Source organism: Scyliorhinus canicula, chromosome 7 (assembly GCF_902713615.1).
Source record: "Scyliorhinus canicula chromosome 7, sScyCan1.1, whole genome shotgun sequence".
NCBI classification, from domain to species: Eukaryota; Metazoa; Chordata; class Chondrichthyes; order Carcharhiniformes; family Scyliorhinidae; genus Scyliorhinus; species Scyliorhinus canicula.
The window spans coordinates 97,726,758-97,870,936 of NC_052152.1; the positions used below are offsets into that span (position 1 = coordinate 97,726,758).

A 144,179-nucleotide genomic window follows, 5' to 3' on the forward strand; every position below is an offset into this window, starting at 1 on the left:
TCTAGGCCTGAGATTTTAGTCATCATTGTTTTGAACAATTCTGCCCATCCCAGTTCGGGGCGTATATGTTTACCAAGACAACCGGGGCCCCTTTCAGGGTCCCGCTGACCATAATGTATGCCCCCCCCAACCCTCCCGGGGTCCGTCACTGTGTTCGTCACCGTGAATGAAACTGTTCTGTTGATTAGTATGACCACCCCTTTAGTCTAGGTGTGGAAATATGAATGAAACACTTATCCTACACACGCCTTCTTTACCTGCAGTTGTTTTCTCTCTCTTAAGTGTGTCTCAAGGCTACATCCACCCTCAGACTCTTCAGATGGGCAAAGAGTCTGGATCTCTTCACCGGCCCGTTGAGGCCCCTCACGTTCCAGGTTACTATCCAGAAAAGGGTGGGGGGCTGTCTCCTCTCCTCCTGTGGGGTCAACCATACTCACTCTGTGGGCCTGACCCTGTTCATTCGGGCCCTTGCTCACGTGCCATTCAAGATGGTTGCTGACTACATTCTCATTTTTACCATCTCCACGTGTTGTCTGCTGAAAACAGCGCTCTACCCTTCCCCCCCTCTCCCCTCCCCTTCCCCCCTCTCCCCTCTGTTTCCTCCCCTGTACCTTGTGCTTCCCCTCCCAATTCCGCCCTCCATCCTTTTTTAAAAAAATAATTTTTATTGAGATTTTCAAAAACATATCCAAAACAGAAAATAACAACAAGAAAACAATATTAACAACAACAAAAAGAAAAACACACTAACCCCCAAAACCAATACCCCTCCCCCCCCAGTAACTACAAAAGGATAGATAAACACCCGACGTATCCAATAAACACATATACACATTTCTCCCTTCCCCCGAAACAAACCCCCCCCACCTCCCCTCCCTTCCCTTCCCCTCCCCTCCCTTCCCCTTCCTTCCCTTCCCCCTCCCCCCTCCCCTCCCCGAGCACCTAGCACACCTGTCTTCGCCCCCGAAAAACCTACTCATCCTCGTCCCAGTCATGTGGGCCCTGTGCAGCACCTTGAACTGTATGAGGCTAAGCCTCGCACAGGAAGAAGAGGAATTCACTCTTTCCAGGGCATCCGCCCACGTCCTCTCCTCAATCACCTCACCCAGCTCCTCCTCCACCGAGGCCTCATCCACCTCCTGCATGACATGTTACACATCCGAAATCCTCCCCCCTCCAACCCACACCCCGGAGAGCACCCTGTCCCGTACCCCACGTAGGGGCAGCAGAGGGAACCCCTCCACCTGCCGCCTGGCAAACGCCCTAACCTGCATGTACCTAAACATGTTCCCCGGGGGGAGCCCAAACTTCCCCTCTAACACACCCAGGCTCGCGAACCTCCCATCCACAAACAGGTCCCTCAACCTCCTAATACCTACCCTGTGCCAGCCCAGAAACCCGCCATCGATGCTCCCTGGAACAAACCGGTGGTTCCCCCGTATCGGGGACTCCATCGAGCCCCCCACCTCCCCCCTATGCCGTCTCCATTGCCCCCAAATTTTGATGGTAGCCGCCACCACCGGGCTCGTGGTATATCTCATTGGAGGGAGCGGCAACGGCGCCGTTACCAGCGCCTCCAGGCTCGTGTCCACGCAGGACGCCATCTCCATCCTCTTCCACGCTGCTCCCGCCCCGTCCTTTACCCACCTCCGCACCATTGCTGCGTTGGCAGCCCAGTAGTACCCACAGAGGTTGGGCAAAGCCAGCCCCCCGCCATCCCTGCCCCGCTGCAAAAACACCCTTCTCACCCTCGGAGTCCCATGCGCCCATACAAATCCCGTAATATTCCTATTGACCCTCCTAAAAAAGGCCTTCGGGATAAGGATGGGCAGGCACTGGAACAGGAACAAAAACCTTGGGAGCACCGTCATCTTGACGGACTGCACCCTGCCCGCCCGCGACAGCGGCAACATGTCCCATCTTTTGAACTCCTCCTCCATTTGCTCCACCAGACTATTGAGGTTAAGCTTGTGAAGGGCCCCCCAGCTCCTAGCCACCTGGACTCCCAGGTACCGAAAGCTCCTCCCTGCCCTTTTCAGGGGGAGCCTACCAATCCCCTCCTCTTGATCCCCCGGGTGCACGACGAACAGCTCACTCTTACCCAGGTTGAGTCTATACCCAGAAAAGCCCCCAAATTCCCTAAGGATCTGCATCACCTCCGGCATTCCCCCCACTGGGTCCGCCACATAAAGCAACAAGTCATCTGCGTATAATGACACTCGGTGCTCCTCCCCACCCCGCACCAGACCCCTCCAATTCCTCGACTCCCTCAACGCCATGGCCAGGGGCTCAATTGCAAAGAGCAAAGGGGACAGGGGACACCCCTGCCTCATCCCCCGGTACAACCGAAAGTACTCCGATCTCCTCCTATTTGTGGCTACGCTCGCCATCGGGGCCTCATATAGCAGCCTCACCCAACTGACAAACCCCTCCCCGAACCCAAATCTTTCCAGCACCTCCCACAAGTACCCCCACTCAACCCTATCAAAGGCCTTCTCCGCGTCCAATGCTACCACTATCTGCGCCTCCCCTTCTACCGCCAGCATCATTATAACATTCAGAAGCCTACGTATATTGGTGTTCAGCTGCCTTCCCTTCACAAACCCCGTCTGGTCCTCATGAATGACCCCAGCACACAGTCCTCTATCCTTGTGGCTAAGATCAGCTTGGCATCCACATTTAACAACGAGATCGGCCTATATGATCCACACTGTAGGGGGTCCTTGTCCCGTTTAAGGATCAAGGAAATTAGCGCCCGTGACATGGTCGCAGGCAAAGCCCCCCCCCCCACCTCCCTTGCCTCGTTAAAGGTCCTAACCAACAGGGAGCCCAACAGGTCTGCATACATTTTGTAAAATTTGACTGGAAACCCATCCGGCCCCGGCGCCTTCCCCGACTGCATGCTGCCTATCCCTTTGACCAGCTCCTCCAGCTCAATCGGCGCCCCCAGCCCCTCCACCTGTCCCTCCTCCACCTTCGGAAATCTCAGCCTATCCAAGAAGCGCCCCATTTCCCCCTCTCCACCGGGGGCTCGGACCGGTACAGTTCTCCATAAAAGTCCCTGAAGACCCCATTAATGTCGACCCCCCTTCACACCACATTGCCTCCCCTATCCGTCACTCCACCAATCTCCCTGGCCGCGTCTTGTTTACGTAGCTGATGCGCCAGCATCCTACTCGCCTTCTCCCCATATTCGTATACCGCTCCCTGTGCCTTCCTCCACTGAGCTTCCGCCTTTCCACCTCCCCCACCAACCTCTCCCTCTCTCTTTGCTCTCCCCTCTCCCTATGGGCTCGGATGGAAATCAACTCCCCTCTAATCACCGCCTTCAATGCCTCCCAAACTGTCCCCACCCAGACCTCCCCGTTATCATTGGCTTCTAAGTACCTCTTGATACACCCCCGAACCCGCCCGTCCACCTTCTCATCCGCCAGCAGTCCCACCTCCAGGCGCCAGAGCGGGCGCTGGTCCCTCTCCTCCCCCAGCTCAAGGTCTACCCAGTGCGGGGCATGGTCCGAAATGACTATGGCCGAATACTCAACATCCCTCGAAATCAGCCCTCTGCTCAGGACAAAAAAAAATCAATCCGGGAATTGGCTTTATGCACGTGGGAAAAAAAAGAATACTCCCTGGCCCTCGGCCTCGCGAACCTCCACGGATCCACCCCTCCCATCTGGTCCATAAACCCCCTCAACACCTTAGCCACCGCAGGCCTCCAGCCCATCCTGGATATGGATCGATCCAATTGGGGATCCAGCACTGTGTTAAAGTCTCCCCCCCCCCAGTATCAGGCCCAGTATCCCCCCCCGGAATGCGGCCCAGCATACACCGCATAAAACCCGCATCGTCCCAATTTGGGGCATAGACATTCACCAGCACCACCCGCTCCCCTTGCAACTTGCCGCTCACCATTACATACCTCCCTCGACTGTCAGCCACCACCTTTGACGCCTCAAACGACACCCTTTTTCCCACCAGAATCGCCACCCCCCGATTTTTTGCATCCAGCCCCGAATGAAACACCTGGCCTACCCAGCCCTTCCTCAGTCTAACCTGGTCCGCCACCTTCAGGTGCGTCTCCTGGAGCATAGCCACGTCCGCCTTCAGCCCCTTCAGGTGTGTAAACACCCAGGCTCGTTTGACCAGCCCATTCAGCCCCCTCACATTCCAAGTTATCAGCCGGATCAGAGGGCTCCCTGCCCCCCTCCCCTGCTGACTAGCCATAACCCGTCCCCTGCCCGCCCCAGGCCAGCGCCCCTCGCTCGGCCCGTTCCCCACGGCGGCAAACCCCCACCCCGGCCCCCCCTGCAGACTCCAGCTCCTTCCTGGCCATTTCAGCAGCAACCCGGTACCCCCCCAGCTAGGACCCCTCCCAGCCGCGTTACTCCCTCCGTAGCACTCCCGTGAGCCAGCTAACTTCTGCTGACCCCGGAGGCTCCCGCCACACCTCCGACCCCTCCCAATGTGAGGCTACTCCTCCTCCCCCAGACCCATCAGCAGACCCTCCTCCTCCCCCTCCCGCCCTTGCGCGGGAAAAAAGCCCGCGCTTCTCAGCTCCGACCCCGCCTCCATCCACCCTCAGTGCGGGAAACAGAAGAAAAGCCCGTGCTTTCCCTCTGCCCGACCCCGCAAAAAAAGACAGAACCCCACCCACCCTAGAAACAACCCACAACCAGCTTAAAACAGCATAAAACAAAGACCCTTCCCACCAAAAGTTAACACAGTTATTTACAAACCCCCGACCCTCAGTCAGAGTTCAACTTCTCGGCCCGCACAAAGGCCCACGCCTCCTCCGGGGACTCAAAATAAAAGTGCCGGTCCTTGTAGGTGACCCACAGACGTGCCGGCTGTAACATGCCAAACTTCACACTCTTTCTGTGGAGCACCGCCTTCGTCCGGTTGTAACGGGCCCTCCGCTTGGCCACCTACGCACTCCAGTCCTGGTAGATCCACACTACCGCGTTCTCCCACTTGCTGCTCCGCTCTTTCTTGGCCCACCTAAGCACGCACTCTTGGTCAACGAACCGGTGGAACCGCACCAGCACCGTCCGTGGCGGCTCATTTGATTTGGGCCTCCTGGCCAGTATTCTGTGGGACCCCTCCAGCTCCAGGGGCCCCTGGAAGGACCCAGCTCCCATCAGCGAGTTCAACAAGACGACCACATAGGCCCCCAGGTCTGACCCTTCCAGCCCCTCCGTGAGGCCCAGGATCCGCAAATTTTTCCGCCTTGACCGGTTCTCCATCTCCTCGAACCACTCCTGCCACTTCTTGTGGAGCGCCTCGTGCATCTCCACCTTTACCGCGAGGGCCGCGGCCTCATCCTCTCTTTCGGAGGCTTGTTGTCGGAGCTCCCGGATCTCCACCCCCTGGGCTGTCTGCGTCACCAGCAGCTTGTCCGTATTCGCCTTCAGCGAGTCCAGCAGCTCCACTTTGAGCTCCTGAAAACAGCGCTGGAGAGTCTCCTGCTGCAGCTACGCCCACTGCCTCCATTCCTCGAGGCCTCCGCCGGCCACCATCTTGATTCTCTTCCCCCGCTTTTTCTTAGGCGCTGCCACCGCTATTCTGCTGGCCCCGCTCCTGGTCAAGACCATAGACCACTGGGGATCCGCTGCAGACACCTTCCCATGTCGGGAACCGTCGAGCAAGTACCGCTGGGGGCCCTTAAAAGAGCCCAAAAGTCCGTTCCTGGCGGGAGCTGCCGAACGTGCGGCTTAGCTCCACATAGCCGCAACCGGAAGTCCCCTCCCCCCTCCATCCTTGGCGTTACCTCCTTCTCTATCTCACCTGACCCACCCCTTTTTGCCCTTTGTTTCCCCCAAAGTTCTGTTTTTCCTTTCCCCTCTGCTAGGCACTCCCTCCATCCCTCACGGGAGGCATGCCACAGCCTCCTCCATCAATATACTCCCACACACCAGCCTGCTCGCTACTGCAACAGATCCCCCAACAGTCGGATTTACCTATTTAACCCGTCTACCTCTCTCCCTCCTTCCCCCGCTCCCTCTGCCTGTGGTCGCCTCTCCCCATCTCAAATTCTTGCAACCCGTGTTCTGGCCAATGCTCTCTAGTTGGTTGCTCAGTCCATTTTTCTGGACAAACATGATGGTCTCCTCCAGTGCATCAAAGTAGTGCTCTTTACTCTTGTACGTGACCCATATCTTGGCAGGCTAGAGCTTGCCAAACTGCAGCCCACTTTTGTATAGCATGGATTTGGCACCGTTGAATTCTGCCCGGCACTTGGCCAGGTCAGCATCAATGTCCTGGTACAAGCAGATGGAATGTCCTTCCCACTTGCACCTGCTCGCACACTTCACCCATCTCAGGATCCCCTCTTTGTCCTGGCAGTTGTGCAGCCTCATAATTATCGCTCGTGGTGGTTCCCAAGCCCTGGGCCGCTGCTGAAGCAACCTGGGGTGCGATCTTAGCAAAGCTCTCCTCACCGACCAGCTTCCCGAGCATCGCTGCTGTGTAGTCTGTGGGGTTTCTCTCCTCCGTTCCTTCCGGCAGCCCCATAATTCTCAGGTTTTGCCAACGCGATCGGTTTTCTTTGTCGTTGACTTTATCCTTCAACCCCTTCTGGGTCTTGACCAGGACCTTGGCCTCGAATGCCGCAATCCAGACTCCTTGGTCCGTGGTGGCTTTTCGAGGTCCTGTGTCGTCATTACTTGGGCCTCTAGTTTCCACTCCATATTGTCCATTGCCTTCCTCATGGGCCGACGGCTGTCAGGTGGTCTTTCCTTATCTCCTCCCTATGTCTCTGGTGCTTGGACGTGATGAAGACCGTCAATTTGTCCATCACATCTAGGTCTGCGCTGGGAGCTCTGCAGGACCAACCCTCACCGGTTCTGTGCCTCCACGTGCGGCTCCTTTCTTCAAGGCTGAGGTGTCCCTCCCCTCATCTTTACTGGCTTTTCGGCTGGGCAGCTGATCCTTTCGCATCCTGCTTGGTAGTGTAGTTGATGGGGAGTTAGTCTGGGGAATTAGGAGTGCTTGATACCATTTGTTGGGGTTAAAAGGCCTTAGTCGATGTTCTTAGACAAGAGCCATCTTTTGTGTGACTGTGCTCTGCTCATGGCCGCCACCGGAAGTCCCTGGCCAACAAATTTTAAAGATTTTGGAGTATGCTCCCTCTGAAAGTGTTTCAATCTTTACATTAAAAAGAATTCATTCTGATCTACTAAAGATACTTTTATATTTCATTATTGAAGGGTGTTACGGTGGCACAGTAGTTAGCACTGCTGCCTCACGGTACCGTGGACCCGAGTTTGAATCCCGACTCTGGGTCACTGTTCGTGTGGAGTTTGCACATTCTCCCCGTGTCTGCGTGGGTCTCACTTCCTCCACAACCCAAAGATGTGCAGGAGAGGTGGATTGGCCATGCTAAATCGCCCCTTAATTGAAAAGAAAGAATTGGGCACTCTACATTTTTTTTTAAATTTCACTATTGATAAATTTTCAATCTAAAATTATGGATAAAAAAGGCAACGTGTTACTGGTGACCCCATAATCATTATCCCCGTTCACAACTCTTCCTGCTCATCGCAGGACCTGGAGAGCATCCAGTCTTGGGCTGACAAGGAACATAATGACTATTTCTAACATAGAAACGTTTAATCAGCTTCCCTGAACTTTAACAGCTCGACCTTCGCTGAGTCATCCATCATCATCCTGGAGGGGGTGGGGGGGCTGTGGTGCATCACCACCAACTAGAAGCTTAACTGATCCAGCCATATCAACACTGTCGCAGGTAGGGAGTAGGATCCTCCCAGACAAATTGCTGACCTGACTCTTCAAAGACTACATTAATCACAGCGCTCAAGTCAAGACTGCGATGTAACACTTACCACTTACCTGGCAACCGCAGCTGCAATGACAGTCAAGAAGTTCAAATCATGTAGGACAAGAACAGTTTTCTTGATTACTCCCACTGAGACAATATCCATCCCCTTTATCATCTTTCATTTCTCACCAACATGACTCTCACTGTCCCCTCAGTATTTTTCATCTGCGCTTGATTAATCACCACTATGGAAGACTGAGACTAATAGATTTAGTAGAGATATCAAGCGATAGGAAGCAAAGACCAGTAAATGAAGTTTAGGTAGAGATCAGCCATGATCATATATCCTGAATAATAATAATCTTTATTAGTGTCACAAGTAGACTTAAATTAACACTGTGTGGAAGTCGGTATTAGGGGTATAACGGTACCCAGGTTGAGGCTATAAGACCATTGGTATGGGAGGTACCTGAGACAGCAAGATCATTGGTGAAGCCTGCCTGCTGGTTCCGCCCAGTAAGGCGGAGTAAAAGAGTCTGGAGTGTCTCCCTAGCTGCTGCATTCTGTACCTGCGCGCTGGGGGAAACATCTAGTCCAATAAAGCCTTCAATTGTACTCCAATCTCGCTTCAAGAGTTATTGATCGTGCATCACACTGCAATGAAGTTACTGTGAAAATCCTCTAGTTGCCACACTGGCACCTGTTCAGGTACACAGAGGGAGAATTTTGAATGTCCAATTCACCTAACAAGCACATCTTTCGGGACTTGTGAGAAGAAACCAGAGCATCTGGAGGAATGTGCAGACTCCGCAAAATGACCCAAGCAGGAATCAAACCTGGGTCCCTGGTGCTGTGCAACAACAGTGCTAACCACTGTGCTATCGTGCCACACATACCAGAAAAATGTATGTGGCCTACATCTGTTCCATAATGACGCTTAAGGCAGCATGGTGGTGCAGTGGTTAGCACTACTTCCTCATGGCACCCAGAACCCGGGTTCAATCCCGGCCCCGGGTCACTGTCCGTGGGAGTTTGCACATTCTCCTCGTATCTGCACGGGTCTTACCCCCACCACCCAAAGAAGATGTGCAGCGGAGGTGAACTGGCCACACTAAATTGCCCCTTAATTGGAAAAAGGAATTGGGTACTCTAAGTTTATAAAAAAATACATATAATGACTCGTAAGGATTTACAACACAGAGATAGGCCCTTTGGCCCATCATGTCTGTGCCTGCCATCAAGCACCTATTTATTCTAATCCCAATTTTCAGCTTTGAATGGTGCTCATCAAATTAAATCAATACAAATTCAAATCTGTTCAATTGTAATGTTGGCTATGATGAAATAAGGGGTTGTAAGAAGCAACAAGTACCTTTACCTGCCATAGTGCACTTAAGGTCTGATGCTCTTGGGTTACAGAAAGGGATTCTAATGTCAAGATATTCAAGCAAAGGAACTGTTCGACAGCTACCAATTCCCCTCTTGAGGCTTTGGTGTGTTTGTTTGACAGGAAATATGCAAACAAGGCCAATAGTTTCCTGTATGGCAGTGGAGAGGGGGCTGTGCGTGTTTTGTACGTCGCTGTTCTGGGCAGTCAGCTCTTCCCTCTCCTCCCCCCTCCTCTCTCTCTGGGCTGTTCTCTCTCCCTCCCTCCTGCCTCTGCCAAATTCACTTCCGTCACATCATGGCGACCCGGATTGCACAGGAGGCGAGCAGACTGGATTTAACAGCTGAGGACAGAGAGGTAAAGGTGAGGAGCCGGAGTGAGGGGGTGAAGCGGGGCTGTGTGTGAGAGAGGGGAGGCAGCGGCGGGGGTCCTGTTGCTGGGGGAGGGTTTGTTGGGAGAGAGAGAGAGAGAGGCGAGAGATGGAAGGAGAGGGGGAAAGCTGGGGGTTGTGTGTGTGTGAGGAGGGAGAGAAGGACACAGAACCCGGGAAATGAGCGCCGGCTTCACATGGAGCTGGGAAAAAAAAGTAAAAAAAACCCAGGGGAGGGAGAGAAATGCCACAAAGCGGTGATGATAACCCTATTTAAACAGAAATAAAACACCAAAACCCAGCCCACCGGGTCCCTTCCGGGGGGGGGGGGGAAGAAGAGGGCAAATTGGAACTTTCAGCCAAGCTTTATTTTCAATTATGCCTATTATTTTTCTAAAAACGAAAAGGAAAGTGGCGCCTTGTGACTGAGGCCCGACATTTAGTAGAAGGCGGGATTTAAATGGAGCGGGGAGGAGTGGGCACAGGGAGACAGCGGTGTATGGAGAGGCTGTCCTCTGGGAGCAGGTGTCCGCAGCTTTCTATGAACAGTGCAGACCCCCCGGTTTACAGTGCATTTCAGTCACTCACCTTCCTCCATAACTGCCCTCTATTGAGATGTTCAGCAGCATTGCCACCCCCTCCCCCCGCCCGCGGGGGGCCAGCGCAGGATGCACGAGCTCAGTGCTGGGGCCTAAGAGTCTCCTTCACTTGTATTGCGTAGTGAATGCTATCCAGAAGTAGATGCAGCCATCCTCTCTCCAAACCCGTGCACGAGCAATGATTGTCGCTTGTGCGGTCGGGAGCTTTTTCTGCATTCAGAATATGTCTCGGTCAGTGGCGTCTTTTTGTTCTTGAGCCGACTAGTACAACGCTTGGGCATTACCGCTTTATTTCAATGTGTTTTTTTTTAACGTGGAGAGGAAGTTGCTGCAGATGGAACGTCGCCCGGGCCTCGGGACTGAGCGTCCCGGGGAACGTCCCCAGATGGAACGTTGCCCGGGCGGCTGGTGCTTGTGGTTAGAACGTGGCCCGGATCTGACAGTCCCCCGGCGGCTGGTGCTGCAGTGGCAGCGCGGACGAGCACATGGAGGGGTGGGTGGGGGGGAACAGCGATGCTGCAAGTTCGCAAAACACGTTTTTTTTTTGCCGTGTGGAGGAAGAGGAAAAATGCGCATTTATGCTGAAGATAAATAAGCACGCGTGTTTAAATTTGGTGCTGGCATAATAGTGGCCTTGGTTGCAGTAAAGACGTGCGAATGAATGTCTTGAGTTTTTGCCACATGCGGTTTTTACATTCCTTCTCTTTCGTTATCCTTTAAATACAATCTTGAGCAGAGTTTGGGTGTTAACATACCTGATAATTAAACGTAGTTACAAATTAGTTACAGTTGCAGCAAGCGAAATGCACGTGGAGAACCTATTCTGGTTCCAAAATGAAAGCTGTGTACAGATATTGGGGCACAACGTGCTTTGTGCAATGTTACTGACATTGGTGCTGTGATCTGATGCAGACTGTCACCCCTGTAACTAGACTCTGGTGGTTTACCTGATAAATATTCTATGAAATCCTTTCCCCTGTTGATTTTGAAGCAGTGAAGCCTGATGCTTTTAAGTTAGTGACTTCGGGCATGCGTATACTGTGGAGATATAGGATAGGATAGGGATCTGGGAGTTGCATCAACACGCTGATGGGACACAGCAGATCTTGGGACTCCTAGAATGTGTAGACAGGAAAGTTTGTTGTTGTAGTTTTCTATCAGCAGCTTTTAAAAGTCTTGAGTCTTGCAATCTGATTATATCAGTTGCAAATATTGCCTGTTGATGACAGTTATTGAAGAACAGTGAAAAATTATCTTTCAATCAATATGTTAAGTATCTTAATTCTGCATATATTTGTTTATATGCTGTGCAACATCTTGTTTTCATATGAAAGCATATTGAAGAGAGAATGTCTAAATTTCCCCCTCCAATGTTGTGATTAATACGGGAGAGAACTTCCAAAGGGAGCAGTGGCCCTGGAACAACCATGCAAAAGTAAACTGTGTGTGTGGTGAATCTTAAAAATGTCAGTCTGTCGGCATCCCATCAGTTTCTCATCTCAACATGAGCAAGCACTTTTACAAACGTCCTAGGTCATTCAGCACCTGTGGAGGGAACATGTGAACTGATGCTTGGTGTTCACCCTTTGTCAGAACAAATTTTTGCTTTTGTGTTTCATCTGACTTCTGCGCGCGCACACTTCCAGCAGGGGTCAGTGGATATGATTGTGTGGAAGCAGTTCCTCTGTCAAGCAAGACAAACAAGGATAGTTATGGTACTTTTTTTCATTCATTCAAGGGATGTGGGCGTCACTGGTTAGGCCACCATTTATTGCCCATCCTTCATTGCCCTTGAGCAGTGGTGGCAAGCTGCCACCTTGAACTATTGCAGTCCAAATGGTGTAGATACACACGGTGCTGTTAGGGAGGGAGTTCAGGATTTTGACCCAGCAAAGGAAGGAAGGAACGGCGATATATTTCCGGGTCAGGAGGATGGTTAGTGACTTGGAGGGGAACTTCCAGATGGTGGTGTTCCCATGTATCTGCTGTCCATACCCTTCTGAAGGTGCTGTCACAGGAGCCTTGGTGAATTTCTGCAATGCATCTTGTAGATAGGACATACGGCTGCCACTGTGGCTCGATGGTGGAGGGAGTGAATATTTGTGGAAGGGGGAACAATCAAGTGGCCTGCTTTGTCTTGGATGGCGTCAAGATTCTTATGTTCTTGGAGCTGCATTCATGGACAGGCTTTTGGGATTCAGGAAATGAGTTACTCGCCACAGGATTCCTAGCCTCTGGCCTGCTCTTGTCGCCACATTATTTATGTCTAGTCGAGTTCAGTTTCTGGTCAATGGTAATCCCGCAAAATTTTGATATCACAGCGATTAGCATAGATACATTTACGGTAAAGCTAGATGGATATGAGGGAGAAGGATATGGCGATGGTATTAGATGGAGAGGGGTGGGAGGGGTTTTGTGGACCGCATGGACCCACAGTACATGCGACAAAATCTATTTACCCACTGACCATTCTAAATGCACTAGAAAGCAAAGGACAAAACTGCAGTTGCATACTATAATATATTTCACATCTGTTTTTTTACCTAAATTACTGATTGCTTGCTGCTTTTTGTAGATTGGGCTAGTCTCCTCTTGATCCTGTGTGAGTTAAGCCTCCAGTTGGCAGTTATGAGACTTGTCTCAGCAAAGCTCAGAGTCTGACCAAGAAATATCGAAGCAATAAAGAAACCTGAAGTCATCCTATGCCTCCGAGCTTTTGTATCGTGGAGGTTGAGGTATGTGATAGTGTTGCATGGGCAAATAAACACCAGGCACTTTGACCGTGTCCTTTTAATTGATCTGTGCTCTTTAATCCAGGCAGGTTTGAACAGGAGGAGGAGTAAGTGTGCGCATCTTAACTGTTGATCCTCCAAGAGGTGCACAAGTGTGCTAAACATGGAAATCAGTGGTCCAGGGTCAGTGTTCTTTGCTTGAATATTGCCCTCCTTATGTGGCTGTTTGACAAGTTCATATTCTCGCACACCTGCCGAATAATCAAGTTGGCATCTCGTCACATCATTTATGAACGATAATTGGTTGAGACTTGTGTATAAAATAATTTTGGGTGAGATGTGTAGCTGGCATTAGTACAACTGAGCCATCCTAATGTAATGTCTCTGAATCATAAAATGAGAAAGTAGACGGGCAGCTTTTCATGCTGTTGCTCTAACAGTTGACATTTCTCGTCATGTAACTGGATAACAATTCCAAAAAAATAGCAACATGAGTGACGTGAATGGGTGTTCTGACTTGTGGTGCAATTCCTGAAGGATTATGCGATTCTCGGAAGAGTGTTGTAAGATTTTCCAGCATATTTATAGGTATAATTGTATGCATATTGTTAAGACAATATGGAACAGCAATGACTACACTGAATCTCAGAATTATGCTAATGTATGTGGTTGCTATTTTTATTATACTGTAGTTTGCTTCAGTGGCATACGTTTAAAAATTCAAATGAGTTGCAATTCTCTGATCATATTCTGCGATGAAATTGTGACTAACCCCAGTATTTCCAAGCAAAGGCATGATTCTGTTTTATGTGATTGGGATATGAAGAGAATTAGATTTCTACAAGCTCATGTGTAAATAGTTGATCATTTAAGGACATAACTTGAATTGACAACTTGGTTCAATTGGTATTGTGCTCGTTATGTAGAACGTTGTGGATTGAAAAGCTCCAATTCAGGATTTGAGCACGCAATTAATACTGGCATTCCATTTTGTACTGAAGGGCTAGAGTGGATAGTTTCCTTGAATCATATTTTCAAAAAGTCTAATTATTTGAAGGTTTCAATAACGTCACCTCAAACCAAAGAAAATAAGCTTGGCTTAATTAATTTACCTTTATCCACACTGTTAGCGTGCCCCCCCCCCCCCCCCCCCTCCAATTTCTCTTCAAGGTGCTGCCCCTCAGTGGCACAATTTAGAGAAACTGTTGGTTTCCACGTGCATGTTGACAATTCTCAGCCCTATCTCACCACTGCCTATGCCAGGGGTGGGCAAACTACGGCCCGCGGGCCGCATGCGGCCCGCCAAAGGTATTTCTGCGGCCCACCAAGTCATTAAAAAAAAAAAAAAATTTTTTTTTAAAAAAAAATTTTTTTTTTTTTTGTTAAATTTTTTTTTAAAGGTTAATGGGTGGGGGGGCTGTTGGGTTACTTACTGGTATAGGGTGGATACGTTGACTTGAGTAGGGTGATCATTGCTTGGCACAACGTCGAGGGCCGAAGGGCCTGTTCTGTGCTGTACTGTTCTATGTTCTATATGAGGCGCCCACAATCATAACCGGGTGAAGTAATTATTTTACTTAATGTACTATGCGGCCCTTTGTGAATTGTGAATTTCTGAATGCGGCCCTTGCACGGAAAAGTTTGCCCACCCCTGGCCTATGCTGACCTCTTTTCTCTCCCATCCCTACTGCCTCTGTCCTGTCAGTCTCTGGTTTGAATGTTGGAAAAACTAAAACCATTGTCTTTGCCTTTCCCACCATAAAAAATTACTCTCTTCTTGCAGGTTCCATTCTCCTCCCGGACACCAGCTCAGACTTGAAACACAGAGCAACCTCAGGGGCTTGTTTGATCCTGATCTGAGATTCCAGTGTCCTATCCTCCCTATTGCAAAAATCACCTTCCACCGCTGTGACGTTGCCTCTGCCTTAGCTTGCCTGCCACTGAAACCACCATCCATGCTGCCGTCAATCCGGTTCTGCTATTCCAATGCTCCCCTGACCTGTCTCCCACCCTCCACAAAGTTGAGTTCCGTCAACATTCTGCTGTTTCTGTCATAACCCCGGTCGAAACCCACTCACCATCACCCCTGTGCTCACTGACCTATGTTGGTTCCTCAGCCACCAATGCCCTGAATTTAAAATTCCCATCCTTGTGTTCAAATTTCTCCATGACCTCGGCTCTTCTCTATCTGTGTAACTTTCTTCAGCCAGGCACCACTCTGAAAACTTGCCACTCCTCCTACTTTGGCCTTCTGTACATCGCTCATTCTCTTCATCCCACCATGGACAGCTGTGCTTTCCACTGTCCTGGCCTGTAGATCTGGAATTCCCTCCAGGTCTCACCATCACTCGTTCCTTTTAAGTTTCTCCTTAAAACCTAGCTAAGACCAAGGTTTTAGACATCATCCCTAATACTGCCAATGCCTCGGTGTCTGCGTTTGTTCGATTAAACTCTAAAGTGCTTTTATGGTGCTTTATAAATGGAATTTCTTGTAAATTCCGGAATAATTTTTGTTGCTTGTCACTGTTTTGTTTTGCTGTTAATCCTGTGATTAGGCAAAGAAAACTGCACTTTATACTCCAGATGTGGATCTGACCAGGACCTTGCGCAGCAACCATGTATACTTATTGTGAATTCTGGTCTATCTGCATGGATAACAACTACTTTTACCTACGCTTTTATGGATTCATCCATTGCACACCTTGGATGTCATCCCTGATAATTATGGTGCATGATAGTGAAATTCCTTAGTTTATGAAGGGTTAAATGTTCTGCATGCCAGGCATGAGCAATATTGTGTACAGCAGATACTGGGCTCACAGCGTGCTGGAGTGTATAATTTTGTGAAGCAGTGCTTGTGACGTAAACCCCAAGAGTGATTACCCTCCAAACTCTGAATTTATTCTCGGGTAATTCATTCTTTTGGAGCGGAGGCGTGTGGTGAGGGAGGGTAACATTCATTCCAATTGCATCTGTTGAAATCTCAAATGCTTTTAGTTCACTGAATTTTAGCCTTTTCTTAACCTATTCTGTGTAGCCTTTAATGTTAAGCAATGTTTAACAGTCAAAAACAGCTGGAAATGAACTGTAATTGGGAGTAGGTATATGTAAATAACAAATCTGATTATGTTTAATTAATGGTATTACTATCTTAATTTCCTCACCCGTATTCTATTTTTAAAGAGAAGATTTGCAGATTCATATCTAATCCAGTATTGCTTCGTGTTTCTGCAGAACCAGCTCATTATTTTATGTGACAGCTTGTGTTAACTCTGTTAAAAGCACCTCTCCCTGTTAAGTGATATGAAAACAGGCTGCAATCCAACAGACAACCATGAATAAACAGATTCTGCACCCACTGTGTGTATATTTTATATGAAATGAGTTAGGCTGTCATCAGTTATCCTGAAACAGTTGTGCTTTACTATTTTGAAGAGGAAATTAAGAAGTTTTTACTCCCAGTCGTGTCCAGATTCATTTAGATAACAGACCTTGCAAGTGGTGCATTGCACAAACACTTGTATGCCATCAGTCTGTACGAGGCAAGTGTAATTACAACATGCTGAGTCCGTAGTACATTTAGAATCATAGAGTCAGTATTGCCAAACTGCATGGAACATGGTAGTCTAAAGTATAGATATTTGCATTAACATTAGAAACATGGGTCAACATTTATTGCCCATCCTAATTGCCCTTGAGCTGAGGGTGGAGTCAATCACATTGGAGTCATACGTAGGACAGACCAGGTTCCTTCCCTTAAAGATATTAGTGAACCCGAGAGGTTTTTTACGGCAATTGACGATATTTCATCATTATACTTTAATTCGGATTTTTAAAAATTGAATTCAAATTTCACCATCTGTCGTGGGATTTGAACCCAAGTCCCCAGATGAATACCCTGGGTATTATGAGAACATAAGGAGTTTACAGATGGGTATGGATCAGTTGAGTGAGCGGGCAAAAATCTGGCAGGTGCAGTACAATGTGGGAAAATGTGAAGTTTTTAATTTTGGCAGGAAGAATAAAAAAGCAGAGTATTACTTAAATGGAGAACGGCTGCTGAAATCCGAGGTTCAGAAGGATCTGGGTGTTCCCGTGCATAAGTCACAAGCTAGTATGTAGGTTCAGCATGTGATTAAGATGGCTAATGGGATGCTGTCCTTTATTACAAGAGGAATTGCATTAAAAAGTAAGATTGTTGGGCGGGATCTTCCATCCTGCCACACTTGTTTTCTGGTGCGGTGTGCCCCTGCCAGCAGCGGGATTCTCCGTCCCGGCAGCGGGATTCTCCGTCCCGGCAGCTGGGGGCACCCCCACGCTGTCAGGAAATCTGCGGCCGTGAGTGCGCTGCCAGCAAAATGGAGGATCATGCCGACTGAGAATCCGGCCGTTATACTTCAGTTATACAGAATGTTATACTTCAGTTGTACAGGGAATTGGTATCCAAAGGTTCACAACACGTTGAATGAAGAACAAAGAATGAATGATCAACCATTTATCCTGAAGCAGTTAGTTCCCCGTGTTCTCGATTTCCCAGCCAGGAGAAAAACCACCTCAGTAACTACCCTTTAAAGCCCCTTCAGAATCTTGTACCTGTCAGTTCTCATTCTTCTAACCTCCAGTGAAGTAGATCCAATTTACTCAGCACCTCATCATTGGACAATCCTCTCATTCGGGGGCTGTTTCGCACAGGGCTAAATCGCTGGCTTTGAAAGCAGGCCAGCAGCACGGTTCGATTCCCATAACAGCCTCCCTGAACAGGTGCCGGAATGTGGCGACTAGGGGCTTTTCACAGTAACTTCATTTGAAGCCTACCATGACAATAAGCGATTTTCATTTCATTTTCATTCCAGGAACCAATCCAGTGAATCTTTGCTGTATCTCCTCAATTACAATATCCTTCCTTAGATATGCAAACCAGAATGTCTCAGTGTTCCATGTGTGGTCTCACCAATGCTTCATACATTTGTAGCAAGGCTTCCTTGTTATTGTACCCCAATCACAGTCACGTTGTAGTAAAGACCAGTGTGACATTTGCTTTCTAAATTGCTTGCTGTATCAGATACTCCAGTCTCTCTGAATATCAACATATAAAATATCACTCATCTAAAAAATATTCTGCTTTTGAGTTTTTGTTACGAATTACCCTGCGTTTCTCCACCTGCCACCTTCTTGCCCACTCACTCATCCTGCTGTATCTGTTTGCAGCTTCTTTCTGTCCTCTCATTCCCACCCAGTTTTGTAATGTCAGCAAACGTGGATACATGACTGTCTCCTCATCAAAGTCATTAATATAGATTGTAAATAATTAGCTGAGGCCCCAGCCCTGATCCTTGCAGCACTTCCGTAGTCACAGCCTGCCATCTTGAAAATGCCTCCATCATCCCCACACTCTATTCCTTGTCCATTATCCAATTCTCAATCCATGCTATTATGTTGGTGCAGACTTGATGGGCCGAATGGCCTCCTACTGCACTGTAGGGGTTCTATGTTCGCCTAACTCCATGAGCCATCATCTTGCATATTATTATTAATTTTTTTGCAGTTCCCTATCAAATGCCTTTTGGAAATAACATGGGAGTTAGCTCAGCAACTTTGTGGCTGTGCAGTGAACAATTAAAGATCTGTTTTGGGGCGAGCTGTATTATATTTTCACAGTTCTGATGGAAGTGCCCAAAACAGAATATATCCAGTTACTCAGTCTTGGGTCTGAATAATTTGTTTAGGGGGTGTGGATTGAAATTTAGGGTTAGTTCATCCGACTCCTTAAACAGCCCGGTCACTCCCTAATCAGTACCAGTCAGTACCTGAATAGCATTACCTTTCAATCATTTCCCATGAGGTTAGTTTAGCATTCTACCTCAGTAATTCTTTGACAGCTGTAAATAATGTTTAAAATTGGAAGCTCTGGAAGGATTGATGCTGCTGTAGACCAGAAATTGAAATTTGTCGCCTCTCAACGAAGTGTGTTAGGGCTTTTACTGCTTGTAATATTTAATTTTAATCTCTGCCAGTGAGATTTCTGGGGTAGTGGCCAAAATGTTATGGACAGAGGTGAAAACTGCTTCACAAAAGACTTGAAATGCACCAATGGACAACAAACGACACTGTTTGAAATAATATATAATTGCTGCAGAAAATAATGACTTTTTTGACAATTTATACTTGTGGAATAGAATAAACCTTGCCATCTTTTCCACCTTAATACCTACCCTGTTGACAAAGCATTGTGTCACCCGTCCCTATAGCTCTTTTGACCTGATTTTGCTGTGAACTCCTATGAAGTCTCTTGAGACATGTTGCAATTTAACAAATGCAAATATTATACAAGATAGTCTACTCTGGCAAACACACTGCTCACAGGTAATGCTTGAACAACTTGCCTGTGAGAAAGATGTGCTGGATTTTGCTTTATTAAGAACGGTGAGGATGACTGGGCCTACAGTTATTAAATAGTGAATTGGCATTGAATTAACTATTCAAACTTTCACTTTCTAAGGTTCTGACTGTGCCCCAGCAAGGATTCTCCTATCTGATTGGTTAAGGAGTTACCTTCCGTGTTCACACAGGTCATAGGTCCTCCAGGGGGCACCGCATCATTATGACTAATTTATAGTCGGTTCCATGGCAAAATCCCACAAAGTCTGTGGAGAAATGCAAGTCTAATGAGTAGCTTATCTGCTATGCATTTTTCCACACACTTTATCCAAATCACACTGAAGCCTCATCTCTGCATCCTCCTCCTAGCTCAGTCTAATGAGTAGCAGAGTTCAACCCATCGGATTCACCTGTCACTGTACGATAGCATCACAGTCTCTTTGCTTTTATTAAGAAGGGCTTAACTGGGGTTTATTGAAAACATTTGGTGAAAGCGCAGACTGAGTCACCTTGGGTTATGCTGTGAAGCAGCCAATCTATAGTGTGTGTGAAAATCAAGCTGTGTAGTACGAGGATGCAATTCTGATGGTGCAGCGGAGGAAGCTGCTGACTCTTTTGGGTTGACAGTTGTGCACGCTCAGATCCCCTTTGAGCCACGGTGTGCCACCAACTCTTGCTCTGATTTGAGTTGTGCTTCTGGAGGTATTAAACCGCCAGCTGTGGTGGCATGATGCTTCTTAGCAGCTTAGAGATGTGAATGTTTTTTGTTATACAGGTGTGGGCAGGAAAGCTGCTTATTGGAAAAGAAAATGCATAGCTGCTGAACAACTTAACAACCAAACGTATTTCTGCACATTTGCAGTGGATGTTTCACAGCTTTGTTTCTAGCAAGTCTGGAGAATAGTGGCACAATCTGAGCTTTCAATACTGAGATAGGGTGGGTTAGAGTGTAACTCAACAATGGTGTTTTAATGGCAGAGCAGTCCTCGGGGTGGAATTGTCTGCTTGCTCCTGTCCCAAACTCTTGTTCGAAATTGAGTTATGCCTCCATGAATCTAAGAATCTATCTGGGGTCAGGTGAACCCGGATTTGTCTGTGAGGCCCTAACTGCACTTTCTGCAGCCTCTTTTTAAACTCCCCCTTCGATAACTTCCTCAGATAAGGAGATCAAAACTGCACACCATATTCCAAGCCGTTATAATTGCAGCAAGACCACTGCTCCTGTACCCAAATCTTCTCGCTATGAAGGCCAATATAATTGCCTCCTTGCTGCCTGCTGCACCTGCATGCTTACCTTCAGTGACTTGTATACAAGGACACCCTGGTCTCTTTGCACAGAGTCTCTGTCAATCTCTGGTCATTTAGATAATTGTCTTCCCACCTGTTATTGCTACCAAAGTGGATAACCTCCCGTTTATCCACATTATACTGCATCTGCTATGCATATTTCCACACAATTTATCCAAATCACACTGAAGCATCATCTCTGCATCCTCCTCCTAGCTCAGCCTCCCATCCAGTTTTGTGTCATTCACAAATTTGGAGATATTACATTTTGTTCCCTCATCTAAATCATTTATATATATATATATATATATATATCTGGGGTGTTAGCTCTGATCTCTGTAGTACCCCACTAGTCACTGCCTGCCAATTTGAAAACGACTTGCTAATTCCTACTCTCTTTTTTTTCTGTCTGTCAACCAGTTTTCTGTCCATCTCAATACACTACTCCCAATCCCGTGCGCTCTAATTTTCCACATTATGTGGCACTTTGTCAAAAGTCTCCTGAAAGTCCAAATAAACCACATCCACTGGCTCCCTCTCATCACCCCTACTAGCTACATTCTCAAAGAATTCCAGTAAATTTGTCACGCATGATTTCCCTTTTGTGATGAACGGCTGCTACCTCTGGGTTGAACCTCTCGAGGCAAATTTAATTTTTTCCAGACTGAGAAACCCTGCCATGTTGCTGACCCATACTCCTGACTTTGGAGGCTCCGAGTCCCTCCATCCCAGCAAAATCTGTCTCCGGGCCACCAGGGAGGAGAAGGCTAGGGCATCTCCCCCGGGCCCTACCTCCTTTTTTAAATACTGGGGTTACGTTAGCTACCCTCCAATCTGTAGGAACTGTTTCAGAGTCCATGGAATCTCAAATGTTTACAGTTGTGTTCCCCTTTCTAACTTTTTAAACTTTCATTGAAATCTTCAATTTCAGTGTCCTCATCCATTAAATTCCACAGGTCTGCTCTGAGTGCAGTCTTACAGGGATCGGGCGCTGGTCATGAACCAACTGATGGCTGCCATGCCGCGATTCCTCCCCAAGTTTGTTGGCAAGATTCAGAAGGAATTTGTTGGATGAAAGACCACACTGGTTCTCTGCTGCAGTGCACATACTTTGTTTGAAAAGAGCAATCAGGTGCTGGTGTGCCTTTGCACCCAGACAATGACTTTTGCCTTTAAACCTTGCAGGCATACCTGTATGTCAGGGATCCTCCTAGATGGTGTACTACGCTGATGTGTTTATTCCACCAGCTGTGCAGTATCCAATGCGACACATGGGAACAGAAGTAGGCCTGTCCCGCCATTCAAATAGATCATGGCTGTTCTATGATCTAACTTCATACACCTGTCTTTGGCCCATATTGCATAATATCTTTGCTTAACAAAAATCTATCTCGGATTTAAAATTAACAACTGGTCTAGCTTCAACTTCTGTTTGTGTGCCAGAGTTCCAAACCTCTACCAGCCTTTGAGTGAAGAATGCATTCTAACATCTCTCACAAAAGGTCTGGCTCTAAAATTTAGACTATGCACGCATGTTTTACAATCCCCAATCAGTAGATTATCTTTATCTACTCTGTCTTTCCCGGTTAATATCTTGAATACTTCAATCAGATCATCCTAGAACTTTCTAAATTCTAGCGAAAACAGGTCATAACCTAACCTAGTCTAGATATCATTTTTGTAAACCTACGTTGCACTCCTTTCAAGGTCAAAATATCCTTCCTACGGTGTGGTGCCCAGAACTGCCCACTACTCCAAATGGGGTCTAACCAGGGTTTTGTATAACTGTAGCATAAGTTCTGAATGTCTATACTCCAATTCTCTAGATATGAAGGTTAGCAATCCAGTAGCCTTTTTGATTATTTTCTGTTGTTGAATTTCTAGGATCTATGCACCAAGTCTCTTTGGGCATCCACTGTATTTAACCGTTTCCCATTTAGAAAGTACCCTGCTCTATCCTGTTTTTGCTCCAAAGTGAGTAACTTCACACTTGCTTACATTGAATTTCATCTGTCACAATTTTACCCATTCACCTTGTCTGTCAGTTATCTCCTTGCAATTTTATGCCATCATTTAGATTGTATGCAATGCCACCTAACTTTATGCCATCAGCAAATTTCGATATATGACTTTGTGCCATCATTCAAGTTGTTAATGCATAGAGGTCCCAACGCAGATCCTGGTACACCACTAGGCATATCCTACCGATTAGAGTAATTACCCTTTATCCCCCCTCTCTGTCGCCTGCCACTCAACCAATTCCCTACCCATGTCATTAATTTGCCCTCAACTTCCTGCGCTTCCACCTTAGTTAATAGTCTCTTATGTGGGACTTTATCAAATGCCTTCTGGAAGTCCATAAAAATAACATATATAGACATTCCCTTGTCCACTACCTCAGTCACCTCTTCAAATAATTCAATGAGTTTGTCAGGCATGCCCTTTCCTTCACAAATCCATGCTGGCTCTCGCTGAGTGACGACACTTTTTTGAGGTGTTCAGCAGACCCTATCCCTGATTATAGACTCCAGCAATTTCCCCTCCACCGATATCAGGCTAAGCGGTCTGTAATTCCCTAATTTTCCCCCTTTCACCAGTAAAAAGTGAAGTGACGTGCAATTTTCCAATCCCGAGCAACCAAACCTGAATCTAGGGAACTCTGAAAGATTATAGTTGGGGCATCTATAATGTGCTCCCCTACTTTAACCATCAGGTCCTGGGGATTTGTACTCTTTAGTTCCATTAATTTCCTAGGTACTGATGCTGTACTTAAGTCAATTGTATTAAGTCCCTGTCCTTTATTGACTATTAATTTTTTGGGGACTTCTGGCAGGTTATTCACCTTTTCAACTGTAAATACTGAGCACATTCTCCCAGTGCCTACGTGATTCTCGCCTCCACAACCCAAAGATGTGCAGGGTAGGTGTATTGGCCACGCTAAATTAACCCTTAATTAGAAAAAAATGAATTGGGTACTCTAAATTTATTTTTTTTAAACTGTAAATACTGAGGCAAAGTAATTATCTGCCATTTCCCCATTATCACTGACAGTATCTCCATTTTCAGGTTTTCGTGGGCCTACATTGCTCCTGGCCACCCGTTTTCCCTTTATATAACTATACAATTTCTTCTTATTTATTTTGATGTTCCCTGGAAGTTTCCTTTCAATATACCTTTTAGTAGCTCTTATACGCTGTTTGTGACCCTTTGTTGGTCTTTGTATCTATCCATTTGTCCGGATCTGTGCTGTTTTGCATTTTTGTAAGCCCTTTTAGTTTTATGCTGTCCCTAACCTCTTTAGTGTATTTTTGTGAAGTGGCACATAGCTGCTGTTTCTAAATCCAGAGGGTCTCCATGCCCCCTTGCCGAGTTGTCTGTCTTTACCAGTAACTGATCGGGGTCTGGAGCATGGTCCCCTCCAGATGGGGTTCTCCCTATCATAAGTGGTGGCTATTATCTACTGCTCAGGAATCTATACCTCAATTAACATAGGCTCATGTGTCTGGCGGAGCAGAGGGTATGGGCTGCCAAGGTGACCAGGGTTGGGATGTATTGGATGGCATAGGGGAGGTCTGCAGGAGCTGGCATGACGCGTGTCCTTGGGTCGAGTCCAGCTCCAGTTCACAAACCTTAGAAATTGTGGTTCTCAGCCACGATGGTACCTGCAGTGTCGATTGATGAGGCGTGTGTGAACTGAATCCCATTTGGGTGCCAAGTCCTGGAACCACCTCCCTTAGGGTGGAGAGGGCTCAGACCCACAACCTGAGCTGGCTCTCTGAAATGCTTTTGGTGCCATCGACTCTGCAAGGAGGGGTTTCCAGTAGGGATTTATCTTGCTCACCCTCTCTTTTCTCGTTCTTGTCAGCTATCCAGGCATTCCACGATATTCCATTCTCCCACCCAGGGGAGGTGGGGCCCCTAGTGGGGGCTCCTTACTAGGGAGTTCTCCCTTTGCCCATCAGGGTTTTGTCATGGCGGGTGTCATACACGTCGGTCTCACAAAAATGTGTTATCTATTCACAGGCCTCCTGTAATTTGTGGCCTGGAGGGGAGTGTTTTCCATGTATGTGGAATGTTTGAGATAGTTTCTCCTCCAGGCCAAGCTGCAGTCCAGTTCTGATCTCTTGAACTTCAACCACCTGGTACAGAGGGAAGCAAGCAAATCAATATACCTCCTCGTGGGCCTGTTCCTGGGCCTTGTCAAGATGGCCATCAACAAAGACAAGAAATGGGTGGTTGTTCTGGCTGACTGACCATACAGGGTGTACCTGGAGATGGAGTATACAATGTCCACCGGTATGCCTGAGGCCTTCTACAATCAGTGGTGATAAAGAGGACTGGAATGCATCATCAGCCCTGGAAATATCGCCTTCATTTTATTAGTTAAGTTTCCTTTAAGGTTTCTGGGTTTTGTTGTTATTTCTATATTAGTGTTGTCCGTTTCAAAATGATCAGTTAGTTCCTCTTTAATAACAATTGTCCGGTTGGAGCGAATGAGGTGTAAATAGAGGCAGACTGAAACTGTGGTTTTGGGTTAGCAGGTGTCTACTTGTAATATGTAACTCTTAAGTAAATTTAGAAGTGCGTGCAAAGATTGGCCCCGGTTCTATCCTTGACTAACTGGCTTTCTGGAATAGAACACAAAGCAGCAAGTCACCTACTCTCCATGTGACCATTTCCGTTTTCAACCCAACTTAATTTTCCAGCCTCCCAATTCCAGCCTTATACTGACCAGCCTCCCTCTCTATGCCATCTGCTTCCTTTGCCTCCTCCCATGAACGCACACTTGACCCGAGCCAGCTCCTTCACTAACAGTGGGTGACACCACAGCTACTTGCATTTATATAGCACCCATGACATAGTGAAACGTTCCAAGGCAGTTAATGGGAAGTAATCAAATAAAATTTGACACCAAGCTCAAAATTCGGATGAATTGGGACAAGTGGCCAATTGCTTGGGTAAAGAGGAGGAGAGAGATGTAGAGATTTAAGGAGGGAATTCCAGCCTATTTTGAGTGAAGAAACTTGTGTGACTTGTACACTTCCCAAAATGCCATTTGCAAGATGAGAGTGAGTTGGTTAAGAGGATGATTGCATTTACAATATTTTTGACTGCATTATCTTCTCGATGTCATTGAAAATACAAGGTTAATTTTGGTATTGATGACCTCTGCTGTCTTTGTGTCTCTTCCCCATACTTCTTATTGGGTTGGATCTGGCATATCCCATCTTACAAAGCTGGCAGCGACCACACAATAAAGGTGTGGATTCGTCGAGGTCCGCAATTGAGGAGAAGAGAAAATACTGAGTCGAACATGCCTTGATAAATCCGCCAAATTAACACCGGGGTTATCATGAGCAGCACGAGATCATTCGACACGAGCTGGGGAATGCTAACATTGCTTGCAGCGATCAATCTGAAAGCTGCTCTCCATTCTGTACTTGCTGATCAATTCTGCAGAAGCTACAGGCTGGCTGTGAAGCAGAGAACTTCAGATTTGATTGCTGCAGATTCTGAGTCAGCTGAGTGTCCTGGAGCCATTGCAGCAAGAAGGAGTTCATTCGGCCATGGTTGTCTGTCGAGCAATCCCGTCGGCCCTATTGCCCTGTTCTATTCCCATAACCCTAGCCCTGTAAGTTTATCGCAAATGTCGGTCAAGTTTCCTTTTGAAATCATTAATAATGGTCTCCAATTCCACTGCCCACACGGGCAGCATGTGGTGAAGAAAAAGTTGTTCCTCGCGTGTCTCTCTCTCTCTCTCTCTTTCCCCCCAACCACCACCGCATCTCTTCCTGTCCTTTCATTAAGTCTTTCCCCCCAACCACCACTGCATCTCTTCCTGTCCTTTCATTAAGTCTTTCCCCCCAACCACCACTGCATCTCTTCCTGTCCTGTCATTAAGACTGACATGCTGTGCGGTAAGACATTTCGAACAGGTGGATGATTAGCTGTGCTGATGTGAAAAGGATAGAAGCCTGAGCTTGTCCGCCTGACACACCTGTTTACCTGCACAAAGAACTGGTTATTATTTCCATTTCTATCGTCTTTTTAATTGAAACACTGAGCCGCTTTGCAATAAAATTTGAAAGGGTTTCGGTATAGCCGTACTGTGGGTGAATGATTCGTATGTGTTTGTGTAAACATGAATAAATTACAGATCAGACCAGTTTTTGCAGTGACTCAGTGGGCCTCATTTTTACCTGCGTTAGAGGATTGTGGGGTCAAAGTTGTACTCCAGAGAATTGCAGGCTCAACCAAGTTTTTCGCTTGGGTGCGGTTATGAGGGAATGTATAATGAGACATTAAACCCAAGATCCTGTCTGCTCCCTCGGGTGGATGGAAAAGATCCCATGGCATTATTTCAAAGAAGAGGTGGGGACTTTTTACCTGTGTACTGGCCATGGCCAATATTTATCCCATGCAAACATATGAATCCAGATCAGGAGTAGGCCACTCAGCCTATCGAGCCTGTTGTGCTATTCAATAAATTCAGGGCTGCTCTGATTGTAACTTCAACACCACATTCCTGCTTACTCCCCCGATAACCTTTCACCCCCATGCTCATCCATAATCCATCTAGCTCTGCCTCAAAAATATTCAAAGATTCTGCTTCCACTGCCTTTTGGGGCAGAAAGTTCTAGAGACTCGAGACCTTCTGAGAGAAAAAAATTCTCCTTATCTCCATCTTAAATTTGTGACTCTTTCTTTTTAGTCACTGATCCTAGATCTGATTACTCTGATAAGAGGAAACATCCTCTCCACACCCACCATGTCAATACATCTCTTACTCTTCTAAACTCGAGTGGATACAAACCTAACCTCTCCAATCTTCCTTCATTCCTTATATTGGTCTAGTAATTTTTTTTCTGTAAACTGCTTCTAGCGGTTTTGCATCTTGCGTAAGGAGACCAGTACTGTACACAATACTCCAGATGTGGTCTCACCAATGCCCTGTACAACTGAAGCATAACCTTCCTACTTTTGTAATCAGCTTCTCTCACAATTAGTGATAACATTCTATTAGCTTTCCTCATGACTTGCTGTAGTTGTAGACCAACCTTTTGAAATTCATGCACTAGGACACCCAGATCCTTCTGCACCTCAGAGCTCTGAAATCTCTCCCCATTTAGATAATAAGTATATTGTTTTTATTCTTCTTGCCAAAATGGACACTTTCACATTTGCCCACATTATACCTCATTTGCCAGAGTTTTGCCCACTCATTTAACATATGAATGTTCCTGTGTAGCTTTCTTACGTCCTCTACACAATTCATTGTCCTACTATCCGCCAGCCAGCATTACTTGAAACAGATCATTTGATTGTCATCTCGCTTTTGGGACCTTGCTGTGCACATATTGCCTGCAGCATTTCCTGCATTACCACAGTGACTAGACAACCAATATAAGTATTTTGAAATCTGGGGTTGTTTAGCACAGGGCTAAATCACTGGCTTTGAAAGCAGACCAAGGCAGGCCAGCAGCACGGTTCAATTCCCGTACCGGCCTCCCCGAACAGGCGCTGAAATGTGGCGACTAGGGGCTTTTCACAGTGACTTCATTTGAAGCCTAATTGTGACAATAAGCGATTTTCATTCATTTCATTAATTTCAAATAAAGGGGTGTTGGATGCTCTGAGACTGTGAAAGCTGCTATAAATGCAAGTTATTCCTTTTGCCCGTAATCTCTTCATCGGAAGGACCAAGATAGAGTGTTGAGTTTCTGGAGGCCTTGCAAGCACCTGAGAGGCAGTGCCCGGCTAGAGTACTTGGCTGATTGGTGATGGGCATGGATGAAACTAAACAGTGAAGAATGGCCCCAAAGTGCTGAACTACGACAGGTGAAGGTAAAAGGATGCAGTATCAAGTTTCTTGTCTGCGAAGCAGTATGGTAGCACAGTGCTCAGCACAGTTGCTTCACAGCTCCAGGGTCCCAGGTTCAATTCCAGGCTTGGGTCACTGTGCGGATTCTGCACGTTCTTCCAGTGTCTGCATGGGTTTCCTCCGGGTGCTCCCGTTTCCTCCCACAGTCCAAAGATGTGCAGGTAAGATTGATTGGCCACGCTAAATTGCCCTTAGTGTCCAAGCAGGTTAAGTGGAGTTACTGGGTTACACGGATAGGGGTGGAGGTGTGGCATTGAATAGGGTGCTCTTTCCAAGAGCCAGTGCAGACTCGATGGGTCGAATGGCCTCCTTCTGCACTTTAAATTCTCTGATTCTTTGTAGTCACAAAGGATGGTGAGTTTGGTTTGGTTTTATGTGGGCATAGCATTGACCGAACTGCAGCTGAGATGAGAACGGATCTGGCTGGTAACTATGCTTTGGACAACATTGAGAAAGGAGGCCGTTAACTCTTGAGATTTACGAAGTTCGGGATGCTTCACGAAATCTAACGAGACCTCCCAGGTGTTCGATCCCGGGCCTTGGGATATTCTGGAGTAGACATAGTTACATGGGGCTGATAACTCACTTAAATATGCACATTTGGATCCCGCCAGTGAGGGTAAGACCCAGATTTCGAGGTCTCGTTAGATTTTACGAGGCATCCCGAGCATCATAAATCTCGCAAGATTTAAAGGCCTTGTTGCGTCACTGAGTCGGGCGCGATGAGGCCGTTCAATCGGGCCCCCTATATCAGATTCACCAGTCCATTGCTATGCGGTCTGAGCGAGAAGCCCAGCTCGACCCTCCCCAGACCTTACCCGTGGTCCTGCAAATATTTACCCGCAGCCCTTCAGATAATGATCTAATCCCCATTTTTGAAAGCTGTGATTGACCCTGTCTGTCTCCACCACTCTTCTCCGGGTAATCTAGATCTAAATCACTCACTCTGCCTTTGTTTCTTTGCCGCTCATCTTTTTAACTGGAAAGGCCAAGTGCTCTATTGTAATACATCACTACTGTCAACATGAATAGACTAGATTTTACTCTCTGGTTCATCTGTTACATTACTGTTTTGTTTGAAGCTTCTAACTTGATCATGCACTCTTGTTCAAGGTGCACAGTAATGGGCGAGTTTATCATATCATAGAATTTACAGTGCAGAAGGAGGCCATTAGGCCCATCGAGTCTGCACCGGCTCATGGAAAGAGCACCCTACCCAAGGTCAACACCTCCCCTTATCCCAAGAACCCGGTAACCCCACCCAACACTAAGGGCAATTATGGACACTAAGGGCAATTTATCATGGCCAATGCACCTAACCTGCACATCTTTGGACTGTGGGAGGAAACCGGAGCACCCGGAGGAAACCCATGCACACACGGGGAGGATGTGCAGACTCCGCACAGACAGTGACCCAAGCCGGAATCGAACCTGGGACCCTGGAGCTGTGAAGCCATTGTTCTAACCACAATGCTACCGTGCTGCCTGATACAGTTATCCTGATACATGGTTTTAGATTCCTAACATGCAGTCCTACTCTCTGAGCTTAGCACAGCATTGACATTTGGAAGATACTCAAATGTAAAAATTGTAGATACTGTTTTACAGATGGATATTTTTCAACCTCCGCCTCGGACATGTGCTGTCAATCTTGTGTTTCCTGCGTGTTGGGAGAGAAATCTACTCATTTAATCAGCATGCCATCTCTGCTCTCTATGTCCTCTCCCTGCCCCCCTCCTTCTCCTGCTGCAAAGTTTTACATACAGCTTTAGGGTCAGTCTTTATTGGCCCTTAATATTATCCCTTAATATTTGTCGTTCAGTGCGTTATCCATTAAAGTATTCTCAATCAGAAATGTATATGTTGCATTGGAGGTACTGACTTTACGTTTGTTAATTCATAATGTTTAACATTGCTAAATGTTGGAATAAATTTACTCAGTAAGATATTTTCACCAGGAAATACGAGATGTTAGTCAATAATAGATGATGTTTGCCTCTGTATACTGGCCAGTACGATGAGCTGGCTCTGATTGTTATAGAGTGCTGCTTTTTATTTTAAAACAAATATTATTTTATTAATAGATTTCTTAATTAACAAACGCGATCAAAACTACAACACAACTCTGCAAAAATTGTTCAAATATTATACAATTGTTGTACTAACAGCACAAGGGATCCGACATAATAATAATAATATAGCAAAACGCACAACAGAGGCTACGTCCAAACCCCCCCCCCTCACCCATATTCCCCTCGAATCCCACAAATAAACCCCCCCCACCTCTCAAACAGATGATGGTAATGAGCCCTTTGAAATGTGAGATAAATGGCTGCCACCTCGGGTAGAATCCCTCCACCGACCCCCTCGCTTTGTACTTGACCTTTTCCAGATATAAAAAGTCCATGAGGTCTCTTAACCAGGCCGAGGCACGAGGCAGAGTGGAGGCTCTCTATCCCAGTAGAACTAGACTTCGGGCCAACAGTGAGACAAAGGCAAGTGCATCCGCCTTCACCCCCTTCTGCAGCCCTGGCGAGTCTGATACCCTGAAAATGGCCACCAACGGACAAGGCCCCAGATCTATATTAAGAACTGCTGACATGGTGCTAAAGAAGGCGATCCAAAAGTTCACCGTCTTTGGACAAGGCCAGAACATATGGGTATGGTTGGTGGGCACACGAGAACGCGCTTGTCCTTCACTCCGTTAAGGAACCCGCTCATCTTCCTTTTGGTTAGATGAACTCTGTATGGTTAATTCCTGGCTTGCGTCTGTGCGGAGTCTGCACGTTCTCCCCAAGTCTGTGTGGTTTCCTCCGGGTGCTTGTTAGGTCAATTGGACATTCTGAATTCTCCCTCAGTGTACCTGAACAGGTGCCAAAATGTGGCGACTGGGGGATTTTCACAGTAATTTCATTGCAATGTTAATGTAAGCTTACTTGTGACACTAGTAAAGATTATTATACCACCTTGAGTTGGATCAGTCTGAGCCGCGTGCAGAGTGAGGTAGAATTTACCCTACAAAAGGCCTCATTCCACACATCCTCATCTAATATGCATCCCAACTACTCCCATTTTGCCTTCACTTAATCAAGTGGCATAGATTCCAATGAGATGGTATGCTCATAGATATTCGAGACCCGCAACCCCCTCCACCGTCTTTGCAAACCGTATGATTTCCCCCAACAGGGAAGATTGTGGCATCAAAGTTAGCGCAGGGCAAGTCCGCAAATATAGTCACACAATTGAAGATATCTGAGTCGCTGTGTCCCCGATAATTGGAACTTTGTCGGGAACTTCTCCCAACTGGTGAATCGTCTCTCTACAAACAAGTATCTGAAGTACCTAGAGTGTTGCTTAAGAGCGAGAGAAAAGCTAGTTTCATATCACAAGATGTAATCCACGGTAAAACTCACATTTCGAACACTGTACAACAAAGCATTTTGTGTTTACGTATCACAATGCAGGTCAACGGCTGTTAAATTCATTAAATAATGTTCAAGGGTCCTTCGTACCACCCCAGTATAGACGCCTTTCAATTGTGAATAAGCTGTGTGACATAACCATTGCCCACTAGATTTTGAGTCAGTCCATTTACAGTTGGGTCATTAATTAGGAGCATGGTTGGTAAGTGCATGATGAAAATTCCACTGTACTTTGCTCCTATGTATGGAAAACGTCAAGTGTTTTTACAAACTGTTGTCAACAGATTATTACCAGTGCAATCAATTCACGTTTTAGGTGAATTTGTTATGCCAGCCGGATTACTGGGCACTGGTGACTTGTTGGCTATTGTATCTCAGCTATAACTTCCAATGCCCAGACTCCGTTCAGGCCATTACTGATGGCTGTCAGAAGCCATTCACCTCAGGAGGGAGGAGTGAGTGCTAGGAAGAGAAACCGAGATGGACACACACAATTTTAATATGTGTGATGGGTGGGGTTGAACGGCAAAACCTCCGAGTCGGAAAGCTGGCTCCAGCCATCCAGATTTTGGTGAGAAGGGATGCGGATGACCGAATAACGCGATCCCAGGAGGCAGGTTGCCATTTCGGGTATGCTAATGAGGCTGCAGCTGCGGCAATGCAAGAACAACTTCAGGAAAGGGGGCAAGTGCCTTCACCGCCTTATTCATCCTGAGGGTGTGAGCATTCCTGGCAAGGCTGATATTTATTGTCTACCTCTAATTCCTCCTGAGAAGGTGGTGGTGAGCTGCCTACTGGATCAGGTGTAGGCCATTTTGTCCAGGCACACCCACCAAGCTGTTCAGAGGGGGATTCGAGGATTTAGACCCAGAGACGATAAAGGAATGGCGATGTAGTTCCAAGTCAGGATGGCGAATGACTTGGGGGGGGGGGGGGGGGAATTGCAGGTGATGGTGTTCCCATGCATCTATTGTCCTTGACCTAGGTGCTTGGGGATTGGAAGGTGCTATCGAAAGAGGCCTGGTGAATTGTTGTAGTGTATCTTGTAGATGGTACATCCTCCTGTCACTGTGGTGGAGGGATTAGATGTTTATGTTGGTGGATTGGATGCAAACAAGTGAGTTGCTTTGTCCTGGATGGTTTAGATTTGAGATTGGGATTTATTGTTACGTGTACCAAGGTACAGTGAAAAGTATTGTTCTGCATGCAGTCCAGGCAGATCACTCCATATATGAAAAACATAGGACATACAATAAATACACAATGTAAATACAGAGATATAGGCATCAGGTGAAGTATACAGAATATAGTGCTACAACTGTAGAGACGATGCATAGAGAGATGAGTTCAGCCCATAAGAGGATAATTCACGAGTCCAGTAACAGCAGGGAAGAAGCTGTTTTTGAATGTATTGGTGCGTGTTCTCAGACTTTTTACATACTTTTAAGTTCGAGACTTTGCCAGAAAGGAGATACAGAGCTTCCCAGTAGAGCCAGCTTCCCAGTAGAGCTGGCTTCCTCATTGCTGGAGGAGGTGCTGACGACGAGGACTGGAGAAGGGGCTAGCATCAGCGGTTTACGGGGCTATTTTGGAGGAGGAGATGGCGCTGCTGGAAGGGATTAAGGCAAAGTGGGGGGAAGAGTTGGGAGAAGGTATGGAGGAGGGGTTCTGGTGTGAGGTGCTCCGATGAACACCTTCACCTTGTGCGCGAGGTTGGGGCTGATGCAGCTGAAGGTGGTGTATAGAGCACACCTTAAAAGGGTGGGGATGAGCCGGCTCATTGAGAGGGTAATAGATGTGTGTGAATGTTGCGGTGGTGGGGTGGGGCGCAAACCACGTTCATATGTTTTAGTCCTGTCCAAAGCTGGAGGATTACTGGAAGGAGGTTTTTGGGGTAATCTCTAAAATAATGCACGTGAAACTAGACCCGGGCCCTCGGGAAGCCATATTCAGGCTGTCGGACAAGCCGGGGTTGGAAACGGGCGTGGAGGCAGGTGTTGTAGCCTTCGTCTCGTTGATCGCTCGACGGCGGATCCTGTTAGAGTGGAGATCAACCTCTCCACCCTGTGGCGTGGCGGGGGGACGTGTTGGAATTTTTGACTCTTGAAAAGGTCAAATTAGAACTGAGGGGAAGAATGGAGGGGTTCTACAATTCATGGGCGTTATTCATTTTGCACTTTCAAGAATTGGATTACATCGAACATTAGTTGGGGCGGGCGTTGGGAAAGTTTGGGGTGGGTGCGTGGATTGTATGTGTTATTGGTGACTATGGTGATTCCTGATTCCTTTTTGTCATTTGTTTATGTTAACATGCGGGCTAATGTCTGGGGTTTTGTGGGAGGATGAGATTGTTGTTATTGATATGGGGATTGACATTACATTTGTTACTGATTATTGTTTATTGTTGCGTGTAAATTTGGGAGAAAATGTGAAAAAGGAGGAGAAACAATATATTTTTTTTTAAAGTGAGGTGACTTAGTTTTGCTGACATTGAGGAAGAGATTGTTGTGACACCACACCACTAGGTTTACTTCCTCCTGTAGTGTGACTCATTGTTGTTTGAGAACTGACCTACTACGGTCATGTCATCAGCAAACTTGTAGATGGAATTGAAGCTGAACTTTGCCATACAGTCATGTGCGTATAGGGGGTATAGTAGGGGGGTGAGTACACAGCCTTGCGGGGCCTGGTATTGAGGACTATTGTGGAGGAGGTGTTGTTGTTTATCCTTACTGATTGTGGTCTGTGGGTTAGGAAGCCAAGAATCCAGTTGCCGAGGGAGGAGCCAAGTCCTGGGTTTTGGAATTTTGATACGAGCTTAGCTGGGATTATGGTGTTGGAAACGGAGCCGGAGTCTGATGTAGGAATCCTTGTTATCAAGATGCTCCAGGGATGAGTGTCGGGCCAGGGCAATGGCGCCTGCTGTGGACTGGGTGCAGCGGTATGCGAATTGCAGTGGATCAAAGCAATATGGAAGTTTTGAGCTGATTTGTCTCGACGACTAACTCTCAAAGCACTTCATAATGATAGACGTCCGGGCCACCGGTCGATAGTCATTGAGGCACGTTGCCTGGTTCTTCTTTGGCACCGGTATGATAGTGGTCTTCTTGAAGCAGGTGGGAACCTCGTAACGAAGTAGAGAGAGGTTGAAGATGTCCGCAAACACACCCTCCAGTTGGTCTGTGCAGGATCTGAGTGCACGACCAGGGGCTCCGTCAGGACCCATTGCCTTCTGTGGGTTCACTTTCAAGAAGACCGATCTAATGTCTGAGGCTGTGCCGGAAGGTATGGGTGTGTCCGAGATGGTTGAGCGAGGTGACATTGGTTCATTGGCTTCCTGCTCAAAACAAGCATAGAATACAGTGAGTTCATCAGGGAGGGGTGCTCTGTGGTCAAAAATTCTACTTGCCTTTGCTTTGCAGCACTTTATATTGTTTAAGCCTTGCCACAACCAACGAGAGTCTGTGTTGTTAGCCTGGGACTCTGGCTCAGCATGCTATTTTTGCTTGGCGTCCCTGATGGCTTTGCGAAGGCGGCGCCTAGATTTCTTGTATAGATCAGGGTAACCCGTCTTGAATGCCTCAGACCTGGACTATATTAGGCAATGGATCTCACGGTTAAACCATGGTCTCTGGTCTGGGAACACATATACTTTGGCACGCAGTCTTCAACACACTTACTGATGGAATCTGTGACGGTAGTCACATACTTGTCTAGGTTGGCCGCTGATTTCTTGAATACCGACCAGTCCACTGCCTCCAAGCGGCCACGTAGGAGCTCTTCCGTTGCCTCGGACCAGCAATGCACAACCTTCTTAACTGGATTCCCCTGCTTAGGTTTCTGCTTGTATGCTGGGAGAAGGAGCACCATCTTGTGGTCTGATTTTCTGTGGTTGGGAGATGGAGCGGTAGGCGCCCTTGATGTTTGTGTAGCAGTGGTCAAGGTTGTTGGTGGAATTTTGGCAGTAGGCTCTTGAGGCTGGCCTGGTTGAAGTCCCCGGCCACGATGAACAAGGCCTCCAGGTATTCTGTTTCACGGATGTTTATAGCAGTGTACAATTCATCAGGCGCTTTTTAAAATTCCGCCTGGGGTGGAATGTAAACCGCTGTGATGATGGCCGAAGTCAACTCCTGCGGAAAGTAGCATGGGTGGCACTTCACAGTAAGGTGTTCCAGGTCCAGGGAGCAGTGGTTCACCGCATCTGAGCATCAGGAGAAGTTGACGAGGAGTTAAGCCCCTTTGCCTTGCCCAAGGTTGCTGTATGGTCCATCCTGTGAATTGAGAAGCTCTCGGGTTGAAAGGCACAGTCTGGTGAGGCAGGAGTGAGTCGTGTCTCTGTGAAACCAAGCATACAGCAGTCTCTCACTTCCCACTGAGGTATGGAGCTTGTATTGGAGCTGCACTGGCAAGTGGAGAGTATTCCATCACACTCATGACTTATGCCTTGTAGATGATGGACAGGCTTTGGGGAGTCTGGAGGTGAGTTACTCTCCACAGAATTCGCAGCCGTAGTATTTGTATGGCGAGTCCAGTTCAGTATTTATAAGGTTGATTCAGTTCAGCTTCTGGTCAGTGCTGAACCTAGGATGTTTTTAATGGGGAATCGGTGATGGGAATGCCATTGCATATCAAGGAAAATGGTTGGATTCTCTCCTGTTGGAGATGGTCATTGCCTGGCGCTTGTGTGGCAGCAATGTTACTTGCCACTTATCAGACCAAGCCTGAATGTTGTCCAGGTCATGCAAGCACAAACTGCTTCAATATCTGAGGAGTCACAAATGGTACCGAACACAACACAATCAGGGGCAAACAAACACACTTCTGACCTTTTATGAAGAAGAAAAGGTGATTGCAGGCCAGCAGGCATGGTCGACTTTCTCCACCAACCCTCCCAAACTCCAAGGTCAGCAGTTCATCAAGGATCAGATCTCACCGGTCCATTGACTTCATCCAGAATGTTGCCTCTGCAACTGTGGCCAAGCCTATCAAACAGGCAAGCTTCCAGGTGGTGGAGAACCCAGCGGAGCAGGAGACATCATGCCAGGAACTTCACAAGGGGAACCTATGTGCCTCTAACCTCAACCCCTGGCCACTCCAATTTCACTGTTATTCTGCCTCTGAGTTGAAAATAGAGTTTGTGTATGTTTGCACAGTTGAGGAACAATTCTTCCTTTTGTTTGTTCTGTTCATCCACCCCTGCCAACCGTTTCGAAATCAGATAGCTAAATCGCAATGTCCTCGCCGTATGATTTCCACTTGTGGACCTTGCTGGGGTTACCTCAGCATTTTGTGCTCCAGTTCAAAAAGAATAATGAACTATTATTCCCAGCTTAATTTTTCTCTCAAATGTGCACAGTCCCTTTTCCGAGAGGGTGGGAAGACCCAGGCCTTTACTGACGGGTGGGCATTGCCAAAGTGGCTCAATTGACTCTCCTGCTGGATCAGATATTGAAGTAAATGGCTTGAGCTCCTGGGCGCGATTCATTTTGTGGGAGTATTTGGCCTCTGGTTGAGAGCTTCTGTCTTGGCATCCTGTTCGAAGGCGGAATCAGCACACCAGTGTGCACAGGTTACCTTCCCTATTACTGCCAAATCAACAGTAACTGCTCCCACCACTGCCATACAGTGAATTGCAGTCTGGTACCAACGACATAGATTGGCTGGTACTCGGTTTGATTTGGCTGATGGCCAATGAATAATAAAGGCCCAATAAAGGGGTGTGCTCTGCAATGTAGCAGATGATGATTAGATCTAATCCCACTGTAATCTTTTCAGAGTCACGAGGGTTCCAGTTTGGTTTCAGTTTGACTCCTAGCAACTTTGAGAGAAGACCCACTCTCTCTTCTCTCTGGTTTTTCTCCAGAAAGGCTATTCTTCTGAACTGGCAGAGAGCTGGGTGAATCTTATGAGCAGGCAGAGTCCAGAAAGAACCGGCGAACTCTTCTCTCCTGAAGGCAAAAGGCAGAACCAATCAACTCTCTCTGCAGAAAGTTATAGGCCCGAATGTAAACCTCGAGCTGAAGGCCCAGTTTGATGAAATCTAAAGTGTCTCTCCAGAAAGCCTGCTGCCCGTGAGTACTGCATATTCTAACTGGCAGGGACTCTCTGCAATGGAGACCATTACCAGATATAAACCAGAGACTTTAATCAGCAGGCTTGATGTGGGGAAAGTGTGCTGAAGGACCACAATTTTAAACGAAGACCTTTTGACCTTCATCCTTATTATTTGTACAACCCCCCCCTTCCAAACTGTTTGTTTGAGTTGTGTGGGTGGGTGGAGGGTGGGGTAGTTAAAGGGGTAGTAGTTATTATCTTGCTATTATCCAGTTGCATTTACTCCATATCTCATGTTCGTTCTTGGTATAAATAATCATATTTAAACCTGGTGACTGTAATTATTGGCAGCCAAGGGCCAAAGACTTCAGGAATTTTTGTAAGAATTATTGGTTAATTCACTTGTGGTGTGACTCCGGAATGAATGGAATTGACCGCACACTTGCCCAGGATGTCGGAACATTTAAAACTGTGAATTTTAAACCGCATTTGGGGTGATGACCAGGCTGCCATCGTGCATTGTAAATTGAGGTGAGTTGTAAGCCATTTTGTGAAGATACATAGCCAGTTGCAGTGTCCAGTACCGGTACAGGTATGAACCCTTTCAAAGCCTTTCTGCAAAAGGAAGTACAGTGAGGGTGGAGGGTGAGATCAGCACCTGAGGGGTTCCAACTGAATCCGGGACGTTAATAGGACCGGCAGCAGAGAGTTGGACAAACTGCACTGGGACAAGTACCTCATGAATGAATTAATTTGAGGCATTCCATGTGCTGAAAGGTATTTGTAGACTACTGGGGCTGTGTACATTTACACCTATCTTCTCAACACATTTTGGAAGTTGTCGAGTACGTCATGCGCTGCCCGGTAGGTCAGTACTAAGTTGGAAAATAATGTCAGATGGTTGTGGATTATTTGCAGTGGCATTACGAAGCCCAGTAAGAAAGATGTACCCGTGTTGTGACAATCTGCCAAGACATTAAAGTCAGACTACATTTGTCAGTCCCAGTTGGTTCTGCCGCACACGAAAACCTTCACGCCCTGAATTTGAGGAGGAGCATTTCCTTTTCAACCATTTCCTGTTCAACATTCTAAAGCAGCTCCACACTGGTCAGTAGTGTCACTCAGTTAGTGAAGCAGGCTGTTTATCAGTCTTGGGAAAATAAAGGAAAAATACTGCAGGTGCTGGAATCTGAAACAAAAACAGAGAATGCTGGGAAAACTCATAACTTTAGGGAGAGAAACAGTTTCTTAAAAAAAATAATTATTATTCAAGAACTTTATTTTACAGCAAACAAAATATTCAAACACACTTTCCATTATTATAAAAATACCGCAACACAATGCCAGCCACATCCTAACCCAGTCTCATACCAAGACTATGCTTTTCCCCCCCCCCCCAAGAAAGAAGACCCTATTATTCCGACCAACCACCACGAATCCCCAACAGCTGACGGTATCCAGCTCCTTAAAAAAGGGAATGAACTACTGCACCTTGAATAAAATACATCCACCGACCCTCTCGTGGCATATTTGATCTTCTCCAGGGGCAGACATTCCACCAGTTCCCCTAAGTAAGCAGAAGCTGGAGGTGGCACTGAGGACCTCCACCCAAGTAAGACTCGTCTCTGGACTATTGGAGGCGAAGGCCAAGACATTTGCCGCCTTCCCCTCCTGCAGCACCAGCATGTCCGATACTCCAAAATGGCCACCATCAGGCACGGCTGCACCCTAACACCAAGAATCCTTGACACGGTTTTAAAAAAGGAGACCCAAAAATCAACAAGCTTGAGGCAGGACCAGAATGTGTGTATGTGGTTCACCGGCCCCCTAGATCACTGCTCACACCTATCCTCCGCCCCCGAGAAGAACCGACTTGTATGCACCCTGGTCAAATGCACCACCTTGAACTGTATCAAACTTAACCTTGCACATGAGGAGGTGAAGTTGACCCAATGAAGAGCCTCACTCCATCCCCCCCACCGCCCAAAGATCAAACACAACCCATCCTCCCACTTCCCTTTTTCTTCCAACGAAGTCTGCCGCATCGCCAACATCTTCCCATAAATGTCTGAGAACCTTCCCTTCCCTAACTCATCCAAGAGTAGGACGCTATCCATAAGCGAAGGTGCTGGCACCAGGAGAAAGAAAGGAAGCTCCTTAAGTACAAAATCTTGCACCTGCAAGTATCTAAATACATTCCCTCTCAAGAGCTGGAACTTCTCTACAATCTCTTCTCGCCCAGCAAACCTATCCTCCAGAAACATATCCCCAAACCTCTCCAACCCCGCCCTTTCCCATGCCCTGAATATTGAATCTAGACCAGACAGCACAAACCTGTGGTTCCTGCAAATCGGCACCAACAGTGACACAGAGCCTAATTTGAAATGCTGCCTGAATTGATTCCAAATTCTCAGAGCAGTAATAAGAGCCCTCGAACTCGATCCTCCATCTGCCCCCATATGGAATCCGGATCCTTAAATCATCATGCACGTTATCCATATTTTTTTTTTTTTCAATTAAGGGGCAATTTAGCGTGGCCAATCCACCTACCCTGCACACCTTTGGGTTGTGGGGGTGAGACCCACGCAGACACGTGGAGAATGTGCAAACTCCACACAGACAGTGACCCAGAGCCGGGATCGAACCTGGGACCTCAGCGCTGTGAGGCAACAGGGCTAACCCACTGCGCCACCGTGCTGCCCCACGTTATCCATATTTGCCGTCGAATAATAACACATCAGATTAGGTAGTGCCAACCCCCTGGATGTCTATCCCTTTGAAAAGTGCTCAACGAACCCAAGGGGTCTTACCCGCCCAAACAAAAGAGATTAACTTTTTAAAAATAAATTTTGTGTACCCAATTAATTTTCATTCCAATTAAGTGGCAATTTAGTGCGCTCAATCCACCTACCTTGCACATCTTTGGGTTGTGGGGGCGAAACCCATGCAAACACGGGTAGAATGTGCAAACTCTACACAGTGACCCAGAGCTGGGATCGAACCTGGGACCTCGGTGCCATGAGGCAGCAAGGCTAACCCACTGCACCACCATGCTGCTCTAAGATATTAACTTTTTGACCCTACCCAAAAAAAAGCCTTAGAAAGAAAGACTGGGAGACACTGGAACAAAAAACAAAAACCGTTGGAGAATATTCATTGTCAGAACTCTGTCCCTCCCAAGATCAAAGGAATTGCATCTCTTCAAATCCACTTTCACCCCATCTACCAGGCTAGAAAGGTAAGTTTATGGCCCGTCATGGTCTTTCATGCCTTTTGCTCCTCCGCAGTGCCATCACTACCTCCAAGGAGAGAATCCAATCACAGTGATCAGTGAGTGCCTCCTCTACCATCTTAATCGTCATCTCCTGTACCTCCACCCGCTTATCCAACCTGTCCAAGATCGAATGAATAGGTGCCATGGCCCCCTCAATTGCCTTCATCAGATCCTCCGCTTATCGCTGTTTCCTAAATTCACCCGACAACAAGTCCACTAATTTCTTGGTTGTCAACTGGGGGCGGGGGGGGGGGGGGGGGGGGGGTCAACACCGCTACAGAGATCTCCGCCGTTTTCTCCCCTTCTGAGGCTTGGGAGCCTTCGGACGAAGATCCCTTGCCGGATCCATGACTTGTTCCCCACGGTAGGCTATTGCAGAAAATAAGGAAGTATGGGATTGAAGGTGATTTAGCGGTTTGGATCAGTAATTGGCTAGCTGAAAGAAGACAGAGGGTGGTGGTTGATGGCAAATGTTCATCCTGGTGTTCAGTTACTAGTGGTGTACCGCAAGGATCTGTTTTGGGGCTACTGCTGTTTGTCATTTTTATAAATGACCTGGAAGAGGGTGTAGAAGGATGGGTTAGTAAATTTGCAGATGACACGAAGGTCGGTGGAGTTGTGGATAGTGCTGAAGGATGTTATAGGATACAGAGGGACATAGATAAGCTGCAGAGCTGGGCTGAGAGGTGGCAGATGGAGTTTAATGCGGAAAAGTGTGAGGTGGTTCACTTTGGAAGGAATAACAGGAATGCAGAGTACTGGGCTAATGGCAAGATTCTTGGTAGTGTAGATGAACAGAGAGATCTCGGCATCCAGGTACATAAATCCCTGAAAGTTGCCACCAAGGTTAATAGGGCTGTTAAGAAGGCATATGGTGTGCTAGCCTTTATCAGCAGGGGGATTGAGTTTCGGAGCCACAAGGTCATGCTGCAGCTGTATATAACTCTGGTGCGGCCGCACCTGGAGTACTGCGTGCAGTTCTGGTCACCACATTATAGGAAGGATGTGGAAGCTTTGGAAAGGGTTCAGAGGAGATTTACTAGGATGTTGCCTGGTATGGAGGGAAGGTCTTACGAGGAAAGGCTCAGGGACTTGAAGTTGTTTTCGTTAGAGAGGAGAAGGCTGAGAGGTGACTTAATAGAGACATATAAGATAGTCAGAGGGTTAGATAGGGTGGACAGTGAGAGTCTTTTTCCTCGGATGGTGATGACCAACACGAGGGGACATAGCTTTAAATTGAGGGGTGGTAGATATAGGACAGATGTCAGAGGCAGTTTCTTTACTCAGAGAGTAGTAGGGGTGCGGAACGCCCTGCCTGCAACAGTAGTAGACTCGCCAACTTTAAGGGCATTTAAGTGGTCACTGGATAGACATATGGATGAAAATGGAATAGTATAGGTCAGATAGGCTTCAGATGGTTTCACAGGTCGGCGCAACATCGAGGGCCGAAGGGCCCGTACTGCGCTGTTATGTTCTATGTTCTTGTGTGGTACCCACCAGACATCACTCGCCAGAGAAGATCCACTTCTGTCAAACTGTACCAATTTTGTTCCAAATATCACCCGATAATTTGGCAGAAAGGGCCAAAAAGACGTCTCGTGTGTGACTGTTCATCTCCTGTCTGCCACCGGAAATGAGAGAAAACAGTTATATTTTGAGTCTGTTTGACTCTTCGTCAGAACCAAAATATGGAAAAATGTTTTGGATATTATACTGTAAAAGAGGGGTGGATCAATGATTAGTGAGAGCTGGGACAGATTGCAATAAAGATATAAAACCTGAGGCTTCCGGTTGCGGTGATGCGGAGCTAAGCCGCACGTTCGATAGCTCCTGCTATTTTTGGTCTTTTGGGCTCTTTTAAGGGCCCGTAGCGGTGCTGGTTGGACTTTTCCCCTTGTGGGGACACATCCACTGTGCTTATCTGCCGGTGGATGGACTGGACCAGGAGCGGAGCAGTCAAAAAAATCTGCTTTGGAGCAGAGAAAGGTGCGAGGCAGGAAAAACAAGATGGCGGCGGCGGGGAACCGGCAGAGGAGCAGCAGGAGCTGCTTTAGAGAGCTGAAGGCTGAGATCCTGGAACCGTTTAAGGCCTCGCTGGACAAGCGCATGGCGACTTAGACGGCTCAGGGTGCAGAGATCCGAGAGCTACGGCAAAAGGCCTCGGAGAGCGAGGACGAACTCCTGGGCCTGGCAGTGAAGGTGGAGTCGCACGAGGCGCTCCACAAGAAGTGGCTAGTGAGGATGGAGGAGATGGAGAACCGCTCCCGTCGGAAGAACCTGCGGATTCTGGGCCTCCCGGAGGGGCTGGAAGGTACGGGATTTGGGGGACTACGTGGCTGTGATGCTGAACTCGTTAATGGGCGCGGGGTCGTTCCAGGGACCCTTGGAGCTGGAGGGTGCCCATCGAGTGCTGTTGAGGAAGCCCATCCCGAACGAGCCACCTAGGGCGGTGCTGGTCCATTTTCACCGCTTCGTTGAACGTGAGTGTGTGCTGAGATGGGTGAAGAGGGAAAGGAGCAGCAAGTGGTAGAATGCAAAGATCAGGATCTATCAGGACTGGTGCGCGGAGGTGGCAAAGAGAAGGGCTGATTTCAATCGGGCGAAGGGAGTGCCTCACAGGAAGGGGGTGAAGTTTGGCCTGCTACAGCCGGCCCGCCTCTGGGTCACTTACAAGGACTGCCAGCTCTACTTCGATTCTCCGGAGGAGGCCTGGGCCTTTGTCCAGGCAGAGAAGCTGGACTCGGACTGGGGGGTAGGGGAATGATGTACACAGTCCGGAGACTTTGTCCTCCTTGGTATCCTTTCATTTTATTGGTTGTGTTTGATGATGCCTTTTTGCTTTTCTGCTTTTTCGCTTTTTGGGGCTGTTATTTATTTATTGGGGTGCTTTTTCGTTTCTTCACTGGTGGAGGGCTGGGGAGCTGTTCGCGGTCCCGCTGGGTCATGTGCCCGTCTTTTTCCCGTGCTGGAGGAGCAGTGGGTGGGGCTGGCACTGGGAGGGGGGAATGGTGGTTGTGTTGCATCGGGGGGGGTCATTGGGATGGTGGGAGCAGCCGCGGTCAGCAGGAGTCGGCTGACTTATGGAAGTACGATGGAAGGGGTTACGTAGCTAGGGGGGCCCTAGCTTGTGGGGGGGGGTACTGCTGCTGCAGGGGCCGAAGGGGAACTGTTGGTGATCGGGGAGGTTGGGAGGGGGGGTCTGCCACCGTGGGGAATGGGCCTGGGTGGTTCTGCGGGCACGTGGTGAGCCGAGGGAGAGCTATGGCTGACCGGCGCAGAGGGAGGGGGAAGACCCCACCCCAGATTCGGCTGGTCACCTGGAACGCGAGGGGGCTGAATGGACCGGTGAAGCGGTCCCGGGTCTTGCCGCATTTGAAGGGGCTGGGAGCGGACGTGGCTATGCTCCTGGAGACGCACCTTAAGGTGGCGGACCAGGTGAGGCTGAGAAGAGGCTGGGTGGGGCAGGTGTTTCACTCGGGGCAAGAAGCGAAGAATCGAGGGGTGGCGATTTTAGTTGGCAAGAGCTTGTCGTTTGTGGCGAGTATGGTGGCGGACAGTGGAGGTAGATACGTAATGGTGAGTGGTAGGCTTCAAGGGGAGTGGGTGGTTCTGGTTAATGTGTACGCACCCAACTGGGATGATGCGGGCTTCATGTGGCGAATGTTGAGCCGGTTCCCGGACCTGGAGACTGGGGGCTTGATCTTGGGAGGGAATTTTAATACTGTGTTGGATCCAGCTCTGGATCGTTCGAGGTCAAGGACGGGCAAGAGGCCGACGGCGGCCTCAGTGCTGAGGGGGTTCATGGATCAGATGGGAGGGGTAGACCTTGGAGGTTTTTGAGGCCGGGAGGTATGGAGTTTTCCTTTTTCTCCCATGTCCACCAGGCTTATTCCCGGATTGACTTTTTTGTTCTCAGCAGGGCGCTAATCCCGAGAGTGGTGGGGGCGGAGTATTCGGCGATAGTCATATCTGACCACACTCCGCGTTCGGTGGACCTGGAGCTGGGGGAGGGGAAGGATCAGCGCCCGCTGTGGAGGTTAGATGTGGGGCTTCTGGCAGAGGAGGAAGTATGTGGGCAGGTCTGTAGGGGTATAGAGGGGTATTTGGAAGCCAATGACAACGGGGTGGTGCAAGTTGGGGTGGTCTGGGAAGCGCTGAAGGCGGTGGTTAGAGGGGAGCTGATATCTATTCGGGCGGACAGGGAGAGGGCGGAGAGGGTTGAGAGGGAGAGGTTGGTGGAAGAAATGGTAAGGGTGGACAGGAGGTATGCGGATGTCCCGGAAGAGGGGCTTTTGAGGAAGCGTCGCAGTCTCCAAGTGGAGTTCGATATACTGACCACCCAGAAGGCGGAGGCAGGCGCAGGGGGCGGTATATGAGTATGGGGAGAAGGCAAGTCGGATGCTTCCCACCAGCTCTGGAAGCTTGAGGCAGCGAGAGAGATATGGGGAGTCACAGATGCAGGAGGGAACCTGTGCGGAGTGGTAGGGACATTAATGGGGTGTTCAGATCCTTTTATGAGGGGCTGTACCGGTCGGTGCCCCCTAGGGAGGTGGGCGGGATGGACCGCTTTCTGGATAAGCTGGAGTTCCCAAGAGTGGAGGGAGAGCGGGTGGAGGGTCTGGGGGCCCCAATAGAGTTGGAGGAGTTGATGGAGGCGCTGGGGAGCATGCAGACAGGGAAAGTACCAGGACCTGACGGATTCCCGGTGGAGTTTTATAAGAAGTTCTCAGACTTACTGGGCCCGTTGCTAGTCAGGACCCTGAATGAGGCGGGCGGGGGGGGGGGGGGGGGGGGGGGGGGGGTGGGGGGGGCTTTGCCCCTGACGATGTCTAGAGCAGTAATCTCACTGATCCTGAAGCGGGATAAGGACCCCCTCCAGTGTGGGTCTTATAGGCCGATTTCACTCCTCAACGTGGACGCAAAGTTGTTGGCTAAGATACTGTCCAGGAGGGTGGAAGATGTGGCCCCAATGGTTATCCATGAGGACCAAACGGGGTTTGTGAAGGGGAGGCAGCTGAATGTCAATGTGCGGCGGCTTCTTAATGTCATGATGATGGCGTCGGCGGATGGGGAGGCGGAAATAGTAGCATCGATGGATGCGGAGAAAGCTTTTGACGGTGGAGTGGAGCTACCTGTGGGGAGTGCTGAGGAGGTTTGGGTTTGGTGAGGGATTCATTAGCTGGGTGAGGCTGCTGTATAGTTCCCCGGTAGCGAGTGTGGTGACGAATGGGAGGAGGTCGGAGGACATAGAACATAGAACAGTACAGCACAGAACAGGCCCTTCGGCCCTCGATGTTGTGCCGAGCAATTATCACCCTACTCAAGTCAACGTATCCACCCTATACCAGTAACCCAACAACCCCAACCCCATTAACCTTATATTTTTTAGGACACTAAGGGCAATTTAGCATAGCCAATCCACCTAACCTGCACATCTTTGGACTGTGGGAGGAAACCGGAGCACCCGGAGGAAACCCACGCGCACACGGGGCCGGGAGTGCAGGAGGTGAGAGAGGCCGGTACCCTGGCCTTTGCGTCTCTAGTAGCCTGGCATAGGATTCTTTTGCAGTGGAGGGACGCGAAGCCCCCGAGCCCGGAAGCCAGGATTAACGACATCATCAGGCTGGAGAAGGTCAAGTTTGCCTTGAGGCGGTTGGTACAAGGGTTCTTCCAGCGGTGGCAGCCCTTTCTCGATTTTCTGGCGGAGGGTTAGAGGGTGGTCAATCTCAGCAGCAACCCGGGGCGCGGGGGTGGTTAGGGGTCTGTTAAGGGGGTTTGTTTTTGCGACTGTTTGTTTGCTACTTTCTTCTTTTTTGTATTGTTATTAATTTATTGCTTTGTATTGGGGGGGGGTCCTTCTTTCTGTTTATTTCTATACCTTGTTTATTTTATTGTTGGGAGAAAATTTGTTGTTGAAAAATTTGAATAAAAATTATTTTTTTTAAAAAATATAAAACTTAAGAACAAGCGATAGATGGCCTGGGGATGGGATTTTGCATTGGAATGGAAAATGTATGGGGAATCTTTTTAAAGACGGATTAAGATGGAGGAGAACGGTTGCAGTCCAAAGTTGTTGAACTGAATGTTGAGTCCTGAGGGCAGTAATGTGCCTCTTCAGTCTTGGTGTTTGTTATCTGCACACTCTTTGCTTGGTAGGTTCAACTCCGTGTAAGGTTAACTGTTCAGTTGGGTGCCCAAGATGCATTTAAAAATATATATATTTTAAGTAGCATTCTCAAAATTGAAAAAGATGACTTTTTTTTCTGAAATCCATTATGTTGATGCAATGGGTCTGGGAGAGCCTTTCATTTTTGTTCTTCCATTATCCTGGTGAGGTGCAGTTTAACAGGTGCTGGGGGCTCAAAGGGCCTTGCCAACTTGACCATGTATGAATCTTGACATTTTGGAGCCTTTAGCACCAAACTTTGCTGGAGATCTGGGTTGAAAGGCCCCTTTTTATGGCCCCAGGAAATCATGGTGCAAATTGACTTGTACCACAGCAACATTTCCTGGGGCTATTGATGCCTTCCCTTATTTCCCTTGTCAAAACTGACCAAGCGTTTTCCCAGCCCCCACACGGTGGTGATTGCAAGTTCAAGCAATCCTGACGAGTGTTGAGAAGGAAAATGGTGCTGGAGGAGTTTCAGATCCATCACTTTCATTCCACTCAGAATTTAGCCTTTAATTGCAGTAACACTTCCTAGAAGGAACTGAAGAATCAAATGTTTTCCTTTTGGGAAGAATGAGTACTCTGTGCATCAATAGCCCTTTTTATATTCAGTTATGTTTTATTTTAATTTAAGCAAAACAAGAACATAAAGTACCTAAAATATGTGCTTTAGAAGGTGCAATTGTGTTTGATCCTGAGGCAATGAACAAACAGCTTTAGGTTCCAATATCCATTTGTGCATTCTTAATTCATTTGGCTGTATTTAAGTTTGATTTTTGACGCAGCACAGATCAAATTAGACACCGAGCAACCATGGGAAAGGAATGGAAAGAAACAGTGGCGTAGTGTTAATGTCACTGGGCTAGTAATCCAGAGGCCCAGGCTCATGCTCTGAGGATACTGGTTCAAATCCCACCTTGGCAGCTGGTGGAATTTAAGTTCAATTAATAAAGTCTGGAATTGTAAAGCTAGTAAAAGTGTCCATGAAAATATCATCATTTTTTTTGTTGTTTTTCCACTTGAAAATTGTTAAAATTATAGATACCTTAATAAGAATATTAAAAAAAAAGAAAACATCATCATTTGTTGCAAAAACCCATTTTGTTCCCGAACATACTTTCGGGAAGAAATCTGCCGTCCTGACCCTATCTGGCCGACATGTTGACTCCAGACCTACAGCAATATGGTTGACTCTTAACTACCCACTGAGAGAGCCTAGCAAGCCATTCAGTATAAGGGCAATTAGGGAAGGCAACAAATGCTGGCCCACAGCCCATGAAATAATATTTTTTAAAACAAAGGAAACATTCTCCTGTTCAAAAATCGCAACATATGTGAATTGTGGCAGCGATGGAGAACGGCAGGAGATTTGATTTGACCATGAGAAAGAAAGAGAGCTCCTCTGCAGAAAAGTCCACCTTTTCTACAGTGGTTAAATACATGTCTCAAACCAAAGTCAGATGATAAATTTGCTATAAATATACAAAACCGCGTTTGCCTGTGTGATTTTGCCAGCTTTGATTATTTGTTAATTATTCCTGTATATTACTTTTATTTGTTGCTTCTATAAATAAACAAAAACCAAGTTAGTTGGCAATTCCTGCATATGTCAACGCACAAGATTATTTGTGCGGAGTAGGGGAGTGTATTTATTGATCAGTTTTACTGTCTTTCGCGTTATTTATACACACAAAATGGATCAATGGATGAAGGGAAATTTATGAGGCTCCTGTAATTTCTAAAACCCAGGATGAGACACCCAGCTAACGTTCTCGAGCGTTTGGCTATTAGATTTTTCTTTGCCCAAAATCCAAGGTCATGGTCATGTTTACTGAAGGATTTCTAGTAGCCCCGCTATTAAATCTTGTAACACGAATTCCAGTATATTTAATGGAGGATCGGGCAAAATTGTTGTCTAATTTACAATGTTGCCATCACCGATATCATGATTTCAGCAATTTCATACTTGCTCAGGTGCACTTTGCATCAAAGGCCCCTGGATCATAGAATAGAAAGCTGTTCAGGAGCTGGAAGCTGACCTGATCACGATTTCTTTACTCTGATCTCCCTATCTTGCCTCCTATGTGCAGATATGTTGATATTATCATACTACATCAAATGTCATCCTTATTTCAGATTAGCGCATGTGAATTTGATTATAGTGGGCAGAAACGATCGCCCCATTCAGAATAGCTCTGCATTTACTAACAGTGCTCAAGATGCTCTTAATATTGCATAAAATTCTCTCCCTTTTCTTTCCCCCCCCCCCCCCACTTCTTTATCATTCTTTTGGGGTTTTTTTGCAATGCACTTTGTGACGTTAATAACATTAAATTCACCTGCTCTATTGAATTGTGCAAATTAAATTAGTTCAAATTAAATCAAAAACACCCTGCTCCATAACTGATGCATTTTTAAAAATGTTTTGCTTGCAGTTTCAAGGCGAAACCATGGAAACGCAAGAGGTTTGTGGACTGCATGTGGCTTCCAGAGGTTTGTTGGTTGGTGGTACCTGCACTGACTCCGCTCCTGTCTTTCAACCAGTGGACCCCACTGCTGAAATCATTGGGAATGCGTGCAACTTGCATCCAGCCTGCTACTCCCGAGACAGTGGGCTGCTGTCTGTTGAGTCCACATGTGTCATGTTGGAAACGAGAGGAGAGATTCCTGGCAGCGAGGATATGCGGATGGACCCTGCCGGGGGAGAGCACCATCTGCTTCTAGATAAAAGCAAAGAAAAGGCTCTTGGTGAGTATTCCTGCACTTCTTTCAAAGCCAGGACTTTACCCAGCATATGTTGCTGATCTTAATAGAGCTGCTAACTGGAAGGAGTAGGACAACTAAATGAACTGACGGTACTAATTAGGTTAGGAGCTGTATGATGTCATAAAGAGATAGAGAAAGATTTAATCTAAGAAAGAAAGAAAGAGCAGAGTAATGACAGTAATAGCTTGGATTTTTATTGTGTCTACCACATAAATGGGATTCGCCAAGGTGTTTCCCGAAATAGGTTGAAGACGAATTGACACCAGGCCAGAAAGGGAGGCTTACTTTGGGGGGATGGTGTGATTGGTCTTGAAGTTCTTAGAAGGGGTGAGAAGGACAAAGTGGCGAAGCAACATAATTATAGGGAGTTGAACAGAGGCAGGTAGAGTGAAGGGTGGGGTGAAGGAATGCACCAAAGCCATTAAACACAGAAATGGAACATTCGGGAGCAGATATAGGGAGAGATTGCGATTATTGATGAAGACAAAGATTTTGAATTCAACCCACAAGGAGAGAATAGAACGCATATTGTACGGAAAATAGTTTTGAAATTCCAGCTTTGGAGATTTGCTTTGCCTCATTTAAAGTCTATCTCCTTTTTTTCACTCCGATATGCCTGGGCCATATGTAGCTCTGTAAGGAGGACAGCTAACCTGCATGGCCTTTGCAATTGCACTCTTAAGCAAAGAGGGGTAAAGAAGTTATCAATTCACTGCCAGTTCTCCATTATTTTACCCTCCTCCTAGGTGCAGCTCTTGACATCCAATACACATCACCTTGCAGCAGTCTAATTGAAATTTGACTTTACAACCACTGGCAAGCCTTCACCTCAACTCTATGGTGTCGATTTGGAGTTCCTTCAATCCTTCAAAAACACTCTTATCATTTGGTTCATTAAACTTTATATTTTGCTCTCATCAAAATTTCCACGCCCTTGCCCTGACTCCAGTGCCGCACAGTCGATTGCTTAGGCTCAAGCAGATTTTTTAAATCTTAGTGATGAGAATTTGACATTATTATCAATGTTGCCATTTACTGCCCAGCCCTAGTTACCGTCTTGAACCACTGCAATACATGTGGTCAAGAGGCAAGAGGCTGCCAAAATACTATTCGGTAGATCATTCCAAATTTTGGCCCAGCCACAAGGAAGCAAAGGCGATATTTGTGCTATTCGGGATGATCTGTGATTTGGAGGGGGGCTTGTGATGCTGGTTCTCTCAAAAATACTTTGGCGTCTTCCTGCCGTACTTCCTGTAGCTAATACAAGTTTAGCCACAGTACATTGGGACAACTGGGTATTTGAACTACTGGACGAGGTGTCAATCAAGTGGACTGCTTTTTCTTGGGATGGCATAAGTATTGTTGCCTAGGAACGGAAGTCTTCTTAGCCTGCTGCACCATTCAATTAGGACTTGACTGATTGCGTGTGAACTCTTCCGACCTTCGTTCCATAACTCCTAATACTCTTGCACAATTGTTGTAGCAACACTTGTCCATGCAAGTGGACAGTATTCTATCAAACTCCTGACCTGTTCCTTGTGTTGGTCGTTCTGGGTGAGTGTGCTTAACACTCAATTTGGCTCTCTTTCGTTACTTAGCTCTGGATTCGCCACGTGTCGTTAAGACACCGCCACAAGCTTCAAGGTGAAGTTCAAAGCAATAAAACCATACACCAATTAGTAAGTCCAAACAACTGAGTTTATTATAATACAATTATAATAACTCCCATGCACACGCTAAAAGGATTAAACTTATTCCTACCGCTAATAAACTAATACTTATCTCGAAGGAACTGTTGGATCAGGGAACAAGGCTTCTTGCTCTGCTCTGGTCTGCAGACTTCAGGTTGGTATCAGTTAAAAGGGGTCAGGAGTGCCTATCTCTGGTAGCGATCGTTGTGAGGCACTTACTTGTTGGTGGCTGCTGTCCGAACCCCCTCCTCTCTCTCGTTCAAGATCTTCTTGGCAAAAGCTGGTCGAAGTGCTGGTCCACGGAGGAGTGTTGGTCAAAGAGAGAGAAGGGCTGGAGGGCTGGATCAGAAGACTGAACCATGTGTGGGACCTGTCTTTTATAGGTCCCAGGGGATCTGCGCCCCTTTGGGCGGACTCCCTTACCCGCTTGGAATCGATTGGGTCTCTTCCCAATCGATATGTTTGAACCCCCAATCATGGGGCAGTTCCTCGGTCACTGGGGCGGTCTTGGGACTTATTGTTTTGGGCTTCTCTGGCGCCGAAAGGTCTGGCCTCCCATTCTGTGTTTAACTTGTTTCCATTGTATCTGGGGATCGCCTGGTATCGCCTCATTAGTATGTTAACTGGTTTCTTTTCACAGTGCTGTCTAGTTTCTGCAGCAGTCAAAACTGGTTTCTGCAGCCGTCCCAATATACAAGCGCTTTGCAAGCTGCTTGCTTTACAACATGTCCATTTTCCCTGCATTCCTTGCAATCTTCCATTTTGTTGGGCAGTGGCCACCCCAGGTGGCTACACTTGTAAGGAGTGGACGGGCTTTGAGCAACTCTGTGCAAAATACCCAGTCTCCAACTTAATGCAGAAACTACTGCATTCATATGGCTGGTCCAATTGAGGTCCTGGTCAATGATGAGCCCACAGGATGTTGATGGTGAGGGACCTGGAAATGGTGATGCCGTTGGATGTCATGGAGGGGTGATTGAACTGTCTCTTGGTAGAAGTGCTCTTTGCCCGGGCACTTGTTTGGTGAAAGTGTTACTTGCTACTTACTAACCCTATTGTGCAGGTCTTGCTGCATGCGGACATGGATTGCTTCAATATCTAGACTTCTGAATGGAGCTGAATATCTGTACTCATCTGCAATCACCGACACTTCTTTTTTTTAAAATTTAGATTACCCAATTATTTTTTCCAATTAAGGGGCAATTTAGCGTGACCAATCCACCTACTCTGCACATTTTTGGGTTGTGGGGGTGAAACCCACGCAGACACGGGGAGAATGTGCAAACTCCACACGGACAGTGACCCAGAGCCGGGATCGAACCTGGGACCTCAGTGCCGTGAGGCGGTTGTGCTAACCACTAGGCCACCGTGCTGCCCATCACCGCCACTTCTGACCTTGAGATGTGGTGAAGGCTATTGCTGAAGCTGCTGAATATTGTTGGGCCTGGGCTGCTGCTCTGGATTCCTGCAGTATTGTGTCGGGGCTGAATCAACACAACTATCTTGCTCCGTGTCACATCGAACTCCAGCCATGGCGAAGTTACTCCCTTGACCCCAATCGGTTCCGTTTTACTAGGGCCCCTATCGTATACGGTTGAATGGTGCTTTGATATCAACGGCAGTCTCTTTTTCAAGTTATATCTGCAGTGTAGCTCTCGTGTTCATGTTTGGACCCATGACGTCTAGAGTCCAGTGATCCTGGCTTAACCCAAACTGAACCTTGGTGAATAAAAGCTGCTTTATAGCTTAGTTGACAATTCAGCCCATCTTTTTGCTAATTGGGAATGGATGATGACCGGATTGAATTTGTCCTGCTTTTTGTGGACTAGTCTTAACTGGTCAATTTTCCACCTTTAATACGTAGGTGTGAATGTTGTAGCTGTGCTGGAGCAGCTTGTCTAGAAATGCAACTAGTTCCGAATACAACTTTCCAGCTATCATGCTAAAGACTTATCAGGTCCCGTGGTCTTTGTTGGGTTTTTCATTCGGGTTGATGATGGGTCTGACTGAGGTTACAAATTGTTGTGGATTGTTGCTTCTTAGTGTTGAAAGGTCGTCTGGCCGTGCTCAATGCACAAGGTTACAGGTGTGGGGGGGGGGGGGGAGATTTGCTTAGCTCAATGGCCTCCTGCACGGTGGATTCTATGGCTAGAAATATAATTCTGCTGGTTCTGATGGCCCAGGTATTTCTCAGTTGCCCATGTTTGAGCTGCTAAATCTTTCTTTTTTAGTGTCCCCTGTTTTGCACTGTGGAATGCCGTATGTCATATGGTTGCACAGTGGTTAGTTAGCACTACTGTGTCACAGCACCAGCGACCAGGTTCAATTCCGACTTTGGATGACTGTCTGTGTGGAGTTGGCACATTCCCCCTGTGTCGGTTTCCTCCGGGTGCTCTGGTTTCCTCCCACAGTCAAAAGACGTGCAGGTTTAGGTGGATTGGCCATAAGAAAATTGTCCTTTTCAGTGTCCAGGGATGTGCAGGTTAGGTGGGGTAACGAGGATGGGATGGGGGAGTTGGGCCTCCTGCGGGTACTCATTCAGAGGGTCGGTGCAGACTCAATGGACCAAATGGTCTCCTTCTGCACTATAGGGGTTCTATGGACAGTGTCTACACAAGGATTTGTACAAAGGATAACTTTTAGAAATGTTGTCTAGCCTAATGGTGAAGTCGAGGTCATGTAGATTATTCCTCCTTCTCCACCTGCTGCCTAGTCTAATATCGACGTCCATCAGGACTTGGCCACCGTGGCCAATTGTCTTACTGGAAAGTTACACCTGGTGGTGGGCATTGAGGACTCATGCAGAGTGCATTCTGTAGCCTTGGTACATATAAACATATGAATATAAGACAGTTCGGCCTTTGAGTCTGCTGCACCATTCAATAAGATCATGGTTGGTCCGTTTTGTGTTTTGAATTCCACAGTACCATCTACCCCTAATAACCTTAGATTCTTGATAGGCAGGCAAATTAATCTGCCTCTGCCTTAAAAATATTCAATGACCTGTTGCTCGTTCTGGGTGAGTGTGCTTTACACTCAATTTGGCTCTGTTTCGTTCCTTAGCTGTGGAGTCGCCAGGTATCGTTAAGATACCGCCACAAGTGTCAAGTTCAAGTTCAAATCAATAACTCCACACCAGTTAGTAAGTTCAAACAAGACCCGTTTATTATAATACAGTATTCTACTAATCTTGCATATAAAACTATAAGACTAGGCTAATCCTACCACCAACAGGCCAATACTTATCTGGATAAGGGGACTGCCGGATCAGCGAACAACGGCCTCTAGCTTTGTCCTGGGTCTGCATGCTTCCAGTAGTTATGGACTAAAGGGGGTCAGGAGTGTCTACTCTTGTAGCGTGCGTTGTGTGACACTTACGTGATGGCGGCTACTGTCCAGGCCTCTCCTCCTCAAGGTTGTTCTGCTGCAATGGTGTTCTGCTGGGAGGGCTGGCTGGTCAAGGAGAGGCTGGCAGAGAGAGGGAGCTGGGGTCGCGGTCTCTGTCTTATAGCTCTCTCAGGATCTCGCGCCCACCTGGGCGGACCCTCTGTACACTCGCAATCGATTGGGTCTCTTCCCAATCGATTGATTTGAATTCCCCAATAACGGGGCAGTCCCTCGAGCACTGGGCGGTTCTTGGGGCTTATTGTTTTGGACTTCTCTTGGCGCCGAGAAGTCTGGCCTTCCATTCAATGTATCGATTTGCGTTAACTTGTTTCCATTGTACCTGGGAATCACCCAGTATTGCCTCATTAGAATGCTAACTTGTTTTCTTTCACAGTGCTGTCTGTTTTCTGCAGCAGTCAGAACTGGTTTCTGCAGCAGTCAGAATACACGAGCGCTTTTGCAAGCTGCTTGCTTTTGCCACATGTCCATTTTCCCTGCATTCCTTGTAATCTTCCATTTTGTGTTGGGCAGTGGCCACCCCAGGTGGCTACAGACCCCGCCTCCACCACCTTCTGAGACAGAGTTCCAGAGACACCTCTTCTCCCCCCCCCCCCCCCAACCACCACCACCTCACCAGCCAAAGTGCTGGATCCTCCATCTCTTCTTCAATCTTGATCCAAGCTTTAAAACTCTATATCCAATTGTCCAAGATAGTTAACCTCTGAAACATTGCCTTCCCACCGTGTATCATGTTTTACGAATAGAGGCATAGAGTACAAAACCATGTTATGCAAAATCACCAACCATTGGAGTCATTGTGACCAATTCTGGGCACTGTTCTTTAGGAAGGATGTGAAGGGGGGGCAGCACGGTGGCGCAGTGGTTAGCACTGCAGCCTCACGGCACCGAGGTCCTAGGTTCGATCCTGGCTCTGGGTCAATGTCCGTGTGGAGTTTGCACATTCTCCCCGTGTTTGCGTGGGTTTTGCCCCCACAACCCAAAAGATGTGCAGAGTAGGTGTATTGGCCACGCTAAATTGCCCCTTAATTGGAAAAATGAATTGGGTACATTAAATTTATTTTAAAAAGGAAGGATGTGAAGGTCTTTGGGAGGATGGAGTGAATATTTACTGGAATGGTACCAGCAATAAAGACTTTGTTAATGTACAGGAGTTAGAAAAACTGGAGGTGTTCGACTTAAAGCAGAGAAGGTTAATGGGAGATCTGCTGACAGTTGTCTGAAATCATGATGGAGTTTGATTGAGTAAATAAGGAGAAATTGTTTCCAGTAACCATAGGTTCAGCAAGCTGAATAATAATAATATTTTATTTGTGTCCAAAGTAGGCTTACATTAACACTGCAATGAGGTTATTGTGAAAATCTCCTAGTCGCCACACTCCGGCGCCTGTTCAAGTACACTGAGTGAGAATTCCAAATGTTCAATTCACCTAGTCACGTCTTTCGCGACTTGTGGGAGGAAACTGGTGCACCCGGAGGAAGCCCACGCAGACAAGGGGAGAACGTGCAGACAGTGACTCAAGCCGGGAATCTTAACGCAGGTCCCTGGTGCTGTGAAGCAACAGTGCTAACCACTGTGCTACCGTGACACCCATTAAAGAACTAGAGAGGATGTGAGGAAGACGTTTCTGCCAGGGTTTGTAATTTGGAATGCACTGCCTGTAAGGGTGCTGTAGATAAGTGGAAACATTTGCAGGACTACGGAGAAAGAGCAGGGGAGTGGGACAAATTGAATTACTCTTTCAAAGGACTGGTACAGGTGCAAAGGGTTGAATAACCTCCTGTGTGGTCTCATTCTATAATTTCTCCTGCATTGCTGTTGAGACCCTTATCTATGATTTAGTTACTGAGATTCTACTTAGTAACATTGCCCTCGCCTCTTCTGATCTCCTCCCTACACAAAGTCCAACTTGCTCAAAACTCCACTGCACACTTTGTTTTGTTCGTCCACCTCCCCTATCCTCACCAAACTCTATTAGCACTCCTCTCCTCCAGTGCACTGCATGCAAAGTCCTTGCCCCAGTTTACTCGTGCCCCTCATGGTTATATCCCTGCTTTGTAACTTGTACCAACCATTATGCTGCAGCTTGCTCACTGTGCTCCTCCAATGCGGACTAAGTAATTAGCAGTGAATGGCAATGCACTATATATTTTTTTAAAAATTTAGAGTACCCAAGTTATTTTTTCCAATTAAGGGGCAATTTAGTGTGGCCAATCCACCTACCCTGCACATCTTTGGATTGTGGAGGCGAAACCCACGCAATCACAGGGAGAATATGCAAACTCCACACGGACAGTGACCCAGAGCCGGGATCGAACCTGGGACCTCGGCGCCGTGAGGCAGCAATGCTAACCATTGCGCCACTGTGCTGCCCTCAATGCACTATATTAACAAACTGTTTTCATTCCTGTTTACTGGTTTGCTATCGAGTTGTGGTTGACTAACTAAAAGTTTCCATTTTTAGTTAGCTGCGATGCTCTGAAGAGAAATAAGATTCTAACATGTTTTGAGGTGACATTACAAAATATCTACAATTTTTCAATCTTTATTCAGGTGTTGTAAGGCTAATAGGTATAGAAAGTGAGACAATGTCATTGTACTGCAGAGTGCTCTTATAAGACTGGGCTAAAGAAAGTTGTAGGTGCAGCTACACTCCACAGGAGGCTATCTATTCCTAAACTGGAATGTTTGATGCAGATTCGAGGTACTCGCAATGGTGTCATACTTCATCCTCCAGCACTAATATTTGCAACTGTGATTGGGTTGAAGCACTGAGTTGGTGCAGGGTTGGGGGAAAGCTCTGAGTGGGGTGGGGGGAGGTGTGTGTCCGGCCATCGTTAGAAGTTCTGAAACAAGGTGAGATGTAACTGAAGCTACCTCAATTTCCAAGGGTCATGGAATGATTTTTTTTGAAAATCTTTTTATTGGCTTTTCTCATATTTATAAACAGTTGTTACTTATATACATTGCATTTTTCTTGTCCGCGCTAATTTGCTTTATTTTACAGAGAGGTTTGTTTTGTCCTTCATTTGACTAACTCTATGTACATTTTGCTGCCCTGTGGATCGGTCAATGATATCCTCTCTTTCTTTCCCCCCCCCCCACATTGGTTTCAGCACCCTTCCTCTTCTCTTGTGGTTTCCCCATCCCCCCCCCCCCCCCCCCCCCCCCCCCCCCCCCCCCCTCTCTCTCTCTCTCTCTCTCCCTGAGTTGTGCAGTCCTTTGGTTCTTCATCTTTTTTTTCCCCTGGCTTACTCCTCGTTGCTGGCCTCGAACAGGTTTAGGAACAGGCCGACGGAATATCCCCAAGTATCCAGGAAGCCTTCCTCTGACCCTCGGATGGCGTACTTAATCTTCTCCAGGTGGAGAAATTCCGAAAGGTCAGCGAGCCAGTCTGCAGCTTTGGGTGATGTTGCCGATCGCCAGCCAAGCAGGATTCTCCGGCGTGCGATTAGGGAAACGAAAGCAAGGGCGTTGGCCCCCTTCCCCACGTGTAGCTCTGGATGCTCCGAAGATTGCCACTATTGGGCATGGCTTCACCCTCACCCCCACAACCTTGGACATTGCTTCGGAGAAGGCTGTCCAGAACCCAGCAAGCTTGGGGCAAGCCCAAAACATATGGGTATGGTTGGCCGAGCCCCTCTGGCACCGTTCACATTTGTCCTCCACCTCTGGGAAGAACTTGCTCATTCGGGTTCTGGTCAGGTGCGCTCTGTGCACCACTTTGAGCTGCATTAGCTTAGCCTTGCGCAGGAGGAGGTGGAGTTCACCCTGCTCAGTGCTTCGCTCCAGAGTCCCCATGCCACCTCTGTCCCCAGTTCGTCCTCCCATTTTTGTCTGGTCCCGTCCTGTGGTGTTCGGGCTCTATCCAGTAGCTGTCCGGATATTTTCCCACATAGCGCCACCTTCTCGCTGCTTGTGCCTATCAGGTCCTCTAGTAGTGTGCTTTCTGGGGCCTCGGGGTACCTCATTGTCTCTTTGCGGAGGAAGTGCTTTATTTGGAGGTGTCTCAATTCCTGTCCTCTTGATAGTTTCCACTTCCTCGTCAGTTTGTCCAGTGTCGCCAGTATGCGCTCTACATAGAAGTCCCTGACCGTCAGTGTGCCCCCGTCCCGCCTCCATCTTTTGAAGGTGGTATCTAGCATGGCTGGGGGAAATCTATGATTGCCACAGATGGGAGCCATAAGGGACATTTTGGTTATCCCGAAGTGTTGTCTCAACTGGGTCCACGTTCTCAGCATGGCCGCTACCATTGGGCTCGTTGTGTACCTTGGAGGGGGATGGGTGTGCCACTGTGGCCAGGGCCCGGAGGGTTGTTCCGTTACAGGATGCCTCCTGTATGGGGATGTTTAGCACAGGGCTAAATCGCTGGCTTTGAAAGCAGACCAAGCAGGCCAGCAGCACGGTTCGATTCCCGTAACAGCCTTCCCGAACAGGTGCCGGAATGTGGCGACTAGGGGCTTTTTCACAGTAACTTCATTGAAGCCTACTCTTGACAATAAGCGATTTTCATTCATTTTCCTCCATTTGTACCCAATCTGTGTTGGGTTCTTGTACCCATACCTTCACTTTTTCCGCCGTTGCTGCCCAGTGGTAGTATTGTAGGTTCGGCAGAGCCAGGCCCCCTCCGATTTTCCCTCTTTGTAGTGTTGGTTTAGGAATTCTCGGGTTCTTGCCCCCCCCACACAAACACCATGATTAGCCTGTCTATGTTTTGGAAAAAGGCCTTGGGGATGAAGATCGGTATGGATCTAAACAGGAAGAGGAACCTTGGCAGTACGTTCATCTTGATCGTCTGCACTCTCACCTCCAGGGAGAGTGGGAGTGAGCCCCACCTTTGAAGGTCTTTTCTTACTTCCTCCACCAGGGTGGTCCGGTTCCACTTGTGGATCTGTGTCCAGTCTCTGGCTATTTGGATCCCCAGGTAACAAAATCTGTTCTGGGGAGTTTTAAACGGGAGCCCCTCCAGCTCTGTCCCTCCCACATTTGGGTTCACTGGGCATGTGTCGCTTTTGCCCAGGTTAAGTTTGTAGCCGCGAAGATTACAAACACTTTCAGTATTTGCAGTATTGCCTTCAGTCCCTCCTGTGGCTTTGAGACATAGAGGAGCAGGTCATCTGCATAGAGTGAGACCATGTGCTCTCTGTCTCCTCTCCGGATTCCCTTCCAGATTTTTGAGTCCCGCAGGGCTATCGCCAGGAGTTCGATCGCTAGCGCGAACAAGAGTGGGGACAGGGGGCAGCCCTGTCTTGTTCCTCTCTGTAGCTGGAAGTATTCGGACCTGGTGGCGTTAGTTCGGACACTCGCTTTGGGAGCGTTGTACAGGAGCCTCACCCAGGCGGTGAATCCCGCTCCTAGCCCAAACCGTTCCAGTACCTCGAGGAGGTAGCTCCATTCAACTTTGTCAAAGGCCTTTTCTGCGTCCAGGGAGACGATCACCTCTGGTGTTCTCTCCCCGGGGGAGGGGTCATTATCACATTCAGCAGCCGCCTGATGTTCGCTGTGAGCTGCCTACCCTTGACAAAGACGGTTTGGTCCTCTGCGACCACCTCTGGTACACAGCCCTCCAGCCTTTTGGTCAGGACCTTTGCGAGTATTTTCACATCCAGGTTCAGCAGTGAAATGGGTCTGTATGATTCGCATTCCGTCAGGTCTTTATCTTTTTTGGGTATTAGTGAGATTGTGGCCTGCGCTAGCGTTGGGGGCACGGTGCCCCCTGCCAGTGAGTCCGTGAACATGCCCCTTAGATGTAGGGCCAGGACTGGTGCAAAGTTTTTGTAGAAGTCCGCCGGGAACCCGTTGGGTCCCGGTACCTTCACGCCTGCATGGAACTGATGCTCTGTGTGATTTCTCCCAGGTCTGTTGGTGCTTCCAGCTCCCCCCCCCCCCCCGGTCTGTCTTCCCCCACAACTGGCAGTTCCAGTCTGTCTAGGACCCGTTTCATTCCCGCATCCCCGTCGGGGGGCTCGGAGGTGTACAATCCCCGATAGAAGGTCTCGAATGCCCGATTGACCTCCTTTGGGTCTGCTACCAGTCTGCCTTTGCCATCTTTAACCTGCGCTATTTCCCTCGTGGCTGCCTGCTTTCTCAGCTGGTGAGCCAATAGGCGGCCAGCCTTGTCTCCGTGTTCGTAAAAGGTCCCCTGTGCCTGGCGGAGTTGGTACACTGCTTTCCTAGTGGACAGCAGCTTAAAGTCCATTTGCAGCTTTTTCCTCTCCGCCAGCAGCTCTACGGTCGGGGCCTCGGAGTACTTTCTGTCGACTTCTAGAATGGAGTCCACTAGCTGTTGCCTGGCCACCTTCTCTTCCCTATCTCTACTTGCCTTGTAGGCTACGATCCGTCCTCTGATCACGGCCTTCAGTGCCTCCCAGAACATAGAGGATGAGACCTCCCCGTTTTGGTTGTTACTAATGTAATCGCCTATGGCCTGCGATATTTTTTGTCAGATAGCCTTGTCGGCCAGGAGGTCCGTGTGCAGATTCCATGTGGGGCCTGTCTCCAACCTCATCCATATAATGTGGAGCGTGGTCGGAGATAACGATCGCGGAGCAGTCCGTTCCTGTAATCCCTGGAAGCACCAATTTCCCCACTGCAAAGAAGTCGATACAGGTGTATACCTTGTGCACCTGCGAAAAGATGACAACTCCTTTTCTCTCAGGTGCAGGAACCTCCATGGGTCCACCGCCCCCATCTGTTCCATGAAGGCCCCTAGCTCCCTTGCCATGCCTGACATTTTCCCCATTCTGGGGGAATTCCTTCCCCCCCCCCCCCCCCCCCCCCCCCAGCCCCTGTCCCTTTGTGTGTCCCCGCGTTCTCCCTCCCTTCTGTCCACCCCCCCCCCCCCCCCCCCCCCCCTGTGCCAGATGCTCTCCCTCCCCTGAGAGGGGGTCACGGCCCTCCTTCCTTCCTGCCCTCCCGTGCTGGCCCTCCTCGCTAGTACGGTGGCCCTCCTCCCAGTCTGCCCAGTTCTGACCCTGTTTAACCTTTCTCCCACTGGCCCTTGTCTCGCCCTCCTGTTTGCTTTCCTCACCCTCATTTCCCTCGCTCCTCCTCCTCTCCCCCCCCCCCCCCCCTCCCATGCATTGAGGGAGGAGACAAGGCAGCACAGTCCCGCGCAAGGCAGAACACGTGCACAGTTCATGAGTCCATTGTCCTTGTTTGCGGTCTGCCCTCCGCTCTTTTCCGTCCCCATGTCTTTCATTGCGGTTGCCTGTGCTCCTCCCCCAGCTTGTTCGCTCTAACAAACTCATTAGCCGCCGCTGGGGTGTTAAAATACAGCTCTTTCCCCTCAAATGTTACCCAGAGTTTGGCCGGCTATAACATCCCAAATTTAACCTTGCTTTTGTGCGGGCTGATTTCGCCTTGTTGAATACAGCCCTTTTTGTGGCCAGGTCCGCCTCAATTTCCTGATACCACCCTTATGGTCTTCCCACGTGCTCTGTTTCGTTTGCCGGGCCCACTTTGGGATTCTCTCCCGGCCTTGGAACCGGTGCAGCTTAGCAATAATTGCTCTGGGCTGGTCCCCGGCTTTGGGCTTGGGTCGGAGCGACCTGTGCGCCCTGTCTATTTCCGGAGGGTTTGGGAATACCTCCTTTCCCATTAGCTTGCCCATCATTTGGGTGATGTAGCCTGTTGGGTCTCTGCCCTCTATTCCCTCTAGCAGACCCACTATTTTAATGCTCTGCCATTTGGACCTATTTTCCTGGTCCTCCACTTTCCCTCTTAGGCTCCCCTGGGCCGTTACTAACCTCTTCACCTCGGCTTCTAGGGTTATCACCCTGTCGCTCTGGTTCGAAGTGGCCCTCTCCCAACTCCAGAATCGTTTTTTTCTGCGCCTTCACTTCGCTTTCCAGGCCTTCGATGGTCTGCTGCATTTTGCGTGTCGTCTCCTTCTTCATTGCTTGGAGCTCCGACCAGAGCGCCTCCTTTATGCTGGTTGCTGCGTCCTGCTCACGCTCCGCTGCTTGATCCGCCATCGTTTTTCCTTTCAGGCTCGACTGTACCTCCGTCTCGTCTTGTGGGGCCGCCTGCCTGCGTGTCCGGTGCTCATGCGCCTTACCCTCGCTGCTGCTTGCGTCTCGCTGTCCCTTCACCTTGGTGTTTTCTTTCCTCCAGCCATCTGTCTGTCTCTCTTTCTTTCCCCGCTGCTGGTCCTTACCCTGGGGTTGCTCTCACTTCCCCGCTCCTCTGTTCTCGCTGGGTCTGCCTCGGGCATCAGGTTTCCCCTTTTGTTTTTGTTTGGGGGGGAGGGGGGGGTTTGTTGTTGGTTTCCTTCCTTTCTCTCCTTGTCTCATTTATTTATTTACTTTTATTTTTCCCCCTTGTTCGTCTCTTTTTTTTTTTACACCTTCCTTCTCACTTCTCAGGAGGGTTCGGGAGAGACGTTCCTGGTGCAGACCGGAGTCCCCCTCTGTCTTGCCGCTCTCACCACCAGGTCATGGAATGTTTTTAAATAAATAATTGGATAGATCTGGAGTATTAACCGTTCTATCTATGTTGTCTGCAAAAACAATATGGTGGCTCAACCATCCTTGCAAATTACCGCCCCCATCCCCGTGTTCAATCCACCTGCCCTGCACATCTTTGGGTTGTGGGGGCGAAACCCACGCAAACACGGGGAGAAGGTGCAAACTCAACACGGGCACAGGCAGTGACCCAGAGCCAGGATTGAACCTGAGACCTCGGTGCCGTGAGGCAGCAGTGCTAACCACTGCGCCACCGTGTTGCCCCTGCGTGTACGACTAATTTATTGGAGTTTTTTGAGGAAGTGTCAACCTGAGTGAATAGAGGGGAACCAGTAGATGTGTTGTATTTGGATTTCCAAGAAGGCATTCTTCAAGATACCTCACAAAAGGTTAAAGTCGTAAGATAAGAGTCATGGGGCACGATTCTCCGCACCCCACGCCGGGTGGGAGAATCGCAGGAGGGCCGGGCGAATCACGACACGCTTCTGGCAAACCCCCCCCCCCCGGCCCCAAAATGGCATGTCGCGGAAAAACGGCAACCAGCGATTCTCCGACCCGACCAGTTCACGCCGGCGCCAACCACACCTGGTCGCTGCCGGCGTGAACATCGCACGACAGGTAAGTGTGGGGCCTGTGGGGGACGGAGGGAGGATCGAGCACCACGGGCGTACTCAGGAGGTGACCGATCGTTGGGCCGGCGTCTCTAAGAGACGCACTCTTTCCCCACCGCCGCCCCACAAGATCAAGCCGCTATGTCTTGCGGGGCAGTGGAGGGGAAGACGGCAACTGCACACGCGTGGGTTGGAGTCGGCCAACCTGCGCATGCGCGGCTGACGTCACTTAGGCGCCGCCGTCGTGTCATTCTCAGCGCGCCGCTTTGACGCTAGCGTCAAGGCCCGGCGGCCGAGTTTCTTGCAACGCCGCTCCTAGCCCCCTGGGGGGGAGAATAGGGTGCGAGGAGCCGCGCGGCATCGGAGAATCGCGCCCATGGTGTTGGAGGTAGTCTATTGGCATGGATAGAGAATTGGCTAATGGACAGGAATTAACGAGTGGGGATGAGGGGTTATTTTTCAGGTTGGCAACCTGTAACCAATTAGGTTCTACAGGGCTCAGTGCTGGGACCACAAGTTTATTATAATGATTGGAAGAAGGAAGCGAATATACTGTGGCCAAATTTGCAGACGACACAAAATGGAAAGGCAAGTTGCAAGAGGGATACAAACTGTTTGCAAAGAGATATTGATAGGTTAAGTAAGTGGACAAAAAGTTGGCGAATAGAGTGTAATGTGGGAAAATGTGAAATTTTAGAAAGGAAAACAAAAGAATAGAGTATTATTTAAATGGAGAAAAACTGCAGAAAGTTACTCAAAGGGACTTGGGTCCTCGTGCACAAAGCACAGAAAGCTAGAACACAGGTGCAGCAGGTAATCAGGAAGGCTAATGGAATGGTGGCCCTTATTTCAAAGGACCACCTTTGGTAGGGATAAGAGTAGGGATGTGGTCTCATTTTAATTTTAAAGTACTATAGATTTCTGGTGCATCACACCTGCAGAGTAGGCCCGTGTGTTTCCCCTAGCCACAATCTATTCAAAGTTTTGGGTCAGGTGAACTCCATGATACACTTTGGCGTTCTCTAAACCCTGGCCCATAACAAGGGTTACGGAGAAAAGGCAGGAAAGTGCACGAGGATTGTCGGAACAGCCATGATGGAGCAGGTTTGAGGGGCCGAATGGCCAACTCCTGTTCCTATATCTTATGGTTATGGTTCACTTAAACCTTCACCGTCCAACTCTCACTGCCTTATCTTTGTCGTCCGCTCACTACGATATTTCTGCAGCTCCCAGTCTGCTCAACCACACCCTCATCTCAACTTTCTCTCTCACGCTCGCTCGCATGCACACACTCCCGTCACGCACTCACACTGGCCTATACAACCCAGGTCTCCGCTCCCTTTATGGCCAAGGGATTCACACTCAAACACATAGGACAGACGATTGGATTAGCCATTCATCTGCAGATCGGACTGAATTACATAAAGCACTGTGGAATTCTAATTATCCCAGAAGGCAAAAATAATCCCCAGCTTTTTCTCGCTACTGCAAACTACTTTCTTAGCCCCTCTCCCCTGTCGCCTCCACCGTCACCAACAAGTGCAAAGAGCTCATGAACTTCTTTGTCATTAACATTGGGACCACCTGTCTGCGCCATGTCCCTCCCTTCCCATGGGCTAAACTTCCTCTTGGATTCCATCTGTCCTAGCTCTGAACATGCATTGTTCTCCAGTTTAGTTTTGTTGCCCCTTTTGCTTTCTGAGCTCGTAGAATCCCTACAGTGCAAAAGGGGGCCATTCGGCCCATTGAGTTTGCATCAACCGTCTGAAAGAACACCCTACCTAGACCCACGTCCCTGCCCTATCCCCTTAACTTGGCCTACCTTATGGACATTAAGGGGCAAGTTAGCATGGCCAGTCCACATAACCTGCTCATCTTTGGACTGTGGGAGGAAACCGGACCAACTGGAGGAAACCCACTCAGACACTGGGAGAAGAATTGAACCTGGATCCCTGGCGCTATGAGGCAGCAGTGATAACCACCATGCCACCCATATCTTGTCCATGAGACACCTGTTTCCCTGCTTGTACCTGAACACCATGTTTGAATTTCACCAGTTAGGTTTCTGCCCGTGACGTAATACAGAATCGGGTCTTAAAAGTTACAAATGACATCCTATGTGACAGTGATAAACTATCCCTCCTCGTCCTTTTCGGACTGTATACAGCTGACGTGTTTGGCGACACCATCGTCATGCAGCTGTGAGGATCTGTACTTGCCTGATTCTATTTTTCATTCCAATTCCATTTCAGCCATAACCAGAGAATCACCCATTTAAGACCGAGATGAGGAGCATTTTTATCTTTGAGGGTCATGAGTCTTTGAAATTCCCTTCCTCAAAAGGCAACAGCAGGAGAACTGGATAGATTCTTGATAAACAAGGGGGTGAAAGGTTATCGGGGTTGGCAGGAATGTGGAGTGGAGGTGACAATCCAATCAGCCATGATCTTATTGAATGGCGAAGCAGGCTAATGGGGCCGAGCGGTCTGATCCTAGTTTGTATGTTCCCACTCCTGCACCGTTTTCTATCATGTCCCCCAAGGATCTGACCTTGGCCCCTTCCTAATTCTTGTCCACATGCTACCTCACAGCGACATTGTTCGAAAACACAAATATACACTGATGACACCCTGCTCCATCTCATCACCAATGCTCTCAACCCATCCTGTCTTTCTCAATTGTCAGACTGCTCATTCAACATTCTATGCTGGATATATACTTGAGACCTAGGTGTCGTACAGAGTTTGACTCTAGGATGAGCTTCCAGCCTATATGAGCTCCGTCACTAAGACAGATCATTTTCACCTCCATTACATTACCTACTCTGTCCCTGCAATAGCTTAAACCATCATTGTTGCCTTTGTAACCTCCAGACTTGACTATTCCAGTATACCCCTGGCTGATTTTAATCTCCCACCATCTTTTCCAAAACTCCGCTGCCTATGTCTTAACTCGCACCAAGTCCCATTCATCCATCACCCTTCTGCTGGAAAATCTACATTGGTTCCTGATCAAACAATGACTCGATTTCAAAAAAGCTCATCCTTAATTTTAAATCCTTTCATTGTCTTACCCCTCCATATTGCTGCAATCTCCTCCAGCCCCCAATCCTCCGAGGTATCTAATAATAATAATCTTTATTGTCACAAGTTGGCTTACAATAAAGCTACTGTGAAAAGCCCCTAGTCGCCACATTCCAGCACCTGTTCGGGTACACCGAGGGAGAATTCAGAACGTCCAAATTACCTAACAGCACATCTTTCGGGACTTGTGGGAGGAAACCGGAGCACCCGGAGGAAACCCAGGCAGACACGAGGAGAAGGTGCAGACTCCACACAGACAGTGACCCAAGCCGGGAATCGAACCTGGGACCCTGGAGCTGTGAAGCAATAGTACTACCCACTGCTACCATGCTGCATTCCCTCTTCTGACCTCTTGGGCATTCCCAGTTTAAAAATTGCTCCACCCATTGACACCGGTGTCTTCAGCTGCCAAGGCCCTAAACTCTGGAATTTCCTCACTAAACCTCTGTCTCTCTATCTCTCTCTCTTACACTAAGATGCTTCTTAAAATAATTTCTTTGGCCATTGGCCCCAGTGTCTTACGACATGGCTTGATGTCAGACTTTGCCTGTTGATGCCCCAGTGAAGCACTTTGAGGTGTTTTAGTACATTACAGGCACTGGATAAAATACAAGTTGTTGGTATTAATACTGCCGTATTTTAATTGAATTTATTGGGCATACAGTTCACAATTAATGGGTATAAACAAAATCTCGCGCTCTTTAAATGCTGGTAGCTGGGAGAAATATGTTCTCTAAATTGAGTCAATAGGAGAGGGAACAGCCACTGTAAAGCTGATCCAGAAGTTTTGATACTGTTTAAAATGATTGATTTGAGAGAGTTTTTTTTAGGTGTTTGACTGGAATGCTGACGACATAATTTTCAGAGAGCAGCACAGACCAGTGAGCTGGATTCTATCATTGACGATTAGTTAGTTCATCCAGTGGCTTCTGCTGATCATGCCTCTTCAGCTCACTCATGTGATTGGCTTCACTGACTGCAGGTGATCAGTATTTTACCGATCAAACACTCGGAACGATTGCTGATTCAAATTTTTCTTTTAGTACGTTGATTGTGGGGATTTGGCATTTAACGTTTGCTTTCCACTTCGGTGATCTTAATATCCAGTTTTGGGAGCAGCGGTGGTTTATGGGTGTTTCTTTTGTTGCGATTGGTCTGAATGACTTTAATTGTTCATTAAAACTTGGGAGGGTGTGAAAACATCCAGAGATTCATTAACCAAGGTGTGAAATGGAAATGTAGGTGTAAATCTTGTCTCCAAAATTTAAAATTGCCATTAACTCTCTCATTGCATTGCAGGGAAAGAAGTGATGTTGCTGATGCAAGCATTGAACACACTCAGCACTCCAGAGGAGAAGCTGGCAGCTTTGTGCAAGAAGTACGCAGACTTGGTATGTTGTATCATTGGGGCAAAAAATAACCTCACTTACCCTATAACTCCACACATTGCAAGCTGGGAGAAGGAGTGAGGAAAACGAGAAATAGGGGTGGCTATAGTTCTTATTTTATTTTCTCATCTTAACTTGTGGCTCCTAGAATTCTAGTTCACTGAGTTTATCATCATTTTGTAGGCTCGGCCTGTGTTCCCTAGAGTTTAAAAGCTCGAGAGATGATCTCACTGAAATTTATTAAATTCTAATGGGGGGCGGGGGGGGGGCTTGAGGGGTAGGTTGGGGTGAGGCAGAGTATTTCTCTTGGCAGTGGCGGGAGTGGTGGTTGTAGTTCTGGAACTAAGGATCACAGCCTCTGAATGAAAGGTCGGCCATTTAGGTTTGAGATGAGACATTTCCTCACTCAAAAGGCATTATAAATCCTTGGAATTGCGACGCGGTGGAGGTGGAGATCAAGCATAGTCATGGACAAACAGGGGGGCCGTCTTGGATGGGCGGGATATGGTGCAATAGGATAGGAGAAGCTGAGCCAATTGAGGATGATGGCGGCTGATAGAGGAGATTGGAGGCGTAGACCCCCGATGCAATTTGCCTCATGGAATGTTTGGGGGCTAAATGGGCCAATTAAGAGATCCCGGGCCTTTGCACAGCTTTTATTTAGAAAATATTTTATTATGGCATTCATAATTTTAACAATTTTAACTATTGGGTATCAAAAGGAACAAGGCAAGATGAACATCACACCCACCCAGCCAACATGGCTTACACAAACAGGACCTCCTTCCCAGCCCCGCTTTCCACTGGCCTTCCTAACCTTAGCCCACCCCCCAATGCCTCCCAGGCCTTTGCACACCTGAAGTGTTTGAAAGCGGAGGTGATCTTCTTCCAGGAGATGCACCTCCAAGTTAAGGATCAGATTAGACTGAGGAAGGGATGGGTGGGATAAATATTCCATGCGGGGCTTTGCTCGAAGGCATGGGGAGGTGGCCATTTTGATGAGTAAGAGAATGCGGTTTGTGGGAGCTAGAGAGGTACGGGACCCAGGAGGGAGGTGTATACTAGTGAGTGGTGGGCTAGAGGGGACGTCTGTGGTGCTCATCAACGTATATGCACCAAATTAGGATGATGTGGGGTTAATGCCGAGTCTGCTGGGTGTGATTCCAAACCTAGATTTGCAGCAATTGATTATGGTTGGAGAGTTCAATTGTGTGATGGAGCCGAAGGTGGGCAGGTCGTGTTCCCAGTCAATGGAAAGGCTGAGGATGGCAAAGGAGCTGGGCGGGTATATGGAACAAATGGGAATGATTGACCCGTGGAGGTTTAGGAATCTGGGCAAGAGGGAGTTACCTTCTTCTCACATGTACATATGGCATACTAGAGGATTGATTTCTTTGTGGTGAGCTGGGCGGTGTTTTTGGGGGTGATGGATGCAGAATACACAGGGATCATAATATCTGATCATGCGCCACATTGGATAGAGGTGAAACTCAGTGAGGGGCGGGTGCAGAGGCCGGTTTGGAGGTTTGACTTAAATCTTTTGGCAGACGAGGGTTTTTGTGAGACGGTGAGGTCAGCAATTGAGGAGTACGTGGAGATTAATCAGATCAGGGAGGTGTCAATGGCCACTTTTTGGGAGGCGTTGAAGGCAGTAATCCGAGGGTGGTCATTCCATTTAAAGTGCATAGAGACAGGAGGTGGCGGGAAGATTATGGACGGTTGTTGGGGAGATAGTTGAGGTGGACAAGAGATATGCAGGGGCCTCGACAAAGGAGCTGCTAGCAGTGAGGAAAAAGGTTGCAGGGGCAGTTTGATAGGCTGATGATAAGAAGGTAGTAGGGCAGTTAAAAAGGACGAGAGCATTGCAATGCGAGTGCGGAGAGAAGGCAAGCTTATGCTGGCCCACCAGTGAAGGAAGCAGGCTGCATCCAGAAAAATTTTAAAAATAAGAGTGGGAGGGGTAGTATCAGAACCGGGAAAACTAAATGATGCATTTCGGAAATACTATGTAAAGTTATATAAGACAGCATCAGATGGAACGGGAGGGGACATGGGAAGGTTTCTAGATAGTTTGGAATTCCTGAGGCTGGAAGAGGAGCAGAAGCAGACATTGGAAGAACCATTGAGCCTGAGAGAGGTGATTGAAAGTGTAAGGGAATGAAGTCCGAGAAAGCACCGGGGCTCAATGGTTTTCTACAAGGCTTTTGCGATAGAATTGGCTCCACACTTGTTGGGGATGTTTAACGAAGCTGTGGAGAAGGGAAAATTACCAGAGACATTAACACAGGCAATAATTACATTAATCCCAAAAAGTGGGAAAGATCCGTTGGAGTGTGGGTCACATAGGCCCATTTTGTTGTTCAATACTGACTGAAGGTAGATTGCTCCAGTGGGTTGGAGGGGGGGGGATGGTGTGCTGGGGAATGGGGATGAGGTCGGGGAAATAATGGGAATGAGGCAGGCGTGCGCCGGAGTGATGAGTCACCGGGCTAGCAGATTGGCTAGTCAAGGGAGTCAGGTGGGGGTGGAGAATACAGCCAATGGATGGCAGGGGTGGGGTTACCGGGGGATGTTGCTGGGGGGGGGGGGAGTTATTCTGCTGACGTGGGAGGGATCTGAACTAGGTAATGGAAAGGAGGTCGGGGGTGGAGGCGAGCCAAGAATGGCGCAGCGCACGGCCCAGGGGCCGGCCCGAGAAAGGTTATGGCTGACCGGCGTGGGGGGGGGGGGGGGGAGGGGGTGGGTTGGGTTGGGTTGGGTTGTGCCCCCCAACCAGGATGATCACCTGGAATGTAAGGGGACTAAAGGGCACGTGTGTTCGCACATTTGCGGGCTCTGAAGGCGGACGTAATTATGTTGCAGGAGACACATCTGAAAGTGTCTGACCAGACTAGGCTAAGGAAGGGCTGGATTAGCCAGGTCTTCCACTCGGACTTGGATTCTAAGTCCAGGGGGGTAGCAATTATGATCAATAAGTGGGTTCAATTTGAGCCGGAAGGCATAGTCGCAGACAGCAGGGGCAGGTTCCTGATGGTAAGAGGCAAACTGGAGGGGAGAAGAGTGGTGCTGGTGAACATATATGCTCCGAACTGGGACGACGTGGACTTTATCAAAAGAGTGCTGGGAAAGATCCCGGACCTAGACTCACGTAGGTTGATAATGGGGGGATTTTAATACGGTCCTTGACCCGGGGCTGGACCGGTCGTGTCCCAGAACGGGCAGACTCCCAGCAATGGCAAGGGAGCTGAAAGGGTTCATGGAGCAAATGGGGGCAGTGGATCCATGGAGAGCCAGACAGCCGACGGGAAGGGGCTACTCGTTTTACTCACATGTTCATAAAGTATACTCTAGGATTGATTTCTTTATCTTGAGCAGGGACTGTGTAGGGGAGGTAAAGAATACGGAATATTCGGCAATTACTATCTCGGACCATGCCCCGCACTGGGTGGACCTGCAGGTCGGGGGGGCGAATTACCAACGCCCGCAATGGAGGTTAGACGTAGGATTGTTGTCGGAGGAAGGGATATGTGAGAGACTTCGGAAGTGTATGCAAAACTACTTGCAGGTGAACGATACGGGGGAGGTTTCAGCAGCGACCCTGTGGGAGGCGCTGAGGCAGTAGTGAGGGGGAGCTGATCTCAATTCGGGCTCACAGGGTCAGGGCGGACAGAGCAGAAATGGACAGGTTGGTTAGGGAAATGTATTGGATAGACGAGGAGCATGCGGGGTCCCCGGGGGAGGACCTACTCAGGGAGACGAGGAGATTACAGGCGGAACTGGGGGCGCTGTCCACGAGTAGGGCCGTGGAACAACTTAGGAAGGCGAGGGTATGAGTATGAAAATGAAATGAAATGAAAATTGCTTATTGTCACGAGTAGACTTCAATGAAGTTACTGTGAAAAGCCCCTAGTCGCCACATTCCGGCGCCTGTCCGGGGAGGCTGGTACGGGAATCGAACCGTGCTGCTGGCCTGCTTGGTCTGCTTTAAAAGCCAGCGATTTAGCCCAGTGAGCTAAACCAGCCCCAGCATGGGGAGAAGGCCAGCAGATTGCTAGCGCAGCAAGTCAGGAAGAGGGAGGCGGCCAGGGAAATAAGTAGAGTGATTGATGGGGAGGGGAGCAGAGTGGAGGACCCGGCAGGACTGAATAAGGTATTCCGGGACTTCTATAGTAGGCTGTATACTTCAGAGCCCCCGGAAGAGCCGGAGGAGATGAAAAGGTTCCTGGATGGGCTAACATTCCCAAATGTAGGCGGGGGACTAGTGGACGGGCTGGGGGCCCCGATTAGAGTGGAGGAGGTATTGGGGGGCCTAAAGGCCATGCAGTCGGGGAAAGCCCCGGGGCCAGATGGATACCCAATGGAGTTTTACAAGAAGTTCTCGGAGTTAGTGGGACCGGTCTTGACGAGGGTTTTTAATGAGGCAAAGGACAGAGGAATCCTGCCAGCGACAATGTCGCAAGCCACCATCTCGCTGATACTGAAGCGGGACAAGGCCCCGGAATCCTGCGGGTCATACAGGCCAATCTCCCTGATCAAAGTGGATGCCAAGCTCCTGGCAAAGGTCCTGGCGATTAGAATTGAGGACTGCGTACCGGAGGTGATTGGGGACGATCAGACAGGGTTCGTGAAAGGCAGGCAGCTGACAGCTAACTTGAAAAGATTGCTTAATGTGATCATGATGCCCCCGACGGGCAAGGAGGTGGAGGTAGTGGTGGCAATGGATGCTGAGAAGGCCTTCGATCGGGTGGAGTGCGGCTATCTGTGGGAGGGGCTCGGACGGTTTGGGTTCGGGGAGGGACTGGTGAATTGGGTCAGACTACTGAACCAGCCCCAAAAGCTAGCGTTAGGATGAACAGGGTAGTGTCAGATTATTTCAGACTACATCGCGGAACCAGACAGGGGTGCCCACTCTCCCCGTTGTTGTTTGCGCTGGCCATAGAGCCGTTGGCGATTGCGTTGAGAGCTGCAAAGGGATGGAAGGGAATGACCAGGGGGCGGGGTGGAACATAGGGTCTCTCTCTATGCGGACGGCCTACTCCTGTATGTGTCGGACCCACTGGCCGGGATGGAAAATATACTGGAAACACTGAGGGAAGTTCGGCCGGTTTTCAGGGTACAAATTAAATATGGCCAAGAGTGAGATGTTTGTGGGGCCAGGAGAATAGACTGAAGGAGCTGCCATTTAGGCTGGTTGAGGAAAGTTTCCGGTACTTGGGGATACAGGTGGCACGAGACTGGGGCAGGTTGCACAAGTTAAATTTGACCAGGGTGGTGGAACAAATGAAGAGGGAGTTTCGGAGATGGGATGCACTCCCGCTGTCACTGGCGGGGAGGGTGCAGACTGTAAAGATGACAATCCTCCCTAGATTCCTGTTCATCTTCCAGTGCCTCCCGGTCTTTATCCCACAGTCCTTCTTCAAAAGGACTGGCAAAATCATCATGAGCTTTGTCGGGCGGGAAAATCCCCGCGCGTGAAGAAGGCGATGCTTGAGAGGAGCCGCAGCGAGGGAGGGCTGGCATTGCCGAGTCTGATCAACTACTACTGAGCGGCTAACATAGCCATGATAAGGACGTAGATGGTGGGTACGGGGTCTATCTGGGAGCGGGTGGAGGCGGCTTCGTGCAGGGGCACCAGTTTGGCAGCCCTGGTCACGGCTCCCCTACCGCTGTCGCCGACCAGGTACTCCACCAGCCCGGTAGTGGAGGCGGCCCTGCGGATATGGGGCCAGTGGAGGAGGCATGTAGGGGAGGTGGGTGCATCTGTCTGGGCTCCAATATGTGATAACCATCGATTTGCCCCCGGAAACATGGATGGGGGGTTTCGAACATGGCGGGGGTGAGGAGGGTGGGCGAATATGTTCCTGGAGGGGAGCTTTGCAAGTTTGAGGGGCTTGGAAGAGAAATTTGGCCTGGTAAGGGGAAATGATTTCAGGTACTTACGGATGCGGGACTTTGTCCGCAGACAGGTCCCATCCTTCCCACGCCTCCTGCCAATAGGGATCCAAGACAGAATAGTCTCTAGAGGAGAAGGAGGAGAGGGTCTCAGATATTTATACGGTGTTCATGAAGGGGGAAGAGTCCCAGACGGAGGAACTGAAACTCAAATGGGAGGAGGAGCTTGGCGGCGAGATGGAGGACGGGCTGTTGGCAGAAGCCCTGAGTAGGGTAAACTCAACCGCAACATGTGCCAGGCTCGGCCTGATTCAATTTAATACGTTCACCGGGCCCACATGACGTTAGCTCAGATGAGCAAATTCTTTGGGGTAGAGGATAAATGCGCTAGATGCGGGGGAGGACCAGCAAACCACGTTCACATGTTTTGGGCATGTCCTAAGCTTGGGGGGTACTGGGAGGGATTTGTGGGGATCTTGTCCCGGGTGCTAAAAACAAGGGTGGTGATGAGTCTGGGGGTGGCAATTTTTGGGGTTTCGATGGCCCGGGAGTCATGGGCGAGAAAGAGGCCGATGTTCTGGCCTTTGCTTCCCTGATAGCCCGGCAACGAATACTGCTGGCATGGAGGGATTCAAAACCCCCGAAGACCGAACCATGGCTTTCGGACATGTCAAGTTTTCTGGGTATGGAAAAAATTAAGTTCGCCTTGAGGGGATCTGTACTGGGGTTCGCCCGAAGGTGGCAACCATTCATCGACTTCTTCGCAGGAGAGTGAACGTCAGCAAGGGGGGGGAGGTTAGAGTAGAGTAGGAGGGATAACTAGGCGGGTAGTGTCGATGGGAGAGGAGCGGGCTTGTGCAGTATGGTTGTGAAGTATTGATTTTACGTTGATGTTTGCACATTTTTGCCTTTTTTTGTTGTTATGTGTAACTGTTTACAATGCCGAAAAATACCTCAATAAAATTGTTTGATAAAAAAAAAATACTGACTGAAGGTGCTGGCCATGGTGTTGGCGGGAAGGATGGAGGGATGTGTGCCAGAGATGGTAGAAGACCAAACGGGTTTAGTAAAAGGCAGACAGCTTTCCAGCAGTATTATGAGGCTTTTGAATGTGATAATGACTCCATCGAGGGGGCAGGTGCCGGAGGCTGTTGTCTCCATTGTTGCGGAGAAGGCCTTTGACTGGGAGGAATGGAGGTATTTACTTGAAATTTTGAACAGGTTTGGATTTGGACCGAAGTTTGTGGCATGGGTCCCAGTGGCACATATTGCCACGAACGAAATGAGTTTACAAATTTTTCAGTTATACAGAGATACGAGACAGGCATGTCCACTGTTGTATTTGCGTTGGCGATTGAACCCTTGGCAATGACCCTTAGAGGGTCTACTGAGTGGCGGGAGAGTAGAGAACATCGGGCATCGCTATACACGGACGACCTGTTGTTGTTTGTGTCAGACACACTTGCGAGCATGGGCAGAATCGTTGGAATATGGAAACGTTTGGGCCTTCTCAGGATATAGATTAAACATAGGGAAGAGCGAAATATTCCTGATGAACGAGGTGGGGCTGAAGGTCTACCTAAAGATGCTACAATTTAAGGTGGCTAGGGAAGGGTTTAGATACCTAGGGATACGGGTGACAAGGGAATGGGCCATGATGCGCAAGTGGAACTTGACAACACTGGTGAAGAGATTAAGGGAGATCTTAAGAGATGGGATGCATTGCATTTGACGTTGGCAGGGAGAGTGCATGTCATAAAAATGAATGTCACCAAGGTTCTTATTTGTCTTCCAGGCCCTCCCGATTTTTCTCCCGAAGGCTTTCTTTCAGAAATTTGAGGCAGTAATCTTGGAGTTTGTATGGGTGGGAAAATTGTCGAGGGTAAAGAAGGCTCTGCTACAGAGGCAGAGACAGAAAGGGGGGTTGGCATTCCTGAACCTGTTACACTCTTTCTGGGCAGTTAATGTGGAGACACTGGGCGAGATTCTCCGCAAATGCGGAGAATCGTAAAGGCTGCCATGGGACAGGCCGTGACCCACGGCAGCCTTCACGCCCACTTCCGGGGCCGATTCCCCCCCCCCCCCCCCCCCCCCCCCCCCCCCCCCGTGCGGGGCTAGGAGCGCGGCCCCGTGCGTCACGAGGTCGTCAAGGCCGCACATCAAGCGTCACGCCGGCTGACGCGGCCGATGATGTCGGCCGCGCATGCGCAGGTTGGACAACGCCAATCCGCGCATGTGCAGTTGGTGTCTTATCCCTCAGCCGCCTCGCAAGACGTGGCGGCTTGATCTTGCGGGGCGGCGGAGGGAAAAGAGTGCGTCCGTTACGGACGCACGGCCCGCCATCGGTATGCCCCCTTGGCATGGCCATGGTACTGCCGTGCCAATCGGGGCCCCCAGATGCCCCAAACGGGCGTGAAGGCTCGGCCCATCGGCCTCGGAAAATCGCTGCTTGCCATAAAAAACGGCGAGCGGCGATTCATTGGGGGGGGGGGGGGGGGGGGGGGTGAGAAGGAGAGAATAGCGGGAGGGCGTGAAAATGTCGGGAGGCCCCTCCCGCTATTCTCTCACCCAGCATGGGGGGCGGAGAATCGCGCCCACTATTTCAGGGCAGTAAATGTGGAGAAGGTGAGGCTGTGGTGGGGGGTAGGAGGCTGCAGAGTGGGTTAGGATGGATGAGAATCTTGCAGGGGATCCAGCCTGAGAGCCTTGGTGGGTAGCCCCTTTGCCGTTTGCCCCATGGAAGTACTCGGAGAGCCCGGTGGTGAAATCGATGGTTAAGACATGGAACCAACTAAGGAGCCACTTTAAATTGGAGGGGATGTAGATGTTGACATCACTGTGTGAGAACTACAGATTTAAGCCTGGGGAGATGGATGGGATTTATAGAAGATGGAGGGAGATGGGACTGGAGAAGGTGAGGGACCTGTACCTGGAAGGGCAATTTGTAAGTTTAGATGAGCTACAGGAAAGGTTCGAGCTGCCAAGAGGAAGTGGGTTTAGGTACCCGTAGGTACGGGACTTTGTAATAAAAAAAGTGGAAAATGTTTGCCGTGCTGTCTGGGGATACTCTGCCGGAGCAATTGATACACCCAGACAAACCTGGAAAGGGCAAGATTGGGGAACTATATGGGTTGCTCGGGGAGCTGGAGAGGTGCAACTGGCGAACTTAAATGTAAATGGGGGGAGGAGGATCTGGGGGATGAAATAGAAAGGGGTTCTGTTGTGCGAAGCTATACATAGGGTGAAAGCCACTTCCTGTCTGCAGATGAGTGTGATCCAGTTTAAGAAGGTGCACATGACTCGTGTACAACTGAGCGAGTTCTTTCGTGGGGTGATTGGCGGGTGTACAAAATGTGGGTGAGGGCTGGTGAACCATTTACACATGCTCTGGGGGTGTGAGAAGCTGGCAAAGTACTGGGAAGCGGTGTTTGGGACACTGTCCAAGATTATAGTGGTAGAGGTCAGGCCGGACCCAATGGTGGCGATTTCTGGGGTGTCGGCGGTGCCAGAGCTGATGGAAGGGAAAAAGGCCGATGTTATTGCTTGCTTTTTAACTGATGCCTGGCGGAGGTATTTTGTTTAAATCCGAAGCAGACACGCCACCAGGATTGGCAGCCTGGCTGGGGGGGCTTGTATGACTTTCTATTTTTGGAACAGATCAAATTGTAGTAAAGGATCAGAGGAGGGTTTTGAGACACAGTGAGGAATGTTCACGACTACGTTGAAGATCTGTTTGTCGCGGGTTGGGGGAGGGGTTGTAAAAGGTAAAACAAGATTGTTTTGTTGGATTTATTAATGTTCTTCCTTTATACATGTTTGGAATACCTACATACTCTAATACAGGGCATTGAGTCATTGAGCCTTACATCACCCGGGCCCTCGGGGAGGCCATATTCGTGGTGTCGGACCAGCCGGGGTTGGAAACGGGTGCGGAGGGCAGATGTTGTAGCCTTCCCCTCGTTTATCGCCCAAAGGGGATCCTGTTAGGGTAGAGATCAACCTCTCCACCCTGTGCCCTGGGTGGCGGGGGGGGACCTGCTGGAATTCCTGCGCTTGAAAAGGGCAAATTTGAACTGAGGGGAAGGATGGAGGGTTCTCCAATTCATGGGCATTATTCATTATGCACTCTTTCGAGAATTGGATCACATCGAACATGAAGGGGGTTAGGGTTGGGGGGAGGGGGACATGTGTGTTAATGGTGACTATGGGTGATTCTTGATTCCTTTTTGTCATTGTTTATGTTAACATGCGGGTAATGTATGGGTTGGGTGGGAGGATGGGATCGTTGTTATATTATGGGATTAACATTACATTCGTTACCGATATTGTTTATTGTTGGGTGTAAATTTGGGAGGAAAATGTGAAAAAGGAGGAGAATAAAAAATATTTAAAAAAATAAATAATAGTGTAGAGGTTAACTATAGTCTACAAATACTAGTCTCTTTTCTATTGCCAACCTTTTGAAATAATTGAGTCCCTAATTTTTTTCCACATTAAGGGGTAATTTAGCGTGACCAATCCACTTGCCCACATCTTTTTGGTTTGTGGGGGGTGAGACCACGCAGACACGGGGAGAATGTGCACGCAAAAAAAAGGCAACTTTGATTCAACCCCGCGTGGAACACTTGTCCCACTCATCCTTCCTCAACATTAACCTGGCCCTTCACTCAGAGGTGCGTCTCCTGTAAGAAGATCGCCTTCAAACTCCGTGGGTATGCAAAAAGCACAGGACCTCTTAACCAGCCAATTTCACTCGTGAACGTTACACGTTAAAATTCTTACCGAAGGTTTACACCTACGTCCGCCATTATCCCCTTCCGGCTCGTCACCTCCATACCACCCTAAATCGGGCCCATCCAAGATGACCCCCCCTCTCGTCCATGATCAACCTCGGTCTCCAACTCAGCCACATCGAATATTGGTGAATTAATAAGAGGCAGTGGCATTTTTAGTTATTTATATCTGAATGGTATTTTGTCAATTTTGAATTCTTTTTCATCACTTTATATTTTCTCATTTGAATTGTGAAGGGGGTTGCTGAATGTGAAGAAGCACCTGTTATAATTCTCCAAGCCAGTAGCTATTGTTGCCAATAATTAATCTATGTTTCCTGCTCTCCTTCCCAATGGGTGAACAACCAGTCTTGGGAGCTGAGGTATGGTGTCCATCAGGTTGGCACAGTTTGTGGGTACAGACTTCCGTATCTCCCTTTAAGTTCCGAAATACCCCCTCAGTTAAAGGAAGAATTCTGGTCAAGGTATGACTGAAGAAAACTTAACATTGTGCTGACGTACATCGTTAATCACTTTATTCATGCCATCAGAATGTTGAACTATTTGTCTGCATTCCATAGAGAAACATTGGGCTGGATTCTCCGCAGCCCCGTGCGTTTGGCGCGGGGGCGGTGAATCAACTTTTACGCCCGAATTGGACCTGGTCCCCAGAGAATTGCTCGCCCGTGAATCACGACATGTGGCTGGGGGGCTATTGCCAGAGGCCCTCCCAATGATACTCCGGTCCCGACCGGCCGAGTTCCCGGCGTGTGGTTCTAACCACGTCTGGCCGGTCGGGACTCGCACGGCGACTGCGAATCAGTCCGCGGCCACCCTGGTGGGGGGGGGCGGGGGGATCAAACACGGGGGGGGGGGGGGGGGGGGCCTTTTGGGTGGCCGGGGCAGCGGTTGGGCGGGTCAGATGAAGTGGCATGGGGCAGATCGGTGGAACCTTTTTTCGTGGTCCTGATCTGCGGTCCGAGTCCGCCATCACCTTGGAGCCGGAAGTGCAGGTACCCGTATCCGCAGCTAAAGCTTCGAGAATCACTCTGGCTCCCTGTCAGCCCCTGAAAGTAAGTTCTATATTTTTTTCAGGAAAATCTGGAGTGAAACGCCAGCATTTTTACGCTGGCTTGTGGACATAGTCCCAGAGAATCCAGCCCATTGTATTTTTGTTTGATGTTACTCTGGGTCTGTCTTCGAAGAAGCGATCATGCTCTCTGCATTTCTTTTATTCAGTTGTTCATTTTTCCTTTTAAAAGCAATTACAGATTCTGTTTTCATTGTTGTTTCTGGTCAAGCAGACCACATCCTGATTAGACTAAATGTTTTTAAAAAGGTGTATTCTCCTAATCTCTTCCATCGTTCTTTTTGTGGGTATCTTTTATTTACCAACTCATTGTGGATGGAAGTTATTTACTTCTACGAAAGGTTTTAGAATTTCTCTTGGGCCTATATCTTCTGGTTTAAAAAAAGGACTCTTGTGTGTCTGGTCTCTGTTTTAGCTAAAGCCTCTTACTCTGGTATTTGCGTAAGTTAAATATTGCTGCTTGTTTTTGTACTCTGCACCTTTACTGAGAAAACCTAGGATTCTAGTCACAGCTTTGTCACCTTGCTTTCTCCACCATTAATGGTTTATATGTTGCTCAGTCTCTCTGATCGTGCTCCTTTCACTTTGTTTTCTTATTGTTGGTCTGTGTGTTTTGACCAACAGTTCTGTGATTGAATCACTCGTGTCTTAGAAGCAGTGTTAGGGATTTTGGGTGATCATTATGGTTTCTTATTTGTCATGAGCATTAAGAATTCCTTACTGGCTTCAGTGTTCTGGTTATACAGTGAAGGGATAAACATTTACAGTGGGGTGATCTTGTTGGATAATCTGCTTTCCAATTAGTTTTGCTTTGTGAAAGAGTCACCTTTGTCACTGCACATTTCGGATGATGAAGAAAAAGTGTCACTTAACTTCTATACACTTCGGTATTGTGGCCCTAGCGTTTTACAATATTAATTAACCTTTGATTGTTCTTCACACTACCAGACCTGCAATTATTAGTACTTCACTACAGTTTTGTGAAACTTAAAAATAATTTTTTATGCACAACTCTAGTTGGATTGACAAATTCTAACAATGCCACCGAGTGTTTACTCATTTTTGAAGTAGGCATATACAATGCAAAAGATTATGAACACCTTTGGGAGGCAGTGACATACTGGCATTGTCACTGGACTAGTAATCCAGAGATCCAGGATAATGATCTGGGGATCCGGGTTGCGAATCCCACCACAGCAAATGTTGATTGAATTCAATGAAAATCTGGAATTAAAAGATGACCATTGAAACAATTGTCGATTTGCTTTCCATTTCAGGGGCAATTTACTGTGGCCAATCCACCCACCCTGCACTATCTTTTACGTTGTGGGGGTGCGGACCCATGCCAGAATGCGCAGGGAGAATGTGAGCAAACTCCACAACGGACAGTGAATGGAGCCGGGATTTTGAACCCGGGTCCTCGGCGCCGATGACGGCGCCTCAGCACTAGCTAACCACTGTACCTCCGTTGCCACCCACAACCATGTCCAATTGACGTTAAAACCCCCATTCTGGTTCACTAATATCCCTCGGGACGACAACCTGCCACCCTTTGCCTGGTTGGCCTACTTGGTGACACCAGACCACAGCAATGTGGTTGACTTTTAAATGCCCTCAACTGATGGGAATAAGTGCTGGCCAGCCCATCCTATGAAAGAAAAGAACGGCCTGAATATTGTTGCTGGGTTATTTTAGAGTCTTAATTGCTCCTGTTTATTCTTAGTTGGAAGAGAATCGAAGCGTCCAGAAGCAAATCAAACTACTTCAGAAGAAACAGGCACAGGTAGTGAAGGAGAAGGTTCACCTGCAGAGTGAGCACAGCAAGGCCATCCTGGCTCGCAGTAAACTGGAGAGCCTTTGTCGAGAACTTCAGCGTCATAATAAAACATTAAAGGTGAGAGCGCTCTGCCCTTGGCAAAGTGGAGGTTAAAAGTGCTGTACGACCCAGTTATTTGTGATGCAATAGAATTACAGCATTTTATTCTGGGAGTAGCTGTACTATGCCATATTGATATTTTGTACATTAAGTGTTAAACTACAAGTATGCATCATGGATTTGCAATGGCTACATCATGTCTGTCTAACCGGGTTAAATTATTTTGATGTGATCACCAGAGTAGTGTCTCGGGGCATTATCTATGTTCTTGCAGGAGGCATTTGATGAGGTTCTGTGCAAGAGGTTAGCAGAAATGAAAGCACATGAAATTGGAGAGTTGGGATAAAGGAGTGTTCTCTGATTTGGGTATGTGACAAGTGATCCCAGGGGATCTGTGCAACTATTCATTCTGTGAATCTGTCATTTGGATGGAGGGAAAAAGATTTGTTGGTCCATCTTTGCAGGTGACACTAAGTTAGGCAGCATAGAAAAAATATAGGCCCAGTGGTAAGCGGGCCTAGGCCTCAAAAGCCAGATAGGCTGTGCTCCAGCGAACCCGGTATGCCCAACCTCAAAGTTAAGATTACTAAAGCACAAGACCATAAGATTTAGGAGCAGAATCAGGTCTTTCGACCCATCACGTGTTCTCCGCTATTTAATCATGGTTGATATGTTTCTCATCCCCGTTCTCCTGCCTTTTTAAAAAATAATCTTTTTTGTTGTCACAAGTAGGGTTTACATTAACACTGCAATGAAGTTACTGTGAAAATCCCTGGGTTGCCACACTCCGGCGTCTGTTCGGGGTACACTGAGGGAAAATTCAGAATGTCCAATCCACCAACAGCTACCTTCGGACTTGTGAAGAAAAACCGGAGCACCGGATGAAACCCAGCAAACACGGGGAGAACATGCAGACTCCGCACAGACAGTGACTTAAGCTGGGAATCTGACCTGGTCCCTGACCGCTGTGAAGCAATAACCCTGATCTCCTTGGAACTGATCTATCTCTGGTCTTAAAGACATTCGGTGTCTTGGCCTCCACAGCCTTCTGTGGCAATGAGTTCACAGATTCACCACGTTCTGGCTGAAGAAATTTCTCCTCATCTCAGTTTTTTAAAGGATCTCCTTCAGTTTGAGGCTTCTATTCTCGGATTCTAGTCTCTCCTATCAGTGGAAACATCTTCTCGACATCCACCAATCCAGGTCCTAATAATTCTAAGTTTCAATGTGATTCCCCCCCCTCATCCTTCTAAGCTCCATCGAGTACAGGCCCACAGTTCTGAACAGCACCTCATTTGACAAGCCTTCATTCTTGTCGAGCCTCCTCTGGACCCTTTCCAAGGCCAGAACATCCTTCCTTAGATATGGGGCCACAAAACTGCTCTCAATATTCCAAATGGGATCTGACCAGAGCCACATACAGCCTCAGCAGTGCATCCCTGCTCTTATATTCTAGCCTTCCTGAAATGAATGCGAACATTGCATTTGCCTTCCTAACTGCCCTCAGAACATGCATGTTAACCTGAAGAGAATTCTGAACTAGGACTCCTAAGCCCCATTGTGCATCAGATCTCCGAAGCCTTTTTCCATTTAGAAAATAGTCTCTGCCTCTATTCTTTCGACCAAAGGCATGAACCTCACATTTTCCACATTGTATTCCATCCATCACTTCTTTGCTTCACTCTCCTAGCCTGTCCTTCTGCAGCCTCCCCCTTTCTCAACACTACCTGTCCCTCTCCATATCATTGTATTATTTCTTGGCAACCGTGCCCTCAGTTCCTTCTAATAATAATAATCTTTATTATTGTCACAGGTAGGCTAACATTAACACTGCAATGGAGTTACTGTGAAAATCCTCTAGTTGCCACACTCCACCGCCTGTTCGGGTACACTGAGGGGAGAATTCAGAATACCCAAATTGTCTTTTGGACTTGTGGGAGGAAACTGGAGCACCCAAGGAAACCCACGCAGACCTACGGGGAGAATGTGCAGACCTCCGCACAGACAGTGGACCCAAGCCGGGAATCAAACGTGGGACCCTGGAGCTGTGAAGGAACGGTGCTAACTACCGTGCTGCCAGATCATTTCTTCCAATCATTTGAATACAGTAGTCCCCCTTTATAACGCGGGTGTATCGGGGTCCAAGACAGCCACCCGCGTTGTATCCGAGCCGGGATATCCATGATGGGGGTTTTAATTTATTTAAAAAATCTATGCTAGCGCTTCCCATTTTGAGTCTACGGGGGCGGGGGGAGAGGTCAGACCCCCGTAGACTCACAATGGAAGCGCTAGCATAGGTTTTTAATAAATTTAAAACCCCCATCGTGGATCCAATTAAAACAGTGTCAATTTCAGCGGCCGGCTCACTTTGATCCGGAGAGGGAAGGCTGCTCATCACTGAAACAATCAGCTGGCCGCTGAAATTGACACTGCCCGCTGCTCTCTCCCTCCAATCCAACTTTAAGTTTTAATGTTTCTGATGGAGGAGAGAGCAGCCGGCAGGGTCATTTCAGCGGACGGCTCACTTTGATCTAGAGAGGGAAGCTGCTCTCATCACTGAAGCAATCAGCCGGCCTCTGAAATTGACACTGCCCGCTAGCCCTCTCCCTCCAATCAGAACACATTAAACTTAAAAGTTGGATTGGAGGGAGAGAGCAGTGGGCAGTGTCACTTTCAGCGGCTGGCTGATTGCTTCAGTGAGAGCGCTTCCCTCTCCGGTCAAAGTGGAGCTGGCTGCTGAAATTGACACAAACCTGACAGTTGGGGTCCATAAGCCCCCCCCGCGGTATAATCGCGAACCCGCGGTATTGCGGAGCGCGGTATAACGGGGGACTACTGTAGTTGTGTTCACCAACACTGATCCCCGCGGAACACCACTAGTCACTGGCTGCCATCCTGAAAAAGACCCCTTTATCCCCACTCTCTGCCTTCTGCCAGTCAGCCAACGTCTATCCATGCCAGTACTTTGCACCTAACACCATGGGCATCGTATCGGATTTAACAGCCTCTTGTACGGCACCTTGTCAAAGACCTGGAAATCCAAACACCAAATGGATCACGTCCACATGGTTTTCCTTTGTCTAGCTTCCTTGTAGCCTCCTCAAAAGAATTCTAAACAGATTTGTCAGCATGACATCCCTTTGACAAAGCTGTGTTTACTCAGTCCTATTTATCATGCACTTCCAAGTACTCTGCAATCTGATCCTTAATATAGACTCTAAAATCTTAACCAATACCGAAGTCAGGCTAACTGGCCGATAATTTCCCACCTTCTGCCATCCCTCCCTTTTAAACAGTGGTGTTCCTCAGCCATTTTCCAGTCCTCTGGGACCCACCCTGACTCAAGTGATTCCTGAAAGATCACCATTAACAGCCTCCATAATCTCCCAGCTATCTCATTCAGAACATTGGGGTGTAGTCCATCCGGGTCCGGGTGATTTATTCCACATTCGACCTTTCAGTTTCCCCAACACGTTCTCCTTAGTGATGGTCACTGAACTCACCTCTGCCCCCTGATTCTTGAAGCTCTGGTATCCCACTGGTGTCTTCCCACTGTGAAGACTGATGCAACGTACCTCTACAGTTCTTCTGTTATTTCCTTTGTTCTCCTTACTACTTCTCCAGTCTCTTTTTTCTCAGTGGTCCAATATCTATTCTTGCCTCTCGCCTACCTTTTACATATAAAAAAAAGACTATTGCAATCTTCTTTATATTACTAACTCGGCTTGCACTCCTATTTCATCTTCCCACCCCTTATTTCTTTTTAGTTGTCCTCTGCTTGCTTTTAAAAGCTTCCCAATCTCTGGGTTCCCACTAATCCTCTCCCACATTGTATGCTTTTTCTTTTGTGTTTATGCTGTCCCTGACTTCTATCGTCAGCCATGGTTGCCTCGTCCTCCCCTGTTTCCTCCTCCTTGGGATGTATTTCTGTTGTGCCTCCCGAATGATGCCCCACAACTCCTGTCACTGTTGTTCCACTGTCTTCCCTGCTAGGCTCCCCTTCCAAACAACTCTGGACACCTCCCCCCTCATGTCTTTGTAGTTACCTTTACTCAAGTAGTACCTTTGCTCAATTGTAAAATGTTACATCTGATTTCGGCTTCTCTCTCTCAAACTACAGGATGAATTCTATCTTATTGTGATTACTGCCCCCTAAACGTTTCTTCACCTTAAGTTCCTTAATCATGATTGCCTCATTATACATCACCAAATCCAGAATTGCCTGCTCCCTAGTGGGCTGTATTACAAACTGCTCCAAAGTACTATCTTGCAGACATTCTACAAATTCCATTTCTTGGGATCTGCTACCAGCCTGATTCTACCAGTCCACCTGCATATTGAAGACCTCCTTGATTATTGTAATATTGTGTTTCTTGAATGCCATTTCTATCTCCTGATTTATTTTCTGTCCTACTGCTAGGGGTCTAGTATATAACTCCCATCAAGGCTTTTTTCTTTGCAGGCAGCCAATTCTCAAACTCGAGAACCCATCGGCACAGGCTTGGAGGGCCGAAAGGCCTGTTCCTGTGCTGTACTTTTCTTTGTTCTTTGTAGGTGACAACCATGCAGCAGGATTTCGATGTTCTGGAAGGCCTATCCTGTACCAGGGAAAGTGCTCTTTGGCATACAAGAACTCTCGGGGCCTTATCTCTCAAAGATACCTTGCAAAACGTCAAAGTGAGCTCCTTAAAGACCTGCATCAGAGAGCTGAGATCTTCATCCAGATCAACATTTTGCATGGCGGGACCATCCGGATGCAACAGGCACGCGAGGCGAAACCTCACTCCAATCGGTAACAACCCATTGAAAGCCAGCCCCACCCCAGTCCACTCTGACCGCCATGATCAAACGAGGATTCTATCGGATTTATCTTGGCTCCTCTCACAAACCACCAATCGGGATCTTCCAGGGACATTGTGCAAGACATGTATCCCAAGAAATGATGATTATGAAACATGCTCCAGGATAAAATAAAGGATTAAAAATGAACAGGGTACGGGGTCTATCTGGGAACGGGTGGAGGCGCTTCGTGCAGGGGCTCCAGCTTGGCAGCCCTGGTCACGGCTCCTCTACCGCTGCTGCCGTCCAGGTACTCCACCACCCGGTAGTGGTGGCGACCCTGCGGGATATGGGGCCAGTGGAGGAGGCATGTAGGGGAGAGATGGGGGCGTCGTTTGGGCGCCAATCTGCGAGCCAGACCTCGGTTTGCCCCCGGGAGTATGGATGGGGGTGTTTAGAGTATGGCGGAGGTGGGAAGGGGGGAGATATGTTCCTGGAAGGGAGCTTTGTGAGTTTGGAGGAGCTTGGAGGAGAAATTTGGGCTGGTAAGGGGAAATGATTTTAGGTACCTACAGTTGCGAGACTTTGTTCGTAGACAGGTCCCATCTTTCCCACGCCTCCCGCCAATGGGGATCCAAGACAGAATAGTCTCTAGGGGGGAAGAAGGGGAGGGTAGAGTCTCTGATATTTATACGGTGCTCATGAGGGAGGAAGGGTCCCAGACGGAGGAACTGAAAATTAAATGGGAGGTGGAGCTAGGCGGGAAATGGAGGACGGGCTGTGGGCAGAGGTCCTGAGTAGGGTAAATTCGACCGCGACATGTGCCAGGCTCGGGCTGATCCAATTTAAGGTCGTTCACCGGGCCCACATGACGGTGGCTCGGATGAGCAATTCTTTGGGATAGAGGACAAATGCGCTAGGTGCGCGGGAGGACCAGCGAACCACGTTCACGTGTTTTGGGCATGCCCTAAGCTTAGGGGTACTGGAGGGATTTTAGCGAGCGTCATGTCCCGGGTGCTAAAAACAAGGGTGGCGATGGGTCCAGGGGTGGCAATTTCTGGGGTTTCAGAAGACCCGGGAGTCCAGGGGAGAAAGAGGCCGATGTTTTGGCCTTTGCTTCCCTGATAGCCCGGCGACGAATACTATTGGCGTGGAGGGACTCAAAGCCCCCGAAGATTGAGTTGTGGCTTGCGGACATGTCAAGTTTCCTGGGTATGGAAAAATTAAGTTCGCCTTGAGGGGATCTGTACAGGGGTTCGCCCGGGAGGCAACCATTTATTGACTTCTTTGCGGGAGAGTGAGCGTTGGGGGGGGTTGCTTTCTGTTGATGTCTGTAACTGTTTACAAAGCCAAAAACTACCTCAATAAAATTGTTTATTAAAAAAAAATGAACAGGGACAGAGCTCGCAAAAATGCAGCCCAGCCATGCTCACATCACATGACCCCCCCCCCACCAACCAACCAACCTTTTAATCCCTTGAGTTTAGATGGTTGCAGGATGATCTAATTTCAGTCTTTTTTAAATTTAGAGTACCCAATTAATTTTTCCAATTAAGAGGCAGTTTAGCGTGGCCAATCCACCCACCCTCCACACTTTGGATTGTGGGGCGGAACCCACGCAAACACGGGGAGAATATGCAAACTCCACACGGACAGTGACCCAGAGCCGGGATCGAACCTGGGACCTCGGCCGCGCGTGAGGCAACAGGGCTAACCCACTGTGCCACCGTGCTGCCTAATCTTAGTCTTTATGGCACAGAAGGAGGCCATTTAACCGGAGTCCATGCCAGTTGTCTGTAGAGCATTCCAGTCAGTCCCATTACCCCACTCTATCCTCGTGTCCTAAGAGGTTTGTTTCTCTCGAGTGGCCATCCAACCTTTTGAAATAATTGATGGTCTTTGCTTCCACCATCCTCGAGCTCTGCGAGTGTCAGGCTATTAGCTCGCACTGCGTGAAAAAGTTCTTCCACATATCTGCCCTCCATCCCTTGCTTAAAAACATAAATCTCTGCCTCCATGTCCTTGTACCATCAGCTACTGAGAACAGCATTTCCTCATCTACCTCATATGCTTCACCTGATGCCGGTGTCTATGTATTTACATAGTGTATCTTGTGTTGCCCTATTATGTATTTTCCTTTTATTTTATTTTATTTTCATGTACTTAATTATCTGTTTGAGCTGCTCGCAGATATATACTTTTCACTGTCCATTGGTACACGTGACAAACAAATCCAATCCTTATCAGAAATTGTCATTACTTTGCACACCTCTTGTCGGATGTCCCTCCGCCTCCTTTGCTCCATGGAGAACACCGCAGCTTTTCCAACCTAACATTGTGGTCAAGATCCCTCATCCCTGGAATCATTCTGGTTGAATCGCCTCTGCATCTTCACAAGGACCCTCGCGTCCTTCCTAATGTGTGATGATCAGAACTGGATGTAATACTCTAGTTGTGACCTAACCACAGTTTTTAAAAGCTTCAACATAACACCTCTGTTTTTGAACTCATGGTAGCACAGTGGTTAGCACTGTGGCTTCACTGTGCCAGGGTCCCAGGTTTGATTCCAGCTGGTCACTGTTTGGAGTCTGCATGTTCTCCCCCGTGTGCATGGATTTCCTCCGGGTGCTCCTGTTTTCTCCCCTAGTCCCGAAATACATGTTTTTAGGTAAGTTGAAATTCTGAATTCCCCCTCTGTACCCGAACAGGCACTGGAATGTAGTCCATACATTGCAATGTATGACTACTTCTGACAATATATAGACTCTTGCTAACTACTCTCTCAAGGATCTCTCCCATCTTCAAAGATCCATACTCAGGAACTCCCAGTTCGCACAAGAGTTTGCATAACACTTTTGAGAATTATGCAATTAAGTATATATTACCTCTCCCTGTCCATTCAGCCAAAATGCATCACCTCACATTTGGCTGAATCAAGTTCCTTCTGCCACATGGTCGATTCTGCGAGCCTGGCCGTGTGCTGTTACTGTCGATTGGCATTATCTTCACTATTAGCCATGCCTCCACGGTTGGATTGTCAATAAATTGCTAAATTGTACTCTATTCCAATATCCAAAAAAACGCAGTGGTCCTAGCACTGACCCGTGGGAATTACCGTTATCAACATCCTGGTGGACCTGCTATTTGAATACTGTGCCTACAACCAGATCAGAGGCTGGAATCCTGTGGCGTGAAACTTCCCTCCTGACTCCCGAAAGCCTTCCACCTACAGGCACAAGTCAGAGTATGAGCCGCTTCGCTGAATGAACAGCACCAACAACACTCCAGAAGCTCGACACCACCCAGGAAAAAGCAGCCTAATCATTGGCACCCCACCATCAACCCAACAGTGTGTACCCTACAATGCACCACAACAACTCACCAAGGCTCTTTTGACCGTGCCTTCCAACCCACGACTTTTGCCGCTTAGAAGGACAAGGGCTGCAGATAGATGGAAACACCACAAATTCCCCTGCAAGCCACTGATCATCCTGATTTAGAAATACTGCCGTTCCTTCACTGTCACAGGTTCAAATTCCTAGACCTCTCTCACTAGCAGCACTGTGGGTACCACCCACCACAGGGACTGCAGCAGTTCAAGGCAACTGGAAGTCCTCCTCCAAATCTCCCAACTCCGCAAACTTATCCCTCACAAACAGGTCTCGAAAACACACACCACACCCTAAAAGTATCCCTGCAGGAATTGACATACCCTCCATCTTAAAATGTTGCCTGCACTGATTCCGCACTCTGAGCGATGAACCACCACCGGGCTGGTGGAGAACCTAGAGGCACCATTAGCAGTGCTTGCAAGCTCGTCCCTCTATGAAAATGAAATCGCTTATTGTCACGAGTAGACTTCAATGAAGTTACTGTGAAAAGCCCCTAGTCGCCACATTCCGGCGCCTGTTCGGGGAGGCTGGTACGGGATTTGGACCATGCTGCTGGCCTGCCTTGGTCTGCTTTAAAAGCCAGCTATTTATCCCAGTGAGCTAAACCAGCCCCTACATGAGGCCCCCTACATCCGCCCCCACACCGACCTCCACAACACACTTCCTGACTGTTTCATCATTCGGTTCCCAGTATTAATTCAGCAAGCTCGGCAGCGCCAATCCCCCTCTCTGCCTGTCCCTTTCCAAAAACACCCTCCTAATCCGAGGTAGCTTACCCCCTCCATATAACTCCAAAATCATTTGTTTCATCCTTCCAAAGACTTGAGCAGAAAAATTGAGCGATTCTGGAAAAACGAACACAACTTCGGCAAACCCGTCATTTTTATTGTCTGGACCGTCCCTGCCAGCTAAACTGGGAAGAACAGCCCACCTCTTTAAATCCTCCTTCACACACCCCCCCCCCCCCCCCCCCCCCCCCAAACCAAGTTCATCAAATTCAACTTCTGCAATTGGACCCAGCTATGCACCACCCATTTACCCAAATCTCGACTTGACCAGCCGAAATGACAACTTCTCCGAGCACTCCCCTGGACCCGTGCATTGACCGGGAACATCTCACTCTCTCCTACATTGAGCTTAAACCCTGCAAATGACCCAATATCCCTATAATCCTATCAGTACTCTCCACCGGATCCATGACATGCAATAACAGGTCATCCGCATATAGGGAAACCCAGTGCTCTATCCCCTTCCCTCAATACCCCTCCACCCCGCCCTAAGCGCCATCGCCAAGGCTCAATCGCCAATGCAAAAAGCAACAGAGACGATGGACATCCTTGCCTCATTCCCCAGTGCAGATGGAAATACTAATATTCGTGCAAACACTTGCTACCCTGCCCAAATCCAAACTGCCCCAAAACCTAAAACAAATAATCCCACTCAACCCGGTCAAAAACCTTCTCTACGTCCATAGACAATATCACCTCTGTTTGCTGACCTCCCGGGGGGGGGCATTGTGCTCACATACAGCCTCCTACGATAACTGCCGTTCTTTCACGAATCTTGTTTGACCCATATCTATCGTGCGCGGCACCCAGTCCTCCATGTGCATTGCCAGCACCTTAGCCAACAGCTTTGCATCCACATTCAACAGCGATATCAAACAACACAATCCACACTCCTCTGGACCCTTATTCTTCTTCAGAATAAGTGAAATTGATGCCTGTATCAATGTGGGGGAAGCTCCCCTTTGCCAACTCATTAAACATCATCTCAAGGGGCCCCAATTCTGTATCAAATGTTTTGTAGAATTCTGTTTGTAACCTGTCCAGACTCAGAGCCTTCCCAGACTGCATCGAACCCAAGCACTCAACCCCTGCACCTTCCCCTCCTCCACCCACCGGAAAGTCCAGGCCATCCAAAACTGCCTCATCCCCGAGTCTTCTCCAGCTAGTGGAATGCCTCAAATGCCCCATTCACCTTCCCTGACTCAGTGATCACCCTACCCTCCTCTCCCACCACCCCCCCGGCCTCCTCCATTGCCCAATTACCCTCTCTGCCGCCTCAACTGGTGTGCAAGCAATCTCCTGGCCTTCTCCCCATGTTCGTACAGCATCCCCTAGCTCGACAAATGGCCCCACCGCCTTCCCCGTAGACATATGCTGGAACTCCATCTAGAGCTTCTTCCTCGCCTTCAACAACCCCATCTCGGGGTCCACCAAGTACCCCTGATCGACCGCCAGAATGGCCTCCACCAATCTCTGCCTTTCCAACCCTATGTCCCTATATGCCCGGATCAAAATAAACTCTACCTAATTACCAACTTCAGCGCTTCCCACAGCATGGAGGCAGAGACCTCCTCACTTTTATGGAGCTCAACATCAGAGCGTATAGAATGGGGTATTTGAGATATTGTACCCTGCCTTTTCACAAATCTCCTTGTCGGCCAACAACCCCACACCCGATCTCCCCTGCGGTCACTTGGAAACCCCCTTCTCCACGGACAGGTCCACAAGACGCTGAGCATGATCTGACACCACGATCGCTAAGTACTCTCAACCACCCCCACCAACAACCTCTTGTCCAGGATAAGAGTCAGTCTGAGAATACACCCCTTACACATGAGAAAAGACAGAAATTCCTTCGCACTGGTCCAAGGGCTCTTAGCGCGCACAACCCCCCCCCCCCCCCCCCCCCCCCCCCCCCAAAAAAATCAGCCATATCCACGTTTCAATGAATCCATCCAGGCCCATCCTCCCGGGACCCCCAGGTTGGCCACCGCCATTCCCCTACCCCTCGCCAACTGCTCTACAACTGTCTCCTCAAACGATTCTTCAGTTCATCGACCTGCTCCCTCAACATTTTCTGACCCTCTGCCATCATCATCATTTCTGCCTCCAAGAAGGCAATCTCATCCTCATGGTCAGTCGCCGTCCCCTCCACCTTCTGGATCGGCACATTATGCGCCTCCAGCCTCTGCTCTACTCTCTCCATGGCAGCCCGGCTAGGCTGCCAGGAATTCCGCCAACTGCTCTGTCAACCGTTGTGTGGGCAATGACGCCACGGGTCCCTCCAACATCTTTTCCCCTGCTGCGCCACACGAGTTCTCCTTGTCCGAAAACGTTGTCGCTTATTCACTGCACCTCTCGTTTCGTAATTCTTTTACATTGCCCACTGAAGGAGAATAATTTATTCTTTAATATTCATGTGTTTTCCACCTGCAAGGATCCTGTAAAACGGGCAATAAGGGCCAAAGAATCGACCTCCGGCAGGAGCCACTTATATGTGACCACCCACTCCATGACTGCCACCGGAAATCCGTGGTACTTGTTATTAATGTTACATTAATTATCTTTTTTTTTTAAATATAAATTTAGAATTCCTAATTCTTTTTTTCCCCAATTAAGGGGAAATTTAGCATGGCTAATCCACTTACCCTGCACACCTTTGGGTTGTGCGGGTGAGACCCACGCCGACATGGGGAGAATGTTCAAACTCCACATGGACAGTGACCCGGGGCCGGGATCAAACCCGGGTCCTCAGTGCCGTGAGGCAGCAGTGCGAACCACTGCACCACCGTGCTGCCCCTACATTAATTATCTTAAGATGCACCCCTCTGCCGGGTGTCTTTTCATGGGGTTGACAAGGTGGCCATCTTCCTTCCCACCCCACCGAGCTGTCTGCCACAATACAGTACTGGATAATACAATACTGGATGAGCTCCGAAATTGGCAGCCCACCTTCCACATTTAAATAAACAACGAGTGGTCAATTATGCCAGTTACCAAGCCAATCAACCCAAATATTGTTCTGCCCACGCCATAATACAGTTTGATGGGACAGGCCGTTTTTTAAACGCATGTTGGCGAGAGGGACGATTGGGGAGAACAACTGTTGGGAGTGCCTTCTTGTGCATTGAGGCACCCCATCCCCCTGGTATTGCCCAATCCCTCCCTGCCCTAAAAACCTGGGACGTACCTGGTTCCGGAGTCCATCAAAGTTCTCCCTAGGTCTGCTTGCTACACCAACTCGCGCTACGTCATTCTTTCACTGCTAGAATTCATTGTCAGAATGACGAGAAGGCTAATGGTGCTCGCCATTCTTTATACATAAGTAGCACAGGCGCTTCAGACAAGGGCAGCTTATGCAGTTAAACATAAATGTCCAGAAAAACTTGTAAAAATGGCACCACACTGGCTCATCATTCAAAAGCATCGAATGGCAAGACATTGCTTAATTTGCAGAGTGGAGACAAACTCTACTCCTCACAAACTTCAGTCCTGTCATTTCAAGTGTTTTACTGACCTATTTAACATTAATTATTGTCAAACGACCTCTCTAGTGAAGTCTCTCAGTTCCAAATTTTAGTTATTGTAGATTTTTAAAGTGTAAAGTTAAAAATATTTTTATTTTGACTCCCAATATCTCTTGGGTTAATCTTCCTTTACCTCGCTTTATTTCTCTTTCTGGACCTGGCATTGAATTCACCCACTCAAATTTATACTTCCTTCTCGGGCCTGGTGCATTCATTTTACAGCCTGTCATTCCGATTGGTGAGGGAGATGCATGTTGCGTTCCCCGTTCACTCAGTTCCCAGAAGCTGTGTTTCCTTCTCTGCAATGCTACCAAATTATAATTCCACTAACTTTTTATGCAAAAATCGTAAATTCCTAAGCATGCACAGGCAAACGTAAATAATGGCAGATGCTGTTAAATGCCCTATCACGGCAAAACTTGGAGGTTTTGTTGGTCACTAACCCCATTGAATAAAATCCATAGTAGCTAATTGGAGTCTTCAGTGCTGTGTTTGTTAAGTGGACGAATGCCCTGATCCGATTTTTACTTTTGTGACTGGTTTTCCTTGCAGAAATTCACTTGGGGTATTGAACTGACCGCTGATGCATTTTTTAATTATGCAGGAAGAAAACATGCAGCGAGCCCGGGAGGAGGAAGAACGCCGCAAGGAAGTGACGGCGCATTTTCAGATGACCCTCAATGAAATTCAGGCCCAGATGGATCAGCATGACCTACACAACACTAAGTTGCGACAGGAAAACATTGAGCTTGCTGAGCAACTGAAGAAACTAATAGAGCAATATGAGCTGCGAGAAGAGGTGATTTTGGGATTATTTTGGAGCCTTGAGTTTTTTCTTGTAATTGAGAACAGTAGATTCTAAAATACTAGAGTTTTCGGCATTTAGATTTTCACACCACTTTTTGAATACAACCTGGTGTTGTAGGAGTTAAGTTTTATATTTGTACATTTATTTTCCTTACTTGCTAATGGTGGCAAATAGCCAGGATTGGATAACATTACATTATAATGGATGTATGGAAAGCTGATGTTGAATCTAATTGCACTGCGGCTTGAGACAACCATTTACTGCATTCCTGGACTCATGGGTTTCAGTTGTGGTTTCAAAAGTACATTCATAACTTTGTAATCTTGGCTATTGGCAAATTGGCCGTGGTTTAATGGGAGAACTTGGGTGACTACAATTTTACAGTGGTTGCGTTTTGGTTGTTGCGTAATAGATTATATAATTTCATCTTGGAGTGTGTGTGTATTTTAATTAAGTGGTTATTATAGAGTGTAGTTGGATCTTTTGTTTTCACTCCTATTAAGCATAATGTTGTGCATCATGCAATGTAAAAATACTGAAGTTTCTTTAACTCAGTTGATTGAAATTGCAAATGCTATTCCAGACTGGCTTTAACCCAAAGAGTTGTAGAGGTCTACAGCACAGAAAAAGCCCTTTGGCCCGAGGCCTGGGCCAGAATTTTGGGCTCCACACCCTGGTAGGTTCCGGGACCAGCGGAAGTATGAAATTTCATGGACCGGTTTACTCCAGGATCCCACCCACCCGGACCTGCACTTGATTTTATGCTGGGTCAGGCCAGGGTTCAGAGGGGAAGCACGTCCTTCCACTAATTAAGACCCTTGAGTGGCCACTTGAGGGATTTTTCCCACCCAAACCACAATCTTTAGGCTGGCGGGTGGTAAAGTTGAAACAAAGTTTGATCTTGGGTGAGGGGGGGTGGAAGCCCCTGTATTAAGATTCCGGACCAGACCCCAACATGTGTGAGGATACCGGACAAGAACTCCAAATACTTTCTTTAATTTGTAAAACTGAGAGGAAAGGATATTTCGCTCCAGGAGTGATTCCACTGACCAGTAGGTATCTTTTATATTAAAACAAACTTTAATCTTAACAAAGAATTAAACACATTAGCATCGCAGAAAATCGTTATCAATTAACAGTTAAACAATTATTGACAATAAAAGAAAACCATTTTACTACTCATTATACCTTCTCTATCTCCAATTAAGAAAAGCCCATCACAGGTGAAAAGCCACATATAAATAAAATTTAGCAAACACAGGGTTACTTGCTATACACTTGAATAGCGTGTCTTGGAAACATTGTTCGAAAAGAGAGAGAGAGAAACAGCCTGCAGATCCTTCAATCTGTGCCACACTACTGCTACCTGACAGGCTTTGGCAAAAGCTGCTGCTCAGTTTAAAACTCCAAGCAAAACTAAAAGCTAAACTGCCTGCTACTGACCTGGCTCCTCCCACTAACTACATCATATTTTTTCCCACTCCAATCCTCTGACCTGCTGACCTATCCAAACACAATAGCTACAATTATCTACTCTCCAGGGAATCTCCAACAATCATCACAAAATTCCATTAGGCCTCTCTTTGTAAACAAATACCAGCTGGATTGAATGCCGCTACCACTTTTACATCTTAATTGTACCTTTTGCAGACATACTGCCTGCCTGTAGGTTTAACAAGGATTGATTTTTAAAAAAATATTACTGCAACAGATACCTTAACCCAAGTTTTTAATAACATTATTGCAACAGATGTAAAAAATTCCTACATTCATCACACCTCATCACACCTATCCTGAAAATTTAGGCCCTGTATATTGAAGGAAGTTGTGTTTCGGTGCTGTGTAACACTTCTAGAACTTGCAGTAGTTTCTGTAGCAGGCAGAAAATCCATTTTAAGTAGGTAATTTGCTTTGTGGATTATTACTTTATGGCTTCCACTGTTGTCAGCTTCTGATGAATTGAAATAGCAATTTCCCCATGATCAAGGCTAGTTTTTAAATGGATCAATGCTGCTAATTACGGTTACTGCAGCATATAAACCGTGTCATTGGTGTATTTGTGAACCTGGTTAGCTTATGTTGCCGTGTCCCTTTTTCTCTCCATTCCTACACAGCACATTGATAAGGTGTTCAAGCACAAGGAATTACAACAGCAGCTGGTAGATGCCAAACTTCAGCGAACGACAGAAATCATGAAAGAGGTGGATGAGGAACACCATAGAGAGAGGGAGTTTGTGAGTAAAGGCCGTTCATTCAAAAAATTTTTCTAGATACCACTAAAGCTGCATAGTATATATTTATGTCATGCGTTGCGGGTTCTTTTAAGTCCAGTACGTGTGAACGTGTATATAGAAAAAAAATCAATCTGAAAGACAGGACCAGTTTGTTAATGAGACTGCTTGATAACTCACATGATACTGAACAAATTTGAATTGCCTCCCAAAGAAGTTGTGAGCATTTTGTTCCTTTACCTCCCATACACCCTCTCCTTCCCAGATCTTTTCAGTTGTGTATTATTGTCATGTGACTGTTCATTTGGGCACCATTTAGGCCTTTATCGTTCCCCTACAGCGCTGAAAACCTCTTTTCCCCGTCCCCTATTGTAATTTTGAGACCCCATGGTTCATCTAAATTTGAGTCCCTCCAATATGTGAAGACGTTCAGAGTTTAATATACATTCGTACTTTAGTTGTACAAATGTAAAAATCCATTTTAGTGAGGCAAAGTAAATCTGTTTTTGGTTGATAATGCCTTCCAATTTGCAGCAACACTACAAGTAGAGTCCAGAGTCTTAAAATTTAAAGATATCCTGTTGATATGGTGTGCTTTTATACTCATGTACTGCCTTCTCACTTTTTTATTATCTCAGTGAAATTGAGATTGGTACCAAGTGAAAATTAACCAGGGGATTTACCCAAGACTGCTCTTGCATTACTCAGCCACGGTTACACAATAGCATGGGCAGTGGCCTGGGAATTATTTGTCTGCCTCATTTCAGAAAGGGGATAAAGTAGATGCTAAAAACTATGAGACAGAATTTTTAGGGTGCAGTGGTTAAAGCACTGTTGCCTCACAGCGACAGGGACCCGGGTTCAATTCCGATCTTGGGTGACCGTGTGGAGTTTTGTATGTTCTCCCCATGTCCTCCGGGTCCTCCAGTTTCCTCCCACAGTCCAAAGATGTGTGGGTTAGCTGGGGTTACAGTGAAGTGCTTGGTCGGTACAGACTCAATGGACCGAATGGCCTCATTCAGCACTGTGCGGATTCTATGATTCTAAATGTAGAAATTAGTTTTATCTCTGAAGAAAATGAGCAGTGTGGATGTTCTAAGGCAACAAATACTGCAGCAATTCAAGAAGGCAGTACATCCCACCTTCTCGAGGGCAGTTACGGATGTGCAATAACAGCTGGCCTAGCCGGCAACTCACTCATCCTATGACTGAATTTTAAAAAAAACTAGTGCAATTCATGATGAACATGAAACAAGTTTGTGACTGAGGTTTTTGGTTTAGAGCTTGGACTGGTAATCCTGAAATATTTCCCTCCTTGCATTTAAAACTCCCCATAAATTTGAAAACTTGGTTTAAGTTACTTTGAAACCATGTGCTAAATGCATGATCAAGTATGCCTGCCTAAATTCGTTCCAGCCATCTTTTATCAACATGTTTTTATGTCTTTGTTTCTTTCTCTGAAAAAATCTAATAATTGTTTTCGTGTTCCAACGATAGCACAAGGCTGACCGGGCTGTGTGTGCTGATATACAGCACAGTTTAGTTGATGGCAGGAGCATTGGATAGCACCTCTACTCCCAGCATATATTAATTTAGCCAATAGATCATGTGATTGAAAGAAGGATGTGTTTTTTTTCCCCCCTTTCGTCCAGAGTCATCACCACTGGTGGAATTGAAAAGCGTTCCGTCATCCCAAATATGACGGTTACGTGTCACGTTTTATGATTTTTTTTTTCTATTTTGCTAGCTGCTGAAAGAAGCTACTGAATTGCGGCACAAATGTGAACTCATGAAGCAGCAAGAGGCACAACTTAAACAACAGGTATGTTCCAACAAGCTGTAATCATTATTTTAGCTCATATTCACCCCTGCATCACCCAGCTCTATGCTCCTACATATCAGCTAATGTGATGTTGGACTCAGATTGGTCACGAACTGGAGAATAATTTCAACCATTCAAGGACCCCACTCTCTCTCTCTCTCTCTGATCCAAAATGTGGTGCTGCATTAAGTGATTGAATTGGATGTGAGGTTGGGTTTGATGGAACTGCTTATGTTCATATTGGTGGCAGCTTCATTCAATGCTGCCCCCCCCCCCCCCTCCCTTGCCCCCTTACTCCTGCCAACCTACAATATTCACATCATTCGGGAGAAAGGAGATGTAAAGTCAAAAGATAATCTAGCCACAGAAGTAAATATGATGGGAGCAGAACAAACTAAGTGAAGCGAATTAAAACAAATGAAACACCACAGTGGAGGAGAGACAGCATGCTAAGGACTTTTCAGAGTTGGAAGAAAAAAGCTAACACCTTTGACGTGAGCAACACCTGATCAAATTGGACTCTTAATCTCGGTTATTGTGGTAATGTTATCTCACCACTCATTCATTGCATGTGTGATGTTTCTTGTTTTGAAGCTTTCCCTATATATGGACAAGTTTGAAGAATTCCAGAGCACACTGGCAAAGAGCAATGAAGTGTTTACAACATTCCGACAAGAAATGGAAAAGGTAAAGGCAAAGTTACTAATATACTTCTCTCTGTTTAATTCACCTGTGTAATAATTGGAACTGTTGGATTTTTCGGCCTAATTTTCTGGTGCTGCCTTACTTCGCTGGTTTGGCTTTTTTGAATTTTTACATTTAGGGCTTTGGCAAGAGTCCTTATTTGGATATGCCAGAATTGATTATCTTGTTTTATCTGGATCGCAGTTTTTCTTACCTCCACCACAGAGACTGCAATAGTTCAAGAAGGCAGCTCACCACCACATTCTCGAGGGCAATGGACAATAAATGCTGGCCGACGCCTTCTCGGGCTACAAACTCTTAATGAGCAAAAGCGAGATCTTCCCGGTACCCACAAGTAGGTGGGGCAGCACTAACGGGACTGCTGTTTAAACAAGCCCGACACAAATTCCGCTACCTGGGGATCCAAATAGCCCATGACTGGAAAGGGATCCACAAATGGAACCTCACCAGTCTGACAGAGGAAGTAAAAAAGGACCTGCAAAGATGGAGCACACTGCCACTCTCTCTTGCGGGGAGAGTCCAGACGATCAAAATGAACGTACTACCTAGGTACCTCTTCCTCCTTAGATCTATCCTGATATACAACCCCAAGGCCTTTTTCAAATCACTAGACAAATTAATCATATGTTCGTATGGGGGGGGGGGGGGGGGGGGGGGGGGGAGGAAGAATGCTAGGATCCCGAAGAAGGTCCTACAACAAACAAATCCGGGGGGGGGGGTAGCCTTCCCAAACCTACAATTCTACCACTGGGCGGCGACGACCGAGCGAATAAGGGGATGGATCAAGGAGCCAGAGGCCCCGTGGGTGCGTGCGGAAGATGCCTTCTGCAAGGGGACCTCCCTCCGGGCCCTCGCCACGGCGGCACTCCCATCCCCACCCAAAAAACACTCCAGCAGCCCGGTGGTGATAGCCACCCTCCAGTCCTGGAACCAACTACGGCAACAATTTGGCCTGACCAAAATGTCAGACAAAGCTCCCATCTGCAACAACCATAGGATCACACCAGCGCTGACTGATGCCACCTTTAAAAAGTGGGGACAGGACGGAAGGACGCTGACAGGCGGGGACCTATCTAACGACGACAGGATTGCAACAATGGACGAACTGACAGAGAAATTCCAGCTAGCCAGGGGGAACGAGCTAAAGTACCTGCAACTAAAAAACTTCCTACGAAAGGAGACAAGGGCGTACCCACCACTGCCACAACAGACGTTACTGGAAGAGATACTGGACGCAAGCATCCTAGATGAAGGGAACTGTAGCGACATGTATGACTGACTGGTAGAAAGGGCCGACACCGTACTGGGCACAACAAGAAAGAAATGGGAGGAAGACCTGGGGATTGAAATAGAGTGGAGACTCTGGAGCGAAGCACTGCATAGGGTCAACTCCACCTCCAAGTGTGCAAGGCTCAGCCTGACGCAGCTAAAAGTGGTACGTAGAGCCCACTTAACAAGAACTCGTATAAGTAGGTTCTTCTTGGAGGTGGAGGATAGATGTGAACGGTGCCAAGGAAGCCTGGCCAACCACACCCACATATGCTGGTCGTGCCCCAGACTTGCGGGGTACTGGACAGCCTTCTTCGAGACAATGTCCAAAGTGGTGGGGATGAGGGTGGAGCCATGCCTGAACCTGGCGGTCTTCAGGGTATCTGACCAGCCAAATTTATTCCTGTGGAGGAGGGCGACCGCCCTTGCCTTTGCCTCCCTGATTGCCCGCCGTAGAATCCTGTTCGGCTGGCGTCAGCAGCACCACCCAGAGCTGCAGACTGGCTGTCCGACCTCTCGGAATCTCTCCAAATGGAGAAAATCAAATTCGCCATCCGAGGGTCAGGCGACGGCTTCCACAGAACGTGGGAGCCATTCACCCAATTGTTCCAGGACCTGTTTGTAGCTAACGAACAAGCGGAGAAATAGCCAGGTAGCCAAGAATCAGGGGAAAGTAGCCAAGGCGTGAGAGGGAGGGATAGACGGGGGGGGGGGGGGGGAATCTAAGAGTAAAGAAAGGCGAACCACAGGAGAAGGGGAAGGGGGCAGGGGGGGAGAAGAGGGAGGAGACGGGGAACAATCGAATGGAACCAGAGAGTGGGGAGGGAGGCAAGGGAATTATAACCGGAAGGAGGGCACGGGAAACGATAACAAACTTGGCAAATACAGGAACAGAGAGCAAGGAAAATACGGGGGGAAGACAGGACGAACGGCCGAAGCGGAGGTGATCGCGAGGCAACAACGGCAGCGAAAACCATCCAGAAGAAGCAAGTAACAGCACCAACACCAGATCCATTCGCATATCGCCCTCTCTGTATTGGACATAACCAATGTAACTGTTTCTCCGCCACGCAAATGTATATGTACCCCCCCCAGTGCATAATACCCTACCAGTTTTTTTTCGGGTTTATGTTATTCTGTGTACATAACTGTAAATATACTTTGTTTGAAACCCAATAATAAAAAAAATAAATGCTGGCCGAGGCAGCGACACCCACATCCCAGAATTGAATTTTTAAATAAATCAGAAACAGCAACTTGAGATCTTTATAAATTAATGGTAGAATGAATTGGAAGTCTACATATCAATCCTCGAATCTCCTCACTATGCACAGGCTCACAAAGAGAACCATATTGGACCCTTATTATCAAGCTGGCTGATAAGTGCCTTTTAGTTGAGGCCAGATTAAAATTTGATGTCTCCTATCAGCCTAGGGTACTGGAGGCTCGATGTAGAGGTTGTGCCCATCCATTGAGCGTTGAGTGCCCAACAGCAATCTACAATGACAAACAAATGGCACTAAGCTCCAGGGTCCCAGGTTCGATTCCCGGCTGGGTCACTGTCTGTGTGGAGTCTGCACGTCGTCCCTGTGTGTGCGTGGGTTTCCTCCGGGTGCTCCGGTTTCCTCCCACAGTCCAAAGATGTACGGGTTAGGTGGATTGGCTATGCTAAATTGCCTGTAGTGTAAGGTTAATGGGGGGATTGTTGGGTTACGGGTATACGGGTTACATGGGTTTAAAGTAGGGTGATCATTGCTCGGCACAACATCGAGGGCCGAAGGGCCTGTTCTGTGCTGTACTGTTCTATGTTCTATGAAACAAACCCTCCTCCATCACCCCTCCCAACTGGTGGCTGTAAAGCGTGTGTGCATGCTGCCACCAAGTAAATAGATGAATGGCCACTCGCTATATATGGCATTTTCCTCGCCTCATTCTCTGGATGTGGGTGCTGCTGGTGCAGCAGGCATTTACCGCCCCATCTGGCGATCCTGAGAAGGTGCTTGCGAGCTGCAATGCAGTGATTGCTAGGCCACGTTATTGGGCAGCTGAGAACCAACTATATTAGTGTGGAACTGGAGTCACACACAGCCCAGACTTCGCAAAAAGGCCATTAGTTCATAAGAGCAGAATTAGGCCATTCGGCCCATCAGGTCTGCTCTGCCATTCTATCATGGCTGATATGTTCCTCTTACAGACCAAGAGCTGGATTGCAAAATCAGCCAGAGCATCTCCTCCCTAGAACACGTGACCGAGGAGCAGGAGTCGGCAATTTAGCCACCGAGCCTAAACACCCTCAATGTGATCATGGCTGTTCCGGTGTGGACCATGGAGTAAGTGGTCACACACAAGGCAGCTCCTGCCCAAGGTTACAGAAAAGAGCTCTTTTTTAATCAATACGGGGTGGAATTTTGATGAAAAGACATAGGTGAATGTTGAAGGAGTATTTCCCCAGGAATGGTATGTTTCTTGGTTACGAGACCCGGTGAAACAGTGAAAGATTTGGCTGAAGCTGCAACAAAGAGAAAAGCCTCTTCCAACATACAGGCAGGGGAAGGGCGAGCTTAAAGGCCTCAAGCTGACTTGAGGGCCTTTATTAAAGCTGAATTCTAGCAACAGAGGGAACAACTGTGAAAAGATATCACCAAGGCCATTGAAGAAGTGGTGACGGCTGATTTCCGGTTACGGCGGGCGGGAGGCAGGCAGCCGCGCGTTGGAGGGCTCCCGTTCGGGAACGGCATTGTTGGGGATTGATGCCCGATCCTAGGGGCCGTGAAGGCGGTGAAGACCAGGAGAAAGCACAGGGAAGGGATATGTCGCGGTCCAGTAAGAAAACGGCTGTGAAGACAGCTGAAAGTTCGTCGGGGAGTAGAAAGGTCATTGTGGGGTCACCAAGGAAAATGGAGGCCGGAGCACCAGGGGAGGCCGCATTGCTTACGGCTGAAGAAATAACTAAGGCGATGGCTGCGGAATTCGAAAGGCAGTTTACAAAATACATGGAGACAATGAGGAAAGAGATGAGGGATGTTTTGAGTGTGCTGGTGGAGGAGGCGATTTCCCCGGTGACGACGGCGGTGAAGGAGATGCGGGAGCAAGGGGAGGCGCTGATGGAAGTGGAGGAGACATTATTGCAGCATGGTGATCAACTTACGTCGATGGGGAAGGAGATGCGGAAAGTGTTGGAGATTAATAAGGATCTGCGAGGAAAAATGGAAGACCTGGAAATCAGATCCAGGCGACAGAATTTTAGGATTGTGGGGCTGCCCGAAGGAGTTGAAGGGCCGAGGCCGACTGAGTATTTTTCTGCGATGCTGGCGAAACTATTGGGGTGGGGGGGGGGGCAGGATCCCTCCCGATATGAACTGGATCGGGCTCATCGGTCGTGGAGGCCTGTACCAAAGGCGAGTGAGCCGCTAAGGGTAGTAACTCTGTGCTTCCGTAGGTACAGTGTGAAGGAGAAGGTCCTGTGCTGGGCCAAGAAGAAGCGGGTGGTGCAATGGGCTGGAGCTGGTATACGTGTATACCAGGACTTTACGGTGGAGCTGGCGAGGAGGCAGGCTGCTTTCAACCGGGTGAAGAGGGCACTGTACATTAGCAAGGTGCAGTGCGGCATTGCATATCCAGCGAAGCTGAGGGTGACTTACAAGCTCAAGGACTTATATTTTGGAACGGCGGAGGCAGCGGAGGAGTTTGCTGAAGGACTGTGGCAGAACTGAGAAATTCAGAAATGGCCATGTGCTGATGTAACCTCATGACTGTATTGTTTGTTTGTTTGTTTCACTGCATGCGGGTGTATGGGCTAAAGGAGCAGATGTTGTATATATTTGGACAAGGGAAGTGATGGGACTTTCACTCAAAGTGAGGGCTCTTTGGGGTGTAGGTGGATATGTGGGGTTTATGTGCTAAAAGGGGATTTTTGGGCTTTCCTAGGGTCGGGCAAGGGGGAAAGGGACCTGGGCGACGGCTTCCATGCTGGCCAGTCTAAGCCGGCCAGTGAACGGGAGTGAGGTGGGGGGAGGGGCTGCGGCCATCGGAGCCTAGCAGAACAGGGTCCGAGGGGTCTAGCCGGGGTGGAAAGTTAGGGGGAAGGAACCGAGGTTGGGGGAAGGAGTATTACAAGAGGCAGTGGACAGGAGGAGTTGGGGTGGGGGGGGGGGGGGGGGGTTTACAACTCTTGGGTATCATGTACGGCACTCTTTCAGAGGTTGGATGGCGTTGAGGGGAGGGGGGTTGGGGGGAGTGGATTCTATGGTGACCATGGGCGGTCCCGGACACTCTTTTCTTCTTTTTCTCCTTTGTTTTTTGTTTCCACCGTGGGAGGGTTTGTTTTATTGGATGCATATATTGACAGGTGGGCCATTGTTTGGGGTGGTGGGAGGATGGGATCGTTGTTATTGTTAAGGGGATTGATTTTGTATTTGTTACGTTTACTGTCTGTGGGTGGGGTGTAAATTTTGAAGGAAAGTGTGAAAATGGAGAATAAAAACATTTATATATTTTTTAAAAATGTGATCATGGCTGATCCCATCCTGGCCTCAACTCCACTGTCCTGCCTGTTCTCCATAACCCTTCAACCCATTACCAATTAAAAATCTGTCTAACTCTTTAAATTTACTCACTGTCCCTGCATCCACCACACTCTGGGGCAGCGAATTCCACAGATTCACAACCCTTTGAGAGAAGTAGTTTCTCCTCAAATCTGTTTTAAATTTGCTACCTCTTATTCTAAGATTATGACCTCTCATTTTAGAATGTCCCAAAAGAGGAAGCATCTGCTCCACGTCTATTTTATCCATACTTTTTAGCATCTTGTATACCTTGATTTGATCTCCCCTCATTCTTCTAAACTCGAGAGTATAGGCCTAAACTGTTCAATCTCTCCTCGTATGACAAACTCCCCATCTCTGGAATCAAACTAGTGAACCGCCTCTAAACTGCCTCCAATGCCACTTCATCTTTCTTCAAATAAGGGGTCCAAAACTGTGCACGATACTCCAGGTGCAGTCTTACCAATGCCTTGTACAGTTGCAACAACACTTCCTTTCCTTTATACTCAGTTCCTTTTGCTATAAATACCAACATTCCATTAGCTTTCCTTATTATCTGCTGCACCTGCATGCTGGTTTTCTGTGACTCATGCGCGAGGACACCCAGAACTCTCTGCCTTGAAGCACCCCAAAGTCTCTCCCCATTTGGATAATTTGCCTTTCCATTTTTTTCAACCAAAATGCATGACTTCACACTTATCCACATTAAACTCCATCTGCCACATTTTGGCCCACTCTCCTAACCTATCTAGATTCATTTGTAGGTGGCACGGTAGCACAGTGGATAGCACTGTTGCTTCACAGCTCCAGGGGTCCCAGGTTCGATTCCCAGCTTGGGTCACTGTCTGTGTGGAGTCTGCAAGTTCTCCCGTGTCTGGGTGGGTTTCCTCCGGGTGTTTCAGTTTCCTCCCACAAGTCCCGAAAGACGTGCTGTTAGGTAATTTGGACATTCTGAATTCTTCCTCTGTTTACCCGAACAGTCACTGGAATGTGGCGACTAGGGGCTTTTCACAGTAACTTCATTGCAGTGTTAATCTATGCCTACTTGTGACAATAAAGATCATTATTATTATTGTACGGTTCTTATTTCCTCATTGCAACTTACTGTCCCATCTATTTTTGTGTCATCTGTGAACCTTCTATCCCTGTATCCAAGCCGTTAATATAGATTGTAAATAGCTGGGGCCCAAGGACTGAACCCTGTGGCACCCCATTAGTTCCATCTTGCCATCCAGAATAAGACCCAATTATCCTGACTGTCTCCAGCCTTAATGACAGTCTTTTTAAATGAAATTCTAATTCTCAAATTGTTATTGGATTTGAACTTGCATTCTCTGGATTACTAGTTCTGCAACATGACCACTACAGTACTGAACTTGGTACAACTCCCATATGTCAGTTGACTAATGAAGGAGGTAAGTTGGGTCCCTGGGATTGAGATAGTTCCAAAATGCACGTTTGATAATTCGAGGTTTGAAACCAGGTCAGCCAGATGTGTAATTGGAGTCAATGATGGAACATCCTGAGTGGCTAACCAATGGCCTGCTTACTTAATGGTACTTGACACAGTTTTGCAGATTTTAAACTTCAGCGCCCCTCCTACACCCACAGGGCTTGATCATTGAGTTGCTGCATGTGTCCCTGAGAGTGCAGTGAGTTTGCTGCACATCGGGGAAATGCTAACTACTCACAACTAGTTGCAAAAATAAAAACAGCGAATGCTAGAAATTCCTCTGCTGGTCTGGCAGCATCTGCAGAGAGGGGAAGAGAGTTGGTGTTTCAATCGATGAGTGCTGATGAAAAGTCGGAGGCTTGAAACATTAACTCTTACTCTCTCCACAAATGCTGCCAAACCTCCTGAGTATTTCCAGTGCTTTGTTGTTTTTATTTCAGATTTCCAGTACATGCAGTATTTTGCTTTTCGATTTATTAGTAGGTTGGTTTGGAGACTCTTAAAAGAAGTGGCGAGTTTCTGCATGTGTCCTGTAGCCAGCTGATTTTTTTAAAAGTAGCAAACCTCAGACCTGAAATTGATTTATTTCTACGAAATGCTTGTTGCCCTGCCATATAAAATGCATTGCTGCAGCGAGACCAAGTATGTAGTATGATCCTGATTCCTGTTTGACAATAATAGTGAGACCCATTTCTTGCTTTTGTGCACTGTGCCATTGTAGAGCCGACTTTTTTTTTCCAATTTAAAATAAAACTGGGGCATCCGGCAATATTAAAGACAGAAAAATACTTTTAAAATCTTTTTACAGCATTGCCTTCCCACCCCTCCCTCCCTCTCCAACAATCCAATTTCAAATGTGCCTGTCAGAAATTTGAGAGTGGAATGTATGTGTGGTACTTGATGGCATTAAAGCACCAAACTTGGTTAAGGGATCTGTTTGGTTGACACACATTCTGCTCGTAAACTAGGTGATTTATGTTGCTTTAGAAGCAAGGGAATAGATGACTGAGTCAAGGAGAAGAAAGCATAGCCCACATTTGCGATTTTAAGTAGGGTCTGTCCATTAGGGAGGGTTAAATATGCTATGGCATGATGTCTCACCAAATGGGGTCCTGTGTTTCTTTCTTCTGCAGATGACGAAGAAAATCAAGAAGCTGGAAAAGGAAACGACAGTATGGCGCACTAAGTGGGAGAACAATAACAAAGCGCTCTTACAGATGGCTGAGGAGGTGTGTGCTTTAACTGTCCAATTCATTGTCTTTAACATGAACAACGTGTTGTGTGCACAGGTACTGCTTTGCACAGCAGAATGCTAATTCCAGACTCGCAACCGTGAGATTTTCCTAAACACCTGCTTCATAGCGGATCTACAAAACTGATCGACAGTTTAAAAAAAAAACAACCCTTTTTCAGCAAAACCTGCAACTTTCTAATTTAGAATGTGGCCAAAAAACATGGAAAGGGTTGAAATTCAAAATAGTCCTGAATTAATAAACTGGCGCTGTGGGGATGGAGGCAAAGATTATGAGATTTAATGCTAAAGGATTCCAGTGAGCTCCATATAGTCCACCTGAGAAAGTACACCTCAAAGCGCCCTCTTTTAAAAGGTATACTTTCGTCTTTCCGATACGTCTGCAGGCAGGCAGCTGTTGACTGTTAGAAGTGAAAATGCAGAATAACTGCTTTTTTGCCTTGAATTAGATATGTGTTCGGCACTGAAATTCACCAATGAATGGTGAAAGTTTTAACGCAAATTCCTTTTTCCGAGCAGCTGCATTGCTTTGAAATAACACTCTTGTGCTCCATATTGGGGGAAGCTTTGGGCAGAAGGTTCCATTTGGTTCTTGGCCCATGATCGGGCCTGTGGAAATCCATAGGCACAGAAGCTTGCTCCTTCCGTACCAGTGACTCTCTCATTCATTTGAACTCCAAGATTCCTACACGACACGTGCATTTTTAAAAAATGGTGGTTGCTCAGGAAGGTCGTCCAAATTTTTCACTCTTTCTCCGAACATACAAGGCCATAATCTAAGTACTCACCTATCGGAAAATTACTGTCGCTAGCGTAATTTCTGACTTTTCCAGTTAAAATTATGGTTATTATCTGGATTTATGCCACTGAGGCCCATTTAGCTGCACATTGCACTACAGATATGGGGTAAATATTTTTAACTGTAATAGCGCCTTGTTTCTGTGTTGTCATTTTATTTGACAATTGTGGGGCAGCTGTTTCATTTCCTTTAAATAAAAGCAACTTCAGTTACAGTGCAGTGTGGAATTGTCTGGAATGAAAAGACACATTCTCCAGCTGTAATACCTGTAAATATTATAACGGGTGTAATATGGAAAGTAAACGGTGAGCGTGAGCTGATGGGTTAATTGGCGGACTTGAGTAACAGACCTGTATTTACGGCCAGTCACCACCCATGGAAGCATTCTCTGTGTAGACTTGCGCCCAGAAACATTTGGGGCATAATCATTTTTTCACCTGCCCGTTACCCACTTTGTCCCTCCTCTTGTCCCTTTTCCCATATTTAATATGTAGGTAGAGGTCTGTACCAGTGAAACTTGTGCACCCTCTCCAGGAGGTTCAGCAAACCAGCATATTCTCTGTCCCTTACTGACGAGGTGCTGCGTGTTTTCGAAATGGACTGACATTTAATAGAGTTTTAAACGCCTTGTAAAGAGATCAGGTCAAAGACTTGTTTTGGCTGTTTCTTCCTTGCAGTTTTTAATGCAACGGTGAGAGCGGGGAAAGAAAAGCACTTCGAAATCTCCAGGGATAATGTTCTCCCAGTTCAGCTTTTTCCTAGCCTTACCTTCACTCAGAATTAGCATGTCCATAGCTTTGACCCTTCACCTCCCTCGTGCGTTGGAAGACAAAACCAACTTTTGAATTATAGAATTTACAGTGCAGAAGGAGGCCATTTGTCCCATCGAGTCTGCACCGGCCCTTGGAAAGAGCACCCTACCCAAGCCCACGCCTCCACCCTACTACCGTAACCCTACCTTGCCCTTTTGGACACTTAAGGGCAATTTAGCATGACCAATCCACCTAACCTGCACATCTTTAGATTGTGGGAGGAAACCGGAGAGCCCGGAGGAAACCCACGCAGACACGGAGAGAATGTGCAAACTCCACACAGACAGTGACCCCGGCCGGGAATCAAACTGGGACCCTGGAGCTGTGAAGCAACTGTGCTAACTAGGCTACAGTGCTGCTTTGAAACCAGATGGAGTCTTGTCCTTCAGGTGCCCAGACATCAACGTCAAATTGTTCTCTGTTCGGATAGTTCTTTCTGTCCCAAAGTGCTTTACAGCCAATTAAAATTTCTGAAATGTAGTCACTGTTGTAATATGAGAAGCACGACAGCTGTACTGTGCACAGCAAGCTCCCTCAACCAGCAATGTGACTGACTGGACAATCTGTTTTTGTAATGTCGGTTGAAGGGTAAATATTGACCAGGGCACTGGGAGGCACTTCGCCTCTCTTCGGAATAGTGCCTTTGGATCTTTCCTGTCCACTTAAGAGAGCAGAAAGTGCTTTGGTTTAAAGTCTCATCTGGAAAATGGCACCTCAGACACCGCCGCACTCCCTCGATACTCGAGTGGTTATCATAGCTTTTCAGAATTTAAAACTAAATGCAGCAGGCATAAAGTAAATGGCTAGAATTTGTAACACATTGCAGAGATATGTGATATTTTGTGTTTGCTCTTTTACATTTTGTACAGAAAACGCTTCGGGATAAGGAATACAAGGGTCTACAGGTGAAACTGGAGCGGTTGGAAAAGCTTTGCAGGGCTCTGCAGACAGAGAGAAATGACCTGAATAAAAAAGTGCAGCTTCTTCAGTGTCAGTTTTCAGGAAATGATGGGCCTTTAGACCTGACAGAAGAGGAATACCTGGCATGTCAGAGCCCAGATCCTTCAGAATTGGCTGAGGTGAACACTTCAAGTCAGGAGGAAGGAGGAAGGCAGTCCCATGCTACCACTGTTTTAGACCAAGAGTGTTTAACCGGAGGTCTAGAAAATGCTGTTGCAGCTTCGGGCATTGATTCTGTTGACTAAGATTATCTGTTTTAAAGAAGAATTGTGTGGAGTTATATATTTTTGTGTAATTATTGTTTGACTTGTTCTTGGTAATTAATTATTGGCTTTGTGGTGAGAATTTCTTACACATTTTTCTACCATATCTGTATTTTCTTAGGGGAAAAAGGAATTTATGTGGTTCAAGTAGCTGTATGGTCGGTCAAGTTAGTCTACTTTATAAACTTTCATAATTGATTATATTTGTTTCATCCTTTTTAAAATTGAAATTTTTGACATTGCAATCCACCTTGACTCTCAATACTTGGACCGAGATGTAAACATTTTCATCTAATTTTAATAACAGATGAGTAACTTTTTTTTTTACACCGAGCTGTTTTTTGCAATTTAAGTGCAACTGGATATATTTGGTTGGCTCATGCTTCCATAGATGGGATCGCTCTCAGCTCTTCTGATAGCGTGACTTGCGAATCATGACATACCATATAAAGCACTGCTTCTCGGTTGAAATTTTTAGCTGATGTGGGAACCGTTAATGTTAAGAGCCGGAAAATCCAAGAGGCGCCTCTGATTGTAGATTGCTTCAAATTAACAAAACTGGACAGGAAATGGGGTCCACTGGTGACAGTTTTGAGATTTCTTTTGCAACGTTGGCTATTTCCCATGCCTTCCATTCAGTAGAGAAGGCAGGCTGTGAGAAGAGAAGCAGACGCTAGTTTCTGCCACTTCTCAAATTAGGGTTTTGCCAGGTAATTATTGTCGTCCTGGTATCATCCCTGGAATTATAAGTGTCCAGAGGACTCATCAGTCCTGCGGCTATTGAGTCCGTCTTTTACTGCCTATGCCCCTGTTAGAAAGATGCTTCCCATGTCTTTTGCTGACTCAATAAATGAACGTTGGCCTTGATTTAGCAGGCTGGCTTTTTTTAAATTTAGAGTACCCAATTCATTTTTCCAATTTAGCGTGGCCAATCCACCTACTCCGCACATCTTTGGGTTGTGGGGGCGAAACCCACGCAAACACGGGGAGACTGTGCAAACTCAGCAAGCTGTTTGCACGCTAACATTTCTGTTAGTTTTAAAGTTCTGCCATTGGAGCTGAGCCTAATTTGTTCGTAGCAAGTGATCTAAGAAAGTCTAGTAATTGGTTTTTTTTTTGTAGCGTGTTTGGTCAATGCCACCATTTTATTTATTGTTTTCCTTCATCTATTTTTAGACTAAAGGGAATAATTTCCCTGAGACAATTTTTTTTTGATGGAGCCATGGTAACTGTGCACTATCCTTTCACCTCAGGGTTTGAACCTAGACCAAAGCTTAAGGGGAGTTTTTTTTTTTAAATCGCGTTGCTGGCTCCAAGAGTTCCAAATTAAATTAGTTTTGGCTATCTTCACCTCTGAGTTTGTATCTCTACAGCACAAAGCTGGCACTGATGGACCTATTTCCTCAGAACCATTATAGGTGGGAAAATAAACACAGGTTAAATTGGGTAGAGAAAAGTGGGGTGGACCCTCTTTTGAGATTGCTGCTGAGACACATTTGGAGTACTGTGAGGGCTTTTCGTCTCTATAATTATACCTGGCTAGCGAGTACTAGGTACTACGTACCAAAAATAAATAACTATCCCATTCCCACCACTGAATTTGGCATCAAATGTCGATATTATTCTTTATATACATAGGACTTGGGAGCAGGAGTAGGCCATTTGGCCCTTAGAGCTTACTCTACCATTAGATAAGATCATGGCTGATCTGGTTGTTCCTCGGCTCCACCTTCCTGTCTGCTCTCTTGTCTATGAAAGATCTATCTGATTCAGCCTTGAATAAATACAGCCTCCACTGCTTTCTGTGGAAGAGAATTCCACAGACTAATGGCACTCCTCCGTCTTAAAAGGGAGACCTCTTATTTTCAAACTATGGCCCCTAGTTCTCGTCTCTCCACCCTATTACGTCTGCTCATGATCTTGCATGATTCAATAATGTCACCTCCAGTGGATATAGACTCTACCTGTTCAGCCATTCTTCCTAAGATAAACTCTTCATCCCAGTAATGAATTTTCTCTGCAACTGCTATCGCAATCATACCCTTTTCGAATAAGGAGACCAAAACTGTACACAGTATTCTAGACGTCGTCTCACCAAAGCCCTGAACAGCAGCACTAAAACTTCCCTCCTTTTATATTCCATTCCCCTTGCAATAAACAATGACATTCCATTTGCCTTCCTTTTTTTTTAAATTTACAATACCCAGTTCTTTTTTTATATAATTAAGGGGCAATTTAGCGTAGCCAATCCACCTAACCACATATTTTTGGGTTGTGAGGGTGAGACCCACGCAGACACAGGGAGAATGTGCAAACTCCACATGGACAGTGACCCAGAGCTGGGAACGAACCCGGGTCTTCGGCGTGGTAGGGCAGCAGTGCTAACCTCTGCGCCCCCGTGCTGCCCTCCCATTTGCCTTCCTAATCATGTGCTGTCCAGGATGCCAAGATCCCACTGTACCACTGAGTGCAGCAATCTCTCTCCATTTAAGTAGTATCATGCTTTTCTATTCTTCCCTCAAAGTGAACAATTTCACATTTTCCCTATCTGCCATTCTTTTGCCCAGTCACTTAACCGACAGATGGCTTGTCTCAGTCAAAGTTGAGCTTTGTTAATTAATTAAAATCTTTTGGATACCAACTCGAGCATTCTGGCACATTTTCACCTAAAATGACCAATTCGAGTCCTGGATGTGAATGGAAAGGAGAGATATCCGAGTTGATTGTGAGATCTTCCTGGTTTTTAATAGACATAGTTACTTATAAACTGTCCCATTATCATCTTCCCTCGAAATATATATTATCTATTGGAGTATATAATTGACATTCCCAAATTCCTGATTCAAGCTGTTTTCCTCCAAATCAGATTTTCATGTATTTAACTGCCTATTCCCCTCTCTGAAATTTCTTCATTTTTTGGAGTTTTAATCTTTTAATGTACTCTTTCCCACTCTATCTGATATGTAGGTGAACGATACTCTTCCCCAATCTATTGGATCCATAGGTCTAGTAATATATAATTACTCCACATACTGAGGAATGTGGATTGCAGTTCCTTACTGAGCCATTTGCAAATCCATCACTTGATGAATTGGATTAAAGTGAGCCCAGACTATACTAGATGTGATCGCATTGGGCAACCAGTAGTTTTGCAGAAGCAGGGCATGTTGATTTGTTCTTTTTATTTGGGAAAGACAAAAAAAATCTCACTGGATGGCTTTGCCCTGAGCTAACACATTCCTGGAGAAGGTAAAATATCTGTTTTGTTTTCTTCCTGACCTTGACCTGAGAATAGATGGAACCGATCAGCCCAGTTTCAGTGAGGGTTTTCCCACTCCAACGTGGAGCTCATTTATGATCTAGTGGAATAATTGAAGCACTGCAGCTTCTACAAGCAGTCGTCCCTTTGATATATCAAATCCTTCACTAGTATCTGCTGGTCTGACCCGCCCTGATATATTTCGACATGACTCATATACGAATCCTTTTTATCCTGTGGTTTTTATCAACTCTGAGAACTGCTTTGGGAATGGTCTTTTGGAAGAATTTCTGACTTCCTCTTTGGGGAAGAGGATGTTGGGAATCTGTTCTGCAGTTGAAGGTCCACCACAAATGTTTTCTTTAGAAATGGACCACTTGAAAAATTCTCATGAACTACTGGTTGCTGAGTGCTATGTTTTATTAAACTTGTCCTGCTGGTTTCAGTCAAATGGATAATTTACATATCCTCTTCGCAGCATTCCCACTAAGCCACGCCATTGTAGTACAGTACTTGGTTACGTGCAGTACAGAGAATAAGTGTAAGCGGCCCCTTTAAGATGTGGACGTGCACAGCCACGCGACATCTTAAAGGAGCCGCAGAGTGCAGCTAACAGGCGGCGTACACAAAGGGAAATTAAAGGGAATTTTGCTTCCTGACTTTCATTTTTACCTTTGTCAAATCTCCTTTGACTTCTGTGCTCATTGGAAGACCTTCGTTATGAGCTGTCCTTGGCTCTTGCAAGGTTCACAGCACTCTTGTGAGGAAGGCAAGTTTTTTGCGTGTACTTAAATACCGAGTACCTAAAGATGATGGCATGGTTATTTGTTCCCTTTGCCACTTGGCAGGTGTCATGTCAGTGAAAGTATTTAATTAATCTGTGAAACATTCCATTCAATGTGCCACTTGTTCTTTTTCAGATCTTTACACATTACATTCTCGTTTTTCTTTCTCCCAGAAAGTTATGAAATCTGAACCTACAAACCTCACGGATATAAATTCCTACTTTGAAACGTAGATCCTTAAATTACATGAAAGTAACCAGCACGCTGAGTTTAGGTAGATCCAGGCAACGGTGTCTGGGTGCTGGGGCTCAAAATTAACAGTAGCCTTTCTAGCTTATGATTAGAGTGGGCTAGCACTATACCAGACCCTTGGCTACAGTCATTAATCCTTAGTTGCTGATGTGTAACTATAGGTCCTAATGGTTGTCTCTTGTGTATGAACCTCAGTAACTCTCTGTGTTTGTTGAATTTTACCTATGTCTCGAGAAAGCTATTATTGTGGAGCAGCCCCTGAACAAAACTTGCGTTCCAGCCTCACTCAGAAGGAATAAATGCTCATGGGATTCGGCTGCCTCTAGAACTGTAACCAGAATCCATTCAATGAGGAGTAGACAAAAATTATGGGAGGGTGGAGCAAAAGACCAGTGTTCCTAAGGTGCTGGGGCACAACTGAAAGTTGTATTTCACTATGGAATGTGGTTTTCTACATACAAATTTACCAAACAGGGCAGATAGTGCAGTGCAGTAGGGGCCCTATTGGAGAAGGTAGACTGAGCACTACATTCACTTATACATTTCCTTGTGTATCCTGCATCTACTCTGCAACATCAGATGTTAGTAATCACCATAACCATGAACACACTTAACAGAAAATTGAAGATTAGAGATGTGAATGAGTGGATTTTATCTTTTAGTGTACAGTGTGCTTTCCTTGGGCTACTGTTAGACTTGAAGCTGCCTATGTTCGATCAGGCTCCATGGGTACAAAAGTGGGTTTCTCATCCTATTAGATGCATGAACACCGCGTGTTACTGGGGTCTTGCTTGAGGAGTGAGCTAGACATTTTGTGTACTTGCCATTGCCAAAAGAGAGGGAAGAAATCTCAGAAGGAGCAAAAATCCAGTCCACGTACCCTTGAGTAGTACCACCTTTGATGTATAAGCAATAAACCCATGGCTGCTTTCCCGAAAATCTGACCGGCTGATGATCTTAGTTGAATCGAAAGTTCAATTGCTGTTGGAAAAGATACAGCAGTTTTGTGCAACATTCAGGGGAAAAAAAACACCAGAACAAGTTAGGGAGTGTCTGCAGTTCAATGTCCTCAAATCCTCATTTCCAGCAATGCTTGTGAAGTGCGGCCACTTTTCTCACCAGTACTCGGTTTAATTATTACCTTTCAGTCAAAGTATCAAGTCTGTTTGATGCTGAACTCAAGCCGTTCTGCTCAGTCTTGTTCTCAACTTGAGATTTGCAGCCTCCGATAAATTTCCAAATCATTAAAATCTGAGCCAATTTTATGTTATGTAGTTGATTCATCCATGGAGTGAATTGGTGTGCCGATGTATTCTGTACCATGGAACAGGAGGATGCACTTTATTGTTACAGTGAGATTGAGGACAAAGATTGAGTGGACTAGGAACTTCACAGAGAAAGACAGTCAGGCATCGTGCACACTTGGTAATTGGTTAAAGGGACTGCTGCACTATTAGAAACTGCGCAGACTGGGGTTGACGTCAGGCAGGCAGTGGAAGCACAGGCTCTACTCAGCCAACTGGTATATTTTGGTACGCTGATGCTGTGAATTTTAATCCATACCTCATGGCAAGTTGCCATACTTCAATATCATTGCATACGATACTGTAAGGACTGACTGCCAACACAGTCAGAAAGATATTTTACATGCATTTCAAATAGTGAAAGCGAGTGGTATTTACCCGAAGCTCAAGTACTATATAATTATCTAATCTAAACAGATAAAATGTGACTTATTTTCCATTACCGGTTAAGCTAGTTATTTATCAAGCTCAAAATAATGTCCCGGTTTGAATACAATCCATTATGTAGGTAACCAACTTGTCTGCATTCTACAATTCATAAAGTGAAGTAATTAAGTCTGTGATCATGATTTTCATGTGTTGGGATAAACTATTCAATCTGACATTTATTTTCATAGAAAGTATGGATTAGTACAATCCAATCTCTCCCAAGGTAGTTGGATCATCACTTCATGTCATTTGCAGTTGGCCAGCAGGATTATTTTGGGTAATCCACTTAATTATAAAAGTGTTTGGCAATTTGTCAGAGAAAGTAAATACTGTCTGCTTAGCAGGACAGTGAAGGAGTGAGCGCTCCAACCATTCAGGTATAGGTTAGAAGAATATTGTGAGCCCACATCTTGTTGTTGGACATTCAAAAAACCCCACTGCATGACATGAAATATAGCTACTTGCAAAATTGTCCTCATCTGCCTTGTAAGATCCAAGAAAACAATGTTTCCTGTTTGTTGGATAGGAACAAAATGTTGCTCTTGAGATTTCATTTTATCCTTTGCTAGCTCAAAATCAAGACATATACCCAAAAATGTGCACTAAATTGACTAAAATGTTTGGTTTCAACGTGTTAAATTCACCAACGCAGTTAATTGAGAAAGTCAGATTGATCCTTTCCCTCAGTGCTGTTGAATGGCCAACTCTTACATTTCTTTTTCTCCCAAATTTCCTCTTAAATTGCTTCAGAAGATGTACTCCAATTGCTTCTGGTTCCAAGCCCTTAATTGGAGCTTACCCCTTTGTTAGTATGGTAAAACTGCCACAGCTCTTAAAACTGCCCTTTTAACCATTTTGTTTTGAACAGAGGTTTGTTACGATTTCTTTTTTTTACGAAAGTAATTATTTTGTGCAGATGAATTACAATTGTTTATTCAGAGGGGCTCATTAGATTTGAAATATTTTGCTACAACCACCCAACCAAGTTTTGAGCTTTCAGAAATAAAACTGGGCAAGCAGACCAGATCTCTAGCTTGTCGTAAAGGCTTTTATTTTCTGCGGCTGTTTTTAGATGAAAAATGGGGTTAGACTCTTGCCAGTTTAATTTTCTCATTGTCATGGCTTCACATGGTGTACAATATCTATTGAAAGTGGTATGTTTTCTCATTTGTTCCTTCTGGCATGAGATGTAATACGTTGCTTGATTTTCAGAAATGTGATTGGCATGTCTTCAGCAACTTTGCTTCTATTGGTGTATTGAAAATGACAAAGTTCGAATTCTGCTCACACTTAAAACTGTTCCCTTTAACACCCTCTAGTGGCTTATTAGGTGGTTTCACTCCCATGTTGTACTGAGTCACAGACCAGACGGACTCGTGTTCGATCCCTCATCTCTGCTGATGTTAAGGGGGTGGTGGGATTATGGGGGGCACTGCAGCTGACCTTTATTGTCTCCAGGCTTTATTTTAAAAAAGACGGTGGTTGGGGTTGATGGATAAATCTGAGAAATTCTTGCTGTAAAGTATGAATAAGTGGATATTGGGTACAGAAGGATTGACTACTTTTCTGTAGTCAAATATGAGATACACTGCCTGAGATTCTTCACATTGGGGCAAACTATTGGAGGCTCAAGTCAATTCTCGTAGAACTGTGCCCAGTCAAGAATGGAAGGGAAAAATGGTGGTGGTGAATTATATTAATCCACAGATATACATGTTTTGTAGAGTATTTTGTTCAAAGTGTTTCACAATTGGTAAGATGATAATGAGAGACTGGACTGTGTTCTATTTATAAGCTGCTGTTCCTTGCACATGACTGGCTTAATGTGAGCCAGTTACAAATTTGTTCAATTCATCTTGTAGAAATCACACTGAGTGACTTGAGGTTAGAGGCTGCAGCTTTATGGAAGGGGGGGGGGGGGGGCATTGCAGGTTGAGCACCATTTCTAGTACTGAAAATAATAACACTTTACTCTGGACATTTCAGTATGTTTTCTGCTGTCTCATCCGTCAAAATGACATGGTTTCTGAAACACCTATTTTCGATATCGGTCTTCCTACCTTATTGAGCTGAAAAATAAAGGTGCAGCTTCTAATCCAGATATTACTGCAGCTGAGAATCCGAAACCTTTTTTTAAAAACAAAATTAAAATGCAGACGACCTGTATTTCTACTTTGAATGTCCGATATTTTGCGTATGCTGACGCAAAAATAGAAGAGATGTTTGGTGCATAGCATGTCTTCCTAGTACTGCCTGATTAGAATGGGTTTGCTGTCTGTGTTGATCAATGTTTTGCTGTGGCAAAGTAATACTGTACTGACAGTGCATTTACACATTTAGCTGGGAATGTTGCGGTTGAAACCTCAGGTGATGATGAGAACAAAAAAAAATCTACCTCTGAAGATTGTAGCAGAGAATAACTGTGAAACAATACGAGGCAGAAATGGTCCATGCTTAAATCCATTTTATTTTTTTCAGGGGTTTGGGCAAGTATTTGAATGGGTGGTCAGCACAGTCTTGCTTTCAAATTTTCACAAACATTTTGTAGAATTCCTGAAATGTGAATCTAAAATGTTATTTACTAAAGACATGTACAGAGCAAATCAACAAATATAAGTATAGATAATACCTGCTGTTGCTTCCTTTTGTCATTTACACTTCAGATCAGAGATTTATTTTGTTGCTTTGAGATTGTTTCTTCCACAACTATGTTTGTTACATTGCTTCCTGATTCCAAATACCACTTCAGTGCAAAGGTTGACAACATTTACCCACATTTACATTAATTTGATAACAGTGCGGCTACTCCTGTTCTCTAAGCGTATTCATGGAGTCCTGAAACAGACATCCACAGTTAATGTTGTTCATCACATTTGTGAAACATTGCCTTTGATTCAAGCTGTTGCACTTATTGTACAGTGTTTGAAACCAGCAGTTAAGAAATGTTACTGAGAATATAGGGATTGGAGTAGGCCATCCCCTCCCCCCTCCCGAACTTCCTCTGCTATTCAATTAGATCATTCAAACCCAGGGTCGCAACTGTGGGTGGGTGTCGGGAGGTTCATGGAGCTATCAGTTGTGACGTTACCAATCGTGGGAAGAAGCCCCCAAAGGCCGCGACGTGTTGGAAAGATTGCCAGCCGCGAGCAGTCACCGATTGATTGTGGATATGAGGGGGCAGGGTGGTGTACGGCTGGGCTGTGTGCTGGTCACTGGGGCTGGGACAGGGAGCTGGCAGATGTCCACGTCGACGCGCGATGCTAACAGTGGTGTCCCCAGCTTGGAGCTCCGCTCTGTTGCTCGTCCTCTGCGCACTGCTCGGCTTGTTTCCACCCCCCCCCCCCCCCCCCCCCCCCCCCCCCTCCAACTAATCGGGAATATGTGACCTACAGCTCTGTGGTCAAGCTGTTCAACAGCCGCCACAATGTCCGCTTGCACTCCCATGACGTGAAGTACTGGTCGGGAAATGGTCAGTAGTCTGTGACTGGGGTGGATGCAGCTACTGGACAGTGAGGGAGAAGCCAAACCAGGTTTGTCAGCCAGAAATACCGATCAAACGAGGCCACTCAATACGGCTGACACAGGTCAACACTGGAAGAAACCTACACAGTCATCACTTTGTGTCGGCACTCTCTGGAAACCAGAAAGTCAGTGCTTTTGGTGAGAACGGAGATGATGATGACTTGGATGTTTGGATAGTGCGATGCAGTGGAATCAGTTGTGACATTGTATGTGTTTGACAAGTTACCTCATTTCGTCTAAAGTCATAGATTGTAAAGTAAAAACAAGATTGCACATTTTTCTATACTCTACATTTTTAAAGAAAAATGTATAAATTTAAAACAAAATTTGTGTACTTATATAAGGATGCGCATGTTCAACTGAAATTGTTTAATTTTTGCAGTAAAAAGACAAATTTGGAAAAATCAAGTATTGGAACTAAAGTTTCAAAGTTTAAAAAAAAGGATGCCAGCCGCGACAGGCCATTAAATCTGAACAATGGAGTATTCTCGCCAGAGGCAGTGTGCATTGGGCATGAAATCATGATGGGGAGATTCCTCCCTTTTGTAGCTGCCAGCAAACAAGCAACAGGACTGTGAAGAATTGAAAATGGATTATTTTGTAATAAGGAAGAGAGGGCAGGAGAGAGCTTCTCAAGAGAGTCAATGGCATGAAAAAGCAGTGCTGGTGTGAGCTGTATGCAGAGCCCCAGGGCCTCTGGTGAACAACCCATTAAGAAACTGAAATTGGGAACAAAGCAGTGTAAAAATGATTTCATGAGGTATGGCTTTATTGTGCCAATGCAAATCAGGATGCAAAACCCATGTGTGTTATATGCAGGGAAGTACTGGCAAATGAAAGTTTAAAACCCTCAAATTATCATAGGCATTTGAAACTAAGCATGGCGGGTTCGAGGACAAACTTCTTGCTTTTTTTTGAAAGGATATGCAGCGAAAACTTAAATCGTCAACTGAAGTCCTTAGCATAAATGTAGCATTGAATGACAAAGCAAGTGAGATCATGAGGACCAAGCAGGCTCGCCTGTCGCATAAAAGGTACGCAATAATGATGTATCATGATGGACGGCCAGCTTGGGTCGCTAAAATCAGCCAGCATGGGTCCCGAATTTCTGTTGGTTGATAAAAATGGGCCTGGGGAAAAAAGGTTTGAAAAACACTATTCGATGATGGCTGACCTCCCTCTGCACCGTTTTCCCGTAATATCTTTATCTGTGTCTGTGGAACCATGCTGTGAACTAATTGGCTGCTACATCTGAACACAAAAAACAATACCTAACCACTTAAAATCAAAGTACTATACTGTGCAGTGTGCTGAGGTTAACACAGGCGTCATATGAATGCAAGTTCCTTCATATCTGGGGAAGGTAAAGTGGGTTTTGTAGCACTGGGTGTGGTGCTATGGTTTTTCAGTACTGGATGGGAAATGGTAATGATGGTCCAATAGCAACTATGGAGAGGGAATAGAGCTAAAGTTCAGAGTCTGGATGACTCTTAGTCAAAGTTGGTGGAGTTTGGAAACTGAGCAAATGAGTATGTTACAGCTTGAGAAGGTTTGTACAGCTACATAAACTTGTCAATTTTGCTTTCTCATTGTAAACTTTTGATCAATTGTTTTCCTGCAAACTTGTCCCAATGCCTTATCTCCCTGTTGCCATCTGAGTATCTGCTTTCCATCACTCCTGGATCACATCTGCTTATTTTGTACTTTTCTGCCAAAATAACCCAGGATCAAATTACATTCTTACCCGTGCACCGATTCCCAAGAAGAAAATAGGCACATAATCTGTTCACAAGACTTTCCAATTCGGCAATTTTGTTGGTGTGTAAAACCACTGTCCGGGATTAGGATTTTTTCTTTTTAAATTTGTGAGGAATAATGGAATATTTTTGCTGTAAAACTGCGCTAGGTTTGACTTATTTTCTTGGAATAAAACAGAAGTTGTGATTAAAACTATGGTTATATGTCATTCCTAGGAGGGTCAGTTGTGTGGAAGATGTGACTATTATTGACAATTTTGTTACTCAACTTGTTTGTATTTGTGCTCCACAACCATAAATATACAAACTTGCCATTTCTAAAGGATGGGTGCAAAGGTTTTTTGAAACAAACTTTTTATAAAATATTTAAACAAGTACTCATCTATATTGTAAGGTTTAGAGATCACACCCTTTTTTCCCCCAAAAAAATCCTCGCTCCATGCATTTCAAACTCAATTGACGACATTATGCATTTCATATCAGAATGGACATTGAAAATGCATTTGAAATTAAAATTGCTTAACATAAACGTCTGAATCCAGATAAACTGCTCATCATAACTATGGCCGTGATCTTGACCCCGTTCTCTGGTCTGCAGGATCGGTGGAACGGGCACGATTCTCACCGGAGAGATCAAGGGTGGAATTCTCCGTTAAGGCGGTTCTGTTTCGGCGGCTAAGTGCCAACGCCAGCATGGGACCTGTGGTGTTTCACGACCGGCAGATCGGTGTGAACCCTTCACCGATTCCTGCACTGACTGACACTCCCGCCTTTAGCGCCAAAAGGGGCCGGGTCCCGGGCCACACAAGTGCACGGCTGACTACATGCAACGGTCGCGCCGTACAACATGGTGCCAGCCTTGCATGGACCCAACCCGCCATTCGCAACTCCACTGACCAGCCCACCCAGCCCTCACGGATGCCCCACCCCCACCACCTCCAGCCAGTGGCACGGATCCCAGCCAAGTGTGGCAGTGCTGGCCACAGTCCGCAGCCGCCACGCCGGGTTTATGATTTGTGTGACCACGCATGGTCTGCGCTGTCGGTAACTCAGCCCTTCAGGGCCGGAGTATCGCAGGTCGGCTGGCCGATGAGGCGCCAACAACATTATGACTGCACACGTCATGAAGATGCCGGTTTGGAGGGGGCGGAGAATCAGAAACCGGGGCCCGCCCCAATTCGTGCGTCTGAATCGATTCTCCGCCCGATCGTCGATTTACGATTTTGGCGTCGGGCAATGGAGAATCCCACCCCCTGTTTCATGATTTACCCCGCCTCTTGCCGATGGCATCACGCAATCCATGTCCACAAAGAGCATGAGGTCATTTTAATGCATTGATTTAATATTATTAGCACTCCCTGCCATATGAACCCTTCACTAAACATTCATACCTCGCTGACCTGACGTCACATCAAGTTTTAACACATTTTTGGCCAGACGTCAGGCAATTGAGGGAATCCCTCCAGGGGGAAAAAAAGTAAGTATAGCCTGAGGGCGGGGGGGGGGGGGGGGGGGGGGGGGCTTGCAAACCTGGCAATATCAACCTGTGCAAAGGGGCCAGTGTCAGGAACATGTGCTCCACTGGGAGCCCCATCTGGGGGGAGCGGGGGTGGCAGCTATACTTCCATGATGTTGGTGGGGGGGGTTTCAATGCTGGTGAATGGGGGCAGGGGAGATAGTGGAATGCCTGCGAGTATTTTGGGTGGGCGGAATGCCTGCGAGGATTTTAGGTGGGTGGCATTAGGCAGCAGCGCTGATCGGGGAACCCTTTAAAGCTGGTCTCTTTGGAGCTGGTTGCTGGCTCCACAAGGATCTGTCCCACCAGTGACAGTAAAACAGGCCCACTCTTTGTTACATAAACTCAAGATCACACGAGAAAACTGGTCTGTGCAACTGGAAAGTTCCAAGTTTCCTGTCTGAACCTGACACGTTGCCAATTCTGGTAAGATTCTGCCGTAAATCAATCTGGCGAAGCTGAGTCTTTAAGCAGTGATATCATCTCATTATTCATTCTCCGTCGAACAAATATGCCACAGTGATGCGCAGTCCAGTTATATTGCTGTTGTCTTCCTTGCTGTCTTTCAAGTATTGTTGCTGTCAGTAGTTTAGTATTAATGCAGTTACATATAGAAAAAAATGACCAGGTTTCCAACTTTATTGGGCAAATGTGGCACTTAACAAAATAATAGAACCGAATAAAATGTAAATACAAATATAAGCCCCCAAAACATAAGAACATAAGAACATAAGAACTAGGAGCAGGAGTAGGCCATCTGGCCCCTCGAGCCTGCTCCGCCATTCAATTAGATCATGGCTGATCTTTTGTGGACTCAGCTCCACTTTCCGGCCCGAACACCATAACCCTTAATCCCTTTATTCTTCAAAAAACTATCTATCTTTACCTTAAAAACATGTAATGAAGGAGCCTCAACTGCTTCACTGGGCAAGGAATTCCATAGATTCACAACCCTTTGGGTGAAGAAGTTCCTCCTAAACTCAGTTCTAAATCTACTTCCCCTTATTTTGAGGCTATGCCCCCTAGTTCTGCTGTCACCCGCCAGTGGAAACAACCTGCCCGCATCTATCCTATCTATTCCCTTCATAATTTTAAATGTTTCTATAAGATCCCCCCTCATCCTTCTAAATTCCAACGAGTACAGTCCCAGTCTACTCAACCTCTCCTCATAATCCAACCCCTTCAGCTCTGGGATTAACCTAGTGAATCTCCTCTGCACACCCTCCAGTGCCAGTACGTCCTTTCTCAAGTAAGGAGACCAAAACTGAACACAATACTCCAGGTGTGGCCGCACTAACACCTTATACAATTGCAACATAACCTCCCTAGTCTTAAACTCCATCCCTCTAGCAATGAAGGACAAAATTCCATTTGCCTTCTTAATCACCTGTTGCACTTGTAAACCAACCTTCTGTGACTCATGCACTAGCACACCCAAGTCTCTCTGAACAGCGGCATGCTTTAATATTTTATCGTTTAAATAATAATCCCGTTTGCTGTGATTCCTACCAAAATGGATAACCTCATATTTGTCAACATTGTATTCCATCTGCCAGACCCGAGCCCATTCACTTAACCTATCCAAATCCCTCTGCAGAATTCCAGTATCCTCTGCACTTTTCGCTTTACCACTCATCTTAGTGTCATCTGCAAACTTGGACACATTGCCCTTGGTCCCCAACTCCAAATCATCAATGTAAATTGTGAACAATTGTGGGCCCAACACGGATCCCTGAGGGACACCACTAGCTACTAATTGCCAACCAGAGAAACACCCATTTATCCCAACTCTTTGCTTTCTATTAATTAACCAATCCTCTATCCATGCTACTACTTTACCCTTAATGCCATGCATCTTTATCTTATGCAGCAACCTTTTGTGTGGCACCTTGTCAAAGGCTTTCTGGAAATCCAGATATACCACATCCATCGGCTCCCCGTTATCTACTGCACTGGTAATGTCCTCAAAAAATTCCACTAAATTAGTTAGGCATGACCTGCCTTTAACGAACCCATGCTGCGTCTGCCCAATGGGACAATTTCTATCCAGATGCCTCGCAATTTCTTCCTTGATGATAGATTCCAGCATCTTCCCTATTACCGAAGTTAAACTCACTGGCCTATAATTTCCTGCTTTCTGCCTACCTCCTTTTTTAAACAGTGGTGTCACGTTTGCTAATTTCCAATCCACCGGGACCACCCCAGAGTCTAGTGAATTTCGGTAAATTATCACTAGTGCATCTGCAATTTCCCTAGCCATCTCTTTTAGCACTCTGGGATGCATTCCATCAGGGCCAGGAGACTTGTCTACCTTTAGCCCCATTAGCTTGCCCATCACTCCCTCCTTAGTGATAACAATCCTCTCAAGGTCCTCACCTGTCATAGCCTCATTTCTATCAGTCACTGGCATGTTATTTGTGTCTTCCACTGTGAAGACCGACCCAAAAAACCTGTTCAGTTCCTCAGCCATTTCCTCATTTCCCATTATTAAAACTCCCTTCTCATCCTCTAAAGGACCAATATTTACCTTAGCCACTCTTTTTTGTCTTATATATTTGTAAAAACTTTTACTGTCTGTTTTTATATTCTGAGCAAGTTTACTCTCATACTCTATCTTACTCTTCTTTATAGCTTTTTTAGTAGCTTTCTGTTGCCCCCTAAAGATTTCCCAGTCCTCTAATCTCCCAGCAATCTTTGCCACTTTATATGCTTTTTCCTTCAATTTGATACTCTCCCTTATTTCCTTAGATATCCACGGTCGATTTTCCCTCTTTCTTCCGTCCTTCCTTTTTGTTGGTATAAACCTTTGCTGAGCACTGTGAAAAATCGCTTGGAAGGTTCTCCACTGTTCCTCAACTGTTCCACCATAAAGTCTTAGCTCCCAGTCTACCTTAGCTAGTTCTTCTCTCATCCCCTTGTAATCTCCTTTGTTTAAACACAAAACACTAGTATTTGATTTTACTTTCTCACCCTCCATCTGTATTTTAAATTCCACCATATTGTGATCGCTCCTTCCGAGAGGATCCCTAACTATGAGTTCATGAATCAATCCTGTCTCATTACACAGGACAAGATCTAGGACCGCTTGTTCCCTCGTAGGTTCCATTACATACTGTTCTAGGAAACTATCGCGGATACATTCTATAAACTCCTCCTCACGGTTGCCTTGACCGACCTGGTTAAACCAATCGACATGTAGATTAAAATCCCCCATGATAACTGCTGTACCATTTCTACATGCATCAGTTATTTCTTTGTTTATTGCCTGCCCCACCATATCGTTACTATTTGGTGGCCGATAGACTACTCCTATCAGTGACTTTTTCGCCTTTCTATTCCTGATTTCCACCCAAATGGATTCAGCCTTATCCTCCATAGCACCGATGTCATCCCTTACTATTGCCCGGATGTCATCCTTAAATAACAGAGCAACACCACCTCCCTTACCATCCACTCTGTCCTTCCGAATAGTTTGATACCCTTGGATATTTAACTCCCAGTCGTGACCATCCTTTAACCATGTTTCAGTAATGGCCACTAAATCATAGTCATTTACGATGATTTGTGCCACCAACTCATTTACTTTATTCCGAATACTACGAGCATTCAGGTAAAGTACACTTATGTTGGTTTTTTTTCCCTCTGTTTTGAATCTTAACATCTCCAGTTTTATTCCTTTTGTTATTACTGGGCCTATTCACTGTGCTCCCCTCAGTCACTGTACCTTGTACTGTCGCCCTTATGGATTTCTGACGATGTCTTCTCTGCCTTGCACTTTTCCCCTTACTTCCTTTTGTTTCTGTCCCTGTTTTACTACCTTCCAACTTCCAGCATTGGTTCCCATCCCCCTGCCACATTAGTTTAAACCCTCCCCAACAGCTCTAGCAAACAACCCCCTAGGACATCGGTTCCAGTCCTGCCCAAGTGCAGACCGTCCGGTTTGTACTGGTCCCACCTCCCCCAGAACCGGTCCCAATGCCCCAGGAATTTGAATCCCTCCCTCTTGCACCATCTCTCGAGCCACGCATTCATCCTATCTATCCTGACATTCCTACTCTGACTAGCTCGTGGCACTGGTAGCAATCCTGAGATTACTACCTTTGAGGTCCTACTTTTTAGTTTAACTCCTAACTCCCTGAATTCCGCTTGTAGGACCTCATCCCGTTTTTTACCTATATCGTTGGTGCCTATGTGCACCACGACAGCTGGCTGTTCACCCTCCCCCCCCAGAATGTCCTGCAGCCGCTCCGAGACATCCTTGACCCTTGCACCAGGGAGGCAACATACCATCCTGGAGTCTCGATTGTGTCCACAGAACCGCCTGTCTATTCCCCTTACGATCGAGTCCCCTATCACTATAGCCCTGCCATTTTTCTTCCTGCCCTGCTGTGCAGCAGAGCCAGCCACGGAGCCATGAACCTGGCTGCTGCTGCCTTCCCCTGGTGAGCCATCTCCCTCAACAGTATCCAAAGCGGTATATCTGTTTTGCAGGGAGATGACCGCAGGGGACACCTGCACTGCCTTCCTACTCTTGCTCTTTCTTTTGGTCACCCATTTTCTATCTCCCTCAGTAACCTTCACCTGCGGTGTGACCAACTCGCTAAACGTGCTATCCACGACCTCCTCAGCATCGCGGATGCTCCAAAGTGAGTCCATCCGCAGCTCCAGAGCCGTCAAGCGGTCTAACAAGAGCTGCAACTGAACACACTTCTTGCACGTGAAGGAGCCAGGGACAGTGGGCGTGTCCCTGAGCTCCCACATCGCACACGAGGAGCATGACACGGGTCTGGGATCTCCTGCCATGTCTTAAACCCTTAGTAAACTTAAACAACTAGAATTTCAAAATAAAAATAAATAAATTAGACAATGAAAAGAAAAAGAGAGACTACTTATCAGTCACTTACCAGGGTTAAAGAGCACCTCCTCACACTCTGCACCGAATTACCTCACTGCACCAAATTACCAAGTTTAAATCTCTCACTCTGTATGAGTCTCACTCCGGATGTGTCTCCTGGAAAAGTGCTCGCTTACTGTGTGCGCTCTCTGTCTGTCTTTTATACAGACCTCAGCTAACCGATGACTCAAAAAAAAACCTTACCTTCAAAGAGAATAATACAATGTGCCCCTCAACAGGCCTCAACAGGCCTCAGGTGATTGACAGGTAACTGCCTCTCAGCAATTAGGGTGGGGGCAGCTTCAACCAATCAGACACTAAGCTCCACACTGCACTTTTAACTGAAAAACAGCAGAATTAGATTTTCCACTTACCTTTGCTGATTTACCTCACTGCACCAAATTACCAAGTTTAAATCTCTCACTCTGTATGAGTCTCACTCTGGATGTGTCTCCTGGAAAAGTGCTCGCTTACTGTGTGCGCTCTCTGTCTGTCTTTTATACAGACCTCAGCTAACCGATGACTCAAAAAAAAACCTTACCTTCAAAGAGAATAATACAATGTGCCCCTCAACAGGCCTCAACAGGCCTCAGGTGATTGACAGGTAACTGCCTCTCAGCAATTAGGGTGGGGGCGGCTTCAACCAATCAGACACTAAGCTCCACACTGCACTTTTAACTGAAAAACAGCAGAATTAGATTTTCCACTTACCTTTGCTGATTTACCTCACTGCACCAAATTACCAAGTTTAAATCTCTCACTCTGTATGAGTCTCACTCCGGATGTGTCTCCTGGAAAAGTGCTCGCTTACTGTGTGCGCTCTCTGTCTGTCTTTTATACAGACCTCAGCTAACCGATGACTCAAAAAAAAACCTTACCTTCAAAGAGAATAATACAATGTGCCCCTCAACAGGCCTCAACAGGCCTCAGGTGATTGACAGGTAACTGCCTCTCAGCAATTAGGGTGGGGGCAGCTTCAACCAATCAGACACTAAGCTCCACACTGCACTTTTAACTGAAAAACAGCAGAATTAGATTTTCCACTTACCTTTGCTGATTTACCTCACTGCACCAAATTACCAAGTTTAAATCTCTCACTCTGTATGAGTCTCACTCTGGATGTGTCTCCTGGAAAAGTGCTCGCTTACTGTGTGCGCTCTCTGTCTGTCTTTTATACAGACCTCAGCTAACCGATGACTCAAAAAAAAACCTTACCTTCAAAGAGAATAATACAATGTGCCCCTCAACAGGCCTCAACAGGCCTCAGGTGATTGACAGGTAACTGCCTCTCAGCAATTAGGGTGGGGGCGGCTTCAACCAATCAGACACTAAGCTCCACACTGCACTTTTAACTGAAAAACAGCAGAATTAGATTTTCCACTTACCTTTGCTGATTTACCTCACTGCACCAAATTACCAAGTTTAAATCTCTCACTCTGTATGAGTCTCACTCCGGATGTGTCTCCTGGAAAAGTGCTCGCTTACTGTGTGCGCTCTCTGTCTGTCTTTTATACAGACCTCAGCTAACCGATGACTCAAAAAAAAACCTTACCTTCAAAGAGAATAATACAATGTGCCCCTCAACAGGCCTCAACAGGCCTCAGGTGATTGACAGGTAACTGCCTCTCAGCAATTAGGGTGGGGGCAGCTTCAACCAATCAGACACTAAGCTCCACACTGCACTTTTAACTGAAAAACAGCAGAATTAGATTTTCCACTTACCTTTGCTGATTTACCTCACTGCACCAAATTACCAAGTTTAAATCTCTCACTCTGTATGAGTCTCACTCCGGATGTGTCTCCTGGAAAAGTGCTCGCTTACTGTGTGCGCTCTCTGTCTGTCTTTTATACAGACCTCAGCCAACCGATGACTCAAAAAAAAACCTTACCTTCAAAGAGAATAATACAATGTGCCCCTAAACAGGCCTCAACAGGCCTCAGGTGATTGACAGATAACTGCCGCTCAGCAATTAGGGTGGGGGCAGCTTCAACCAATCAGACACTAAGCTCCACACTGCACTTTTAACTGAAAAACAGCAGAATTAGATTTTCCACTTACCTTTGCTGATTTACCTCACTGCACCAAATTACCAAGTTTAAATCTCTCACTCTGTATGAGTCTCACTCCGGATGTGTCTCCTGGAAAAGTGCTCGCTTACTGTGTGCGCTCTCTGTCTGTCTTTTATACAGACCTCAGCTAACCGATGACTCAAAAAAAACCTTACCTTCAAAGAGAATAATACAATGTGCCCCTAAACAGGCCTCAACAGGCCTCAGGTGATTGACAGATAACTGCCTCTCAGCAATTAGGGTGGGGGCAGCTTCAACCAATCAGACACTAAGCTCCACACTGCACTTTTAACTGAAAAACAGCAGAATTAGATTTTCCACTTACCTTTGCTGATTTACCTCACTGCACCAAATTACCAAGTTTAAATCTCTCACTCTGTATGAGTCTCACTCCGGATGTGTCTCCTGGAAAAGTGCTCGCTTACTGTGTGCGCTCTCTGTCTGTCTTTTATACAGACCTCAGCTAACCGATGACTCAAAAAAAAACCTTACCTTCAAAGAGAATAATACAATGTGCCCCTAAACAGGCCTCAACAGGCCTCAGGTGATTGACAGATAACTGCCGCTCAGCAATTAGGGTGGGGGCAGCTTCAACCAATCAGACACTAAGCTCCACACTGCACTTTTAACTGAAAAACAGCAGAATTAGATTTTCCACTTACCTTTGCTGATTTACCTCACTGCACCAAATTACCAAGTTTAAATCTCTCACTCTGTATGAGTCTCACTCCGGATGTGTCTCCTGGAAAAGTGCTCGCTTACTGTGTGCGCTCTCTGTCTGTCTTTTATACAGACCTCAGCTAACCGATGACTCAAAAAAAACCTTACCTTCAAAGAGAATAATACAATGTGCCCCTAAACAGGCCTCAACAGGCCTCAGGTGATTGACAGATAACTGCCTCTCAGCAATTAGGGTGGGGGCAGCTTCAACCAATCAGACACTAAGCTCCACACTGCACTTTTAACTGAAAAACAGCAGAATTAGATTTTCCACTTACCTTTGCTGATTTACCTCACTGCACCAAATTACCAAGTTTAAATCTCTCACTCTGTATGAGTCTCACTCCGGATGTGTCTCCTGGAAAAGTGCTCGCCTAACACGTAGCCTAACACCTCATTACTGAACCTCTTCCCCTCCCTCTTCTCCCCCCCCCCCCCCCCCCCCCCCAATTTAGCAACTCTTGACCAACTCCTTGAAATAAACAACAAATGGCCACCATCTTCGGTAAAACCCTTCAATTCCTCCCCTCATATTGTACTTGGAGTTCCCATACCTTGAGAAATTCATCAGATCTCCCAACCATACTGAGCCACAGCTGAGAAGAGGATCGTCATCCCAGCAATCCCTGCCTCCAGGCAAACAGTGAGGGGGAGACCAGGCCACCGACACCCCCACCCGCCCCAGTCTCCAGCAAGTCTGACACCCAAAATATGGCCTCTAAGGGTCAGGGGTCCAGCTTAATTTTAGAATCAGCAACATGGTGCTAAAGAAGGAGACCCAAAACCCACAAGCTTGGGACAAGATCAGAACATGTGCACGTGGTTAGCCGGACCTCTTGAAGAAGTACTTGTCTTCCACCCCTGCAAAGAAGCGGCTCATTCTGGACTTAGTCAGGTGCACCCCTAAAACTACTTTGAGTTGGATTAAACCAAACCTTGAGCACAAGGGCACGGAATTCACCCTGTGCAGAACTCCACACGTTGTCACCAAATATGGGCCCTAACTCCTCCTTCCACCCAGCCTTAACCCCCAACACTCAATTCTCTGACATAATCCGTGTATAAATACAGGAAGTGCTCCCTTCCTCTAACCCTGCAAGCAAAAGACCCCTCCCCATTAGAGAGGTTGGCAGCCCCATGGAGAATGTTGGAAAAATCTGTTTTGCAAAGTGGTGAACTTGTAAATATCTGAATAAGTCAGGTTGTGACAGCCCAAACCTTTCCATTAGTTCCTCTAGACTGGCAAACTGCCTCTCCAGGAACAGATCACCCACTCTCTCAAGCCCCTTCCCCTCCCACCCCCCCGAAAGTGGCATCTAACCTCACCGGCTCGAACTGATCATTTGCATGGATGGGAGCCAGTTTAGACATTGACCGCAATTTAAAATGTCAGCATTGTCTCCATATCTTCAAAGTGGAAACAACCACTAGATTGGCCAAATACTTCGTCGATGAGAAGGGGAGCAAGCCCATCACTAATGCCCTCAGACCAGACCCTCTACACAACTTCTGATTCCTTCTGCACCCACCTAGCTCTGGGATCACTGAACCATGCCAACACCTTCTCAGCAATAGCTGCCCAGTAGTAAAATATCAGATTCTGCAACATTAGGCACCCTGAGTGTCTATCCCCTTGCAGGACTGCCCTATGAATCCTTTGGGTCTTGCCCTCCTATATAAAGGATGCAATCGACTTTTCGACTCCCCCACAAAAGGATTTAGGGAGAAAATCCAGCAAACACTGGAACAAAACAAAATCTTGCCAAAATGTCCATCGGTCTTGATCCTACTTGCCAAGCTCATATAAAGAACAAAAAACAAAGATAAGTACAGCACAGGATCAGGCCCTTCAGCCCTCCAAGCCTGTGCCGATCATAGGTACATAGATACATAGAAGGTAGGAGCAGGAGGAGGCCTTTTGGCCCTTCAAGCCTGCTCCGCCATTCATCACGATCATGGCTGATCACCCAACTCAATAGCCTAATCCTGCTTTCTCCCCATAGCCTTTGATCCCATTCTCCCCAAGTGCTGTATCCAGCCCCCTCTTGAATATATTCAAAGTTTTAGCATCAACTACTTCCTGTGGCAATGAATTCCACAGGCTCGCCACTCTTTGTGTGAAGAAGTGTCTCCTTATCTCTGTCCGAAATGGTTTACCCTGAATCCTCAGACTGTGACCCCTGGTTCTGGACACACCTATCATTGGTAACATCTTGCCTGCATCTGCACTGTCTAGTCCTGTTAGAATTTTATAAGTCTCTATGAGATCCCCCCTCATTCTTCTGAACTTCAGCGATAACAATCCCAACCTAGTCAACCTCTCCTCATATGGCAGTCCCGCCATCCCTGGAATCAGTCTGGTAAACCTTTGCTGCACTCCCTCGAGAGCAAGAACGTCCTTCCTCCGAGAAGGAGACCAAAACTGCACACACTACTCCCAAGTGTGGCCTCACCAAGACCCTGTACAATTGCAGCAACACATCCCTGCTTCTATACTGGAAACCTCTTGCAATGAAGGCCAACATACCATTAGCATTCTTTACCGTCTGCTGCACTGCATGCTTACCTTCAGCGAATGGTGCACAAGGACACCCAGGTCCCACTGCACACTCCCCTCTCCCAATTTACAACCATTCAGGTAGTAATCTGCCTTTCTGTTTTTGCTTCCAAAATGAATAACCTCACACTTATCCAAATCATACTGCATCTGCCATTGGTTTGCTCACTCGCCCAACCTGTCCAGATCTTGCTGTAAGATCCCTGCATCCTCATCACAATTCACCCCCATCATGATGCCTTAACTAAAAAAAAAATCTTCTGCCCTTTCTCGGTCCTTATCCCTCTATTTCCTCCCTATTCATGTACCCATCCAGATGCCTGTTTAATGTTGCTAATGTGCCTGCTTCCACCACATCCTCTGGCAGCGTGTTTCAGGCACCCACCACTCTCTGCATGAAAAACTTACACCGCACACCTCCCTTAAACTTTCCCCCTCTCACCTTGAGCCTGTTCCCTCCCCTGTAATTGACACTTCCACCCTTGGAAAAAACCTCTGACTCTCCACCCTCTCTACGCCTCTCATAGTTTTGTAAACCTCTATCAGGTCTCCCCTCCAGTGGCGGACTGGCCAGGGTGTCAGCTTGCCCGATGGCAAGTGGGCCCCTGATGAAGTGGGCCCCCTATATCAAATAAAAATGCAATAAAGAAACAAACACAGACAATTATTTTAGTAATAAAAAGGAATAAGAAAAAAAAGAGAACAGGACACAAATAAGCAGTGCATGAAAAGGAACGAAGCAGGGGAGGTAGTGGAAGGATGTGGAATAGGGGGGCCCGGGTCGGGCATAATTAAGGAAATTCCATGTTTTCAGCAAGAGTGTGTGAATTTAAAGATAAAGTTACAATTCGTGATTTGAGATGGTCGGCAACTTCAAAGGATATCAAGCAGTAGTCTTGGTTCAGCTGGTACATCGGTCCGGGGCCCGGAGAGCCAAGAAGGGGCCCGTGAATCTCTGAAGGGCCCCTAAAAATTATAATTAATTAGATAAATAAATCTCCAACTTCTTTCCTGAGATTTGTATTCTAACTTAATAAAATATAATTGTTTTTAAAAAGAGCAATACCAAATAAAAATGCAATAAAGAAACAAACAAATAATCACTCAGTGTATGAAGGAACGAAGCAGTGTTAAACGGATGTGAAAAGGAGTGGAAGGGGGAGGGGGAGGGAGGGGGGGGGGGGGGGGGGGGGCTGGTTCACCCGGGTCGGACATAGTTGGAAATCCACGTTTTCAGCAAGAGTGTGTGAATTTAAAGATAAAGTTACAGTTTGTGATTTGAGATGGTCGGCAACTTGAAAGGATATCAAGCAGTACATAGGGTTGTGAGGTCACCGAAAAGGAGAAGCGGTACCTTTGACCGTGAATCATGAGGTCAAAGATATTGAAGTGATAAGCCATGATCGGTAAACTCAAAGGGTTGCGACTTGTAACACTACACTGGTATCAAACTGGACATGTTAACTTTGGTCGTGGGACCGTTCTTAATGTCTTACTATAGTCGGACCAAACTTCTAAGCTTCAACAGTTGTTTCAGTTGCTTGCTGGTGTGAACACTGGACAGTGGATTGTCTCCTCTGCTGAAGCTGCATAGGCCACAGTAGTATTGACTAATGAGCATAGCCTATTGAAGTGTAAGTAAGTTATTTTATATTTTTTATCAAGTAGGGGTTTATCTGGCGTTCCTTCAAGTTATTCTTGCAATCATCAATATTCATTTTTCCCAATGTGGGCTATTTTTAATTAAGTTTTTATTTCAGGAATATTACCCCTGCCAGCATGGAAAAGAAAAAGCATAAATCTGGGTCACTAAAACGCAAAGAACAAAAAGAAGCAGAAAGGAAGGAATCAGCCAAGCGATGCAGGCCAATTAAAAAGTTTATAATACCACAAGCACAATCCACATCAATATCCAGTTCTGCAACAAATAATCAAGAAGCAAGAAACAATGCTCATGGCAATGATGCAATGACATGCGAGTTACAAGAACAGAGAAGAGCTACTTTGAATGTAGAGACAAATACAAGTGCATCCATTACTAATCAACCCAGGCCCAATATTTCTTCTGGCTTCCTTGTTCCAGTATCTGTACTGCCTGTAGATGCAACATCTGAACACATTGCTTCAACTAGTGACAGGGAATCAGATATTCCTTCAAGCATAAATGACTTGGTTTCTGAAGCACATCCTGTAAATGAACCTACGCAAGAAAATGAAAGATCAATTACTGGAATCTTCCCATATCCATCACGAGCAAAGCTAAAACAGTTTTTTGCTGAACATCCACTTCAGCCACTTGATGATCTGCCATTTGATGCTCGTTTGTATGAGAGGAAAATTATGAATGACTCAGTCCCAAGAAAATGGCTAACATATAACAAAGAAAATAGATGCTTATATTGTTCATACTGCTTAGCCTTTGAGTTTCCCAACACTTGTAATCCATCACCCTTTGTACGTGGCTTTAGTGACTACAGGCGTATTAGCCAGAGCTTGACTTTACATGAATCGACAACAACAAATGTCAGAAATGCTCAGCAATATATCAGTGTGGTTAATGATGGCACCTTAGGTAAATTTTTTGCAGCATCACTAATTAAAAGGAAAGAAGAAGTATTGAAGCAGAGAAGTATTGTCATGAGGATTATAGACATCATAAAGATGTTAGGCAAGCAAGCACTTCCTTTTCAAGGTCACAGAAATGAATCGGCCTACACTCTAGATAATGAGGTTCTGAATCATGGCAATTTTTTAGCTACAGTGCAGTTGATGGCAAAATATGACCCCATTATGGCAGCTCACGTTTCTGCAGTGCAAAACAAGTCTAAACAACGAATCAAACGATTAGAGCAACAAGGAAAGGCTCAAAGTAAAGGCCGTGGTGGACTTGTTACATACCTGAGTAAAACAACTATAAACATGTTAATCAAAATTATGAAGAATATGATACAAGAAAGAATTAGTCATGAAGTTTCTCAAGCAAAATATTATTCTATTCAGGTTGATTCAACACAAGATAATCCATCTATCGATCAGTTTAGCATTATTATTCGATATGTGTTTAAAGGTATTATCTGTGAGTGACTACCTTCAGTTGTGCCAAGTAATGATGGTACAGGACAGGGACTTTTTGATCTATTGATTGAAACATTACAGCATGTAGCCATGCTGGCCACGCAAAATGGACACTGAGCCAAACTAAAATGGAAGGCTGCTGAGAAACAGACAGTTCAGCCAGAACAGCAGTCTGCAAAGAGCAGTTTGCATTCTGCAGCAGCAGAAACCAGTTTGGGCTCAGGTGAAGAGACCTTAGCTAGGTGCAAATGGCAAAACGCTTTGCATGCTAATGAGGCCATCAGACTTGAACACCCACACAATAGATACATTTGGTTCTGAATGGACACATTCCAATCAAGACCCAGACATCGAGGCACCAGAAACCTCCGAACAAAAGGACATAAGAAACGCCCCCTCCATCACGGAGACCCCCTCGCATTGGGGAATTAATCCAGTATCGATAAGAAATTGATCCAATAGGTAGAGCCCGCCCGAGAAGAGGGAAGGACAACGGAACCCCTATAAAGATAGGGACCTCGTGTTGTCCGGTCTGTTAAACCTGTGCTCCGGCCCCGACTGACACCTGGTATCCTGACTCCAGCCGTTGAGCACCAGCCGCCGAAACCGTAAGTTCAACGCTCGCTACGCGATCCAAGCCCACTAGACTCCCAAGTGCCAGAACGCTTGCTGAAGGCTGCAGACAAAACCAGGACGAAGGCCTCGTTCTCTGACCTTGCCTGTTCCTGTTAGATAAGTATTCTGTTTGCTTATGTTTAGTTGTAGCTTAGTCTCTTAGTGTGTGTGCATGAGTATTTATTATTAACTGTATAATAAATATTGATCGTTTGAACTTGACTAATCGGTGTATCGTCTTTATTACTTTGAATTTGACCTTGGAATACTTGTGACGTTGCCTATACGGCAACTGGCGACTCCAGAGCTAAATAATTACATAGAACAGAGCCTAGCAGTGTTAAGCACACGTCGAACTCGGAGGCGTGTTAATACACTCCAATAAACACGTTTTACTATGGGCGTAAAACGCGTTTATTGGAGTGTATTAACACGCCTCCGAGTTCGACGTGTGCTTAACACTGCTAGGCTCTGTTCTATGTAATTATTTAAGCTCTGGAGTCGCCAGCTGCCGTATAGGCAACGTCACAAGTATTCCAAGGTCAAATTCAAAGTAATAAAGACGATACACCGATTAGTCAAGTTCAAACGATCAATATTTATTATACAGTTAATAATAAATACTCATGCACACACACTAAGAGACTAAGCTACAACTAAACATAAGCAAACAGAATACTTATCTAACAGGAACAGGCAAGGTCAGAGAACGAGGCCTTCGTCCTGGTTTTGTCTGCAGCCTTCAGCAAGCGTTCTGGCACTTGGGAGTCTAGTGGGCTTGGATCGCGTAGCGAGCGTTGAACTTACGGTTTCGGCGGCTGGTGCTCAACGGCTGGAGTCAGGATACCAGGTGTCAGTCGGGGCCGGAGCACAGGTTTAACAGACCGGACAACACGAGGTCCCTATCTTTTATAGGGGTTCCGTTGTCCTTCCCTCTTCTCGGGCGGGCTCTACCTATTGGATCAATTTCTTATCGATACTGGATTAATTCCCCAATGCGAGGGGGTCTCCGTGATGGAGGGGGCGTTTCTTATGTCCTTTTGTTCGGAGGTTTCTGGTGCCTCGATGTCTGGGTCTTGATTGGAATGTGTCCATTCAGAACCAAATGTATCTATTGTGTGGGTGTTCAAGTCTGATGGCCTCATTAGCATGCAAAGCGTTTTGCCATTTGCACCTAGCTAAGGTCTCTTCACCTGAGCCCAAACTGGTTTCTGCTGCTGCAGAATGCAAACTGCTCTTTGCAGACTGCTGTTCTGGCTGAACTGTCTGTTTCTCAGCAGCCTTCCATTTTAGTTTGGCTCAGTGTCCATTTTGCGTGGCCAGCATGGCTACATTCCCTCCTTGTGATCCTCACAATCATACTATTGTGAAGGATCACCTATGTACTTTGCCTCCTTGTGTTCTGACCTCTTGCCAGTTCCTGTTCTACTCTGTTCTAAACTATGGGAAGAAGAGAAAAAAAAATTTAACTAACATTTCTACTTGGCCCTATGTCAAAGGGACATGCATTACTACAATTGGGAACCTCTACCTATCACTATTAACCTTAACCTTAACTTAAACATGTAATCACTCTAAACCTTAACCATTCACACCACAACATCACACTTCCCAACTCGGCAGTCGAGTATGGAACAATATAATACATGGCTGAATTTTATTTACAGAGTGTTGTAATCAGTGAGGGGTTGAGGGGTTTGGTGGAATCCGAAGATGGGGGATTGCACTCTATAGATGGGTGAGGTGCTGGAACGAGAGGCTCTCCTCTTCCATTTCCTCAACCTGAGGGTCTGCACTAGGACGATGAGGATCGCGATCACCAACAGTGATTCGATTATGTAGGACATGGAGTACCACGTCATGAATTTAGTACACCAGGTCTGAACCTCGCTGATCAGAGCTGAGCACTGGGGGTTTGCTGTACTAACATTTACGGTGGGGGTTGTGGGGGAAACGTGTCTTGTTTCCACACATATACATATGACATTAAATAGTAATAAGTGGGCTTCCATCATTTTGCTGTTCTTCCTCTTTCTCTTCCTTCTTCCTCCGGTATTGACAATCCTGGCTTCGACCTCTGTCTCGTCCTTTGAAACCTTTGGGATCAAGCACAGTATCTGTCAATACACAGTTTAAGACCTTTACTTGTTAGTGCATCTGTCTTTCAAATCCCAATTGACCCTTTAAAATGACTGGCTAAGTCACACCCTGTGACTCCCCTCATTTTTTTTTCAAAAAGCGAATTTAAAGACCAGCATACACCTAACAATCCTTCCTTCTGCGAGCCGTCTCGCAGGCTTTGCTGATTTACCATCCGAATGTTCCCGGATGTAAATAGCATGTGGGATGGTGGCCGAAGGGCTACCTAACGTAAAATGAAAACAAAATTTGGAAAGAAACGTCCGAATGAGTTGCGTATGGGCCGCTACGGGTATGAGTTGGATGGGATCCCCGGGTAGGGCGTGCTGTGCCATACCCGAGCTTGGCTGACCAAGGGTTGGTTCTCAGACAGGGCGGGTCCTCAGTGCCGTTTGTCCACTGCCTGAGTAACCTGGAAAGAAACGGGTACGAATGTGTTTACCATGACTTGCAGCCTCTATTTCGCCGAATAGAGGGGCACCTAAAAACAATGGAGCCAAGATGCTCCAACTGAGGACATCCCTGAAGATCTCAGAGATATCTGCGGACAAGCTATTTGGCGTGTGGCCTTACAACTTTGGAAAGGATCTCCAATCAAACCGAAGTTCTCAAAAGTTTCGGCAGACAAGCTAACGTGTATGTGAGGTGGTCACAATCTTTTCAGCTGAAAAGAAGATGTCCATCCTCCAGCTGAAACATTTACATTCCTGAAACAAACAAACATAAAACGAAGACAAACATACGTGCAGGTTCCATCAGAAAGGACATCGTTTCCCTCAAACGATTCCTATCTTACATCATCTGGACACCTCACTTTGATTCTGCCTCTGTGAACAGGGTCACAAAGGGGTTGCCGTGTCGGGAGTCAGACACCGTGTCGTCCTGCTCTCCCGGATCCCACACCCTTGTGTGGATCAGGCATGCTATTTTGGAGTTGTGTGACCGGGGGTCACTTTCATCATTGCGGACAAGTCTGTAGGAATTGTCCCTGTGCCATTGGGTGGCGTCAAGTGTGTTGTCGGGGTAGTCGGGGTCGGGTGGTGGTTCGGGGTTTTTGAGGTAAGTGACTTCCATGGGGTCACTGGAGTCGGGGTCGTAGTTGGTGCAGTGTGGGCTGTATGGCTGTGTGCTGTCGCTGTCTTCAGAGTCAGTGTCAGTCCTGCTGTCTCTGCTGTGGCAGCTTGTGGGCGTGTCGGGGCGTGGTCTGTAGTGGTCTGTGGGCGGAGTCGTGGGCGAGTCCGTTGATGAACTGGTCTGTGAGGGGGATGGTGGAAAAGTGTCTCTGATGGGCGGGGTGAAGTGTTCTGCTGCATCCAGCAGGACATGGTGAGTATGGTTGGCCTGTGTTCCATATGCCTTTAACTGGTTTATATGGAACCACGCGGTCTTCCCATTAGGATATTTGATCCTGTAAACGGAGGGGCTAATTTTGTCCGAAATTGAGTAGGGGCCGGAATATTTTGGAGCCAAAAAACTGCTGGGGTTATAAACAGATAACATTACCTGTTGCCCAACCTGGAATTCTGTGGTGTGTACGGTCTTATTGAAACAGGCAGTCCGTTGCTGTCGGCGTTTCCCTAGCTGGACTGCGGCTGCGATCTGTGCAGACCTCACAGTCTCAACTAGATCTTTAACTGCCTTTTCGTGGGTGAGGGCCGTCACTTCGGGGCTTGTCATGTCCAGTCCTAAAAGGAATTCTGTACCTTTCATAGGGCGTCCGGTCATGAGTGTGTGTGGTGTGTATCCTGTCGATGTGGAGACAGTGTTCCTTATGAACATAAGTGCAAAGGGGAGCACTGAGTCCCATGTGGAATTGTTCTCTTGAACCATTTTCCTAAGGGTAGTTTTTAGGGTCCGATTCATGCGCTCCACAATCCCGCTGGACTGTGGATGATACGCAATATGGAAGTTCTGTTTGATTCCGAATATTGTCAGGACGTTCCTCATGACCCGTCCTGTAAAGTGAGATCCCTGGTCCGAATCGATACTTCGGGGTAAACCCCATCTCGTGAAGATGTGGTGGGTCAGGATCTTTGCAGCTGTCTTTGCTGTATTTGTTCGTGAGGGAAATGCCTCTACCCACTTGGTAAAGGTATCTATCACCACCAGAACGTATTTATAGCCATTCCGACAAGGGGGCAATGGACCTATAAAGTCGATCTGGAGGTTTGTCCAAGGGCCGTTAACTGGGCGAGTATGCCGAAGTTGTGCTTTCTTAGAATACCGCTCCGGGTTATTCTGAGCACAAATCAGGCAATTCTCTATGTAGTGCGTTACATCATTCCTGAGATTAGGCCACCAACAGAGTTGCCTGAGGTGCCTCGTTGTTGCATCAATTCCCTGATGCCCGTGTCCGTCATGGAACAAGGCAATCATCTGATTCCTGTCCTGCTGTGGGACCACATAAAGTCGGTCCTTAATGATCACACCCTCATGTGTGGTCAGTGCGTGTTTAAAGTGCTCGTACGCAGGCACAAAGTTTCCCTTGAAAACCTCCCTGAGGTCTCCGTCCTGTTTTTGTGCTGCCACGAGATCTTTAATATCAGTCTGTGAGACTTGGACTGCGCTCACAGGGGCGCTAGCTGGTGCGCTAGCTGGGGGGGTCCATAAGTGTCCTCTCCTGGAACCTGCCTTAGCCAACGCGTCGGCTTTTACATTCCCAGGGGGTGATGACCTATGGTGGCTGCGAACTTTTATAATGCCGAAGGTCCTGTCCTTTGCTTTTGCTAAAATATGCTGGAGTAAGGGGGCTGATGGAAGGGGTTTTCCGTCTGCGGAGACAAAACCTCGTGTCCTCCACAGGGGCAGAAAATCTGTCAGGCTATTACAGACATATAGGCTGTCTGAATATATGTCTGCTGGGCTGGGGAAAGAATCGGGGTGGTCCACTATGTACGCTATGGCTGCTAGCTCTGCTGCCTGCGCGCCTAAGTGACCTGGTAACTTAAGAGCTATCTCTTCGAGAGCGCGCCCCTGCGCGTCCTCTACATAGATGCCGCATCCTGTGATACGCTCACCATTTAAAACTGTGGAGGAACCGTCGACATAAATCCTCAAGGGTCCACACGTGTCTGTGGGCTGGGGGCTTTGTTTCGGGTTCCCTATCTTCCTGGGGGGTGTTTTTGCTAAAAAGGGTCCTGTGTTATGCAGGGGAGCTACAATTTCACAGTCATGGGGCTGTCCGGGGTATTGGAGGTTGTCTGCTAAGTATGTGTGGGTGCGTGTCCGTTTCACTGTAATGTCCCGTCCTTGTAAAAGTAGGGTCCACCTAGCTGCCCTAATCTGGCTAACTGAACCGTCCTTCAGTCGACCGTCTAGTAGTAGCTGTGTGGGTGTGTGTTCGGTCAGAATAGTAATGGGGTTTAGTCCGGTTATGTATGAGAAATACTGCACTGCCCAGAAGACAGCAAGGAGGTGCCTCTCACAGGCCGAAAATCCTTGTTCTACTGGGTCTAACAGTCGGGAGGCATAAGCCACTGGTCTTAGCTGCTCGTGCCGTTCTTGAAGCAA

At 46.9% G+C, this 144,179-nt stretch overlaps 1 protein-coding gene across 4 annotated transcripts; it reads left to right on the forward strand.

Moving 5' to 3' along the window:
* Positions 1-9,399: 9,399 nt before the first annotated feature.
* LOC119969211 (gamma-taxilin-like) lies at positions 9,400-111,976 on the forward strand. 4 transcript variants are annotated; one of them, XM_038802512.1, is made up of 10 exons: positions 9,400-9,527; positions 49,767-50,079; positions 68,653-68,744; positions 82,219-82,389; positions 95,462-95,656; positions 97,780-97,899; positions 99,644-99,718; positions 100,313-100,405; positions 108,823-108,918; positions 111,422-111,976. In XM_038802512.1, exons 1-10 carry the CDS (start codon positions 9,462-9,464, stop codon positions 111,755-111,757), a joined length of 1,557 nt encoding a protein of 518 aa, XP_038658440.1. In that variant the 5' UTR covers positions 9,400-9,461; the 3' UTR covers positions 111,758-111,976. The 4 variants fall into 4 exon arrangements, with proteins under 4 accessions (XP_038658440.1, XP_038658442.1, XP_038658439.1 ...); XM_038802514.1 differs by having other exon boundaries at positions 9,403-9,521; XM_038802511.1 differs by lacking the exon at positions 9,400-9,527 and adding an exon at positions 30,805-31,072.
* The last annotated feature ends 32,203 nt before the right edge of the window (positions 111,977-144,179 follow it).

Excerpts from the sequence above, each read along its gene's own strand:
- LOC119969211 (XM_038802511.1), top strand. The coding sequence starts at position 30,818 with ATGAGGTCTCTTAACCAGGCCGAGGCACGAGGCAGAGTGGAGGCTCTC. Across the intron at positions 68,745-82,218 it reads GCAAGAAGTACGCAGACTTG|TTGGAAGAGAATCGAAGCGT; the intron begins GTATGTTGTATC and ends GTTTATTCTTAG. Across the intron at positions 108,919-111,421 it reads TCTTACAGATGGCTGAGGAG|AAAACGCTTCGGGATAAGGA; the intron begins GTGTGTGCTTTA and ends CATTTTGTACAG.